Genomic DNA, 121896 nt, shown 5'->3' on the forward strand with positions numbered 1-121896 from the left:
GTATATAGATATAATAATACGTCCACACATGTAAATGGATATGCAGGAAATTAATGTATATGGATCACGTGCAGGCACGTAAGAGTTGACCTTGGCATCATCATGTTCAACACAGACATTGTGGGCCAAGGGCCTATTAATCCAAGAGTCAAGTCAAGAGTGTTTAATTGTCATATGGCCCAAAAGATTGAATTTCTTACTTGCAGCAGCACAACAGATATGTAAACATAGTACTTTGTAAATATCATAATAAACAACAAAAATGTATATATGTATACTGTATATACTTTTTTGTGCACACACACATATGAACAAACATATATATATATGCGTGCGAGTGTGCATACATATATGCACAGAGATGGTCACACACAGACCTGCGTGTGTATATATATAAGTATATATATATATTAATGTATATATGTATATATGCATGTGGTACCAGCATCTCTAAAAAGTAAAAAACTAGATTTACACTTTTAAAAAATGTTAGATTTATACTTTTTAGTTATTAGTTTATTAAATTAGCAGTTGATTGATCACAAAATCAAAATAGAAGAGGGGGTATATTGAAGGACCAAAAACTGTTGATAAATGCACCTTGATATTTTGGTTAATATGCTGCCAGCATCTTTTTGTCTACAAATATGCACTGGTTAATAACTAATCTCCATTACAATGTTATTCCTATTTTCCATGCATCAGCTTTCTCTGGAACGTCAGAGATTGAGGGGAGACTTCCCAGGGTGGAATGTCCAACACTAGATGGCATAGCTATAAGGTGAGAGGGGGAAAGTTTAGAGGAGATGTGCGGGGAAAGTTTTTTGGCACAGAGGTCGGTGGGTGCTTGGAACGTGCTGCCAGGGGTAGTGGTGGAGGCAAATATGATAGTGGCATTTAAGCGGCTTTTAGATTGGTGCAGGGAATAGAGGGATATAGATCATGTGCAGGCAAACAAGATCAATTTATCTCAGCATCATGGGTGGCACAGACATTTTGGGCCAAAGGGGCCATTTCTGTTCTATATTCTATGCACATCATTGGATGTTTGTATTATAAATAATGTAATTGGTACTTTATCTTTTCGGTACTTCACATTGCAAAAGATGACACACCTCTAGCTTCAGGAAAGTTCTTTTTGTACCGCTGTCTTTGGCTATTACATGCAGATTTACATATGACTTATTAAGCTATTATAGAAAATTTGAAGTGCAAATAACTAATATTTTATTTTTCATTTTCACGAGTTAGGTAAATATCTTTTAAATGCTAATTTGAAATTGTGTAAGAAATTAAGAAGATCTCACTTGGACACATGTCAAACTTCCTGAGTCTTTTGAGGAAGTGGAGTCGTTGGTGTGCTTTCATGGTCGTAGAGGCAACATGGTTGGTCCAGGACACATTGCTGGTGATATTTAAGCCTCAGACCTGAAGCTCTGACCATCTCCACTTCAGCACCATTGATGCTGATTGGGGCATGTACTCCACCATGCTTCATGAAGTCAATAACTAGCTACTTTCTCTGGTTGACATTGAGGGAAAGGTTATTGTCCTGACGGCATGTTAATAAGCTCGACTCTGTCTCATCATTGTTCATGATCCGGCCCACCGCAGTAACGTCATCTGCAACTAACTAGGGAGTTAGAGACTAACCTGGATGCACAGTCATGAGTGTATAGAGAATATACTGTAATAGGGAACTGAGAATGCATTCTTGCGGGGTACAAATGTTGAGAATTATCATGGAGGAAACATTGTTTTGTGTTTGACTATCTTAGGCTTTCATGCATATTCACAAAGGATTTATTAACCTTAATAGAAAAATTGGTGCAAATAACTAATATTTTATTTTTCATGATAACGAGTTAGGTAAACATCCTTCAAATGGAATTTTGAAATTGTGTAGGAACTTGGGGATATCTCACGTGGGCACATGCCAGAAACACCACAGTCATATCTGCCTCCCACCCCTGGCAGAACATTACAGCTCCCATCACTCTCGAAAGAGTCAAGAATGTTTATTTGTATCGGCAAGAAAATTCTTACTTGCTGCAGCTTTACAGCCCCATTGATGCAGTAACACACAGATAAATATACAATAATCAATAATACAATAAATAATTTTAAAAATACAAAAAGTACAATCAGTTACAGCCTGGATACAGAAATTGTTTTTAGTATCAGTTATGGCATCAATTACATCTGGATGAAATCAACATATTCAGGGTATTTCATAGGAAAATTAATTCATTAATACTTCAAATTTGCATTAATATAACAAATTTCCTTTGATTGTGTGGAGCAAACTATAGACGGGCAAAGACTTGAAAATTACCAGAATTATAGAAACTTTGGGATTTGTGCATGAAACTAAATATCTGTATTATTTTCTTTCATGTTCTGTTTAGGAAGGAGAATGACATGCCCTCTAGTATTTGATTTTTCCATCCTGGGGAAAAGAGTCTGACTGTCTACCCTATCCATGCCTGTCATAATTTTATATACTTCTATCGGGTCTCCCTTCAACCTTTGATGTTCCAGAGAAAACAATCCATCTGACCAACCTCATTCTAGGCACCCACCATGCTCTGTGTAAAACAACTTGCCGGCACATCACCTTTATACTTTGCCCCTCTCACCTTAAAGCTATTGGAATGGCGCAGTGGTGCAGCAGTCGAGCTGCTGTTTTACAGCGCCAAAGACCCGGGTTCGATCCTGAATATAGGTGCTGTCTCTACAGAGTTTGCACGTTCTTCCTGTGACTGCGTGGGTTTTCTCCGGGTGCTCCGTTTTCCTCCCACACTCCAAAGATGTACAGGTTTGTAGGTTAATTGGCTTTGGTAATATTGTAAATTGTCCCTAGTGTGTAGGATAGAGCTGGTAGGCGGGGTGATCGTTGGTCAGCACGACACTGGTCGGTGGGCTGAAGGCTGTATTTCTAAAGTCTAAACATTAGCAGAAAACACAAATCCACCAACTTTCAGATTGGTTTGCCTTGACAATTGACATTAAAATTCACACCTCCCTATTTACTAATTTATTTTCCAAAATCTATGCCCTCTGAATTAAGTGATAAAATTTGAATTAAGTGATAAAAGTGAAGCCTTTTTTTTCTCTTTCTCCGAAACTTAATGAAAACCAGACGCAGATAAAGTCAGTCTTCAATGATGCAGACATTTTTCATTTTGTCCCCAATGTGTGTTGTTCCAACCAAGAGTAATGTGCTTTACATTAATTTCTACTAATCTGGTGAAACGAGACTCTGTAGGAGCTTGGGGCTTACCGGGATCGGAAGCCGCTCCAGTAGACCGAGCAAGCGGGCGGATTGGACTTTGGAAATGGCGAACATATGTATACTTGCATTTCACTTGCACTTTATGTGCAATGTGATGAATAAAACCGTATTGTATTGTATTGTAAATATGCAAAAAGGATTTCACTGTGCAGTTGCCCATGTGACGAATAAAGCACCATTGACTTTAGACTTTAGAGACACAGTGCGGAAACAGGCTCTTCGGCCCGCCAAGTCCAAATCTACAAACCTGTACGTTTTTTGAATTTGGGAGAAAACCAGAGCACCCGGAGAAAACCCACAGGGTCACAGGGTGAATGTACAAACTCCGTACAGGTAGCACTCGTAGTCAGGATTGACCCCGGGTCTCTAGCGCTGTGAAGGAGCAACTCTACCGCTGCGCCACTGTGTCGCCCCACTAAAACACCATTGAACCATAAAACATGTACAGTATTTTATGAAAGAGCATCATCTCGCAATTATGAAACAGGGTGATTGTTATAATTTTTGAAATTTTGGGATTTAATTTATCAATTTTACATTATCATCAATGTTTTATTTGGTACATATTTTAGGTTTTATGAATAATTAGAAGTTCCTCGGTGAAATAATTTTCCTAACCATATCTAATGTATGAGTCACATATTCTGCATCTTCCAATACAGTAATGACAGCTGCAGAATGAGATCTAATCCGTGATTCAGGTTTCCTTGCGTTTATAGTATGAGTACAAATCAATAGCAGAACATTTGTAGAAATCGTGTTGGCATAATCCATTTCCATTTAAACGATTAAATGATGAGGCATCTGCTCACTGATGTACATGAAGACAGCATTAAAATCATGCTCTAGGATGGGTAAACTGTTGTAGCTCCAGTTTATCCAACCTCGCTGCCAACATTGTTACAAAAATGAGCAGAAAACATGCAAATCCACTAAAGGGCCTGTCCCACGAGCTTGCGACTGCATGCGGCAAGCGCGACCTAACGTGGTCGCTTAAGCCGTGCGGCCTTGCGGGGCCGGTCCCACTTCGATCGCCGGAGCCGTATGGAGTTGTGCGGAGCTGGTCCCGACATCGCGCGGGGCTCCGAAAAACTGACACTGTCCAAAAATTCCGCGTGGCAACGGCCTTCGGCCCGCAGCCGCATTGAGTCCGTACGCACCGCCTCGACGGGCATGTGCAGCGTCTCGACGCCGTACGCAGCAGTCTTGACGGCGTATGCCTAGCGCGAACTTCCCGCGGACTTCGCTCGAACTTCACCTCAACTCGTACGGGATCACTCGACCTCTTTGCGGCCCCCGCTTCCGGTTTGGTCACGCTCGCCGCATGCAGTCGCATGCTGGTGGGACAGGCCCTGTACGGGGATCACTCGACCTCCTTGCAGGCCCCCGCTTCCGGTTTGGTCACGCTCGCCGCATGCAGTCGCATGCTCGTGGGACAGGCCCTTCACTTCCAGCTTGAGGTTTGCCTGGACACTGAACGTTCAGTTTATAAATCAGTTTGACCAATAAACTGATTTATTTCATCTTGATGTTTATTGACCTAGGCTGAAATTATGTCACACTCAGGCATAGTAACTTATTTAAGCTGGAGAAACAAGGAACTGCAGATGCTGGAATCTTGGATTGAAGTGCTGGAGGAACTCAGCGGGTTAAGCAGCATCTATGGAGGGAATGGACAGACGATATTTTTGGTCGGGACTGAGCTGCTTGTTTTTAAGATAATTGGACACAAAAAGCTTGTATCATTTTCATGGATACACACTCTCTTGCATTTTACAGTTGGCAGTTCTGGTGACCATGAGGTTCCTTGCTGATCATCTAAGCAACTTTCCTGGAGGGGAGTGAGAAGAATTAAAGTGGTGCAGCTGGTAGAGCTGCTACCTCACAGCGCCAGAGATCTGGGTTTAATCCTGACTGCAGGTGTTATCTGTGTAGAGTTTGCAGTTTCTCCCTGTGACTGCGTGGACTTCCTCCGGGTGCTCCGGTTTCCTCGCACATCCCAGAGTTGTGCGGGTTTGTAGGTTCATTGGCCCCTGTAAAGTGTCCCTAGTGAATAGGGAGTGGATGAGAAATTGGGATAACATAGAACTAGTATGAACGGGTGACCGATGGTCGGCATGGACTCAGTGGGCTGAAGGGCCTGTTTCCATGCTACATCTCTAACATAAATTAAACTTATCTTTCTGTGGATCCACTGCACCTACCGAGCCCTCTCTGATCTGCAGAGCTCTGAGGAGTTCATCCATCCCACCAATGAATTTTTTTAGAGATACGGCATGGAAACAGGCCCTTCAGCCCAAGGGTCTTGCATCAGCAATATCAATTGTACATCTGCATTTGAAAATCCCACTGTATGTTTGCATCTCTCAAGTAGATTGGGGATCATTACTGCTTCACACATCATGCGTTTAGTGCCACATTTGAAATTCACTGAAATTCCTTTTTCTCTGATGCTGAAGGCTGTTCTTGGTGTTTTAGTTTTAGAGATACAGCGCGTAAACAGGCCCTTTGGCCCACCGAGTTCGTGCCAACCAGTGATCACCCGTACACTAGCACTATCCAACACCACTAGGGACAATTAAACTACAAACTTGTACATCTTTGGAGTGTGGGAGGAAACCAAAGCCACTGGAAGAAACCCAGGCAACATCTGTAATCAGAATTGTAACTGGGTCCTTGGTGCTGTGAGCTATAGGGCTATAGGGAGAGGTTGAGCAGGCTTGGACTTTATTCCTCAGAGCACAGGAGGATGGATGATGTTATAGAGCTGTACAAAATCATGAGAGGAATGGATCGGGTAAACGCACAGTCTTTTGCTCAGAGTAGGGGAATCGAGAACAAGAGCATATACTGTAGGTTTAAGATGAGAGGGGAATGATTTAATAGGAACCTGAGGGGTATATTTTTCACATTAAGGGTGGTGGGTTTACGGAACGAACTGCTAGAGGAGGTAGTGGAGGCAGGTACTATCATAATGTTTAAGAGACATTTGGACAGGTACATGGATAGGATAGGTTTAGAGGGATATGGGCCAAGCGTGGGCAGGTTGGACGAGTGTAGATGGGGCATGTTGGTCGGCATGGCCACATTGGGCCGATGGGCCTGTTTCCACACTGTATGAGTCTATGACTTTAAAGCTACAGCAATAGACAATAGGTGCAGGAGTAGGCCATTCGGCCCTTCGAGCTAGCACTGCCATTCAATGTGATCATGGCTGGTCATCCACAATCAGAACCCAGCAGGTAAGAATTGCATTGTTTTGTTCCAGGTGCATATGGAATCTCTTGAGTCTGGATATTCATATATTCATGTTATAGGAGCAGAATTAGGTCATTCGACCCATCAAGTATACTCCGCCATTCTATAACGGCTGATGTATCTTTCCCTCTCAATCCCATTCTCCTGCCTTCTCCCCATAACTCTTGACACCCTTACTAAACAAGTGTCTGTCAATCTTCACTTTAAAAATACCCAATACACAGATTCACCACCCTCTGGCTAAAGAAATTCCTACTCATCTCCATTCTAAAGGTACGTCCTTTTATTCTGAGGCTGTGACCTCTGGTTCATGCCTCTCTCACTAGTGGAAACATCCTCTCCACATTCACTCTATCCGGGCCTTTCACTATTTGGTAAGTTGCAGTGAGGACACCCCTCATCCTTCTAAACTCCAGTGAGTACAGACCCAGAGCCATCAAATGCTCATCATATGTTAACTCAATCGTTTCCGGGATCATTCTCGTAAACCTCCTCTGGACTCTCGCAAACGCCAGTACATCCTTCCTCAGATATGGGGGCCAAAACTACTCACAATCCTCCAAATGTGTTCTGATCAGTGCCGCATTTAGAAAATAGTCACGCCTTTATTCCTTCCACCAAAGTGCATGACCATACACTTTACTCACTGTCACAATCTGTTCAGGTCCTTCTGCAGCCTCCTTTGTTTCCTCAACACTGCCTGCACCTCCACCTGTCCTCTTATCACTGGATAATTTGGCCACAAAACCATCAATTCCATCAGCCAAATGGTTGACATATAACGTCAAAGTAGCGGACCCAGCACCAACCCCTGCTGAACATCACTGGTCACTGGCAGACAACTGGAGAAGGCCCCCTTTATTTCCACTCTTTGCCTTTTGTGAGTCAGCCTCTTGGGTGTTGAGTGACCATGGGTCTTGGTGAGACCACACCTGGAGTATTGCATACAGTTTTGGTCTCCTAATCTGAGGAAAGACATTCTTGCCATAGAGGGAGTACAGAGAAGGTTCACCAGACTGATTCCTGGGATGTCAGGACTTTCATATGAAGAAAGACTGGATAGACTCGGCTTGTACTCGCTAGAATTTAGAAGATTGAGGGGGGATCTTATAGAAACGTACAAAATTCTTAAGGGGTTAGACAGGCTAGATGCAGGAAGATTGTTGGGGAAGACCAGAACAAGGGGTCACAGTTTAAGGATAAGGGGAAAATCTTTTAGGACCGAGATGAGAAAAACATTTTTCACACAGAGAGTGGTGAATCTCTGGAATTCTCTGCCACAGAAGGTAGTTGAGGCCAGTTCATTGGCTATATTTAAGAGGGAGTTAGATGTGGCCCTTGTGGCTAAAGGGATCAGGGAGTATGGAGAGAAGGCAGGTACAGGATACGGAGTTGGATGATCAGCCACGATCATATTGAATGGCGGTGCAGGCTCGAAGGGTCAAATGGCCTACTCCTGCACCTATTTTCTATGTTTCTATGATCTTGGGTCTTGAGTGATCTTGGGGCTGGAAAGAGAGGTGTGAAGTTTTTCAACAGTTTGCAACTCATCACGTAAATTAACCTTCAGTACGAAGCATATTATACTGTATGTGAGCTGAGGCATTGCATCGAGAAGGATTGAGATGAGGGTTGGCACAAACTCAATCCAAGTGCTTGTTGCAGGCTGCACTTTGATTGGGTTTGTGACAGGTACATTGGTGGGGGTCGACAAAAGTGCTGGAGAAACTCAGCGGGTGAGGCAGCATCTATGGAGCGAAGGAAATAGGCAATGTTTCAGGCCGAAACCCTTCTTCAGACTGATCTACTCCATTGGTGGAGGTTGTGGATTGCATGTTGTAGTGGAGCAAATGGACAATGACTGGAATTTTTTTAGATCAGCCAAAGTTGGGAAAAATCCATCATCTCTCTTGGTTGATGAGTTGAAGGCTTTTATGAGCACAAACAAAAATAGCAATTCAGGAAGGTTGATGTTGCTTCCTGGAAATTGTTTCCTTGCCTCATCCCAAAGATGTGGATTTGTGGGGTAATTGGCTTCTGTAAATTGCCCCCACTGTGCAGGGAGTGGATATGAAAGTGGGATAACATAGAACTAGAGTGAACATTTGATCGATGGTTGGTGGACTCGGTGGGCTGAAGTGCTGGTTTACATGCTGTATCTTTCAATCATCAATGGCGAAGGGTGACGTGGTGATGCTGTGTTAATGTTGTTGCCTCTCACCTTTGGAGAGCTGCTCTCAGTCTTGACTTTTACTGCTGCTGGGGAATTTGCACATTTCTCCACTGGATATTCCCAATTTCCTATAAATCCCAATGATGTGCTGGTAGCTACCCCTTAATACAGGTTAAAGGCCAAAAAGAGTCAAAGGGATCTTGAGAATGTTATTACAGAATTACAGAGTGGGGGAGAGGGACTAAAAGGATTGATCTCCTGAGGGTCAGCATGGACTCGATGGGCAAATGGCCCCTGCTGTGGTGTCATCAATGTAAGCTGTCCATGCTCCTGGTGGATGGAATCTGCTCCACAGAGGTGATTGATGATGATTGTTCCAAAGGCTTTCTTTGTGGTGGTGGGCGGAAAGCTTCTCATTCAAATGGCTTTCTGTCTGCTTTCTCTGCAAATGATCACAATCCCAGTGTTTCTCTACAGCGAACTGCAGATGCTGGAATCTTGAGCAAAACACAAAGTGCTGGAGGAACTCAGGGGGTCAGGCAGCAGCTGTAGAGGGAATGGGAAGGCGATGTTTCAGATCGGGACCGTTCTTCAGACAGTGTCACCACCATCCCCAGGCATGTTCTCCTCTTGTAGAAACAAGGAACTGCAGTTGCTGCTTTACACAAAAGGACACAAAATGCTCAAGGAGTCAAGCATCATCTCTGGAGTCTAAAAAGGTCCAGAGAGGGTAGAAAGTCAGCGGCGAAGAGTGGGGTTCCAAGAGGAATGTTGGAAATGAGTGTAGGGGTCTTCACTGGGAGGCGAGGACTCCTTCACATAGAAAATAGCCCAGAAGCAGAGGCGCCAGAAGAAATTAAGAAGATTAAAAAAAACTCCAAAATGTTTTCCCATGATTTTGCCTTGACCCACGTCATGAATACTACTTATAGAACATAGACCAGTACAGCACAGGAACAGGCCTTACGGCCCACAATGTCTGTGCTCAACATGATGCCAAGACCATCTTCCTACACATGATCCATATCCCTCCATATCCCCATTCTTACAGCGGAGATATTTTTTGATAGAATTACTTTGTTTAGGATATCAACATATATATATATATAAATATAGTTTTCAACCACCACACTCGTTTAGCCACATCTTCAGTTCTGGCGAAGGGTTATCAATCTGAAATATTAACCCTGTTGCTCCATCCACAAATGCCACCTGACCTATGGAGACGTTCTAACAATCTTCCTTTTATATCCAGAAATTGCATTTTAAAAAATATATAGTTATTCCGGTTGGTGCTAAGAACATATTTCACTATTCAGGCGACCCCTGGGTTATAACAGCACTGAATATCACAGTCCTGTATTTAGCTGTAGACACAGGGAACTGCAGATGCTGGAATTTTGGGCATAACGCAGTGCCGGAGGAACTCAGCGAGTCCGTCTGAAGAAGGGCCCTGACACGAAACGTCGTCTGCCCATTGCCCTTCCACAGATGCTGCCTGACCCGCTGAGATCCTCCAGCACTGCGTTTTGCTCTTTCCCTGCCTTTTTCTTGCTGTTTGTTTGATCTCGTTGCTACATTTGCTTACAGAACGATTCAAGAACGCGTCAAATAATTATTGTGAAATAGATAAATAGATTACCCTTTCACCCCCGCCCCCCCGGAAAAATCGATAAGACAATTTCAGAAACGTATCATTGTTTTGACAGAAAAACTGGTGTAATAACGAATATAAAATTTTGAACTTTTAATCCATTATCAAAGCGAAGGGTTAGGACTGAAATACACAGATGTCCTTTCTGTGCGAGGGGGAAACACGCTGTGTATTAAAATGCATGAACCTATACATTTATGCGGTTCTTAAAAGAACAATGACCCCTTCGAGTGTCTTGATTTAGAGGTCCATCAAGGCTGACGAAGTGGGATATAGATTCCATCTCTGCTACTGTTATAATTATATCATGATTAGAAAGTGAAAGTTAAACAGCAAACCGGGATTCGATTAAAATTTTTAATATAATTTTATATAATAGATTCATTCTGCAGCCTATCCTCGCCATACCGTATAAAAATAACAGGCAGTGAAATAAATCCTTTGCATGTTATGCTAAAAATAAGAAATACTGTAGATGACAGGAACAAAATTGTAAATTGTAAAGCAGATTTTAAATGAACTAAACTCATGAGCTAAATATACATATGAATTATAAACTGGAATATGTTTTAATTAAATGCCAAAGTAAAGTAATGCCAAAGTATACGAAAAATATATGGCATGGTACATCTTTGCGATTTAAGGAACACCATTTTAGAAGCGACAGTGAACTTCTAATGGAGAACTAATCTAAAATGGGGATGTGAATGTCATGAAATGTATTTTCATTGAGGGAGATTGATTGCTAATTCTGGAGTTACTTAGTCGCATTTGGAAACTAAGTCCTGGTAATAAATAATTGTAGTAACACGCTGGAGGGGCAGAATCGCCTCTTCTTGTCACTGCGCTCCTCCAATATTAAATGGATTATTTAGAAAATCTGCCCCGAGTTTGCGATGATGACGTGCCTATTTATTAGTTGGGGTCCCTCTTCAAGAGGAACCGTTTTCCTTTAAAATTGTGCGTTGGTTTGTAATGTGAATTTAGCAGTAATATATGGAGTACTAACGCAAAGTGTGATGGCGTTACAATAGGATGGTGTAACTCAACCCGAAAGATAACACGTGGAAAATGAGCGAGTGCCGGTAACTGGTGGCTTATCAAACTGTTGGCAGAACTATCGCCGTAGTAACACAATTTGCAGGTTTGGAAATTGTAGGATTTATTACCCCAATAATGGGAATTTCTTAACATTAATGTCAGAGAAAGAGAGAGAGGGAGACAAGTAGGAGCATATTTCGGCGAATGAGTGGACTTAGTTGAACAAGCCGTGAAAAGTCTCTGATCGGCTTTTCATTAAAAGGAACTTTAAATTCTTAAGATGTCTTTAAATCGTTTGAGGCACGAACCGCATTAACATAAAGACCATGAAGTGATCATAAGGAATCCGTTCGGCGCAGCGCTGGAGATTATATTAAAAGGAGCCTCGCGTCTGTGCTCATTGAAGTGAAGCCGTTCACATGTTTCATGACGTTTGTCCATTTGCAGTTGTGTCAATAAATGATTTTTATCGAAAACCGATCGTCGTATTTGGAATTCATGCTTAGTCTGGTGTGAAACACACAGTAAGGTCTTGTAAATTTAAATCTTTCGTTTGTCTTTAACGAATTGAAGCTTGTTGAAAACATTATTGTGTTAATCCTTCAAAAAATGCTGTGCTCGAAATCACGGCATTCGAATGAAATGTGTGGTCGTATTCCGGCGTTAAACTTCCAGTAACCGATTGCATTTATATTATATTTAAAGTTTTTTTTAATATAGCAGCGTTTTATTCATATTAATTTAACGACGGCCAGCTAATTTGCTTGCATTGAACAGTCTAACCAAAGCCGCGGCAGCAGAAAACAAAACATGACATTGGATCGGGTTCATTCTACTTTCATCTCAGGAGCATAAACTTTGATCCGAATAGTATGGACCTGTTCACTTCTATTGCCCGCTTACAATTTATTATCAGGGCGGCTGTACATTTGTTGCATCGGCAATAATTTTTCTTTAAGCCACGGTGAAAATATATTCAAGTGAAATTTGTCTCTTCATGTCTCTAACCTTCAGCTAAATTCAGTCGTTGCCACAGAAGCCGTTTAATATTCGCGTGGATGTCAGGTACATAAATAAATATTGCATCGAGATAATTTGAGTTATTTAGTAAAGTGTTTTACAATTGAGATAATCCAGTTGTTCAGTTCTCAGATTTCCCACATTTACACAAAAAAACGTGTTTACACACAAAAAACGGATTCCTTTTAAATAAATAACAGCTGTAAATACATTATGCCGAGAAAAAAAGAACACATTTGCTTCATCGTGCACCCTTTTGTAACCACAGACTTGGGTAACACTCTTTGATGCTGAAGGTGATATTTTATGTAGGGATTTAAATGATCAATGAACGGCGATATGAATCATATTCGTGGTGAGCCAAAGCGCAGATTACTCCAATTCATCAGATATTGACTTACAATGATCTTGTCTGGAACAGTTCTATAAACAAGTATTTTGAGTTATTATTGTCCCCACTTTAAATACAATACCACACTTGGGGCGTTTCAAAGGAACCGATTTATTTATGTAATTCCCAAATATTGTAAATGAGTGCGTGCAGTTATCATTTACTGAGGTGGATTTTGAGCCTATTTTTCTCTCTCTCTGTCTTAAATCTGGCGGTGGGAGGGATGGAGTTGGAAATCCTTCTTTCGCGGTGAATGTAATGTCCTCTGGAGTCTCATTTTCCCGCGCCCTCTCGGTGCGGCTGGTGGTAACCATAGAGGCAAAGCTTGTTTGCTTGATTTTTTTTATAAATGTTTTTTTTTGAGGCGGTACAATGAAGAGTTGGAGGTAGAGATAAAAAATGGAATCGGGCGAAGCAGCAGGGCTGATTACGAGGTGTCAAAATTGCCAGGAGCAAGAAGGTGATAGCAATCAGGAGCTGAAGCAGGGTGAGAAGATTGCGGCATTCGTGCGGGCAACTAATTATACATCTCATTTATCGACTTGATCAGCAGAACTGGGGAATAGTGACAGATTGGTGAGGCAGGATCGGGAGGTGTTAAAACAATGGGGCCGACTTGACTTCATTATGGCATGCTAATCAGCGCGGGCTGTGTGTGTGTGTGCCTGGATCCTAGGCACAGGGATAGAAAGACATGGATCTGTGCTCTTCAGAATTGCTTGTTCCTCGAGTGGCGCCGCGCCAACAGGCGCTTCCCGCTCTATCAGCTGGGCGCCAAATCCTACAGTAGAACTTTTATCACAATCAGTGGAACCTAAAATGAAATATTCCCTACCTGAGATACAGCAAAACATTTCCGATCCACCATTAAGCTGGAAGGGCGTTTAGTTATATAACAACGTAAAGATACCATATTTAAGGTCAAATGTTTTTTTTCGTCCCGCTTTCATTATATATATTTTTCAGTGGATCAATTTCACCCTATTATCAGCCTGAACTGATTCATGTTAACAATCAGGTATAGGCGGGGTAATTACAGATTGCAAACAATAATAAATGGTTACAATAATGAGAATGTTAACACACTTCCGTGCGTAAATGCTACATCGGTGGAGAAAGGCGTTTAAAATGTTTCTCATTCTTCAGTACTCTTGTATAACAATATATTTCTATTGTTTCGTTTTCCATAAACATGGTCTGGAAATGTATTCATAAGCCTGTGAAGGTTGATTTCACATACGTTTAGATCGTGCGGGGAGTAAGAATTAATGTCAATCTCGAGTTCAGAATGAGGTACTGGAAACCTACATTATATGCCTATCCAGTTGGAGGTGAAACCGGCATTAAAGTGTCCACTGTCCCTTTACAACCGTTTACTGAAAATAGCACCACCAGGAAATGGTGCAACTTGCAAAGAATTTAATCGTTATTACAAAATCATGAAGGCGCTCAAGGTAAAATTAATAATTCGACCTTAAAATAATCTAACAAAAGAATGACATAACGCGAATATGATAAACGCGTCATGGATTCGCTATCATCTTTTGATTTCCCCCTCTATATCTGGACCGTCACTATAAACAAGCTTTTTTTTGTATGTTTGCACGTTATTGAGATAAATTGCCCATCCTTTATCGCTGCGATTAGCGTCAACACGCCCTATCAATTAATCACATTTACAGATCCAATTTACGAAATATAATGTTGATTGGACACACCTTCGTTCTGTGATATTGCTTCAATTTCCTATCGCCAATATATGATTACATATTATATACCAACCCCATCGTTACTGTCAGATCGGGATTAAAATATTTATTTATTTTAAGGAGAAGCGTTGTGTTGAAATCAGCCGACAGGTGCCTGATATTTTGTTTCGTTTTACAGGTACTTCTTTACACGGATAGAGTGGTGTATACACTGGTGTTTTAAAAACTAAACCAGTGGGTGGAACGTATAACTTGTTTTCGTCGATGTTATTTTGGGTGGGTCATCACATCGTACAAACGTTCACAGTTCATGGCCAACAGTTTGGCAAGTTTTTTGCGGTTTAAGACTTCTATGTGACATTAAATATCCACACAGATATAAGAACCTAAAATACCTACGGATATTCAATCGTCTGACAAAAATCGCACTTCGTTGTCGCCCTGTTATTAAATGCAATTTGATTTACGTTTGTCAAATTTTCTAGCTTGCAGTAAACTAATTACATAACATTAGCATATTCAGACGCCTATGGACTATTTTGAATTAGGTGTTAAATAGACCTAAGTGAGCCAAACTGCCTTTAAAAGCACAGCATGACCATGTAATTCTTTTTCCAGTTTTTTGGAACGAAACGACAAAACTTCTTTCCAAGTAGCTATCACCCACATTTAGTGTGAAAAGTAATGTATATTGTAATTCACGCTGTCGGGCCTGTCAGATGTTCACGACTTGCTGAAGCTTTCTTTAAAATGGGAAAACTGCCAAATGCACTGTGATATCTCCATCAAGCATTCCAGAGTCAGGTTTGAGCTAAGGTAGCATCTGCAAACCCATGTAAATTGCCAATTAATGTATTAGCATCTCCCCAAAATTAAAAAAAAAACAAAAAAAAATCTGAGATCCTCGAGCAACCTTACCAACATAATGTGTGCCTTGCCTAAACAGATGAACACTAATTATACTCTGGGGAGTTTTGAAAACCACATAGGTTCACCGAACATTGTTTGCAAAAAATATATATATACCTTCATGGGTGTCAAAAATAGTTTCCATCAGGAACTTAGAACTGCATTCTTGCTTAAGTGTAAACATTCGCGATTTTAGAAATGATCTTGTTGGAACTTGTATGTTTTAATAAATTACTGTAATGAAACAATGTTGTTAATAATACTTCGGAAAATTTGAGTGTTACATGATAAAACAAAATCGCAATATAATCTGAAGAAGGGTCTCGACCGGAAACGTCACCTCTTCCTTTTCTCCAAAGATGCTGCCTGACCTGCTGAGTTACTCCAGTATTCTGTGTCTTCGGTGTAAACCAGCATTTGCAGTTCCTTCCTGTACAATATAATTATTTGCAAAGCGGAACAGCGATAATTTAGCGGGCAACAATACATTAGCACTATTACACAGATTAAGTTGAAACATAAATTAATAAATGTACACAAAAAAAACACGTTTAGCTAATTCTAGAGAGCAGCTATAGTTTAGATGGCGATGTTGCTGTTAAATATATTTGTTTTCTCAGACCGATGAGAATATTTTTAAATGGTAATTCTCCGGCAGAAACTACCTCTGCAACCTTGTTAAGATTTTGTTTGAAGGCCGTCCGGTGCATCTTATATTTTCGCTTTTGACCCCAGGACACGTTCTAATCAATACATCTGATAGAATTTCCATAGGCGTTGATGATATTTGCAATTCACCAATTGTTTCGGCTGGTAACCGCAATGTCTTTCTGTTCCGAATGAATCATAAATATTTATTTCGTAGTCGCAGGAAAAAACCCATTTTCAGTTCTGAATAAAATTTGGCATCATGGTGCATTTTTGCACCAGAATCTTTCTGTTTGATGATCATAATGTACTTTCATCTCAGACTAAAGTTTTATTTTAACACACGATATCCTCGCCTTCAACTTAATCTTCGGATGTAATTAATAATTGCAGCTAGAATACTGGTAAAGTATTGAAGTAGAGAACACACAACCAAACTGATTTTCTTTTAAAAATCCCCATTTTATAAACACAACGCTGGAGTTATGAAACGTTGCACAAGGATTGCTGAGACTAATCTTTAATCGTGTACACGGAATTTAAAGTATATTATTTATTTTATATATTGATATCTGCTGTATATGTTACTCCCAACACAAATTTAAGCATTTGGGTGGATCCATTTATTTACATCAGTGACAATTGTGAAGATGGATTTTTAAAGTTCGTGAAGCAAAATGAGTGTGTATTACTGAGGCAGGCTGTGCAGTAATTCTCGTGAAAACGTCCTTTATTTTACAGCATAAATTTGTCACATTTATTTCCCTTTTTAAAAAAAATATTCCTTCAATAATTGCAGGACCGCTGGACTGGAATTTATTTATCTTTTTGCAAAATAAAATGCATAAATTGTTTACAAGGTGGAAATTGGAAATAGTTCAGTGTATGTAATAATGCCCAACACAAATGTCAAATTGTTTATTGTTCAAAACCCAAAGTTAATGATTCAATTTGAACAGAGGAATTCATTAAAAAGTCCCACTTTCTCCATAATACAGTGTTATTGTGCAAAAACTATGAAGATGCTACTTTTGTCAAAAATTAAAATGCATTGTATCAGCTTATTGTATTGTTGAACTTTATTTGTTCAAAGCTATTTGGTATTTTAAGTATAGAGCAGTTATAATCATACTGCGATAATTAGTTCGAAGGTTTTGCACACATTATGGAAAATTATTTTGAAAGTAATTGGTGAGAGAGTATCATGACTCAGTTGGTATTTTGCAGAATACTTACAGTGCTCATCAGAGTCTCTGCTGGACACACATGCATGAATTTACTGGTAAGAAACCAACCTATTTATTCTGAGTCAGTGCCTAAGTATTGAGGATAGAAACAAATGCTGCAGTAACTCAGTGGGTCAGGCTGCATCTCTGGAGAAAATGGATGGGCGACATTTCGGGTTGAGACCCTCCATCGGGCTGATTGTAGGGGTAGCTGATTGAAAGATAGAGCACAGAAACAGGGTTCTCTGCCCACCAAGTCCACGCTGACCATCGATCACCCGTTCAATCTTGTTTTATGTTATTTCACTTTCTATCCACTCCCTAGTCTAGGGGCAACTTACAGCAGCCATTTAGCCTACAAACTCGCACATCTTTGGGATGCAGGAAGAAAGTGGAGCACCCAGAGGAAACCCATGCGGTCACAAGGAGAACGTGCAAACTCCAAACAGACAGCACCCAAGTTCAAGATTGAACCGGGACCTTTGGCTATGTGCGGCAGCAGCTCTACCAGCTGCGCCACTGTGCCGCCCTTAAATGTTGATGGTTCTGGTATGTTGATCCATAAGATCTTAAGGCACAGAAGCAGAATTAGGCCGTTTGGCACGTCAGATCCGCCCCGCCATTTGATCATGGCTGATCTATTTCAACCCCATTCTCTTGCCTTCTTCCCGCAACCTTTAACACCCTTACTAATCAAGAACCTATCAATTTCCGGTATAAAAATACCCAACGCCAGCACATCCTTCCTCACATATAGGGCCCAAAACGGTTCATAATATTCCAAATGTGATCTGAATAGCGCCTCATTCCTTGGTTGCCTTCTAAAATAAAGTTGGATGTGCTTGTCACAGTGGAAGTGCTGCAAAGATTTGAGGTGCATGGGAAATTGTGTAGACTGGGACTGTATCAAGTCGCGTTGTTTGTCATATGCATGAGTACGGTGAGGTACAGGTACAATGAAAATCTTGCTTGCAGCAGGCACATAGACTCGGACACACAGACATAAAACATAAATTACATACATTCTGCTGAAGAAAAATGTGCAGAAACAAGATGCAAACCATAAATAGCAAAAAAACAGATAATAGATACAGCCAGGCCAAACTCAAATACAATTGATAGATTTGGTTCCCACCCAAAACGTCGCCTGTCCATTCCCACCACAGAGGAATGTTTCACCCGACGCCGGAGTTCCATCTTCACGGCAAGAGGGCCCTGAAAATTATCGGACTGGCTGCAAGGCCACAAATGGGCCCTGACCTCGGGTGTTTCACAGAGGAAGAGGACTTAACTTTCTGGTGCCTTTCCCCACAGTGGAAATTTTTGATTCTGCTGTGGGGGGACGTTCGTGTTGAACTCTATAATGTGTTGTGTCCATTTTTTTTAACCTTTTTCTATGGTTTGTATGGAAACTTATTATTTATTTTATGTAAAGCACTTTGGTGTCAATGCGAGTTGACTTAAAACGTGCTATATAAATAAAACTTACTAGATGTTGCCTGTCCACTGAGTTCCGTCAGCACTTTGTCTTTTGCTCAAGATTTCCGTGTCTGCAATTCCTTGTTTTTGTGCTGCCATGTTAATGTGTTTTTTCTCAAAGCTGCCAGGTCAATGGGTTGATAAAGGCAACTCAAGCAGGACGGCCATGGCAGATATGAGTGGCACAGTGGCACAGCTGTAGAGTTGCCAAAGACCCAGATTCGATCCTGACCTCGGGTACTGCCTGTGTGGAGTTTGCCCGCTCTCCCTGTGCCCTTGTGGGTTTTCTCCGGGTGCTCTGGTTTCCTTCCACATTCCAAAGGTGTGCAGGTTTGTAGGTTAATTGGTTTCTGTAAATTGTCCCTAGTGTGTAGGATAGACATAGTGTATGCGTGATCGTTGGTTGGCATGAACTCGGTGGGCCGAAGGGCCTTGTTTCTATGCTGTATCTCTAAACTAAAACTGAACTAAGAGAAAAAAAAGGCAATTGTAAAAGTTATGAAATGTAGGCTTGAGCTGCTATCGAGAACTGAAACCAAAACCCAAAACATCACATATCCATGTTCTCCACAAATGCTGCCTAACCCATTGAGTTACTGCAACACTTTGTGTCCTTTTTTGTAAATCAGTACCTGTAGTTCCTTGTGTCTTCAAAAGAGAATGTTTGAGGCCCAAAAGATCATATGTTACAGTGGCTTGCAAAAGTTTTCATACCCCTTGATCTTTTCCACATTTTGTCACGTTACAACCACAAACGTAAATGTATTTTATTGGGATTTTATGTGATAGACCAACACAAAGCGGTGCATAATTGCAGGCCCGTACGAAGCTTTTCAAAAAGGGGGGGTGGCATGAGGGGGGGTGCGGGCGGGCCTGAACGGCGGGGCTGAGTGGGGGGGGGGGTGCGGGCGGGCCTGAACGGCGGGGCTGAGCGGGGGGGGTGTGGGCGAGGCTGAGCGGGGGGGGGGGGGGGGGGGGGGGTGGCTGCGGGCCTGAACCGCGGGGGGGGGGGGGGTGGTGGCACGATTTTTTTTATTACTCTAGGGGGAAAAAAGGGGGGTGCGTGGAAGGATTGTGAAGTGGAAGGAAAATGATACATGGTCTCAAATTTTTTTACAAATAAAAAACTGAAATGTGTGGCGTGCAAAAGTATTCAGCCCCCCTGAGTCAATATTTTGTAGAACCACCTTCGCTGCAATTACAGCTACCAGCTTTGCACATCTAGAGACTGAAATATTTGCCCATTCTTCTTTGCAAAATAGCTCAAGCTCAGTCAGATTGGATGGAGAGCGTCTGTGAACAGCAATTTTCAAGCATCCCCACAGCATGATGCTGCCACCACCATGTTTCACAGTGGGGATGGTGTGTTCAGGGTGATGTGCAGTGTTAGTTTTCCGCCACACATAGCGTTTTGCATTTAGGCCAAAAACTTCCATTTTGGTCTCATCTGACCAGAGCACCTTCCTCCACATGTTTGCTGTGTCCCCCACATGGCTTGTGGCAAACTGCAAACGGGACTTCTTATGGCTTTTTTTCAACAATGGCTTTCTTCTTGCCACTCTTCCATAAAGGCCCGATTTGTGGAGTGCACGACTAATAGTTGTCCTGTGGACAGATTCTCCCACCTGAGCTGTGGATCTCTGCAGCTCCTCCAGAGTCACCATGGGCCTCTTGGCTGCTTCTCTGATCAATGCTCTCCTTGCCCAGCCTGTCAGTTTAGGTGGACGGCCATGTCTTGGTAGGTTTGCAGTTGTGCCATACCCTTTCCATTGTTTGGATGATGGATTGAACAGTGCTCCGTGAGATGTTCAAAGCTTGGGATATTTTTTTATAACCTAACCCTGCTTTAAACTTCTCCACAACTTTATCCCTGACCTGTCTGGTGTGTTCCTTGGGCTTCATGATGCTGTTTGTTCACTAATGTTCTCTAACAAACCTCTGAGGCCTTCACAGAACAGCTGTATTTATACTGAGATTAGATTACACACAAGTGGACTCTATTTACTAATTAGGTGACTTCTGAAGGCAATTGGTTGCACTGGATTTTATTTAGGGGTATCAGAGTAAAGGGGGCTGAATACCTTTGCACGCCACACTTTTCAGTTTTTTATTTGTAAAAAAATTTGAAAACCATTTATCGTTTTCCTTCCACTTCACAATTATGCGCCACTTTGTGTTGGTCTATCACATAAAATCCCAATAAAATACACGTCATTGGGGTTGTGGTTGTGACGTGACAAAATGTGGAAAAGTTCAAGGGGTATGAATACTTTTGCAAGCCACTGTATGCGAGGTGAGCTAAAATTGATTTAACTTTACACCAAGGTTGGCCAGTTCTGATACAAACAGAAATAGTAGCTGAGATTGTTGAGTTAGATATCGACTCCTGAAAGCTGCAAGGTGCCATGATGGAAGATGAGATGCTGATTATCATGCTTATGTTGGGTTTCATTGGAATAGTGCGAGGGCCCACAAACAGATAGGTCAGCTTTGGAGAGTGATGGACAAGTAACTGCAACTGGAGCTCAAGTAACTGCACAATGAACAAGGGATATCCGCAATGCCAGCATGCAATCTCCACTTGGTTTCTCCAATGTAGAGGAGACCATATTATGAGCACCGTCTTTCAGATAGGCACGTGAATATGCAGAAAATGGAGGGATGTGGATCACATGCAGGCAGAGATTAGTTTAACAGCATCATGTTTAGCACAGACGTTGTAGGTCGAAGAGCGTGTTCCTGTGCTGTACTGTTCTATCTTTTATGAATGCAAGGCAGTAGATTAGAACTACAAGTGAATCGTTGCTTCACCTCAAACGACTGTTTGGGTCCCTGGATATTTGGAAGGGATTATCGGTAAGTAGTAAATGAAGTGTTTCACTCCCTTCAGATGCATTAGGATACACGTGTTCTGGTTCATTAAAAGGCTACCCTAGATAACGTACAAAGATGACAATAGTAAAAATAATTATTTAGCTGTACAATGCTTTTGGATGTCTGAGGATATGAGATTTATCCTTTGATCATTAAATTACATTGAATAATTGATTCCTTCTTCTATATAGGTGATCATTTCTACAACCGGTGTGCCACAGAAATATGATTTTACTCCTCTGCTTATTTTTGTAGAGCTGTTCTCCATTTATTTCTTCATTTTACTCTCCTTTACTCCTTATTCAGGGATACTGTCACATGGTTCTCTCTTCTCTGTGTACTTTACCACTTTATTACTTTTGTCCCTCCCTGCTGCTTCATCTTCCCACTCATCCCGTGCTGCTGTCTCTCGTGGTGCGGTGATCTTGACACATTACGGCTTCTCATCAAGCTGTTGCTGCTGGCTTTCTGGGGCTCTGCCCGTGATCACTTTGATTCAATTGTCTTTCACTTACTTTGCTTTGCTCAAAAGTCCAATTTTATCCCTTTCCATTATCCTTGGAGTTGTTTTAATTAAATTCTGCATTGGAGAAACAGATTTTGTACACGGGGATGTCAACAGAAGTAAATTGTTAAAGCTGAAAGGGAAGGGGGATTGTTGCAGTGTTCATTAAGTCATGCAGCACAGAAGCAGGCCCTTTGCCCAACATACCCATGCTGACCAATATGCATCCAAACTAGCCTCATTTGCCTGCATTTGGCCCATATCTCTGAACTTTTTCCGTTCATGTACCTGAACAAATGTTTTTAAAATGTTGTTATAGTACCTCCCTCGACTCTTTCTCAGGCAGCTTGTTCCATATACCCACCACCCTCTGAGTGAAGACGTTGCCCCTCTGGTTCCTATTAATTCATTCCTCTCTCACAACCTAAGCCCTCTGGTTCTTGATTCCCCTACCCTGGGTAAAATATTGTCTAATCGATCTAATCCTCTCGTGATTTTGTATACCTCTATAAGATGCACTCCAAGGAATAAAGTCCTTGCCTACCCAACCTCTCCCTTTAGCTCAGGCTCTCAAGTCCTGGCAACATCCTCATAAACCTTCTCTGTACTCTTTCCAGCTCAATGACATCCTTCCTATAGCAGCGTGACCAAAAGTTGCTGCCTTAAGGGCCTGTCCCACTTGGACGTCATTTGCGCGACATCATTTATGCGTCACGACGCGCACGTGATGCGTGCATTATGCGCGCATGCCGTGCATTACGCGCGCATGATGCGTGGTGACGTAGGCAGTGATTTCGGGATTCACAAAATCTTTGGCGCCACCTGCGTGACGCGCAAAAGGCGCCCATGTGGGACAGGCCCTTTACAGCGCCAGAGACCCGGGTTCGATCCTGATTAAGGGTGCTATCAAGTTCAAGTTTACATTTATTGCCACATGCACCAATTGGTACAGTGAAATTTGGGTTACCATACAGCTATATGAATAAAAAAAATAACACAATACATGATAGAATTTAATATAAACATACCCACACAGCGGAATCAGCGTTTCCCACTGGGAGGGAAAGCAACAAAGTTCAGTCATCTTCCTCTTTGTTCACCCGTGGTCGGGGCCTCCCGAGCCCTCCGCAGTTGCCGCTACGGGCGGCCCGATGTTCAGGCCCTCTCGCCGGGATGATTGGAACTCCAACATCGGAACGGAAGAACATTCTCAGCGGCTTGGAGTTCCGAATCAGCCACTTCCTACCGGAGACCGCGACTCCCGAAGTCCACAGGCCGAGCTGGGCGGAGATTCAACACTGGCGGCTCTCGGCAAAGGGATCACCAGGACTCCGTGATGTTAAAGTCAGCAAACCACAACTCCACAATGTCAAAGCAGCAGGCCCAACACTCTGGAGCTTCAAATGGCAATCCCCAGTAATGGCAAATCGGTGTTGCGCCGCCGCACAAACTCTGGTCGGTCTCCGGCAGGAAAGGCCGCGCCAATCCAGATGGTAGGCTGTGAGGGGGGTGGGGGCAAAGACGCGACTCGGAGAAGTCGCATCCTCGCCAGGAAGTGACTGAAAAACGGTTTCCCCCTTACCCCCCCACCTCTCACACATAAAAAGAAACCTCCAAATACTTTTTAAAACAGACTAAAAATAACAAAAACATGGAAAAAACAGACTGTGGGCAGAGGCTGCCATCATACGGCGCCCCTGGTGGTCTGTATCTGTACAGAGTTTGTACGTTCTGTGACCGTGTGAATTTTCTCCGGGTGCTCTGGTTTCCTTTCAGTCCAAAGATGCGCAGTTTTAAGTTAATTGGCTTTGGTAAAAATTGTAAATTGTCCCTGGTGTGTAGGATAGTGCTACTATACAGGGTGATCATTGGTCGGCGCGGACTCGGTGGGCTGAAGGGCCTGTTTTCAGGCTGTATCTCTAAATAGTGATAGTGAAACATGCTCCCACTCATGTGGGACTATTCGGCTTGGAAATAGCAAAGAGAATAAGCACATTTTAAGTGTACATGCAACTTGTCAATGAAATTTGTTAAAATTACCTTGTATAACTGATTATTAATTTATTGTAAAAACCTTGCACATTCTTGTTAATGCTCAAAAGGATACAGTGCTGGAATACCTCAGCGGGTCAGGCAGCATCTCTGGAGAACGTGGATGGGTGATGTTTCGGGTCGGGACCCTTCTTTAGGCCGAGTTGATACATGTGCCAAATAAACACTCTTGACATACACCCACCGCCACTGCACACACTGTGGCACTCCACTTATGGTTCCGGGGGATTTCGTTCCGTCGGCGCATGGGTCGCAGGAGCCGCCTTCTTCAATGTTAGTTCGTTTGCGGGAGAAGGTGGGCACGCTTGCTCGTGGTCCGACGTCTCGCCACGGTGTGGTGCCTTCCCAAGTTCCACTGCTCTCCAGGACTGTTCTTTTGTGTTCCTGCGCCGTGACGCACACCGCATGCTGCTGCAGCGGCTGTATGAGGGTCCCTTCTGGGTGCTGCAGCGGGGACTTACAACTTTTGTTTTGGACATGGGGGGGGTCAGCGTAAGACTGTGTCGGTGGCTCGGTTGAAGCCTGCCCATGTCGACCTGAATCAACCTGTGTTGGTGGCCCAGCCTCGTCGTTGGAGGCGTCCGCGGTCCTGCCCGCTCCCGCCTTCGCATTCCTCAGGGGTGTCCCCTGTGGGGGGGGGGCTGTGTGCACGAGGTCCGGCCGCCTCGTTCGTCTACTCTTTCGATTTCGTGCCTCAGGTTCTGGGGGGGGGGGGGGGGGGGGGGAGGGAGGGTCCTGTGGCGCCACCCGGTGGTTAGGCCACATACTATGCGAACCCTTGGCAGTGTATGGTCAAGTCAAGAGAGTTTATTGACATGTGTCCCAGATAGGACAATGAAATTCTTGCTTGCTGCAGCACAACAGAGTATTGTAAGCATAAATACAGAACAGTTCAGTGTGTCTATATAGCATAGACCATATATATATATATATACACATAATAAACAGATAAAGTGCAGTAGGCTGTTATAGTTCAGAGTTTGTTTGAAGTTGAGTTTACTGATGGCTGTGGGGAAGAAGCTGATCCTGAACCTGGATGTACCAGATTTCAGGCTCCTGTACCTTCTACCTGATGGCAGCGGAGAGATGAGTGTGTGGCTAGGATGGTGTGGGTCTTTGATGATATTGGCAGCCTTTTTGAGGCAGAGACTGTGATGGATCCCTTCGATGGTGGGGAGGTCAGAGCCGATGATGGACTGGGCAGTGGTCACAACTTTCTGCATTCTTTTCCGCTCCTGGACGCTCAAGTTGTCGAACCAAGCCACGATGCAACCAGTCAGCATGCTCTCTACTGTGCACCTGTAGACTGCGTAATGGCAGCAAGGAGTTGTCACGAGGTTTAGGGGTATGCTCTAGTATAAGTATTGAGCCCCGGTTCAACCTTCCCCCATTCGCGTGTGTTGTTCTCTTTACTTTAACAATAAAGATCTCTTGGATTCACCACGCCTGGCTTGCTTATTCACCCGCCATAACACTATTTGCCATATACTATTCTACCAAGGTGAGATAATGGTCAGATGGGTGAAGTCACATCAGACTCCGGTCAAGGCAATTTATTTACCATAGCCACAGAATGTTCACCTCACACTTAACTCTACCGTCAGCTGGTTGAAGAGGACACCTGTGCAGATGTTACCTGTGCAGAAGTGTGCTCTAGCACTGGCTGCTGTGCCCCTGCATCTGCACTCGCCTCTGCTTTTTGTGACTCCCACACATCCGCACTTACATCTGGCTGCAGTGGATCCCCTCCACATACACACACATCTGTATTCACCTCTGGCGGATGTGACCGTCCTCACATCTGTCCTGTAACGCCCCGCACATCTGTCCTGTAACGCCCCGCACATCTGTCCTGTAACACAACCCCGCACATCTGTCCTGTAACACAACCCCGCACATCTGTCCTTTCCTGTAACGCCCCGCACACCTGTCCTGTAACACAACTATCACATCTGTCCTGTAACGCCCCCCACATCTGTCCTGTAACACAACCCCGCACATCTGTCCTGTAACGCCCCCCACATCTGTCCTGTAACACAACCCCGCACATCTGTCCTGTAACGCCCCCACATCTGTCCTGTAACACAACCCCGCACATCTGTCCTGCCCTGTAACGCCCCGCACATCTGTCCAGTCCTGTAACACAACCCGCACATCTGCCCTGCAACGCCCCGCACATCTGCCCTGTAACACAACCCCGCACATCTGTCCTGCCCTGTAACACAACCCCCACATCTGCCCTGCAATGCCCCGCACATCTGCCCTGTAACACAACCCCCCACATCTGCCCTGTAACACAACCCCCCACATCTGCCCTGTAACACAACCCCCACATCTGCCCGTCACCCCGCGCGCTCACCTCTGCCTCCAACGGCTGCGGCCGCGCGTGGTGGGAAGCGGAAGTGCTCCCTTGACCCGGAAGTGGAAGACAGCGGGAAACGGCCCGAGTCATCGTCGGTGAGTGAAGTGAGTGAATCTATAAGAAATAAGAAATATGGAGTAAGAATAAGCACGAGTATCGGAGTCTAAGCCTGGGGCCTGTTGCCGGGAGCGGTTGGTCGGAGGGGCTGGGAGTTGGCGGCAGAGTTTATGCGGTGACTGCGCTCCCCGGGCTGAGGAGATCTCTCCTCTCGGCGAGGATGTCCGAGCCGCCCTCTCTCCCACCCCCAGTTCTTGACCCCCATTTTCTCACCCCCCCCCCCCCCCCATCTCGCCATCCTTCCTTGCCCCTCTCCATATTACAACATGGAGCACAGTCTGTGCCGAACATGCTGTCAAGCCCAACTCTTACACGCCTGCACATAGTCCATATCCCTACATTCCCATCATATCCATGTGCCTATCTCTTGACCATCATCATATCTGCCTCCACCACCACCCCTAGCAGCACGTTCCAGGCACCCACCACCCGCTGTGTACAAAAAAAACTGTCCTGTACATCTCCTTCAAACTTTGCTCCTCACAAACCTATGCCCTCTAATTTTGGACATTTCTACTCTGGGGAAAAGGTTCTGATTGTCTCACCTATCTATGCCTCTCATAATTTTATATACTTCTATCAGGTTCTCCCTCTGCCTCCGGCGATCCAGAGAAAATAATCCCAGTCTATCCAACCTCTCCTTGCAGTTGAAACCTGCGAATCCAGGCGGCTTTCTGGTAAACCTCTTCCGAACCCTTCTTCCCGTAACGGGGGCGACACACAATCCTTCAAATGTGGCCTAACTAGTCTCATAAAGCTGCATCATAGTCTACTCCACCGTTCAATTATGGCTGATCAAAGTGGCATAAGATCTTAAGAGATGGGAGCAGAATTAGGCCATTCGGCCCATCAAATCTACTCCGCCGTTCAATCATGGCTGATCTATCTCCCTCCTAACCCTCCTTTCGCTCCCCCTTTCACCGTCCTGTCTCTCCCCCTATCTCTCCCAATGCTGCTTGACCTGCTGATTTAGTTCATAAGTTACAGGAGCAGAATTAGGCCATTCGGCCCATTGAGTCAACTCCACCATTCAATCATCTTTCCTTCTCAACCCCATTCTCCTGCCTTTTCTCCATAACCCCTGACACCCTTACTGATCAAATTTAGTCCAGCACTTTGTGTTTTCCACAAGATTCCAACATTTGTAGTCCCTTAGCTCCATAATACCATCACTATCGTGGACTTAAAGGCGTGGGGAGAGATGGTGCAGGGGGAAAGTTGAGATGGGAAGACATGAGACAGCAGATACTAGAATTTTGAGCAAAACACAAAGTGCTGGAGGAACTCTGGAGGGAAATGGACAGATAATGTTTAGGGTTTAAAGCCTTCTTCAGATTCAGTGTTGTCTGTCCATTTCCCACCACAGCTGCAGCCTGACCCGCTTAGTTCTTCCAGCGCTTTGTATGATAAAGGGTGGGTTTGAAAGTAATGGCACTGAGATGACCATGGAGGAATTGAAACTGAATGAGCCCCTGCAATCTGGAGATAACGAATGACAGGGAGTGGGGTCGCAGATGTCTCCTCTCAACAGAAGCCAGGGTTGATGATGACAGGGTGAATTGAAGGAAATAGGTTAGAATATGTGAAGAAATGTTGAAATTGTCTCAAGACTGGCATCTGTGGTTGAGGGGGGAGTCAGGCTGAATCATTCCTTTGGCATTTCTGGGTGTACATGGTTGTAAATGCTTCTGACCTCCCTAATCCTAGTGTGCCCTGTGCTGTCATTGCATAGAATAGAATGTATTTGAAATCTTTCATTAACTTTTTAATTATCAACCCTCATTCATGACCAGATGTGGTAAAAGGGCTTAGGGCTTGAACTGATCGTTTGCTTGCAAGTTTGCTTTGTTCTGCCTGTTGCTGTCTAGGGCACATGTAGTTCTGTGTTATAGTCACCAGTTTGGTTCTGCTTAGGCAACCCTGCTGCTACACCTGGCATGCTGTTGGCTGTCTTTATTACATTGGTTTGATGGTAATGGTAGACTGATGAAGACACTGGGGCAAGAGTCAATGATTTGTGGTGGTTTATATTTCTGTTTCCGTTTATGTCCCTTTTGTGCAGTTTTGATCTGCTTTGAATCTGTGCCATTTAGACTGTTGGTGCAATACAACATGATGGAGGGTCTTCTCAATGAGAAGTCGAGAAATTATCTCTACAAGCATTGGGCATGTTCGCTGCTTTAATGAAGATGTGTTCAAATTGTTTGTGTTAGCTTGCTCTTTACCTGCTGCAGATCCAATCTGGAAGATGTCCTTCAGTGTTTGGTCAGCTCAGTCAATGGTGGTGCCCCTAAGCAGGGTGAATTTGCCTGCCAGAGTACATTCTGAGCCTTTGATTCAATCAATACTAATTCCATATGTTGGTCAACATGTGGGACACTGGTTCAAACTGGAGGGACACTGGTTCATAATCTGACGAATGATGGGCAATGTTAAAGATAGACACAAAATGCTGGAGTAACTCAGCGGATCAGGCCGCATCTCTGGAGAAAAGGAAAAGGTGACCGTTCGAGTCGGAACCCTTCAGACTGATCTGAAGAAGGGTACTCACCTGAAATGTCACCTATTCCTTCTCTCCAGAGATGCTGCTTGACCCACTGAGTTACTCCAGCATTTTGTGTTTATCATCATATAAAGCAATATCTGCAATTTTGGATGGCCAATGTTAATCAGGTGGAGGTTTCCTTCGATATGTTAGACCTGATGCTACGAGACCTTATGCGGTCTGGAGTCAATATTGAGAACAAAGAAATAGTTGTGGAAACAAGAGCTATGTCATTGGCATAGAAATATTTGCCATGCTTTATTTTAATCCTCAGTTCTAAATGGCCTACCCCTTATTCTTAAACTGTGGCCTCTGGTTCTGGACTTCCCCCAACATCGGGAACATGTTTCCTACATCTAGCGTGTCCAATCTCTTAATAATTTTATATGTTTCTATAAGATACCCTCTCATCCTTCTAAATTCCAATGAATACAAGCCCAGTCGCTTCATTCTTTCATCATATGACAGTGCCGCCATCACGGGAATTAACCTCGTGAACCTACACTGCACTCCCTCAATATCAAGAATATCCTTCCTCAAATTAGGAGACCAAAACTGCACACAATACATCAGGTGTGGTCTCACCGGGGTCCTGTACAACCGCAGAAGGACCTCTTTGCTCCTATACTCAACTGCTCTCGTTATGAAGGCCAACATTAGCTTTCTTCACTGCCTGTTGTACCTGCATGCTTACTTTCAGTGACTGACGTACTAGTATACCCAGGTCTCGTTGTACTTCCCCTTTTCCTAACCTGACACCATTCATTTAATAATCTGCCTTCCTGTTCTTGCCACCAAAGTGAATAACCTCACATTTATCTACATTATACAGCATCTGCCATGCATCTGCCCACTCACCCCACCTGTCCATGCCACCCTGCATCCTCGTAGCATCCTCTTCACAGAGGGAGGCAAGAGTTTTTGTTGTCATAATTCCCAGACAGAACAATGAAACTCATTCTTGCAGTAGCACAACAGAATATGTAAACATAGTACTCTAAACAATATAATAAATGAAATAAATATAATAAAGTGTGTGTATTTATTTTTATATATGTGTAGGTAGACACAAAATGCTGGTGTAACTCAGCGTGTGAGGCAGCATCTCTGGAGTGAAGAAATGGGCGACGTTTCGGGAACCAGCCCTCCCCTGTGACGATGCCCCCCACCCCTCAAACTCTACCCCCTCCCTCTCTGCCCCCGCTCCCTCTCTGCCCCCCACGCCTCCCGTGGGGGGTACGGGTAGGGGACGGGTGCGTTGGGGGAGCAGACCCAATGGGTCTGTCCTTGGTCTAGTAACTATTAAAACTCTGATCTTGTATGTGGATGTGTGTGTGTATGTGTGTGTGTGCGCGTGTGTAATAACATCTTCTCGAAAAAACGACGCTCTTACGGCAAAAAAAATTCATATTCCGATAGAGGTTTGTCCCGTAGAGTCCAAAATCGTCTTATCTGAAATATTCATGCATTATTTCTCGAGTTATTAACCAAAATGTTCAAAAATCTGAAAAAACGTTGAAAATAAAACCAACTGGCTTTGGCTGATGATGTCACAATGGGTCTGCGCGCTGTGTTTCACGTGCTGCGAGTGACATCGCCCGGCTGCTCGCCCGACATCGTCCTCTTCCTCTCTCCCCATCACCTCTTCCCCTCTCCCCCCCTCTCTCCAGCCTCTCTCCTCCCCTCTCTCCTCCCCTCTCTCCTCCCCTCTCTCCTCCCCTCTCTCCTCCCCTCTCTCCTCCCCTCTCTCCTCCCCTCTCTCCTCCCCTCTCCCCTCCCCTCTCTCCTCTCCCCCTCCCTCTCCCCCTCCCCCCCCCCCCCCCACTCTCTCTGTCTCTGCCCACTCTCTCTGTCTCTGCCCCCTCTCTCTACCCCCCTCCCTCTCCCTCCCTCCATTTCCCCCTCCCCCTCCCCCCCCACTCTCTCTGTCTCTGCCCACTCTCTCTGTCTCTGCCCCCTCTCTCTACCCCCCTCCCTCTCCCTCTCTAGACGCGCCTGCCAGTTGGAAGCTAGGCGTGAGTGGATAGGGCGGGGATGAGGTAAAAGGAACAAATGAATATTATTAATATAATATCAAGGGGGGTGGTTAGTGTGTGCGTGTGTGGGTGTGGAGGGTGGTTAGTGTGTGTGTGTGACGCCGCAGGCCGTGTCCCCCCCCCCCCCCCCCCGTCTGGCACGTGGGTCCCGTCTCCTCAACGCGTGGTTGCGGGTGGGGACACGGCCTGCGGCGTCACACACACACACTAATCACCCTCCACACCCACACACACACACACACTAACCACCCCCTTTGATATTATATTAATAATATTCATTTGTTCCTTTTACCTCATCCCCGCCCTATCCACTCACGCCTAGCTTCCAACTGGCAGGCGTGTCTAGAGAGGGAGAGGGAGGGGGGTAGAGAGAGTGGGCAGAGACAGAGAGAGTGGGCAGAGAGAGAGAGTGGGCAGAGACAGAGAGAGTGGGCAGAGACAGAGAGGGGCAGATACAGAGAGGGGCAGATACAGAGAGGGGCAGAGACAGAGAGAGGGGCAGAGACAGAGCGAGGGGCAGAGACAGAGAGAGGGGCAGAGACAGAGAGAGGGGCAGAGACAGAGAGAGGGGCAGATACAGAGAGAGGGGGCAGAGACAGAGAGGGGGGAGGGAGGTGGGGGAGAAGAGGAGGGGGGGGAAGAAGAGGAGGGGGGGAAGAAGAGGAGGGGGGAGAGGAGGGGGGGAGGTGCTTGCGGGAGGAGGACGGGAGGAAGAGGAGAGGGGGAGAAGGGGGAGGGGGGCGTAGATTGGGGGGGGGAGGAGGATGGGGAGAGGAGGATGGGGGGAGAGGAGAAGGGGGGGAAGAGGAGGAGGAGGGGAGCGGGGCGGGCGGCCGGCCGGTGAGCGGGGAGCACTTTCTGCGTCTTTTGAATAACGGGGGGAGGAGGGAGAGGTGGGGGGGTGAGGTCACTCGCAGACGAGCAAGACGGCGCAGACCCATTGTGATGTTATCAGCGAAAGACAGTCGTTTTTCAAAGTTTTGTCCGATTTTTGAACATTTTCATTAATCACTCGAGAAATAAAGCATGAAGTTTTCAGATAAGGCAATTTTGGACTCCACGGGAAAAACCTCTACTGGAATATGTAAACATTTTACCGTCAGCGTGTCGTTTTTTTTGAGAAGATGTGATTTTATACACACACACACACACACACACAGACACACAGACACACACACACACATAGTTTTAAGTATATAGATAACATACATGTTTGTGTACATACATATGTTCATACGTACACATACATACACATACATACATACACACATCCACATAAAAACAAACACAATAATAGTGTAAAACGACAAAACCAATGCCCCCAAGTCTATGTAGTTTAGAGCTTATTTGGAGGTTATCGTATTTAATAGCCTGATGGCTGTAGGAAAGAAGACATTTGCAGTTGTAATTGTATGCAAATTTAAGTCACCTTCAAATCATATTGAGCAATCAAGTTTGAACGGTTGTGTACAGCTAAGGCATAATTGGAAATCCTCAGTCAGTGGGAGAATGTGGTGTTTGAACAGTTAATGAAAATAATTTGGTCTCCATCTGGACTACTGATTATACATATACTGCCTACACATGTGAGTGATTGTCTAGCTGTGATCTCATGAAGTTTGAAGTGACAAGAAAGACACAATTTGTATTCAAGTCCTTAAGACTGCATGTCTGGACGGTTGGGAGCAGTGACCAGATGCATGCTTTGTCAATACCAAATCTAGATGATGCGAATTACCTTTCATTGCATACCTTGTTCACTTCTCTTTTGGTCTGAGTTTGAAGGGCGTCCTGATAGAAATGCAGGTCCAATACCGATTGTCTGGCAACTATTGGTCCAGCATCTCCTTTATTCCAGAGAAGGTTACAAGAGCGCACGGAAGTCCATCCGGAAAATGTGGCGTTTAGGCCAGGTGAGACGGCCGATCTCAACCTCATCAGGACTCGATCGGCGGATGGTATGTTTCTGCCTGCAGCTGGGGCGCTGGAACTTTGGCCTGGCTGGAGCTGGCCGATCCATTCCCATAACCAACTTCCGCCACCAACTTTGCGGGTTGGCAAAATGGATAATCCAGAAAGGCTCTGGAACCAGGGTGCTGGATAATCAGTGGTGGACCTGTATATAAAATCATGAGAGACATTGAAAGGGTAGACAATCGGAATCTTTTTCCCAGTGTCGGGGAACTGTCAAAAACTAGAGGGCATAGCTTTAAGGTGAGAGGGTCAAATTTTAAGGGAGACTAGACCAAGGGGCACCCGTTGGGTCGAATGTGCTGCTGGGGGTAATCTTATTTCATGTCCATGTTTCAAATGTTGACATCGCTGTAATCGTCCGTCATGAACAGGACGCAAGCTTCCGGCGACAATCAGTGGGAGCCATCACTTGTTGCAATAGAATAGATGATGGTGGTAGCAGAATTAGCTCAGGATACTTCCAGTTTCCAGGCCCGCGACGTGGACGCTTCTGTTATGGGGCTTGCTAGGGGTAATGGTGGAGGCAGATAGGATAGTGGCATTTAAGAGACTTTTAGATAGGCACATGGATGAGCTGGGAATGGAGAGTTATGGATCATGTGAATGCAGATGAGATTCGTTTATCTTGGCGTCATGTTCGGCACAGATCTTGTGGGCCAAAGGGCCTGTTCCTGCTCTCCTATTTTCCTGTATTTCTATGTTCTGTTCTAAGGTTGATGGCGTTAGAATGTAATGAGGAGGGCTCAACCCACTTTGGAGTTTTGGAGATTCAACAAAATTAGGCCTCTATAGCAATATGTTGGACCTTCTGAACTACTCTTGCTTTCAGGGTCTCTGCATTTTACTTTGGCTGCTGCTGATATTTGTGATCTCCCTTTCTGCTTGAACCTATCTCCTCCTTCAGCTAAACTAAACCAAACACGTTCTTGAATTGCAGCAATGATTGCATTGCATCAAAGGATGTACATTATGAAAATAAACAATAATTACCACGGTAAAACACTTCATTAACGTGATTTATTGAGAAGAAGAAAGTGTTTCTAAAAAAAAAGATGTTTCCTTGCCCCTGCAACCCCAGAAACAAGTACATTTACTGCCTTCTGCAGATTACACAATTAATAGAAAGTAAATATTTTTCCATTATTTTACCTGACATCTGCAACTAGCTGCGATTTTGGAACCATCATCTCAGATTTTAGATAGAATCCTGTTTAATGATCGAATATTTCAAATTTATCAAGCAATAGTATCTTCTTGGTTAGAAAATAGAATAATGAAAATCAATCTGACCGCTGAAATACAAATTAAACTGCAGATGAATTACACAAAAGGAATAAAGTACTGGAGTAAATCGGTGGATCAGGCAGAAGCTCTGGAGAACGTGAATAGGTGACGTTTCGGTTCAACACCCTTCTTCAGTCTCACCTATCCATATTCTCTGGAGATACTGCCTGACCCACGGAGTTACTTCAGCATTTTGTGTTATTTTATGCATCTGCAGTTCTTTGTTTCTGCAAATGAATTAGTTTTGTAAGCTTTTCTAACCATGATCTCGTTTTAATTCGTCCCAAATCAATGGCTCCCAAAGTTGTGATTGTGGAACAATTGTTGAAATGAACAAAATAATGGAGATGGAGAGATGATTGCTGGTGCAATTTTAGGCGTGTATCTTTTCATGTATAATTCACAGGGCAAGCATACTGGTGCTGCATTAGAGTTGCTGCCTCACAGTGCCAGAGAACCGGCTTCAGTCCTGACTACGGGTGTTATCTGTACGGAGTTTGTATATTCTCTCTGTGACTGCGTGGGGTTTTCTCCAGGTGCTCTGGTTTCCTTCCATATTCCAAGGACATACAGGTTTGTAGGTTAATTGACCTTAAATTGCCCCTAGTGTAATTGCGAAATTAGTGTGCGAAACTGGGGTAACTGAACAGGTGTTTGGGTGATAGTTGGTCGGCTCGGATTTAGTGGGCAAAAGAGCCTGTTTCCAAGCTGTATCTCTAAAGTAAAATCTATTAGACAGTGCTTTGAAGGTTAATGGTTTGGGGTTAGGTTTATTATTAACACATATATCAAGGTACATTGTAAAGCTTTATTTTGCATGCTATCCAGTCAGATAATACTATACATAAAAAGAATCAGGTCAAATGGCATTTCATTGCAGTAAAAGAAACCACAGCAAATAAAATCATTTTTGTAGAATTTTGAGAATGATTTTATACACTGTTCTGTATTATTTCTTTTACTTCAAAGATGTGTTAAATAATTGTTTTGAATTTAAAAAGACTAAACAAGTAAATGTCCTGCTTTCATTTCCTGCAGTCCCTCAGTTTCAAGGATGACTTGCATTTGTTCTATTTCTGTAGGTCTGTGGCTGAAGAGGTCAATGTGGGAACAGCAAATGGATAGAGGTTGCTTGCAGGAATGCGTGGGTTTGTAGTCTGGCAGTGATGGAGATATTAAGAAGATATTCTTCATTGAGAACAGCCTTGAACTATTTTTTCTTCACCTGGCAATTCCCTGCCATGATGGAGCTGTTTTGGGAATTTGATGTTGGTTGCCTGTATTACATTCGTTTAATTAGGGCCTTGTTGACCTGGGAGAGAAAACTGGTGTTGGTTTGTTCATCCTGTCAGTGGATTTGGAGACTTTGCAGGGACTAATTGGTATCTCTCCAGTGCTCTTGAGTTGTGTGCCACCATGTCTCTGAGCCTTGCAGGAGGGCAGGGACCATTGCTGACTGATACTCACACATGTGGTGTTATCATCTTGGGGTTTGCAAGATTTTTCTAATCTTTAAATGGAGTCTTCCAAAGAAACGTTTGAAAAATATTGTCTTACAACTTTCAAGTTTTGGTCAAAGAACACTTCACAGTTTAGAAGTGTTTTCTTTCCATCACAAGCAAAAGGGAAAATGTAACAGTTAATTTGCAATAGTTGCTGAGTATTATCACAGCTTCAATATTTCAAATCAACTATGTTATATTTAATGTTGTTGAAATGCACATGGTTCATGATCATAATACACAAATTGACTCCAATCCATCTATACAACATTATTATGGGAATGTGACTTCACCTCAAGGCATAAAAGTACCACGATAATAGACAGAGCAAACCTTTTGCACCAGAGCTAGAGGTATAAATTAACATGACCTGGCCATCTACAAGTTTCCTTCATCCACCTAGTGTTGCATCCTGATTTCAGTTATATTTGAACTCGTTTCTCACATACCTGAGTTAAAGGTATGAAACTGACAGGTCAGGAAGGCTGCCAGCTTAAATACAGGTGATCTCTGAGCAGAGTTGCCAAGTTGAACTAGTTTTATGAAGAGGTACAAAGATAGCTGGCCAAACTGTTGCAAGTAAGGAGAGAAGGTTGTACAGGAAAGAACCTTTTAGGAGATTTATGCTGGTGTAAAGATATTATGTTATAATATTGCTTATTGATGATCTTGCCTGTTCTAGCTTGTACACATACTTGTTTATCCTCCAGCCTTTGATTTCCAGAACTCTATTATGATAAACAAGTCTGCACAATGGGATTTAGCCTTGATAAACTGGCAGTCTTGAATTCTAAATACAGCATGACACCTTCAGCATAGTGACAGACATCCAGATTACTGTGCGAACTGGCTTTGACAAACCAGCAGTTTTGAAATTCCAACCACAAAATAATTTGCAAGCAACTGTTTTAGGTTATAAATAGTGTCAGCAAAATAGCAGAAAAGAGACTTATCGCACAATTGTATATTTCTAAATTATTTCATTTGAAATTGTGCAGAATTTTCATTTGGAGCATTTATTTTGTTGCAGCAGTGATATTTACAAAATAAATTTTATTTGAACCATTGATGCCAAGATCAGATAGTTGATTAGTTTGCAAAGAATGGCATAATAGATTGGTTGATTGATAATGATAGATTTTTTTACAGCAGAAATAGTGCTATCTGAAATATATTCCAATAATTTTACAGATTAAATAATGTTTGTTCATAGTGGAAGTTAAGGTATAGTAATTTAATCAGTTAAAAATCATTTCTTAAAGAACGGTATGATTCCTTTTTAAATAAGACCATGGGATTTGCTACGGTAGAAGCTAGTAATTGTGAATCCCTAATTACTTTTGGTATGATGGGCAGTTAGTTTCCACCATAAACTGCAGCAGTCTTTATGCTGCATGCACTCTTAGCAGTTAACCAGTTTAGACCTCTCAATGTTTTCAATTCAGAATATTGTGTGACAAAGGGAAACGTTGGTGTTTTTTTTTTTAAATTTGTCAATTGCCTTTCTTCTTGGTGGTAGAGATCACCGATTTTTGAAGTGTTAATGAAGCAACCTTAATGCAACGTAAAAGCAACACATTCTGTGGATGCTCTGTGCGGCACTGGCGAATGTCTTGGATACATGAAACCGCTTGAATGTTGGTGGAGTGAGGCTCATCCAAGGAAATTAAGACAATTCCATCATACATCTGATGTTGTTTGTAAATGTATAATGATAGGAAGTCGGGAGAGGAGTAACATATCAGAGAATGACCAATCTCTGAATGATATTTGTCATTGGCAATATTTATGTAACTGGTTGACTTAAACTTCTGGTCCAATGAAGAGAATGCAGAACATTATCATGGTATTTTTTAAGGGGGGAATAGAACATGAAATGCGAAGTACTATAATGTGGATGGAGATAAAAATGGAAAATTACTGGTTAGATGCATTTGTTTTATTAATGCTTAACTTTCAAATATTATATGAACAAAAGGTACTTATTATAAGAGTGGCACACTTTTAAGCATCTAGTAATGAGTTAAAGTGTGTTGAATTTGAATGCCATCAGTCTTTAGTTACTATATGTTTTGCAGATAGTTAAGGAAAAGAAGACTTCCTAATTATTGACGTGAGCATGGGATACTGTAGGAGACAATTTCATAATGCAAAGTTTATAGTTAGTTGATATCTAAACATTAGCACTGGCACACCCGGGATTTCCAAATTCCCCTGCCCAGTTGGATTCCTGTTGATTTTCTCCTGAGCACCAGAAATCTGTCCAGGAACCAAACCCATGTATAATTATTTTCATCCATCAAATTACAGATTTCCCATTTGTGTTTAGTTTAGTTTAGAGATATAGCATGGAAACGCACTCTCTGGCCCACCGAGTCCATGCCGAGCATCCATCACCTGTTCACGTTAATTCTCTGTTATTCCCCTTAAGGGAGTGGATGAGAACTCCCTTCACACTGGGGGCAATATACCGAGGCCAGTTAACCTACAAACCCACACATTTTTGGAATGTGGGAGGAAACTGGAGCACATGCAAACAAGCTCCACACAGACAGCATCAAAGTCAAGATCGAAATCAGGTCTCTGGCTGCAGTGAGTCAGCAGCTCCGCCAGCTGCACCACTGTGTTGTCTTTGTACTTCAGCGCTCACAGATTGAGGGGTTCCCTCTTATAAAGTTCTTCCCAGACCTGTTGGAATCTGCGATGGTGCCCCTATCTTCGTCAGCAGTAGACCATATCCAGTGCAGTAAAATATAACTTCATGTGTACCAAAAACATATCTTTAAATTAAATGTGTGTTCATGTGTATGGAATCTTGTGATAGCATGTGCTTCCTTCCTCAATCCTGTTTTTTCTTACACTGTGCTGTTAGGTTTTAGCATTTAAAATTTATATTTCTACATTTAACAATGGAAGCTTGCCATGCTGTGTTTACACCTTCCACACTGCCAATGAACTTGTAACTCCTCACTCTGATTGCTGAGAAATGTCTTTGTCCCGATCAACATTGCTTCCAAATTGTTGTAACTTTTGTAATTTATTAAATCATATTAATTTATGTACTGCAAAACTTTTATTTTATAATGTCAAAGGCGGCACGGTGGCACTAAGTGCGGCACAGGCAGCAGCTGATAGAGCTGCTGCCTCACAGCGGCAGAGACCGGGTTTTTATCCTGACCTCAGGTGCAGTCTATTTTCTCTGGGTTTCCTTCGGGTGCTCTGGTTTCCCCCCATGTCCCAAAGACATGCAGGTTTGTTGGTTAATTAGCCTCAGGAAATTGCCCCCCCCCCCCCCCGTGTGTGTGTAGGGAGTGGACGGGAAAATAGGATAACGCACTGGTGTGAACGGGTGATAAGTGGTCAGTGTGGACTCGATGGATCAAAGGGCCAATTTTCATTCCGTATGAATCAACTTTCAAATGAATGCTGGTCCTTTGGCCTGAGTCGTGAATGGATAAACCTGCCTCCTGCATTCACAATAGTCTGTTCAATAAGCCTGTACGTTTTCAGAATAATTCCTTGGCACAAACCTCCTCAGGTGAGCTGGTTTCATGCCGATTGGTGAGGTTCAGGGCAAGGTCTTTCTAATTGGAAGCAGTGAGCACAGCTTGCAAACTTGCTTTGACAGCCAATAAATTCTAGCTCCAAAGCTTGCAGGCTGAAAAAAAATCATTGAATATTTGTGAATGCCGTAGATATTTAATAGCATACAAGCTAATAAAATTAAAATGCTAATTGATTATAAAAATTATGGATTTGAATACTTCAGTAGAAAACATTTAACTGAATACATTTATGCTAAACCAATTAAATCACAAACAAGTTAATTGTAGTGTGTTTCTTCCTACCACTTGTTCTCCATTCAAATGAAAGCACTCACTGTTTCTGGGCCATAAATGAAGCTAATGCAGAACAAAGACCAAATTTCTTGGCATAAGTGTTGGACTATCTACTTACAATTGCTCTCGGTGCCTGGGCTCCAGGAGTGTCCAACATTGGAGGAGAGTTATGAAATTAACAAATAGTCACATTACAGATGTTTGTACAGGATTGTCCAGTTTCCATTCTGTTGTTTAACGCTGATCATCTGCATGAACTGCTGCTATGTGAACGATGTAAGAGTGTAAATCTGCACAGCTTGCTCTGCTTAATCTTGACCATCTAACTCTGATTAGCTGAAGTAGGTACTTAGTCTTGACTTCGGTGTGTGCAGTTTTATAGGAGGTTTAGCTGTTTTAAAGTCATCATTGAAGTGCTGTATACAGGAGCTCCAAGCTAGGCTGACTTGTTTTCATTAATTACACCCAATGTACATGCATTTAAACTGCCCCATCAGTCTCATTAGTGGGATAATGTACGGTTCCCACACAGGCTTCATAAACTAGCTCAGAATCCCCAAACTAGACATAAACATGTCTTCCTTGATCCCGAGGAAATGACAAAAAAGAGGCAGCTGACTTGATTTGCCTATTGAATTGCATTTGTGTCTACCATGGTTGTAAATGTATGAATGAAAGAATTAAGTGACTCTCCAGGCCATGACTACCATTAATTTCTACAGATCCTTTTTTCTAATTTTGAGTTGAACAGAATGAGTTTTCTGGTGTTTTTGCCTTTAATAATAGCACTTGCTTTTTGGATTTTCTTTAAATCAACTGATTTTGCAGTATGTCCTGAGTTTGTAAATCTTTGTTGTATTTAACAGTTCTTTATATATATATTTTAAAAGTTTGTGATTCCTTCTGGAACTGTTTTAAATGTTTATGATTCTCATGAAATAGAGTAAAATCTGACCATCCCCACTGTTTCCATTTGGCATGTTAGAGTGCATTTAGATTTATGATTACACTTATTATTGATATGTAATAAAATAGGGTTTATCATGTGGCAGACCAATGACTCTTGCCATTAATCTTGTGTATTTTTACAGCATTAGGACCCATACAGGGAATCTCTGGTGTCTGTAAGCACAACAGTAACAGCAGGACTCGCCATCTGATCAGATAGAATCCTCACTGAGTTGTTTGTGTACAATCCAATCTGGAAGTCAAAAATATGCATTAGATGATGAAAATATCACGTCCTAGCATTCGGTGGAATTGCCATCAGAGACAGCCCCGTTATCAATATCCTGGAGGTTTCCATTGTCTTCTAACTGAAGTGGAGTTGCCACAAAAGCAAGGAATCCTGGGGTGGGGGGCTCGTCTCCTTACTCTCCAAAACCTGTCCATCATCTATAATGTCCAAGTCAGCAGTTAGATGGAATAATCTCCACTTGCTGGATGTGTGCAGTTTCAACAGCAGTTAGGAAGCTCAACACCATAAAGAGCATAGTTGATTTTGCTCTTGGTATATATGATACCGACTTGACTTGACTTTTAATGGTGGGAGTGAAAATGGAAGGCAGGCTGTAATGGCTAACATAGAAAGATTTCAATTCCCTCTCCACAACCATTGATTGGCAGAGTTTCCCAAGTATTCAACAATTGTGTTCCTAGAGATAGAAAGTTGTGTTTCTTGAACAAAATTAACTGATTTTTGCGAAATGTTGATTAAAAAAAACCCAACAGAACTTTACCAAAAGGATTAAAAGCAAAATTCAAACCCTATAAATAGGGTATAACTTCTGCTTATTGTTATAAATAAATATAATTATATTTGAGCAGGTCTATAAAAGATGTGTAGGTTTATCAAATAAATTCCATGCATTAAAATTTTAAAGGAAATAAGTGTATTACCATGCAAGATTGGGAGAACGGAGATGCTATTGTACAACTGGGATAGAGTCGCTCAAATAATGCCAAGCCACTTAGCATTTATTGTCAGTGCTAAATTAGGCCTGCAAGTATAAATTGCTTTAAATGATTGCAATTGTACTACAGGAGTAAAAAGTGACAACTTAAAAAGGTTTTTTGAAGTTATTTTAATTCTCCAAAAAAATTAAATAAGTGGATGAATGTACCCAAAGTTGTAAATGTAATTTGAGATAATTCCCCCTTGGTATTTTTGTTTGGCTATTTCAAAGTGGCTATTTTGATCAGTTTGTACAAAGTGAATAAAAAATGAATATTGTTGCTCAATTGTAATATAACAGCTGTTATTTGATGGAATATTTAGAGTAAATGATTGTTAATATATTCCCTCTGTTAATTGTTTATTTAAAAAAAACTTTAAAATGCAGGAGTAATAAATTTAGCTGCAAGCTTTTGTCCTTTCATTGATACTATTGCTGATTGTGTTGCTGAAATCTACTTTCCTGTTCACCCCCATTATCCTAATTGCTTTTGTGTCCAAAATGTTCACCCTTTGTCTGAAATATATTCAATGACTGAGCATCCATGATGAACTGATTTATAAATGCACAGTCTTTAGGAATAAATAAATGTTTCCAACATAGGGAACAGCCTCTCAGTAGGTATCCTGTTGATCTGGCTCCCTTTTTCTGGAAATCTTAACAAAACCACTTTTTAGTCTTCAAAACGCCTATGAGCTTTGGACAATTCACCTAATTTCTGGAGCCAAGTTTGTGAATCCAGTGCAGCTTTCGATTTATTGAACCAGCAAAAATAGATAAGATTGAGTAAAACACAATTTAACGGGGTTGCCAATCCAATGGAAAAAATTACGAGCTTGAGCTTCTTTATTTTTAATTAAATTATTTCAATTCCTGTGTGTGGATTTTAAATAACTCGGATATTTAAAAACTCTGTAAATGTGGCATTATCAGGGTCTGTTGGGGTATGGGCAGAACCTCAATGATATGCTGTATAGGAAGGAGCTGCTGATGCTGGTTTATACCAAAGATGGACACAAAATGCTGGAGTAACTTAGCGGGTCAGGCATATCTGGAGAAAAGGAATAGGTGTTGTTTCGGGTCTGAAGAAGGGTCTCAAACTGAAACGTCACCTAATCCTTTTCTTCAGAGATGCTGCCTGACCCGCTGAGTTACTCCAGCCTTTTGTGTCTGCCTTTGGTTTAAAGCACCTTCTGCAGTTCCACACTACGCATTTCCTTTGGTAATGTTCTCATCCTAAAGAAAGATTGAGAAAAGTCTGTTTGTGCACGGCAGAATCCTCTAATGCCAATTTTAAAGCTTTAGGACTGTGTATCTTGAGAATTCTATCTGATCACACCATCACTTGCACGCAATATTGATGATAACTGACAAGCTGCAAGTTAATTAACATAGAACTTACTAATTAGATGTACAATTTTTAATTTGAAAGTGACGATTCCTATTTGTGCAGACTACGAGTTGTCGTAATATATCTAGTGCTTGAAACAAACGCATCAATTAGTAAAAACGCAATCTTTTTAAAATGATTGAACTATATAATCAAAAATCCACATCCAATATTTGCAGTGGCAAGTATAAACATTGTGATCTTGTGTAAGAACTTTGAGGTGGTTTTCACTTGTGAAATACTGTTATGAAATTGGGGATAACCCAACAAAAAACAAAAGCGATGAAATTGGGTCCGTTAATTAGCAAGGATGACAGGTTCTTGAATTAGTATGTGGTGATAATTAACAGGAAATCTGATGTTGTGTTGTAATTACCACCAATATTTTTGACATAAGGAAAGATTGAAGGTGAATTATATAGATGATAATTGAGTTTAAAAGTTTCCTGGTTAATTACTTTTGTGTGTTTTTGTTTGCAGAAAAATGGACAGACTTTTACGACTAGGAGGTGGTATGCCTGGACTTGGACAGGTTAGTGTCCTATTTACAGTCACAGAATCATTGAGCACGGAGACAGACCCTTCAGCCCAACTTGCCCATACCAACCAAGATGTCCCATCTATACTATTCTCACCTGCCCGTGTGTGGCTCAAATACCTCCTATTTTTTCTGTTAAATTAACATTGAAATGTTAAATTAACATTTTGGACAAAAATAGTTTCTGCTCTATTTCTGTTTGTATTTCACTGGCTGAAATTTTGTTGAAAGGCTTGAGTACATGTATAAAATGATGTCATGCGTACAAAAATGAACCTATTTTGTTCCTATCTTTCTAAGAATTAAACGTTTACAAAATGGTATCCCAAAATTGCATACATTTTGAAAGTATTTTTGAATTAAACACGATCCTATAACATTTCCAGCTACTTCTTTTTAGCTCTAGAATACATCTAAAGATACTGCATAAAGATACACAGAATATATTGTATTGAATAATTAGTAAATGCCAAAACAAGAATATATTGAAGACCTACAGCTGAATTGATCGTGAATAAATAGAATATTACATGATTTATAATGTTATTTTTTATTTTTGGATGAAAGTCCGTGTAAGCTTATTGTAACTATTCAGTTACAGATTTTTTAACTTTCATACAAATGTTGTGCTATATGTGCTCATTGACACTGATGCTCATCTGAAGATTTATTTTAATAGCTTTGTTTGTAATGCTTTAGGGTATTTGTTTCATATACAATTGGAACATAAATAACCAAATGAATCTTACATTTTGTATGCCTGACCAGATTTAGAAAAGCTCTTTGTTGTGTGCTTTCAGAGTCAGTTTCTTAAATCATCTGAGAGAGGAAAAGTAGTCCAAGGGAAGACTTTTCAGATATTAAGCAACAATCCAATGCTGAGATTTAATCCAAAATATTTTGTATTTGCATTGAAGTTTATAATTATTTTGCTATCATTTGTGTGTTATTAATTCTTTGCACATATCCATTTACTATTTAACGGAGGAAAGACACATATTGTCGGAGTAACTCAGTGGGTCTGGATGCATCCCTAGAGAACATGGATAGGTGATGTTTTTGGATGGGCCCTTCAGATTGATTGCAGGAGTGGGGGGAAAGAAAGATAGAAGAGCTTTCGCTCCACCCTTGCAATGAGTCTGAAGAAGGATCCCGACCCAAAACTTCACCTATCTATGTTCTCCAGGGTTGCTGACGAACCCACTGAGTTACTCCGGCATTTTGTCTTTCCCTGGTAAACCAGCGTCTGCAGTTCCTTTTTTTCCCTTCTATTTAACAGATCTGTTTATTAGTTTCTGGTTTAAATTGCAGTTTGATTAGGGTTTCATTTTGCTTTAAGTCAACAACTTCAAGCAAATATATAATAATTTGGTATTTTAACATCTATTTCCTGGACGTGTTAGAAATTCCCCAGATATAACGCACTACAACATAGGGAGTGAAGGCTCGCTTAGAAGAGATGTTTGAGGCAATTAATTGAGTTAGGATTCCTGATTAACCAGTTTAAAGTGTAAATGGAAATAAATAGTATCAAAAATGTATTGTGAAATATTGCAGATTAGTTGAGTTAATAAAATTACATATGGGTCATACATTTTGCTCAATCTTTGCCTTAAGAATAGTGACGTTAATTATTGTTTAAATTATGGAATTAAGAGTTGAGTTAAGATTTTGTTTTTTTCCCTCACCTACTCCCAGATATATTCTCAATTGCTCGCAGAACATGTTTGTCCCCGTTTGGAGTCACAGTCTTTACTTAATTTATTTCCATACCTCATTGAACAAGTGATATCAAGGATGTTTAGTTTCTCATCTGGGTGGTGGAAACAAACTGAGCCTTTAAGGGGTTAAGGCAGCCTGAAATAATTCATTTCCACTTTAATGACCTCGCCTTGCTGGGCCAGGACGACAGGGAACATGCTCCCGACTTGTACAGCATTTGCCAATTAACACCTCCTATAACAGGTTGCCTCAACTCATCGTTGAACTGGGGATAGCAGAAGTAGTTTACATTCGGCCGATATTAAGACAGCCTGTTATGCAGTTCTGATTTGCTGCACTAAATAGCGGTTTTAATGTAGATTTGTACTCAGCTGTAAATGGTACCATTTAAAACTTTGTGTTTAAATATCACTTTTCCCATTTTTTAAGAAGTTGTTTTTCGATAACTGGTTGTGAGTTTTTCAAATTAATTGGATTTGACATAATACTGTTAAAGCTTATGTTCTTTCTATGTCTTAGCATCTATTATTTAGTAGCATTGGGGGGGGGGGGGTTATTGTTTTATCCAGAAAATAATCAGCAGGTTTGAAAGCTTGAAATAAATATCAAAAATAGAACTTGCACACCATTTGTGAATTGGTGCTTTCATTGTGGATGTAAAACTGAATGCAAAGACCACAGACTAAGAACCAAACTGTATTGTGTAATAATTTTATGTTAGATTAATATTGCTATAAGAATTATTGATCCACTTTAATATTATCAGTTCCATTTTTTAATGTTGCTTTTAAAATATTTAGTCTTCAGAATTTTCAAATTGATTTAATATTGTAAAAGCTGAGAATCAGCATAGCAGTCACTCATCAATGCTTGTACCTTTCAGGTTTATTGTTAAATTAAGTGACTGAATCGCAGTGTTGAACTAAGCAGTTTAAGAAAGCGGTTAACGGGTTCCTTTGCAATATTAAAACAGAATCCAAGAAAGAAAAGCAGCACTAATTCACTTCAATATTTTAAAATGCATCAATCTTCTGCCTGGAACACACTTAGTGACTGAGCCTCCTCCGGCCTTCTTGGATAAAGAACTCCAATGAGCTACACCAGCACTTTTTTTTTGTAAACCAGCAATTGCAGTTCCTTAAACTCCAAAGAATTGCAACTCTCTGGATGAAGACATTTCTTCTAATCCATTCTGAACAGCCAACCACTTAATCTGAGTCTTTTGTTTTTGGACCAAATATCCTTGAATGTACACTGATATGCCTCATAAACATAGAACATGGAACAGTACAGTGCGGGAATGGGCCCTTTGGCCCACAGTGTTTGTACCAAAACATGATGCCGTTATTTAGCATCTTGAACGTTTTAATGAAAGATAGATAATAATATTTTACTTAGAGAATTGTAAAATGCCAGGTTTAAAGGTGTAATCTGTAGCCATTTCATAAATGATGGTAAATAAATGTTTTGACGCTTTCTAGTATGCATCAACTATATGTCCTTCCTCTGAAGGAAGGTCATTTTACCTGAACTGTCAACTCTTTACTGCTTCACTGATGTTTACATTTCAAAAGTATTTTATTGGTTGTGCAGTGCTTTGGAAGGGGCCCCAAGTCTGGAGAGACACGATATAAATAGACATTCCTTTTCTCTTTTTAGAAGAATTCTAAAATAGTTTTATGTCTTGCTCCTTTTTTCAATGGTGATCTAAGGAGGAAAATATAGCACATTTCTATGCTTAACCACTAGTACTTTTGTGCTGCAATCACTGTAGAATATAGAATGGCTTTTGCTTCATGTTAGGTTGGATATTGTTTACTGTTTAAATTTTGCAAATAACCTTCTTAACAATGGTAAAAATGAATGGTAGGAATGTATTATTGTCTGTTCTGCTTCCATTGTCCTGTATTCACATTCATTCTGAAATAAAAGGACTTTTGGTGCGTACATTTTTTTTATTTTTCACAACTTCTGTCATCACAATCTTGCACCAGCTACTGACTGTAGCATTTATTTAAGCTAAAATAAATAGTGTCAATGTTCTGTGTAGCACAAAGTGACACTTTGGTATATGTTTAATCAGCAGGTATTTTATTAACATAGAATAGAATTGGCTGAATAATTGATACCGGTTCACACCATGGAAAAGGTGGAGTAATCTAACTAATAGTGTTAATAAATTTGCTAAAAGGACTGAGCAGATAACACTTTGAGGTGTTAGCTTTATGCTGTTATAATGGCAAAAGCCTTTTTTAACACTTTGTCAACAAGAGCAGCCCGAACGAAACTGGAGGTTTTTATGGGTTCATGTATTACTGTAACTGAAAGAGCTGATACTTGTGCTTTTCTGTTTCTTGAGATGCACATACATGCTGCAATAGAAGGATATCTATCAATCGCAGCTAAGATTTTGTTTCTCAATGCAGTAAGGTTTGCAAGATTTCAAATGAGTGGTTTTAATTGTCGTATTGCCGTATCATTCTTCTGTAAGTGGGAGGAGGTAGATTCACGTTATGATGAATGTAAGCTTAAAATTAACGATCTTCCTGGGGTGTTATTGAATCACCAGACATGGACAGGGTTATGATTACTGCTTTGGAGGTCGATTCACTAAGTAACAGTTTGTAACAGTGGTGTGTGTGTGTCTCTATAGTCAGCAATGCCTCGTCCTTGCAAATCATATAGTCATACCCGTTTGCATTGCAACTTGGCTAATTGTTTGGAACAACGTAATTTACGCAATAATGTGCCAAGCAGCTTGAATGGTTCATTGTCACGTGTATTGCAGGCGATGTGCAGGTGGGTTGATGAATTGGGGTGAACAAAACAAAAGATTACAACGTTTTTTAATCTTGCTTTCGTAGAATCAGGCAAGATGCTGAATTCAGTTTAATTATATTGTGCATCTATATAAACTCATGGTAGTATACATACATAAATCAAATCTTTTGCAAACTGAATTATGGTTTCCCCTTTTTTGTTTGTTTTCGTTTTCTTTCTCAACCTATCTAATGATTCCTACAGGTTTGTATGTTAATTTCTTCTCAGGCTCCAGAGCTTTATTCACATGGTTGATCATTAAATGTGCGTCTTCTGAATGGACTTGCCTCCTCGGGAAGAGGAGCATGCAAATATCAAATCTCAGTCTAATTTAACTCTTACCACGGCAAGTAAACTTTAGATTAAGTTAATGATTGTAATAGAAATAATGGCATGACTCTTCCATCTTAGTAAAATTGTAGGAATAATTGTAACGTTTGCCATTACTCCAGATGAGAGCAGATGGCTTAATGTCTTCACTGAGACAGCAAAACACATCTGGACTTGGCGACCAGCGACAAGAACTTTAGGAATGGCCGGGTCGTTCATGAGAAGGAAACTCTTCATTCTTTCCAGGGGACCAGACATCACATAGTCAAACTTTTTTTAACTTTTTGGATTGGCATATAACATCCTCCCTATTTTGCCCCTTGAATGCTGCACAGTAGAGGACTGTGTGGCATTTGACATCATAGTATAGTATATCTTTATTGTCATTTTCCTGAGTGCTCACATACCCAGAGGAAACAAAAAAACGTTGCTCAACCAGTGTCCATTCAGTGTGCAGTAAAAAATAAATAGAAATAAAAATACATATATCATGAACAAATTAAACACTCTACTCTCTACTAAACATCAACAGGCGTTCCGATCGGCAGCGGCACGACAGTGGCTCTGCTGCAGTGTGTCCAGGTTGGTGGTTGGTGCGCGATACTTTGGCAGGGGGCAATAATTTCAGGTTCAAGAGAACATCATACAATTAGAATCTGAAATCATCACTGAAGCCTTGATTGCAAGTTCTCTTGAACATTGCTTCACCACATATCAGGTCAAATAAAACATATATTGAAATGTTGGATAGGAACTAACTCTTATAATGCAACCAAGCAAACACCACATCAATATAAGACCTAGGAGCAAAATTAGGCCACCCTGCCCATCGAGTCTGTTCAGCTATTCGATCATGGCTGATCTATTTTTCCCTCTCAATCCCATAATCCTGCCTTCTCCCCGTAACCTTTGACACCCTTACTTTTCAATCTCTTACCTTGCTGGAGATGCGATTGTTTTCCGGATTGCATCTCCGGTCGCTCGGCGGCCTAACATCGTGGAGCTGGAGGCCTTGCTCGGGACTGACTTTGAGCCTCACCGCGGGGCGTGGACTTACCATCGGAACCGATTCGTTGCCTGGGATTGACGCTCCAACCCGCGGCCTGCAGACTTTAACATCCAGGAGCTCGAGGACTCGGGTTGAGACCGACGTCGTGAAGCTCCAAAAGCCGCACGACGTTCGCCTAGCCCCGACCCGGGATAGATCGCCCGGCGCGGGGGAGCTGAGATTCCCCCCCGATGCAGGAGCTCGATTACCCCGATGAGGAGCCCCGCCGCCGGCTACGGGAGTAAGATCGTCCCGTCAACGGAAGGTTAGAGGCCCCCGACCGCTGGAGGACAAAGAAGGGAGAGATTGAACTTTCCATCACAGTGAGGAATGCGGAGGAGTCACTGGTGGATGTTCATGTTAAAATGTATTTTGTCTGTTCTGTTGCTTTTTAGTGGTATGACTGTATGGCAAATGAAATTTCTCGTATGTTGCAAAATGAAGTATGTTGGCTAATAAAGTATGATTATGATGATTATGATTATGATCAGTCCCCGCTTTAACAATACCATTGACTTGGCCTCCACTGCCATATGTGACAAAGAATTCCACAGATTCACCACTATCTGGCTACAGAATTCCTCCTCATCTCCATTCTTAATGTCTCTGAAAAGTGGTGCAATTGTGCATCCTGTTTTGGAATTCTCTGCGGGACATGCTGTAGTACAAGTGAACAAAAAATGAAAAATAATTCAGCTGTAACGCATGTTTCCATTACACTCATTGGATATAATGTGATTGATGAATTAGGGAAGATAGACGCAAAATGGTGGAGTAACTCAGCGGGTCAAACAGCATTCCTGGAGAAAAGGAATAGGTGATGTTTCAGGTCGAGATCTTTATTGAGACTGAGAGTCATGGGAGAAGGAAACTAGAGGTATAAAAAGGTTCAGAACAAATCAGAGCTGGCACTGATGACCAAGGAAAGATGGAGCTCACAATGGTCCATTGTTAGCTGTGAAAGAAGTGATAATGAAGGGATATCTGGATGCAAACAGTGGAACTAGCAATTCCTAAACACTAGGGTGGGGTAGGGGCAGAGAGAGTGGGAATGCAAGGGTTACTTGAAATCAGAGAAATCAATATTCATACCTCTGGGTTACTTTAACTCCCCCTCCCATTCCCACACTGGCCTTTCCATCCTGGGTCTCCTCCATTGTCAGAGTGAGGCCCAGTGCAAATTGGAGGAACAGCACCTCACATTTTGCTTAGGTAGCTTACACCCCAGCGGTATGAACATTGATTTCTCTAACTTCAAGTAACCCTTGCTTTCCCTCTTTCTCCATTCCCTCCCCCTTCCCAGTTCTCCAACCAGTCTTACTGTCTCCGACTACATTTCACCTCTGTTTGCTTTGTTGTTACCTTCTCTCAACTGACAATGATCTATGTGTAAGAAGGAACTGCAGATGCTGGTTTAAACCGAAGATAGACACAAAAGCTTGAGTAACTCAGCAGGACAGGCAGCATCTCTGGAGAGAAGGAAAGGGTGACATTTCGGATCGAGATCCTTCTTCAGAAACAATGATCTATTCTACATTTTCCTTGATCTCCATTCCCTTTGTCCTGTTTTCACACATTACTCATCCATATCTATATACTTCCTGATCTATGTTCCTCCCATTCCCCTGACATCAGACTGAAGAAGCGTCTCGACCCGAAATGTCACCCGTTCCTTCTCTCCAGAGATGCTTCTTCAGAACACTATTTGCATTAGGTGGGTTATAATGCGATTTTGATCGGGATCTGGAGAAGCATTACAAAGTAAATTTCTGAATTGGCAATGAGGAAAAATAAAAGTTGTCTTGGGAAAAAGAAGCAGTCGAGGCCAAAAAATACTTGTTTCCATAGACACCGGTGTCTTAAGAACACAGCTGCTAGTTTCACTGCGGGTAGCCACTGATTTTGACAAGCAATTGCTTCCATTGACACTTGATCATCTATTGAACAATGTAAGGTGCAACCTTAGTATTTTTATTTACTTTGCAGTAACAAATATAAACTTATCGTTATTAAAAAAGACCTTTATTTTTGAAAATCTGGCGTAAAAATAACTTTATTACTGCGAGCCTGAAACTCTCTCATCCACTAACCCCTTTTTCCCCATTGACACAATTATTTTTATAAAGTGATTTTCGCCAGGTTTCTTAGGAATGCAACTTTCACATTACAGCAGAACTACGTGTCGTGACAGAATCAAATTGCATAAACATGTTGGTGAATCTCGGCATTCTAATCTATCCAGATATAACTAGGGAGCGAGTTTGGGCTCTGAATATTGCTTAGTGAGCATTTGGTTTAATGTAATGAAATTGATTACTTTTGTTTGGAGATAAAATAAAATATCATTCTTTAGGGTGGCACAGTGGAGCAGCGGGTAGTGCTGCTGCTTCACAGTGCCAGAGACCCGGGTTCGATCCTGTCCTCGGGTGCTGCCTGTGTGGAGTTTGCACATTCTCCCTGTGACTGCGTGGGCTTCCTCCCACCTCCCAGACATGCAGGTTTGTAGGTTCATTGGCCCTCAGTAAATTGCCCCAAATGTATAGAGAGTGGATTCGAAAGTGGGATAACATAGAACTGGTGTGAATGGGTATTCGATGGTCGGCGTGTACATGGAGTGTCTAAGAGCCTGTTTTCATTGCTGTATCTTTGAACTAAGTTAAACAAAACAAAATTTTCCTTGGGTTGACACCCCCAAAAAACTGGTAATTTGATTAATGATTTCACTGACTGTGTGAATAAATAAGTTTATCTGCTCTTATTAACAAAGAAATAATTGTGTTTCTGTATTGTCTTTTATAATCTCAACACATCTCACAGTAATTTTTGAAATGTAGTTTGTGTTGCAATGTAAGAATTTCTACTACTGTAATCAAACTTGTTCGGTCTGTCCTAATAGTGATCGGTTAGTGAATATTGTATAGAAAGTCCAAACTGGATACAAATGCATTTGCTACATATTGTCTGATTAATCTCATATCTGTATCAGATGAGTCCCATTATGTGGATGTCTGTGAAATATGAACAGACAGGAGGTTTTCAAAAAGCTCCTGTATGTGATATATAGTGCATGACATGCAGTTCAAGCAGAAATCCTTTTGAGCTTGATGGTTCTTAAAATTCTTGGCTCTTCATGACTTGCAGCCATGCCTGATCTTGAAGAATTAAATGTCACGTTACATTTTAAATCATGAATTTAATCCTCATCTGTGAAGGCATTTGGTGTTCTTTTGAAACATGTTTTCTATGTATAACATTTGTATTTCTTTGAAAGTTTAATTTTGACTTCAGCTCTAAAATAACGTGCTCCCCACCTGCTGCCACTGTTTTTTTCCTCCACATTTGCACCTGACATTTGTACAGGTTCTCATTGAGCTTGAGGTCTGGCTGCTTTAGTTATCCCATGAACGGGGCTGCAAGTGGTGACTAGGTCTTGGATGATGGATCCTGAAGACCTGCCTCTGGAGTGCCCAAATGGTCCTTTAACAACTCACTGATGTTAAAGATGTTTAAATTATAATTTTTAATGTGTTTGATTATCAGACATATAAACAAAATAATCACAAAGATATTGCCAGCACTCTAGGGCTCAAACTATAGAGAGAGGTTGGGCAGGAAGATGAGGGATTTTCTTACAGTTGTGTATACAGTTAGGGTGAATACATAGTCTTTTAACTAGAGTTAGGGGCATCAAGAGCCAGAGGACTGGTTTATGGTGAGAGGGGAAAGGTTTGATAGTAATCTGAGGGGCAGCTTTTGCGCATGGGGTGGTGGGTATATGGAACGAGCTGATAAATGAAGTAGGTGAGGCACTTGGACCAGTAAATGGATAGGAAAGGTTTAGAACGTTATGGGTCAAACATGGGTAGGTATGGATGGGGCAAGTAGGTCAGCATGGGCAAGTTGGGCCAAAGAGCCTATTTCCATGCTGTATGATACAAATGTATATAATTATCATGTGTACTGACAGAACAATGAAATTCTTTTTAAAAATTAAAAAATATCTTTTTTTACTTATTAGAAGTACAGTAAGTTACAGTAGTACAAGCCACTTATATCTTATTACATTTATTGTACCCCTTCATTTTTAAGCTTTAAGGAAAGATAGAAATAAAGAAAGTAAAGAAAGAGAGATAGTCGTGTTAGTGTAAAAGAGTGATCGAAAAGAAAAACCCATTAAACAAAGAATTAGATAAGAAAGTTAAGAAATAGGCCATAGAAAAAAAAAAAAGAAACAAAAGCTCTATTATAAATACCGCGCAAAAAGGGATATACCAACTTCATATTTTTCATCCCCCAATGAACAATGAAATTCTGACTTGCAACAGCATAACAGGCCTGTAAACACAATGCTCATAGAGCACATATTTAAAAAAACAAAAATCTAAAATAGACCTTCATAATTCAAATAAAATAAAATAAATATATTTAAAAATCAACCATTAAAAATTAGTTGAAAACAAAAATAAAGAATAATAAAACACATTAATGTCTAGCTTTTTGATCATGATTGTTGATGCTAGTTGAAAAAAGACACAAAGTGTTGGAGTAACTCAGAGTGGGTCAGGCATATCTCTGGAGAACATGGATAGGTGATGTTTCTGGCCTTTGCAACCTGAAACATCACTTATCATAGAAACATAGAAAATAGGCGCAGGAGAAGGCCATTCGGCCCTTCGAGCCTGCACCACCATTCAATATGATCATGGCTGATCATCCAACTCAGTATCCTGTACCTGCCTTCTCTCCATACCCCCTGATCCCTTTAGCCACAAGGGCCACATCTAACTCCCTCTTAAATATAGCTAATGAACTGGCCTCAACTACCTTCTGTGGCAGAGAATTCCACAGATTCACCACTCTGTGTGAAAAATGTTTTTCTCATCTCGGTCCTAAAAGACTTCCCCCTTATCCTTAAACTGTGACCCCTTGTTCTGGACTTCCCCAACATCGGGAACAATCTTCTTGCATCTAGCCTGTCCAACCCCTTAAGAATTTTGTAAGTTTCTATAAGATCCCCCCTCAATCTTCTAAATTCCACTGAGTACAAGCCGAGTCTATCCAGTCTTTCTTCATCTGAAAGTCCTGCCATCCCAGGAATCAGTCTGGTGAACCTTCTCTGTACTCCCTCTATGGCAAGAATGTCTTTCCTCAGATTAGGAGACCAAAACTGTACGCAATACCCCAGGTGTGGTCTCACCAAGGCCCTGTACAACTGCAGTAGAACCTCCCTGCTCCTATACTCAAATCCTATTGCTATTATCGGTGTTCTCCAGAAATGGTGCCTGACCCGCTGAGTTATTCTAACATTTTGTGTCTTTGTTTGTAAACCAGCATCTGCAGTTGCTTGTTTCTCCACCGGAATGTGGCCCTACTTTATATGCCATCCAAGTGATCCACAATGTCCTGGGGGTGGATGTGTTGTATCTATCCTTTCTGCTTTGCTTGAGCTTCACTTTTAGACTTGGTAGTGAGTTCTTAAGTGCAGCAAGTTGTCAGGTGCTCTAACAGCTCATATCCAGCCTGTTCTTGGCTTAGCCTTGCAATGCACAGGTACGGAAGTGTGGCACAGTGGTAGAATTGCTGCCTTACAGCGCCAGAGATCCACCTTCAATCCTGACCATGGGTGCTGTCTCTACGGGGTTTGTACATTCTCCCTGTGACTGTGTGTTTTCTCCAGGTGCTCTGGTTTCTTCCCACACTCCAAAGACGTGTAAATGTATAGGTTTCTGTATAGGCTTCTGTAAATTGTCCCTAGTGTGTAGGATAGTGCAAGTGTACAGGGTGATCGTTGGTCAGCGTGAACTCGGAGTGCTGAAGGGCCTGTTTCCATGCTATATCTCTAAACAAGAACTAAACTAAAGTCAGATCAGTTGCCCTAGGAGATGTTTGCCCTCAGCCAGAGATGGCCCAACAAAGTTTTATTTAAATCCACTGGATTACAAATGCTAAATTAGCAGATACATCTGTTTCTAGTTTGAACTGCTGTTGTCTGTAAACAGCTGGTAGATAGGAAGTGGTATCTCAATCCTCTGCTTTTAATTATGTTTCTAATGTTGCCCTAATTGTTATTAATTAGATGCTGAAGTAGCTAACTAATAAATTATGTTAATTGCACAGTCTGAAAAAGGGTGCTGACCTGATCCGTTGTCAGTCATTTCCCTCCACAGATGCTGCCTGACCCGCTGAGTTCCTCCAGTACTTAGTGTTTTGCTAATAAATTGTATTGATTTCCATACGAATCACAAACGCAGTGCTCCTTTGAGAAACTGAGGTGGCAGGGGGTAAATAGATGCCTGAACATCTGTAGTACTTGTGACTTGTTTGTGATACATCATTCACATCCAACATCTCTCTTCCAATAGGTAGCTCTAACTCGGTTGCATTTTTGTTCATCAAATCATAGCCAGGGAATGTCATTAATAGCTTAATTTCCAAACCTTTGGAGATGTCATGATTAGTCCTTTACCGTAATCTTTCTCAACTGCATCCCCCTTTGTTCAGATAATTGAAAGGTCTTGGTAATCTTCCACAACTTTATTTCACCATTCAGCTTCAGTAATACCTTCCAGTGGTTGTGTTGTCGACAGTTTGTCCATAGTCCAAATTCAACATCTAATTGAAGGGGGACAAGAGATTCAGCTTTCACCCTTGCCCATGTATTTGTCACCAATCCTCATGTGGGCAAGTGGCACAAAAGTGAATTGTGATTTTGCAAGAGGCTGGATGGAGGAGGTATAGGCCAGATAACTATGGGTGTACAGTAGATCTTTGGAAGAGGCAGGGTGAGAGGAGGTGTAGTCCAGGTGTAGTTTACTTCCCCTTTGACTTCCACACTTTCCTGGACTACACCTCCTCCCACCCTGCCTCTTGCAAAGCCACCATCCCGTGAATCTGAACAAGATTCCCGATTCAAAACATCACAATCCGTATTCTCCAGAGATGCTGCCTGACCCTCCAGCACTTGTGTCTTTGTTAATCAAGAATGTTTCTTCCTTAGGAAATCAAGTCAATTTGAGTTTATGTTCTACTTCAATGAAGGTTTTAACTGTTCATGCCCTGTTCTAACAGTTAAGGCGTGTTTGTGTCTGCAACAGTTACAAAAGTGACCCAGCATAATTCCACTTCCAGCTTTAAATCTGTCGTCCACCAGGGCAGAATCACAAACTACATTTAAAAGCTACGTGCATCTGTGTACCTTTTAAATCTAATAAAGGATTCTACCCACACTATTTCACCACACTTCTGTCTTCTTTGTGAAAATCATTTCCGTTTCTATCCTCCATCCTTTCTTCCAATTACTTGACATCTGCCTTTACCTTAATTTTTGTCATTTCTAATAGACTGTTGTTGCTGAACACTGCCTAGAAAGTTCATACTTGCCATTCATCGCGAGAACCGTTCAAGTTTAAAAAAAATCTTAAAACTGTCAATTTTGTTTCTTTTAGAAATAATTTTCATGTGTCAAGATGATGCATTGAACAAGAACAAGAGCTGTATTTAAATAGAGCATAAAGGAACACTTCTGGTATTCTGCAAGGCCCAGTTCTGTGACCTATACCAGTTCTTAGAATTGGCACGGTAGTTGTGCCTTCTGCCTGAATCATTTAAATGGCATTTTGTCGAACTGGGATGAATGTGTTGAACTTGGAGCATCTATAAATTTAACAACCTGGCATTTTTTTAAACCAAAATATAAATTTGAATATTTCTTTTTTGAACACCCTTTCTTACATACATTATTATTATTGTAATATCAATTTCTGAAGTGATGATTAGGTGTTGCTGTTCATATTCTGTTTTAAATTTGTATTGTTCTCGGTGTCTAGTAAAGTAAAATCATGATCAATTCTCCCTTTTGCATTACCTTCAATTGCCTTCAATTACCCACGATAGCATTACGACCTACTACGACCTACCTCGACTAAATCTACGAGAAAAAAAATATTGCTTTTTTTTCTACGGCAGCCTTTTTTTACTTGCTGACAAAAACACCGTGAACTAACTCAAAAGTATCAAAATATCAAAGTATCCTTTATTGTCATTCAGACCTCTCAGTCTGAACGAAATTTCGTTGCCTTGCAGTCATACATATAATAAAAATAACAAAAACACACAGTAAACACAAATTTAACATCCACCACAGTGAGTTCACCAGGCACCTCCTCACTGTGATGGAAGGCAAAAAGTCTTAAAGTCTTTGTCTCTTCCCTCCTTGTTCTCCCTCTGCGCTGAGGCCTCCGATGTTGTGACCCCACCGGGTGATGGTAAGTAAGTCCCGCGGCTCAACCGTGCTCCTTGAACGGGCCGGTTCAAACTCCGCGGCCCGGGGTGGTCGAAGCTGCCGAAGCTGCTGCCCTCCAGTCCAGCGGACGAAGCTGTTGTTGCGGGAACTCCGGAAAAACAGGTCACCAACCTGTGACCTGCGAGCTCCCGACGATATCGTCCACTGGGCCTGCGGCCGAACCTCCGAAGTCGGGTCGCCGCCGGAACGCCGCCACAGCTCCGAGTCGGGCCGCCGCTGGAACGCCGCCACAGCTCCGAGTCAGGCCACCGCCGGAACGCCGCCACAGCTCCGAGTCAGAATGCCGCCACAGCTCCGAGTCGGGCCCGAGGCCGCCAGCTCCGCCATTAGGCCTCAGCGCAGATGGAGACGGGGGACACGACAAGAAAAAGTCACCTCCCCCCGAAGGAAGAGACTAAAACCCTGTTTCTCCCACCCCCCCACACATACACAACCTAATAAACTAAATTTAACTAACTTTAACTAAAACACAAAAGAAAACAAAAAAAACAAAAAAAAAAAACAGACGGACTGCAGGTGAGCCGCAGCTGCCAGGCAGCGCCGCCACTTCCGGAATTGTGTATATTTAACTGAGGCCTCGAGTACGCAGGGACTACTCTCGAGCATGAAGGAGAGTTTCAAAGACCTAGGACCTCGTGTCGACCATGCTGCGAGTGAGTTGAGGGCAAACTCTTCTAAAGTAGCGAATTAGCTCCCCGCAGTGGGACAGGCCCTTTAAGATGAGCATTTATCAATGTATTTGGTGATCATTTCTATTTATATGTAACCTTTCGTTTGTGATTGCTAAAAGCAAGGTGGTTCATATTTGGACATACTTGTGATTAAATGCTCGGATTCATTAAATGGTAGTTCTTAGACTTGGCAAAGAATTTAATTTATTCTGCCGCTGCTTGTTTGAAAATCTTGATCTCAAAGATGAAAAGGCCAATTGTTAACACATTTTATTATCCAATCCTTGTTGCTATGAAATTATAGTGAATTGTTGTATTCCTTAATAAAGATGCTCTTTATTGATATCAAAAGTCAGATGTACCAAAAATGGAATAATAAAATTCCTACTTGCAGCAGCATAACAGGTCTGTAAACACGATGTACACAGATAATGTATAATAAACTAAAATATAATAAATTAATAACCACAATACTAGTCCAAAACTAAAGAACCCTAAAGTCATTAGTGCAACCAAAGATGGTTCATAGTTGAGGTTAGCATGGTGCAGTGTTCAAGAGCCTGATAGTTGTTGGAAAGAATCTATTCCTGAACCGGGTAATCATGGTTTTCAGACCTCTACCTTCTTGCTGATTTCTTGGGACTTTTTCTTCTTAATGACAGAGGAAAGACAGAAGCCGACAAAGCAGAATTCTTATGGTACCATTTTCTTCATACAATAATGATGCATGAACTAGACTATTTGCAATGTCAGATAGGCAAAGAATATCAGTTAACATGAGAGTCAAGAATATTGAATTGTCAGATGTACCAACAATGGAACATTGAAATTCTTAGGTGTAGCAGTGTGTCTTGCCTGTAAACACAATACTCATAGATAACATATAATAAACAAAAAAATCTAATATATTAATAACCCTAATGTGAAAAAAACAAAGTCCCTCGTGCAACTAAAAACAATCCATAATTCAAGTCAAGTCAAGTCAAGTCACATTCGTCACATACGAGATGTGCAGTGAAATGAAAAGTGGAAATGCTCGCCGACTTTGTGCAAAAAACAAACAAACAAACAAACAACTGCAAACAGAATGGAACAGAATCACATATTCTTTTACATATTAAATATTGTGGGCGGAAGGAAAAAGAGGAAAAAAAACAGCAATTAAAAAAAAATACAGTAGAATGGTACAGTAAAGTTAGTCCCTGGTGATATAGTTTACAGTCCTAATGGCCTCTGGGAAGAAACTCCTTCTCAACCTCTCCGTTCTCACAGCATGGCAACGGACGCGTTTGCCTGACCGTAGCAGCTGGAACAGTCCGTTGCAAGGGTGGAAGGGGTCTCCCATGATCTTATTGGCTCTGGAGTTGCACCTCCTGATGTATAGTTCCTGCAGAGGGGCGAGTAAAGTTCCCATAGTGCGTTTGGCCGAACGTACTACTCTCTGCAGAGCCTTCTTGTCCTGGGCAGAGCAATTCCCAAACCAGATTGTGATATTTCCGGACAAGATGCTTTCCACAGCCGCTGAGTAGAAGCACTGGAGGATCCTCGGAGACACTCTGAATTTCCTAAATTGCCTGAGGTGGTAAAGGCGCTGCCTTGCTTTACTCACGAGTGTTGCAGCGTGTGATGTCCATGTCATATCCTCAGAGATGTGGACTCCCAGGTATTTAAAACAGCTCACCCTATCCACAGTATCCCCATTTATCCTCAATGGTGTGTATGTCCTCGGATGATGTGCCCTCCTAAAGTCCACGATCAGCTCCTTAGTTTTTTTGATGTTCATGAGGAGGCTGTTGTCCTGACACCAGAGTGCCAGATCAGCCACCTCCTCCTGGTAGGTCTTCTCATCGTTGTCTGAGATCAGGCCCACCACCACAGTGTCATCAGCAAACTTGATTATCGAGTTGGAGCTGAACCTAGCCACACAGTAATGTGTGTACAGGGAGTACAGAAGGGCTGAGGACGCAACGCTGGGGGGATCCGGTGCGCAGGGTGAGGGACTTCGATGTATTCCCTCCCATCTTGATGACCTGGGGCCTGGCGGTGAGAAAGTCCAGGGCCCAGGCACACAGGGTTAGTTAGCGTTTTATTGTGTTCAGGAACCTGATGATTACCGGGAAGAAGCTGTTCTTGAACTTGTCGGCACATTTTCAGACTCCCTTATTTTCTTCCACATGGTTTTAGTAAGACGAGAACATGGCTAGGATGGTGTGGGTCTTTGATGATGCTGGCTGCCTATTTGAGGCAGCTTCTTCTTCTTCGTGCTTATGGCGTGCACAGCCTAAAGTTGTAGGTCAAGGGTACACATCCAGTCCAGGACAGCATCAGTTGCTGGGTGGATGGCTTTGATGCCACCAGGGAAAAGCTTGTTTACTATGTGGGACGGTCTGGTCTGGACGTCTGCAGTGGCAAGCAGGGCTGTCTGTCATCCCCCACTATAGGAAGGGGGATGATCCCCTCAATGATGGGAGCAGATCAGTACCTGTAATGTACCAGGCAATGTCCACCACTTTCTGCTACATTGGCGACTGCATTGGTGCTATCTCCTGCAACATTGACAACTGCATTGGTGCTACCTCCTGCACCCATGCAGAACTCACTGACTTCATCCATTTCACCACTAACTTCCATCCGGCACTCAAATACACCTGGACCATTTCCGATATCTCCCTACCGTTTCTTGACCTCACTATCTCCATCGCAGGTAATCAACTACTGACCAATATCTACTACAAACCCACTGACTCCCATGGCTATCTGGACTACACTTCTTCCCACCCTGCGTCCTGTAAGAACTCTACCCCCTACTCCCAATTCCTCCGTCTACGCCGCATCTGCACCCAAGATGAGGTGTTCCAAACCAGGGCATCGGAGATGTCCTCATTCTTTAGGGAACAGGGGTTCCCCTCTTCGACTATAGATGAGGCTCTCAGCAGGGTCTCTTCTATATCCCGTAGCTCGGCTCTCACTCCCCATCCCCCCACTCGTAACAAGGACAGAGTCCCCCTTGTCCTCACCTTCCACCCTACCAGCCGCCATATACAACAGATAATCCTCCGACATTTTCGCCACCTCCAACGGGATCCCACCACTGGCCACATCTTCCCATCTCCTCCCTTTTCGGCTTTCTGCAGAGACCGCTCCATCCGCAACTCCCTGGTCAATTCGTCCCTTCCCACCCAAACCAACCCCTCCCCTGGTACTTTCCCTTGCAACCACAGGAAATGCTACACTTGTTGCTTTACCTCCTCCCTCGACTCCATCCAAGGACCTAAGCGGTCTTTCCAGGTGAGGCAGAGGTTCACCTGCACCTCCTCCAACCTCATCTATTGCATCCGCTGCTCTAGGTGTCAACTGTGATCCGCTGCTCTAGGTGTCAACTGCAGGCTTGGCGATCGTTTCGCCCAACACCTCCACACAGTTCGCATTAACAGAAACCGATCTCAGCACTTCAACTCCCCCTCCCATTCTGTATTCGACCTTTCTGTCCTGGGCCTCCTCCATGGCCAGAGTGAGTCCCACTGCAAATTCGAGGAGCAGCACCTCATATTTTGCTTGGGTACTTTACACCCCAGCGGTTTGAACATTGACTTCTCCGATTTCAGGTAGTCCTTTCTTTGTTATAGTACCTTCCCCTCTGCTTCCCACCCCCCCCCCCCCCCACTGTCTCCGCCTCTTCCTTTCTTCTTCCCCCCCCCCCCCCCCCCCCCACCCCCACATCAGTTTGAAGAAGGGTCTCGACCCGAATCGTCACCTATTCCTTCACTCCATAGATGCTGCCTCACCCGCTGAGTTTCTCCAGCATTTTTGTCTACCTACCACTCCATGATGCAACCAGTAAATATGAGAAAAACAGGAAAGGAAATTTAAGAAAAATGAAATCTCAAGTGCTGTCGGGTTTAGGAATTGATGGTGAAAGTAATTGTTCCTGGTTTGAAACGCAAATGAGAGAGTTGAAGCTGAAATTTCGTCAGTTTCCAAGTTGCCTTTAAAGTTCACAGACCCTACCTATTTATCCAGTTTAAAAAAATGGCAATCACAAAAGTAAAAAAACATCACAAAATAAAATATTTATCATTTATTCTTGGGAAAGAAAATGTATATCAGATGAAGGAAAAATAAAATGTAAGTTCAAGAAGATAATAACCATTTAAAGGCATGGTGAGAATTGAGGTGCTGGGTTCACTGTGAAGTTGATCATCGTAGAAACCTGGATGCATGACACTAAAATTAAAACTATTGTAGTTTGAGGGAAAATAGGTTTTGCCTGTTTTGTGGAACAGGAGGTGCTGGAAACAGTAACAGCATCTGTTCGTAGACTGAATCTGATTTCCAATTAGAAGGTGTTTTCAAATCATCAGAATTATTTTTAATCATTGGCCATTCGCAAAGTGTGTCACGGTTTAACGTTCCCTTTCCCGACTGCATTAGTTATGGAGAAAGGGTCCTCTCACAACCCAGCATAATTGCACACTGGAGTCCTCCGTTAGGTTTAGTCTTCTGGAAGGCTCAGATGCATTTAAGGAATTTTGGGAAGACACCTCAGATAGAAGGAAGCCAGGAAGGAAGATGTGGAACATTAATATTAAAGTTATAGAGTCATACTGCAGAGAATCAGACCATTCGGCCCAACTTGCCCATGCCCACCAAACTGCCCCATCTACGCTAGCCCTCGTGCACTCGCTTGGCCTATATCCCTCCTTTCCAATCCATGTACCTGTCCAAATGCCTTTTAACTGTTGTTATAGTACCTTCCTCAACTACCTCATCTGGCAGCTTGTTCCATATACCCACCATTACTCTGTGTGGTAAAGGTTGCCCCTCAGCTTCCTATTAAATCTTTCCCCTCCCACTTTTAACCTATGTCCTCTGTTTTTTGATTCCCCTACTCTGGGTAAAAGACTGCATTTGCCCTATATTCTCCTCATGATCTTGTACACCTGTCTATAAAATATTCCTTCTATCTTCCTGCGCACCAAGGAATAAAGTCCTAATGTTACATGGTCTTTTTCCCAGAATTATTTTTCATTTTTGCAGTGCTATGGGTATACAGCAAGAATATCTCAGAGTGCATGAAGTGGTCTGTTGTGCAGTCAATTAACTAAATATCTAGAATTGCTTGGAAAAGTGCTTAGTTTAATTTAGAGATGCAATGCGTAAAGAGGCCCTTCGGCCCACCGAGTCCGCACTGACCAGCGATCCTCGCACATTAACACACTCTAGGGACAATTTTACATTTTTATACCAAGCCAATTAACCTACAAATCTTTGGAGTGTAGGAGGAAACCGAAGATCTCAGAGAAAACTCACGCGGTCACGGGGAGAACATACAAACTCCGCACAGACAGCACCCGTAGTCGGGATTAAACCCAGGGCTCTGGTGCTGTAAGGCAATAGTTCTACTGCTACGCTACCATGCTTCCCAGACATTATAGTTGGATGAAAGTTGTGTGGACAAGAAAAAGCCAGGAGTTGTAATGGATATTTTCACAATCTTTTGAAATGTTTTAGAATGTTAGTTATCAAAAAGGTCACTTGCTCTATTTGAAGTATCAGTGATTCAAAGGTGTCATCAAATTCAAACTTGTTACTAGTAAGAAGCTTATTTATAAATTTCTTAAGCAGGGGATTCATAAAAATATGGAATATTATGCTACAGGAAATGATTGAAGCTTCCAGGGAAAAGTGGATGAAGATTTGAAATGTGAAGATACAGTGCCATGGGAAGAGAGTGGGATCAAATGTTATGGGTTTTAGATTGATCAGGAAAAGAGCTGGCACAAACGTAATGAGCCAACTATTTTCCCCTTTTATTAAAACTTACTTTGATTATGTGAATAAGGTATATGATGAGGCGACACAGTGGCACAGCGGTAGAGTTGCTGCCTTACAGAGCCAGAGACCTGGGTTCGATCGTGACTCCAGGTGCTGTCTCTACGGAGTTTGTACGTTCTCCCTGTGATCCCGAGGGTTTTCTCCAGGTGCTCTGGTTTCCTCCCACAATCCAAACACGTGCAGGTTTGTGGGTTAATTGTCTTTGATAAAATTGTCCCTAATGTATAGGGTACTGTTCGTGCTGGTTGACGTGGACTCGGTGGGCCGTAGGGCCTGTTTCCGCGCTGTATCTCTAAAATATAAAATCTAACGATAAGAATTTGGTACACACCATTTGGCTGCTGATGTCGTTGATGTCTTCTCGGGGATAACATGTAGACATTGAATAGTTTGCTTTAATTTGCTGATGATATTTTTGATTATGTTGGCAGACTTAACAAAGAGAGAGATCAGACATGTCTAGTAATATATAAGATTGCAATTTCCATTTCTTAACACATGTCACTAAATGGTTAAACCGAATTACACAGGTAGATATTTGATATTTACTTCATGGTGATCTGATTTGGTTTATTTTTAGATCTGATTTGCTTCATTTTCAAACTAGATGGCCAAAGGGAACTTTCTTGCCAGTTAGTTGGTATTTGAGGTTCAATCAGATAAGGTTCCGGTTTTGTGAGTACTATTAAATTGTGTCATTAAGGTGCTGAGTAGTGCTGCCTGTATGAATCAGTGATAGCTGCATATTGCATTAAATTCTGGATCCGGTATGAAAATCATCCTAACAATTTAATGAAGTTCCTTTTGTTTAAAATAAAACTGAAAGTACATAAATTTGTACTCTGGTATTTGTGATAAATGAGCATTAAATATTTGAAGAGCTTTATTGTTTAAGTGGCCTGTAAGACATCTTGAGGTATATTTTGTTCACAGCTGTTACACCTCAGGGATGTTGGTGCATTTTCACAAGCTGTAGCTCGGGCTGTTCTTGTAAGTGCTCCCACATCCCTCATTTAGATATCTTTTAGTTTGTAACTGCAGAAGAAGGAAACTGCTGTTAGCTGCAGTAAGGATTATTCATGTTAGATCAGTGGGATCATTTACACCATTGTTTTAACCACAGGTATTGGCAAATCTGACTTTGGACAGATGTGACAGGGCATCTTTCTAATGTGGCATTCTTTCTGAGCATTCAACCAGGTGGTTATTGAGGGAATCAAATACCTACTGATAACTTATTTACGTGCCATTCGTTGTTGTACAAAACCACAACTTATGTCTATTATTTGTCCATCCAATTGAGAGAATGATCACTGTTTTTTTCTATTGATTGCTTTTGTGTTTTGTTTGGTTTAATTTCCTAATATGTAATCAAGCAACTTACAATCAATAAAATACGATTTTTACGAACTGGTGCTTGAGTGAGGCTCTTAAATATTGTACATTTTTAGACTACTAATTGAATTATAATTATAAATTTTAAGTTCAAAATGTGACATAATGTCAAATTTGGTTTTACATTTGAAAATCACTTTCTTTGCTTATTTGAAACAAATTATTTCAGCTGTGGTGATATATAAAGCACATAAAGAAATGAACCAATGAGTCTGTCTTCATAAAACTATTTGATGGTTAAAAACGTGTGTTTTTGTATTTCTAGGGCCCACCGACTGATGCCCCAGCTGTGGACACAGCAGAACAAGTCTACATCTCTTCCCTCGCTCTGCTAAAGGTAAGTTTAAATATGCTGGCTCTTTGATCACAATTAATAATGTAATTCAGAATGTAATAAGATTTCTCTATCTTGGTCATTTAATTAAATATTACAGCTCATTTGTATTTCAATTGCTTAGCTTTCTGTTTGCATTCGAAACAGTGCCTGGTGTCCTTAAATTATGCTTAATTGAGACATGCAAAGGTAGTGAGGAAACAACTTAAGTCGTCAATTTAGTGTTATGTGGTGGTGTTTAACACCTTCTAAAACATCGTGCTATCTTACCGAGTTGGAAAATACTGAGATGTAATATTCTTGATGTCTTTTGGGGGTGTGCAGATGTTGAAACATGGACGAGCTGGCGTTCCAATGGAAGTGATGGGTCTCATGCTCGGTGAATTTGTCGATGACTATACTGTCCGTGTTATTGATGTTTTTGCTATGCCTCAGTCAGGCACGGTGAGCAATACTTTTATCTCCTTTATCTGAATTAAATGATCAATTATCTGTTGATGATTTTGTCCCAAGTTTAATTGAAAGATATATTATTTTACCTGCTGGTAAAGACTTTGCCTTTTTATTTTTCTTTACTTAGGGTGTTAGTGTTGAAGCTGTTGATCCTGTGTTTCAAGCCAAAATGCTGGACATGTTAAAGCAGACAGGCAGGTAGGATGATCAATATGATCACCAGAAATCCCTGCTTAAAATATCATTTTTTAAATTAAATTTTCATATGTGCAATTGAATTAAATATATTTGTAGTCGGTGTATAAATATTTGTGTTTATAACTCTAAAGTTGATGTTTTATTTAGCATCTTTTTGTAGTTTCATTTTATACCTATCAACAGTTGTCATATGCTTGTTCAAATACCTTCACTGTGAAAAAGCTTAAAAATTAATGTTAACAAAAGGCTCAGCAGCACTGCAGAATAGTGTAAATTGCTTCTTGACTGAGTTCCTGGTCCCACTGCTGCTTTAATTGATATTTGAAGGGTGGATATTTACTCTCAAGTGCTGAAAGGGTAAAAACTGGCTCGGGGAAGGTGTGGTAACAGGGTGAAAAATTGAAAGCATGATCTACCACTGCTAATGCACATCTTTTTTAATGATAGCGCTTGTATGACACACTTTTTTCACTTCCACACCATCATAAATGTATGTTGAATGAGTTCCCATTTTTCATACTTTATCATGTTATCATGTGCGTGTTGTCCTTTTTGTTGAGCTTAATTTATTTTTTGCCTTCTTTGCTCATAGCAGTATTTGGCCTTTTATTTTCTAAATAAAAACACTTAACCATTTGCTCTGTTTTAGGCCTGAAATGGTTGTTGGCTGGTACCATAGTCACCCTGGCTTTGGATGCTGGCTTTCAGGAGTTGACATCAACACGCAGCAGAGCTTTGAAGCCCTGTCAGAGAGAGCTGTTGCCGTAGTAGTGGATCCTATTCAGAGCGTAAAGGGGAAGGTATGATCAGATTCTTCACAAATTTGCTGTTTATCTGACAGTCTATGCATACTATATATTATTTTATTTAAAATACTGAAAATGCTCTAATGCCCAGCCTTGGTTTATGTTGTTAAGAATGTTAAGTATATGAGATTAATGTGAGCTGAGCCTTATTAACCGATAATTTTCCTTGAAGTTTATCTTAATTATTGAGATGCACTTACATTTCTTGATTTCTATCCAAAGCTGCCTTAGACCGTTTGATTTAGAAAGAGCATCACTAAATAAAGAGTAAACCAATCATTAGAGGCATGAAGTAGTACTTTGAACCTTCAATAAATACACCTCCTTGGGGTACAAATGAAGAATTTAGCTTTATTTTTTAAAGACTTTATAAAGAAAATTGAATTATGAAATGATTTGTTGCCTGTGTTAATTATGAAGCTAACCATAAAGAAGAACCATTAAATGAGGGTGTATTAATTTTCCTTTTTTGTTTTGAAACAATGTTGACTTGCAGAGATATGCCACAATCAGAAAGAATGGTTCTGGAGCCCGAAAAAAAAAATATATATACATTTCTCAAATTTACTGTACGTTAAAAAGGACTGAACATTCTTATGCCCATTTTACTGAACTCATTCTAACATGTAAAGATAGTTTTTAACTTTGACAATATACTATGGAGATTTGAGTCCCTATACCATCAACACACAAGTGTGTTGATTGTTAAACTAATGTAGTGCCTTACAAATAATAAAGACTGACATAGCATGATAATAACTTGCTGAGTATATAATGAATATCCAGGTTATAATACCTTCCAGAAATAATTGTAAATTTTGAATGTTAAGTGACCATTTCCAATCATTTCTGCTACTTTATTGTACCTGCAAGCTAGATAATTGGAAATGTTTAACATTTCCAGGGAGATGATTGAACCGCAGTTTGGGGTACAATTCACCTTTGTTACAGTGTGTTCTTTCTGTTGTTGTTCTGTTCCTTTCTTTTTTATTCTCTTCTGGCCCCATATGCCATTTTCCCATTTCCTGTCTCATGACAGCAGGGAGCAGGTCTATTATCACCTTCTCAGAGCTGTCTGCAAATGTGAGAGGCAATTCGATTTTGCTCTACCACAGGGAGGGTATGTTATAAAGAGAGCAGAATGTAAAGAAATTGACTATGCGAATTACTGGCTTAAACCACTGCTGAGTAGTCTTGTTGCAGCATGTATGGCCATTCTGATGTGGAAGTTAATGAAGTCATTATTAATGATTTGTCATTTTAGTTACTGGAGGTAAATGTACTTATTACATTTTATGACTAATTTTATCATAGCATGATAGTCATTAATCTTCTGCAAGATACAGTACTAAATTTTTGAAAGGCAATATGTGTAAAAGACATTCGATGTTTAAAATGTACTTTTACTTTTGAAAAGTTGCTGTGGAGTTTTCTATTCAGAACAAAAATATTTGATATCCTATTGTGAGAAGATGCATTTGTACCTTTGAGGCATTGTGCACTAGGTTAAATGCATCATTTATCATTATTAACACCAATATAATATACATTTTCCATTACGGGGAGCCATTTTTTCTCCTTTACAAATTGGTTTCATTTGATTGCTAATTACAAGACTTGTACACGCCATGCATTGTCCCCGCCTTTGTCACAGAAATATCGAAATGGGTTATATACTTCTAACATTTGCCTATGTATATTCTGAATCTGATTTATAAGACGCTGACATGATGTAAAACTTTGTCAATTGCGCAGATTGTAATTATCTTGCAGATTGATTCATTGGATGTTGTGCACGTGTGCTTGTGGTTTTCCAGTGTTTTTTTGTTTCCGTTTAAATATTCCATTCAGTTCTTTTAGGCCAGTGTTAATTTTTTTTTAAATTTGGATTGAATGTTTGCTTTTTGAGGTGAAGTATATGGTCTGCTTAAAAATAATAAACCTTTCTTTCCATTCATGGAATAGCAAAGAGGGGAAGGGAAGCCAAGAGCTCAGCCTATAACACCAAGGAGGAATTGCTAGTCAAATTGATTATCTCGATATGACTTTGACCATGATATACTGCTGAGGAATTCATGGGATACCTAGCATTTGCATAACATTTCCAAATTTGATATGCAAACAGATTCATAGTGCTTCTTATCAACAAATCAGCCTTATTGTAATTTATGCACAATATACCCAGTGCATGTAGCCCTCATACAATGCATGTAGCCCGTACAAAAATAGATTTGAAATTCTTGCAATTTTCACATTGCCTTGGTTTATAAAATTTGTCTTCATGTCTGTATTGACATGATCATAATAATTTTTGAAAACTTGGTTTGATTAGCAAAGTCAGGTTTATAACCAGTTTTACCGTTGCTTTAAATCCCTGCCATGGGAAGCAAATAAGTCCCACTTGAACCGAACAAAATTGTCACAATTACCAGCTGAGAATAATAAAAAAAACATTGAGGAAGTTTAGTTTAATTTTGTTTAGATATACAGCATGGAGACAGACCCTCGGCCCACTGAGTCTGTTCTAACCAACAACTACCCATGCACTAGTTCTATGTTATCCACGTTTCGTATCCCATATACTGGGGGCAATTTACTGAGGGCCAATTAACCTACAAACCTGCACGTCTTTGGAATGTAGGATAACACCAGAGCACGCGGAGAAAGCCCATGCGGTCACAGGGAGAACATACAAACTCTGCACAGAGAACACCCGTAGTCACGATCGAACCTGGCTCCCTGGCGCTGTAAGGCAGTAACTACTGCTGCGCCACTGTGCTGCCCAATGAACCTATGTTCTCTAATTCTTGAGGTTGGACATAGGTTTAGAGGCCCAAACACAGGGAAAATGCGAGTAGCTCAGGTAGTCAGCATGGTCGAGTTGGGCTGAAGGGCTTACCTCCATGCTCAATAATTCATTGATTCTAACAGCGCCACCCAAGTGACAACTCTACATGGGTGTAGTTCGAGACATTTACATAGTATTCATTTATGAAGAACATGTTTAAGAAAGAACTGCAGATGTTGGAAAAATCGAAGGTAGACAAAAAGCTGGAGAACTCAGCGGGTGAGGCAGCATCTATGGAGCGGATTGGGTGATGTTTCGGGTCGAGACCCTTCTTCAGACTGATGTGGGGCGGGGGGGGCGGGGGGGGGGGCGGGAAGAAGAAAGGAAGAGCCGGAGACAGTAGGCTGTGGGAGAGCTGGGATGGGGAGGGGAAGGAGAGAGAAAGCAAGGACTACCTGATATTGGAGAAGTCAATGTTCATACCGCTGGGGTGTAAACTACCCAAGCGAATTTTAAGAAAGAACTGCAGATGCTGGAAAAATCTAAGGTAGACAAAAAGCTGGAGAAACTCAGCGGGTGAGGCAGTTTTATGAAGGACATATCGGCTACCTCTGATCATGTTCTCACTTGATGGTTCCAGACATAATATCCAGCAGGAAGCAACTGGTAAGCAATAGGGAGCCGGAACCCCTATTGATGTTTTATTTTAGTCCTTCCATAACTAAGAAGCGCAATTGGCAACTGCAGTATCCCAAGTTTTGTACTGCCGAAGATAGACACAAAAAGCTGGAGTAACTCAGTGGGACAAGCAGCATCTCTGGAGAGAAGGAATAGGTGACGTTTCGGGTCGAGACCCTGCCGAGTTCAGGTCAGGGAGTGAACCAGGTTCCTTCTGTGTGATTTGGCATAAATCATACAAAATGGTATAACCAATACAAATAATTTTAATAAAATGGAATCACTAATTTGGAGCCTGCATTTTTATTCAATTTTTCATCAAATCGCCCTTAAGTAAACTTTCAAGATTAACTCAGAATGCAAACATAAAATTTGGATTAATATCAATGAAGAATACATGCATAACACTTCGCCTTCGGCAATTAGTCATGGAGTTATACAGCAGGGAGGCAGGCCCTTCGGCCCAACTTGACCATGCTGACCACGGTACCTACCTGAGCTACTCTCATTTCCAAATGCTGACAAATGGGACTAGCTTAGATCAGGAACTTGTTCGACACGGACGAGTTGGTCCAAAGGGCCTGTTTCCATGCTGTATGAATTTATGACTATCCATGTATCTGACTAAATGTCTTTTAAATATTGTAATTGTACCCACTTCTATAGCTTCCTCTGGCAGCTCAATCTATATACCCATTACTCTCTGTGTGGAAATAGTTTGGGTCGCTTTTAAATCTTCTTGTTCTCACCTCAAATTCTAGTCTTTGTGTCCTCTACCCCAGTAGAGAGACTGTGACCATCTGCCTTATCTTTGCCCCTCATGTTTTTACCAGCTTCCAGAACTGCACAAAATGTGCCAAATGTGGTCTCACCTACGACTTGTACAGTTGCAACTTGATGTCCATTCCTGTTGACTATGCACTGTCCAGTAAATGCACACGTGTCAAACAATACCTTTACCACCCTGTCTACCTATCTCCCACTTTCAGGGAACTATGTACATCTTCCCCCAGATCCCTTTATTCTCCAACACTCTCCACGACTCTACTGTGTGCATTTAGCCCTGGTTTAACTTACCAAATTGCAACACCTCACAATTGTCCGAATAAAATTCCATCTGCCATTCTTTGGCCCACTCATTGTAATTTAAGATAACCCTCTTCACTGTCTACCATATCACGGGGGAGGGAGCAGGAACCAGCATGGGGGACCAGAGGGGTAGGGGCTGTAGCTGATGGTGCGCTGAGGACTAACAATGGGCGTTTGTCACTGTACGTTCTCCGCTGGGATCAGAGTCTCCGTTTTCTGTCTGGCGACTTCTCCGCCGCCGTGCTGGGTTGGGCAGGGCCGGTTCCTCCGAAAATTGTGTCTGGTTGGAGACCTCTGCCGGCCATCCAGAGCCTCCCTCAGCTCCAGTAAAGATGCGATGGAAACCTCCGCCGGCCATCTAGAGCATCCCTATGTATAGATAGATAGATGACAAACAACAGTGGACCCAGCACCAATCCATGTACCATACCACTGGTCACAGGCCTCCAACCTGGACAAACAACCATTCATGACCACCCTCTGACCCCTTACACCATGCTAATTTTCTATCTAATTGATTAGTACATTCTGGATCCCATCTGAACTAACCTTTCAGACAAACCTATCGTGTGCGGCCTTGTCAAAGGCCTTGCTACAGTCCATGTAGACGACATCCACTACACTGCCCTTGTCAATCCTCTTCAAAAATCTCTATCAAATCCATGAGATACAATTTTCCGCGCACAAAGCCACGCTGATTATGTCTTTTCAAATAGTGGTGGATCCTGTCTTTCAGAATACCCTCTACTAATTCTCCCACCGCTGAATGGAGGGCCACTGGCCTGTAGTTTCCCAGCCTGTCCCTGCAACTCATTTTAAACAAAGGCAACCTTAGCCACCCGCAACCTTGTGGTCGCGTTGAGCCACAACGGTCCCGCGAAGGTCGCGCGCGACTTCATTCGACCGCACAGCCGTCTGGACGTCATTTGAAGATGGACACAAAATGCAGGAGTAACTCAGCAGGACCGGCAACATCTCTGGAGAGAAGGAATGGATGATGTTTCGGGTCAAGACTCTTCAGTCTGAAAGAAAGGTCTTGACCCGAAACGTCATCCATTGCTTCCCTCCAGAGATGCTGCCGGTCCCGCTGAGTTACTCCTGCATTTTGTGTCTATCTTCAATTTTCTTGGCCCCGCTCTGGGAGTAGAAGTGGGGACGGATCCGGACTGCAACGGCAGTGAGTCCCAGGCCGAACTCGGCGATCGCTTGCCTGCTTCTGCTGCTGTTGAAGGTGAGACGTTGCGTCGCGCCAGGGTCTTGGGCCTGTCCCACTTTGGCTGTCAGTTCTGCGACAGGCCGTTGGCACGCGAAGATTTCATTTGCTACAAAAATTTCGGAGCCCCGCGCGATGTCGTGCACAACTACATACCCCTCAGCGCTTCTCAGTGGGACCGGCCCCGCGCGGCCATACGATGCCCGTGCGCCTCAACGCGACCACGAGGTCGCGTAATTTGCGTGCCAAGGACACGTAAGTGGGACAGGCCCTTAAAGATGATGTGACTGAAGTAAAGTCTCTGCACTTTACTCCTTAGCTTTGCATAATGCTCTAGGGTACACTTGGTCAGGTTACAGGGATTTATGCTTTACGAGCACCTGCACCTCATCTTTTGTGATGCGCATATGCTCCAAGACATTACAGATTCTTCTTTATCTTATTTTCCTTAGCTACGTCCTGTCCTTTTTTTTCTTTCTTGACCGTCTTCTTATAAGTGCACACTCGCATCTCTTATACTCAAAGGTTTGAGTTGATCCCAGCTACCTATATCTGTTATATGCCTATTTTTTCCTGGTCGGAGCCTCAATATCCCTCGTTAATGAGTATTCTCTAATCCTGGCAGTTTTGCACTTCTCTCCTATCCCAGAGCGGCACAGTGACTCAGCGCAAGAGACCCAGGTTCCATCCTGACCTCGGATGCTGTCTATGTAGAGTTTGCATGTTCGCCCTGTATTTGTGTGGGTTTCCGCTGGGTGCTCCGGTTTCTTCCCACATCCCAAAGATGTGTGGGTTTGTAGGTTCATTGGTCTCTATAAATTGCCCCTAATGTGTAGGAAGTGGATGAGAAAGTCGGATAAAATAGAACTAGTGTGAACGGGTGATTGATGGTTGGTGTGGACTCCGTGGGACAAAGGGCCTGTTTCCATGCTGTATCTCATCTCTAACAGGAACCCTCTCACTAGCCAATCCTCCCTTTACCTCCATACAGCCTCTCACAATCAGCCATTGCAGCTTTCTGTCTCCAAAGCTGTTAGAATCGTTTTGGAGAGTTCAGTCATGGAAAGCGCCAGGCTCTGATGATGCACCTCGCCATGTTCTCACATCTGAGGTTTCCACCAATTTTACAAAATCATCCATAATACCAATGTGGAGGAAGGAATTGCAGATGCTGGTTTACACCGAAGATAGACACAAAATGTTGGAGTAACTCAGCAGATCATGCAGCGTCTCTGGATAAAAGGAATAGGTGATGTTTCGGATCTGAGAAGGGTTCTGTCCTGAAACATCACCTCTTCCATTTCTCTAGAGATGCTGCCTGACCTGCTGAGTTACTGCAGCATTTTGTGTCTATCCATAATACCGATGCCCATGAAGTGCAAGATGACATTCCTCAACGATTACCGAACAGGGGCATTTGTGTCCATTATGATGAAGTGTTTGGATAGTTTGGTTATGAGCAAATCAATTCGTCCTCAGTAATAACCTGAACCTGCTTCAATTTGCCAATCACTCCAGCAGATTGACAGTAGATGTGATCTCGCTGGATCACCACTCTGCGCTCAACCACTTGGTCAACAGGAACACCTACGTCAGGCTGTTCATTGACTACAGTTCGACGTTCAACACCATTATCCCTTCCAAACTCATTGCAACCTCAGGGAACATGCTGTGCTCCTCTCTATGCAACTCAATCGTTGACTTTTTCGGCAGCAGACCTCAATAAGCAAGTTTGGTATTCTGTAAAACGCAAGAAATCATGGGATTTGTCAAAGGTCATTCACCATAAAGAAAAAGCGAATTAAGCGCTGGCTGAAGAAACTGTTTATAAAGAAATTCTTATCTTTATTCTTAATTTATGTGTAAAAATATATTTAATCTGAGGAACGGGGGTGCCGTGTGGTCACATTATAGGAAAATTAATGTATTCCAGACTGCAATACAACGATGATAGTTTCGAGTCGAATTTCACTATTCTGCTAATTTCAAGGCAATGGAATTCTTCAGCCTCATCTATGAATACGAATGAGCAATGAAATTCTCGAGTCCAGAGAGACTCATAAATGGTCAACTCCTCATCCCCCCCAAAGGAACAGGTAGCGAGAGAGCGGGGTGCAACAGCGAGATAGAGGTGGCAGATGCCAGTGGGAGATAGGGGAGACCGCGCACACTGATCCGCGCCTCATCTGCAGCCAAGATCAAACCCGGGTTCCCGGCGCCGCAAGCGCTGCCGAACCGCCACTGGACCGTCCTGTTCCCCCATCCCAAGTGCTCCATCCCCGCCAGGGGGCGGTCGGGGACATCCGGGGCGACCCCAGACCAACGACACCAGCGGCCCCAGGTCCACAGCCAGCGCGGAGAAGAAGCATCAACCCCAGCTCAACTCCGCCTGTCCCGCTGGGCCAACTGGGAGTCCCGGACCGCCGACACCAGTGGCCCCAGGCCCACAGCCAGCACGGAGAAGAAGCGCCAACCCCAGCTCAACGCCGCCTGATCCACCGAGCCACCTCAGCACCCCGTGTGCATCCCCGCCGAAGACCGGCGCTCGGCCCCTGCTGGCACTGAGGGGGCCAACCGACAGCCACTGGACAAGAAGAGAGGCGTAGCTGACGGTCCCCAGCCCACCGGGGAACTGCCCCCACCCCGGGAGCAGGAGCCAGCGCCTGCTTCCCACGCCGGTTGCAAGCCCAGCCTGACACCTCTGGCCACCCCCGGACAGGGACGGGACATCCAGGATGGGACGGGGATGGCCCAGCAGCAACTGAACAGCGCCGGTTACCCGGAAAAAGCTGGAAAAAACAGAAGAAATGTGCAGTATGCTTTGTACGCAGCTCCACTGCTTTCCAGCAATGTTTATGCATAGTGACCTTTGACCTGGGCATGGGCAGTCGCAATACCGAACTCGCTTATTCATACAGATTGGCAACACCTCCTCCTTGCTGAGATCATCAGCATAAGCCATCTTCGGGTTGTATTCTCTGTTCCTTGCTCTACTTTCTCTATTCCAATAACCGTGTAGCCAGACACGGCTCCAATTGTGAATCTGCTGACTATACCACCTTCGTTGGACGAATAATGGGTGAAGACGGGTAAATGGGTTAGAGCGCAGGAAGGAGATCGACAATCTGGTTGAGTGGCGCCAGAATAACAATCAAGACCAAGTGGCTGCATGGTGACTTCGGGAACACAAAGCAAGGGACCGCACAGCAGTATTTATTGGCGGGATGGCAAAGAGAGAGTCAACAAGTTCCCGGGCATACACATCTCCGATGATCTTCCCTGGGCCCAGCACACTGATGCAATCGCCAAGAAAAGTTTGATGAGCTCTAGCACATTGATGAATACTGCATCAAACCCTTACATGTGTATGGCGGAGAGCATATTGACATCACAACCTGCTTAAGAATGAAAGAGGCTGCAGGACGTGGTGAACAATGCCCGATCCATTGCGGGTACTGACCTCCCTATCATAGAAGGGATCTACAAAAAGCAGAACCTCAAGAAGGCAACTGATATCAACAAAGAGCCACATCACCATGGCCACGCTCTCTTCCCACTGCTATCAGGAAAAAGGTACAGGAGCCCGAGAACCGTTACCACCAGGCGCCTCCCGGGACACAGAGATGGCCAGGTGAGGAGAGGGACATCTGTTGCAACCTGGCGCTTACCTGGATTTATTTGGATTGGGGGCACTCCAGTACTTCAGGCATGTGGACTGGTACTTCAGGCATGTGGACTGGACTTTGGACATTTTCTTTGTAAATGCCGCCAAAATATGGAGACTGTGTATTTGTGGATTGTGCAAAATGATTTTCAATGTGCTGTGCATACGTGACAATAAAGAACAATTGAAGACCAGCTTCTTCCCATCAACCATCAGCTTCTTGAACCACACTGCACAACCCTACCTCAACCACTTCCACCGTACCAAACCTCTGTAGTCTTTGTCCCGCTGTTGTGCTTTGACCAAGCCAAATTTTGGTGAAACTTACATCAATTTGCATACAGGGCAAATAGATCAACAGAGGATGCCATCTCTCTGGCTCTTCACACTGTCCTGACTCACCTTGACAGACAGGGCACGTATGTGAGGATGCTCTTCGTTGACTATAGCTCTGCATTCAATATGGTCATCCCCACCAAGCTCACCACCAAACTCCACCAGCTAGGCCTCAGCTCGCCGATATGCGATTGGATCCTGAACATTCTGACGGAGCGACCGCAGGCAGTGAGACTGGGTCCGCACCTGTCCTCCACTATCACCCTGAGCACCGGCACACCACAGGGCTGTGTACTGAGCCCCATGCTCTACTCCCTCTTCACTCACGACAGTGTTCCTGCATTCGACACCAACACCATCGTGAAGTTTGCAGACAACACAACAGTGATTGGGCTGATCACCAACGGTGATGAAACAAAATACAGGGCGGAGGTGCAGAACCTGGCGGACTGGTGCATACGTAACAACTTGTCACTAAACACCTCCAAGACCAAGGAGCTGATTATTGACTTCAGGAGGTCCCATAATGGAGAATACGCCCCAATCTCCATTTACAGGGAAAGTGTGGAGACAGTGTCCAGCTGTAAGTTTCTGGGCTCTCACATTTCAGAGGACCTCACATGGTCCACCAACACCGCTGCGCTGGTCAAGAAGGCACAGCAACGACTGTTCTTCCTGAGGACATTAAAAAAGACTGGTCTGCCCCAACAGCTGCTGACAACGTTCTACCGCTGCACCACAGAGAGCATATTAACGTATGGCATCTCTGTGTGGTATCTCAGCTGCACGGAGGCGGAGAGGAGAGCTCTTCAGCGCGTCGTCCACAGAGCGCAGAGGATCATTGGGACAGAGCTACCAGCCTTGGAGGGCATCTACCACACACGGTGCCTCAGGAAGGCCGTCAGCATCCATAAAGACTCATCACACCCCTGTAACGGACTGTTTGAACTACTTCCCTCCGGCAGACGTTACAAGGCCTTCTACGCCCGAACCTCCAGACTCAGAAACAGCTTTATTCCAAGAGCTATAGCGGCTCTGAACCGGCCCTGCTGAGTGCCCCCCACCCCCCCTGGACTGTCTCCCTCGGATGGTCACGACACACAGCTTATTTATTTATTTTACTTTTCTTTTTCATCGGTTGGAGCTGCATACTAAATCTCGTTGCACTGACGTGCAATGACAATAAAAGATATTATTATTATTATTATTATTATTGTCCAAATCCCATGGGGGGATTATGCTGCGTGCAAGTAAGGAACAGTTAACTCAGTACGCACTGAAAATGTTGCGTTTGTGAAGAAAGCAAATCTCTCCAATTATTTTCATGTTAAATTCTACGTTTTTTAATTGTAATGTAGAATTGCAGTCACTTTCATATAACAGTCAGTAATAGTCTGGTCTGATCAGACTGAAGCATTTTGCAAGCATTTTGAGAGTATCTGTTGCCTAATGATCAAAGAATAACAAAGGCATTGCGACTATTAGGTTTTAATCATGTTCCATATTTCCTTTATCGAGGGATGTTTATTGTTCTTTGAGTTGACAAGATATGATAGTAATAATGTGCTTTCACTTGAACTAATGCAGTGAACTGCAGGCTACTGCAGCATTCCCAGTGAAACCTCTTGGATCCAATGCCAAATTTAGATGATTATTCCCACCTCGCTGTCTGCTCCTTTAAAGTTTATAGTAATGGGGACACGAAGCTAAGACGTCTCCAAGGAAAATACAAGAAAAGCACATACTCTTACCCTCAGGAATGTCTTTTCCTCGGCTAAAATTGATGTTTTATAAATTATTTCACTGTTTCAAAGTCTAAGCTCACAATCACAGTCTTTCAATGATATTCATTTGGCATGAGTCAGTTTCATTTCTGTGTGCTTTTCATCAGAAATGGCCTGAAAAGTAAAATGTATCTGAATTTTTTATGCTGTGGGCTTACTGAGGACAGATGATGATGTTTTTCACTTTGGGATGCTTGACAGTACATTGCAGTATAAAAAACATCTAAATGGCCACAAAACCTCGCTGCTCTTTCAAGGTCACACTTTTCACTTAATTTTTAAAGTAAACTGCTGCGAACTGAGTAGTCGATAACTGGTCAGTTGTGGGTGATAAAAGAAATTTTAGATGGGACATTAGTCTTTCTCCCTGTTTGCCACATTCACAAAATGCCTTTTATGCTCTAATTTTTCCTCAGGTTTTGTATGCATTTGTTTACGTTGGGTAGAATTGGAAGAGATTTCTTCTGTTTTATTATATTTTATTTACTCTTTAAATCTTTACATCCTTTGGAAAAGTATTTCACATTTTGTCGCATTACACTGAATACTGAAGATTAGGAAGCTTACTCCTGTAAAAGATGCTATTTTTGGCAATGGTCGTGCAGAACAACAAAAATAAATGTATTTATGACTGACACACAACATCTGCTTCCAGAAATGACAGTTTGTAAAGAAAGCTAACCAAGTCCCCACTGCTTTAAGCTAATTATATTTGCAAGGTTGTAGTGAGTGCATATATTATGCAAAAGATAGCATTACATAATTGTGATTCAGCAGGTTTGGCTATTACACTGGAATTTATTGATCTTTGTTTGAAAAAAAATGCTCCCAGAACAGAAAATGGTGCATGCTAATGTTTATCTTGCTACCAGTAAATTCACAGCAATCACTTCTGAACATCTCTCCAATAAAGATGTGTTAATTACAAATCAGACAAGGTCTTCCATTATATTAAAGCTACTAACAAGAAGACAGCAGGAATCACACATGTAAATAGCATCATCAGCCCCCACTTAGTCCTATATTTTGATCTGTGGATGCTGCTTAGACTAAAGGTGCCATTAAAGTCTAGTTCCATGAAACAGATAGCAGCCTAAGAATCACATTTATTCAACAAGAAAATAGACCTTTAACATGAATTTAGCAAACCTGAGAAATAAGAATCTATTGGTGTGCCCAGCTACACGCAGTAGTAATCAGCAGCAAAAATCAAAATTAGTTCCTTCCAGAATGAACAGAACTGCCAAATTGGTCTGTCAAGAGCAGATTTTTGTAGTTACAACTTCGAAAACTTAAAAGATAATTAAAAATAGAAATTTGGTTTGAAAACATTTTGAATAGTAAAATATCTCAGTGTTTCTACGACGGTGTCCAGTCACAGTTTATATTTATTTGTGAAGTTCATGAAAGATCAGACCAGCTTTGACTTCATTTGTGCATTTTATTTCTCTGGAACGGTTTGGTCCAGGTTATGTCCACATTGGGGACATCAAAGAAAATAAAGTGTACAATGTATTGATTCAAGAGCCTTGATTTGAAAAATCATGAAGACATTAAAGGCAATGCAATATTGCAGAAAAGGTTTACCAGAAGGCTGACACAAAGTGCTGGAGAAACTGAGCGGGTCAGGCAGCATCTCTGGAGAAAAAGGATGAGTGATATTTCGGTTGCAAACCTTCTTCAGACTCCGTCCCTGGAATCTGAAGAAGGGTTCCGACCCAAAGTGCCACCCATCCTTTTTCTCCAGAGATGCTGCCTGACCCACAGAGTTACTCCAGGACTTTGTGTCTATATTCGGTATAAACCAGCATCTGCAGTTCCTTCTTACACATCATTTACCAGAAGGCTGCTTGGATTAGAGGGTATTAGCTATTACGAAAGATTGGACAAACTTGAATTGTTTTCTCTGGAGTGCTGGAAGGATGGAGGGGAGACCTGACAGAAGTATATAAAATTACGAGATGTATAGGTAGAGTAGACGGTCAGAACCTTTTTCTCCAGGATGGATGTTAAAGACTAGAGGGCATAGCTTGAAGGTGAGAGGAGCAAAGTTCAAAAAGATTTGCGGGGCAGGATTTTTTACACAGAGGGCGATGTGTGCCTGGTGGTGGCAGAGGACGATATGATACTGCAATTTGAGAGGATTTTGGATAAGCACATGGATATGGAAGAAATGGAGGGATATTGATTTCATACAGACGGAGGAGATTAGTTTAATTGGGCATAATGTTCGGCACAGACATTGTTGACTGTGTTGCACTGTACTGTACCATGTTCTAAAGTGACTGCAGCCAAATAATTAACATGAAGTGCTTTAAATATTCTCTCCTCCCACCATCAGTACACCATGGCTACAATCTACAATCTACAAAATGCACAGCAGCAACTCCCCTTATTCAATAGTGACCCGCAAATCCTCAATCCTTAACGCATAGAAAGGTCAGGCAACAGGTGCATGGGACAACACATTCTTGAAGTTCCCCTCCACAGTTGCATATCAATTGGATCTGAAAATGTAATCCCATTTTTAATCGTATCTGGAACTAAATGCAGATCTTTCCTCCTCCCTTTATCACAGGTAGATAGGGTGGTCAAAAAGGCTTCTGACACATTGGCCTTCATCAGTCAGACCATTGAGTATAGAAGTTGGGAGGTCATGTTACAGTTGTGTAAAACCTTGGTGAGGCCACGTTTAGAGTATTGTGTTCAGTTCCGGGCACCATATCATAGGAAAGATGTTGTTAAGTTGGAAAAGGTGTAGAAAGGATTTACGAGGATGTTGCCAGGACACAACGGCCTGAGCCATAGGGCGAGGTTGAGCAGGCTAGGACTCTATTCCTTAGAGTGCCGGAGGAGGAGGGGTGATCTTACAGAGGAGTACAAAATCATGAGAGGATTAGACGCCCAGAGTCCCTTGTCCAGAGAATGCGAATCGAGATCCAGAGGACATAGGTTTAAGGTGAGGGAGGAAAGATTTAATAGGAACCTGGAGGATAATTTTTTCACTTAAAGGGTGGTAGGTGTATGGAACGAGCTGCCGGAAGAGGTAGTTGAGACAAGGACTATTGCAATGTTTGAGAATCATTTAGACAGGTACATAGATAGGACAGGTTTGGAAGGCTATGGGCCAAATGCAGGCTGGTGGGACTAATGTAGATGGGACCTATTAGCCAGTGTGGATAAGTTGGGCCAAAGGGCCTGTTTCCACATTAAGACTCTATAACTGCACTATGACAGTACCAGTGCCAGAAAGACTACAAGGGTTCAGGGAGACATCTCACTAGTGGTCTGACCCACTGAGTTACTACAGCACTCTGTAACGTAGAGTCACAGAGCCACAGTGGAAACATGCCCCTCGGAACCACTTGCCCACAAAAGTAACAGATTTTACTAAAACTTTTTTTTGGTCTCTTGCTCCGCAGTAGGTTGAATATTTCGGGTAATTAACTTTAATTTGAGAGCAGAGTTTAGCAGTCCACATATTAATTCTCACAACCACCATTCTAAGTACAAACCTGTTAAATCAACTTGATATTGATAAATAGTTATTGTTGCTTTTTAAACATAAAATAATAAAGCACAGTAATTTATATCACATATCTTTAAATATAAATTTCACGGAACACACATTCAAAATATTTTTCCAATGTTTTTTATTTACGCCATAATTCCCCAATAAAACCTGAAATAAATTGTTTATTAGTGACTATAAGGAGTTCCATTGGGCCCTTTCTGAAGCACTCTGGTGTAATTAACACCTTGCTTACCTTGTGTTCATCAAAGTGCTGGCCATTAATGAGTCTGTTATAGTAATGTGCCGGAATTAGGGATTCTGACTGCTTGGGGAAAGAACAGAATCATTTTTCCAACAAAATTAGCAGTTGCAATACTTTTTTTTGAACAAGTAGCCTTAAATATTTTTTTTCTTACCTGAAACATCAGCATTGGTTTGGGACACTTCTTCACTTAATACAGCTTTGTATTACAGCATTGGACAAACTGCTCACCCCCTCCATGACACACTGGTCAACCTGATGGGCCTGTCCCACTTACGCAACATTTACGGCGACTGCAGGCACCCGTCATAGGTCGTTGCAGGTTGCCGAAAATTTTCAACATGTTGAAAATCCAGCGGCGACCAGAACATGGTACGACTCTTTGGGCAACAACTCACGACCATACAGGCTTCATCCAGCGACATGTCGCCGTGGTGTCGCCCGTATGGTCGTGAGTCGTCTCCTCAGTCACCCAAAGAGTCGCAGCGTCTTTCTGGTCGTCGCTGGATTTTCAACCCTAATGCCGCAACTGTCAACAAATTCAACCTATTCGATTTTTCATTATACTAAGAATGACAACAGTCAAGAGTTTTTTTTGATTCCCGTTAACTCACAAACATTGTCTCGATGAGAGGGAAAGATAGATCAGCCACAAATGAATAGTGGAGTAGACTTGATGGGCCAAATAGCCTAATTCTGTTCCTATAACTTATGAACTTATGATGTAAGAAATAATCACCTATCATCTCACCTCATCTCAGGAATTCAAGTCTGCCTTTGGACCAAGGCAGTAGGTACAAAGGTTCAATGGTGCTTTTAGTGTCAACGCACAGTGAAATTATTTTCTAACATACAGTCCAGTCCAGTATCCCCATGAAAATGTACAGAAAGTCTACTGAGCCCACATGCAAGAGGCGCCAGGTTTCAGCGCCATTTTCGAAGTCCAGTCCGTGTTCTAGTTGTTATGAGCATTGCCTGATCCAGGCAAGCCCCTGTCTGCTGCAGATCTCCAGCATCACCTTCCTTGGAGGAGTGGATCGACCAGCGAGCCGACATACGTATACTCGCCCGTCTACCTTTGTGCCCTAGGTCGCCTGAGTGCGCAGTAGGCCAGACCCCGATTATCTCTCCTACCGGCCTTGTTCCTCGTCCTTCGTATTTGTCATGGTCATCGGCTCCATCCTCCTGGTCTCTGGTCTTCGGAGGACCATGCAGGGGCCGGCTAGTTGGCATTCCCCCTGTAGGTCGCGGTCCACCGGGTCCTGCGTTTGGCCGCGGGAGATGAGGAGTGGTGATAATTAAAAATAATTAAAAATGTGGACAGCATTAACAGGATTAGAAACAATTTGTTTGTGATAGGGAAATAATACTTAACAATGTTCTTTTACTGGTAACTAGGATATCCTGGACAGGGCAATTACTGGGTTGAGGAATAAGAAAGGGAGAACAAGTAAGGCGTAAGATTTAATCGGAACCTGAGGGGCAACGTTTCACTCAGTGGGTGGTGGATATATGGAACGAGCTGCCAGAAGAGGTAGTTCAGGCAGGTACAATAGCAACATTTCAAAGAATTTGGACAGGTACATGGTTTGGGAAGAATTGGAAGACTATGGGATAAATGTTGGGCAAATGGAACTAGCTTAGATAGGTCGGCATGGACAATTTGTGTGGAAGATCCTCTCCATGCTTTATGACTATGACGAATGGCAGCAGTGTTTTTGGATTTTAAAGAAAGCTTTTGATAAGATCCCCCAAGTGGTGGGGTTGGGTAAGTACTTTGGACTGCAGGTCACATGCGGGTGTGGATTGAGGAATTCATTGACAGATAGAAACAGACGATTAAGAAGACAGAAAGACACAGAATGCTGGACTAACTCGGCAGGTCAGGCAACATCTCTGCAGAACATGGACAGGTGAAGTTTCAGGTCCGGACCCTTCTTCAGACTGAAGAAGAGCCCGATCCAAAATATCACCTCTCTGTGTTCTGTGAATTCCTCAATCCACACCTGCATGTGACCCAAGTCATTCCAGCACTTTGTGTCTTTTTTAAAAATATAAGCCAGCATCTGCAAGACCTTGTTTCTGCAATGTGATGAAAAACACCCTTTTCTCAGAATCGTGTAGGCTGCTGCAGGGATCTGTGCTTGGGCCACAGCCATTTACGGTATATATACCAATGATTTGCATGAGGGAATTAAATGTAACATCTCAAATTTTGCAGACAAGACGACAAGACAATGACAGCATTGTAATTTTTCGATGACATTCAATGGCAGAACATATGTCAAAGCAAAAAACAAAAAAAAAATCTGCAAAATTAATCACAAGATGGCTCTCGGCATTCGTGTGCAACCAATTTAGAATAAATTTTAACAGGTATATAATGTGCTTACAGATACTGTAGATTTGGTTATTGGTTTTATATTGATTTAAATTGAATTAAAGATGAGAATTCAAATTGAATCAAATATGGTAATTTCACTGTTATTCACTGATATATTCTTTAAATAAACCAGTACAGAGGATCAAAAAAACAGTCAAATTCTGCTTTTAAACACACGTTTTGCCTTAAATCCATCTTCAATGCAATTTGTTTCAGATTCACAGTGATCACCCATCATGATATGCAAACTGAACTTAAACTGAATATTTCATACCTTTATCATAAAAATAGAAGTTATGAATATAATTTAAAGCAGATACTGTAACTCTGGAGGAACGTGAACTGAATCCACCTGGGACAGTGAGTGCTGTTATCTCTGGGTAAAATGAGTTAATAAGGGCTTAATTAAGGCAATGATTGTCTTCCAAAGCAGAAGCTGATTTGTGTTGACACTGGAAACTCTTGAGCTGAGAGAAGATTGTATCCAATGTCACCAGAGACGAGCCTTGTTGTGGGCTTGGATATATAGTCGGAGAGAGGGTAAAAACTGTCATTTTGCTGAAACAAACAATGTTTTCTGTCATTATGGATGAATAACATTAGGCAGTCTTAGTTTGTGTAATATCATGAATGTGTCTACATTAATATTTTATTGATACTGCAAAGCTAGCTAGAAAGTGACCTGTCGTGGATCAGTGGTGACCTTGCCTTCAGTTTATCATCCTTTGTTTTTGTTCTGATTGTAACTCTGATGAGGGCCATCTAAATCTATTAGACAAGCAACAGACTATTTTGTTGAAATGGGTAAGCAGAGGCTTATGACTGGAGTAGAATGCAAGAGGGAGTTCCTTGCTGGCTATAATTTTGTTGTCATTTCGAGTGTTGTGATCATTTCATTGATGTGACAGGTCTGGGCTTTCCATATAATCCCTTAGCCTGTGCTCACTTTCAGTATTATTTGCTTGCTGTCATTCATGTTGATTAGATGCTATCTGGCTGATTAATATATGTAAGAACAACAAATTATTCAGTTATTGTACTAAGATAATATAAATGAAGTACGTCGCATATTTTGGGAAGATATGGGTTATAACAATTTATGTAAATAGGTTGTCAGATGAGCAAACATACTTTCATAACTGTATATTCCCCTATTGATGTTGCATACAAATTATGTGTTTAATTGATGTCACCTCGCATTACAAGTTATAAAGAGGTGTGCGGATGGCACAAGCAGCAGGAAATTCCTTCTACTTGGCTTTTCATTAAGTCTTTGTCTGGACGGGAGCCAGAGCCAGATGTGACACCAAAGTTCTCTTGAACTGAAACAAAATAATGTTATTTTTCTTTCCTTCCAAAAGGTTGTTATTGACGCCTTTAGACTGATCAATGCAAATATGATGGTGTTGGGACATGAACCGAGACAAACGACTTCAAATCTTGGACATCTCAACAAGCCATCTATCCAGGTACATTTGTCCAGCTGTAAATTCATGGTTCAAATTATTTGTGAATACGCACATCATATTGTGCAGGTTGACTCAAATGGAACCTCGTATTCTCTGAAGTCTTGAGAGTTTGTACCACTTGACCATTTTAGCCATGTTGGAACCAACCTTTTGTTGACTCATAGAACATAGGAACAGGCCCTTCGGCCCACAGTGTCTGGTCAAACATGATACCAACATAAATTAATCTCCTCTGCCTGCACATGATCCATATTTCTCTATTTCCGGCATATCCATGTGCCTATCTAAAAGCCTCTTGAATGCCTCTATTGTATCTGCTTCCACCACCACCACCACTGGCTGTGGGTTTCAGGTACCCATCACTCTCTGTAAAAAAACTTGCATCTCACTTCTCCTTTAAACATTGTGCCTCTCACCTTAAAGTCTTTGACGTTTCCATCCCTGGGGAAAAAGGTTCTGACTGTCTATCCTATCTACGCCTCTCATCATTTTATATACTTCTATCGCGCCTCCCCTCAATTTCTGGCTTTGCAAAAAAAATTTTTTTTTTAATCCAAGTCTGTCCAACCACTCCTTATAGCTAATACTCTCTAATCCAGTCATTGTTCTTGCAAACCTCTCCTGTACCCTTTCCAAAGCCTCCGCATCCTTCCTATAATGGGGACAATCGGAACTGTATGCAATACTACAAATACAGCCTAACCAAATACCTGCGGAAGTTGCAATATCAATGGTACTTTATATGGAGTCATATTATTAGGTACAATATGACTTAATGTGTTCAATTCCCTGGTCGATGAAAGCAATCCTACCTTGTAACACTACCTGGATTTCAAGCTGCAATTATTGTGTTGAAGAAAAGTATTCTATAATACTAAGCATGATGATTTTTATTGTTCTGTGCTTACTGTTTTATGTTGTACTTTTGTTGAAGTCTACGAAAGTGTAAAAGATAATGAGCAGAAATGTGCCTGGGGTTTTGACTGGGCATAGACAAGCCCATGCATGCATGTTTCATGAGACTAGTTCCATGACCCTTTGATGACTGTGCAGTAATGACCTCTCTTGTTAATTTCATGACATTGTTCCAAATCATTACTACAGGATAATGGCTTTCTGTAGCCGGAGCTAATCTAGTGCAAGGGAAGTATTGTTGTGCCCTTTGCATTAATAACTGCAACTGTACATAAGTGTGACTTTTCATAATGTACATGCCCCCTTCTATTCCAAAAGAGTTAAAAATCTTTGAAAATAGCTCCAAGGATTACAGAAGTACTGTGGTCACAGTCCCAGCCCAGAGGGTGGTTATTCAGAGACCAGTGAGGCACTTGATTTGCCAAAGACTCTCCTTTATCAATGAGGTGGTGAGGTGGTGAGGTGGGAGGGGGTGACGCCGAGAACAAGGAGAGACCCAGTGGGGCGAGAACAAGGAAGGACCGGGGGGGCTGAGAACAAAGAGAGACTGAGGGGGGGCGCCGAGGGACCATCGGGACGCTAATGAGGACTTTTGTACCTTTGTCGGCGCCAAATACATGAAGATTCTTTGTGTACTTTATGTATTGTATGCAAAAACAAATAATTTCACTGTACATAGGTACATGTGGCAATAAAGTATAATTGAATCATTGGATTACACTCTACTTGAATGAGCGAGTTACAGGAACATTCAAACAGAAGTAGCATAAAGCAATAAAGCACTCAGGAGACGAGGAACTGCAGATGCTGGAATCTTGAGCAAAACACAAATTGCTGGAGTAACCCAGTGGGTCAGGCAGCATCTGTAGAGAGCCATTTCAGGTTGGATTGGCACTCATTCCATCATGATAAGCAATCGTTTCTTTTATCATCAGCATATCTTGGCTGAAATACATTGAAGTATGCAACTTGGTCTAGTTACTATTAAAATTCAGTGCAAAACCCAAAGCATAAAAAACACAAAAAGTGCTGGAGTAACTCAGCGGGTCATGCGGCATCTCTGCAGGAGATTTCCACAAAAAGCTGGAGTAACTCAGCGGACAGGCAGCACCTCTGGAGAGAAGGAATGGGTGAGATGTCCTCAATCTTTACGGAACAGGGGTTCACATCCCATCATAGATGAGGCCCTGACTCGTGTCTCCTCGGTACCCCGCAGCTTCGCCCTTGCTCCCCCTCCCCCTAAGTCGCAACAGAGACAGAGTCCACCTAGTCCTTACCTTCCCTTCCACCCCATCAGCCGTCGCATACAACACATAATCCTCCGAAATTTCCGCCACCTCCAGTGGGTTCCCACCACTAGCCACATTTTCCCATCTCCCATCGCCTTCCGCAGAGACCGTTCCCTCTGCAACTCCCTGGTTAATTTATCCCTTCCCACCCAAAGCACCCCCTCCCCAAGTACCTTCCCCTGCATAGCAGAAGATGCAACACCTGTCGCTATACCTCTTGCCACGACTATGTCCAGGGACCCGGCAGTCCTTTCAGGTTAGGCAGAGGTTCTCTTGCACCTCCTCCAACCTCATCTACTGTATCCGTTGTTCAAGATGTGGACTCCCATACATCGGAGAGACCAAACGCAGACTGGGCGCTCGTTTTGCGGAACATCGCTCAGCCCGCGTGAACCAACCTGGTCTCCCGGTTGCTGAACACATTAATTCTCCTTCCCATTCCTTCACAGAACTTTCTGTCCTCGGTTTCCTCCATTGTCAGAGTGAGGATAAACGCAAAATGGAGGAACAGCATCTCATATTTTGCTTGGGCAGCTTACAGCCAGTGGTATGAATATTGATTTCTCTTACTTCAGGTAGCCCCAGCATTCCCTCTCTCTCTATCCCTCCCCCACCCAAGTCACACTAGTTTCTCATTTTCACTCTACAAACAGCTTACAATGGCCTGTTTCCTTTATCATCGTTACTTGTTTGCATATCTTTCATTAATTGTTCTTTATCTCTCCACATCACTACATATCTTGTTTCCCTTATCCCTAACCAGTCTGAAGAAGGGTCTCGACCCGAAACGTCACCCGTTCCTTCTCTCCGGTGATGCTGCCTGCCCTGCTGAGTTACTCTAGCTTTTTGTGTCGAGCATCTCTGGAGGACATGGATAGGTGACGTTTTGGGTGGGGACCCTTCAGGATACTTCCTCAGAATGTATCTCCATAGATACTGCCTGACCTGTGGAATTACTCCAGAACCTAGGTTTTGTTTGTAAACCAGCACCTGCAGTTCTTTGCATCGGTAAAACACAAAATGCTGAAGGAACTCAGCGGGATAGGCTGAACCTGTGGAGGGAATGGACAGGCAACGTTTGGGGTTGTGACCCTTCTTCAGCTTTGGATCCTTGTATCTTGCTGCCTTCCTCTTGCGTATGGCGTGCACAGCCTAAAGTTGTAGGCACCAAAACACTACATCTATTTGTGCACGTCGGGTTGATTGCATTAGTTGAAACAGGGTGGACCACGTGAAGGTTGCAATCTCCCATCCCATCATGCTGCCTGACACGCTGTGTTCCTCCAGCACTTTCTCTATTGCTCAAGATTCCAGTGTCTGCAGTTCCCAGTGTCTCTATTAAAACGAGTGCATATTTTTGTAGAATAAAAGATGTCGGTACGCATATCATTCCTTGCTGTCGGTGTCTATGGTGGATCGATGTCTGATAAGCTGCTTAAGCTGTTGAAGGGCCTGAACACCTAATTTGATTAATACATTTTATTTTCTACGCTATTCTTTTTGTAATATTAAAAATTATAAAAAGGTGAAAATCCAGTTTATAACATTTTAGAGTTATCATACGTTCTGTCACAAAAAAATCACTGATTAAAACTATTAATCACATTTCATTTCAATTATATTTAAACGATGCACATACTTAATTTTATGGTGGTGATTTGCAAATTGTGCTGAAGACTCCAAGTGGTTCCAACAACCATAACCCTTGCTGGTCAATGGCAAGGCAATGGCTTAATTGTAATTAAAATTTAATCATCTGAATATTTTTGCAAAGATTTTTTTTTATCATGTAACTTCCATGTTTAATTAACGTTGAAAGCCTCCATCAGTTTTACTCACTAATTGCTGTAACAAAAACTCTTCTGAAATATTTCAATACATAAATGTGATCTTTGATGACGTTAAGGCCTTTATACTCCATGAATATTAATTAGCTCACCAATTAATTGAGCTGTGTATCATACAAGTCAAAAAGTCATTTATTGTAGCAAGATCAGTGTTTAATTAATTTATTTTTCATTGTTTATAGTGTACAACTGATTCTTTCTTAGGTTGGTTGGTCCACAGCATGAACTTGATGCTTCTGTTGTAAAATACATTTTAAACATAGGATATTTTAACAAGGAGAGATTCTTTGATTAATACGGGTGGAAATTTTCTTAGTCCCAAAAGATATAAAAGGAAAATATGATTTACTTTTGGGTAGATTAACTAAGTCACTGACGGTCCACAGAGCACAACTTTTCAGGGACATCTAAAAATTATTTATTGCACTTTTTAAAGAACTCTATGCATCAATATTTACACATGGCATGCTATTGCTGTCAATGTCAATATTTTGACCTAGTTCCAGGTCTCTTTAAAACAATTTGGTTGGTAAGATGGATGCAGACAGCTGTACTGTGTTATTTGAAAAAAAGGCATGTATGTGAATTATAAATCCCAGTGCAAAAATAATATTTAGTGTACTTTTTGAATGAATTATATTTTGATAGATACAAATTGCACAAGAAAATTACTCTTCGCTTCCCTTCTCAGCAGTTTGTTCATTGGGTCACCACATTGTAAAACTATTGTTAAAAAGCTTTGTGGCAGGTTCATTGGAGAATATCTCTGCGGCACACTGCTGGAAATGTTTTGTTTTTTTTCAAAAATATGCTTTATTTAAAAATAATAGAGGTAATGTAATCAGTGCATGCCTTAATATTCATTGTGTCATCAGATACATACATTTCCTTGACAGTGCATCAAATGCCACTCCAGCAGCATCACTATTCAGCTTTTACTGAACCTTGATGTTGGAAGATTTGATCCTGTGCGACTCGTTAGGAACCTTGTCTCGGCAACATTACAGTAAGGCCAGAAGCTTCCCATGGCAAAGAAAAATGAGTGAATATCATCATCCTCCATTTCCTCTATTAACACCAACATTGATTCAGAAAAGATCCACCACTTGCCACATCTTCCCATCTCCTCCCCTGTCTGCTTTCCGCAGAGACCGCTCCCTCCGTAACTCCCTGGTCAATTCGTCCCTTCCCACCCGAACCACCCCCTCTCCGGGCACTTTCCCTTGCAACCGCAAGGAATACTACACTTGTCGCTTTACCTCCCCCCTTGACTCCATTCAGGGACCCAAGTAGTCTTTCCAGGTGCGGCTGAGGTTCACCTGCACCTCCTCCAACCTCATCTATTGCATCCGCTGCTCTAGATGTCAACTGCTCTACATCGGTGAGACCAAGCGTAGGCTTGGCGATCGTTTTGCCGAACACCTCCGCTCGGTTCGCAATAACCAACCTGATCTCCCGGTGGCTCAGCACTTCAAATCCCCCTCCCATTCCGAATCCGACCTTTCTGTCCTGGGCCTCCTCCATGGCCTGAGTGAGGACCACCGTAAATTGAAGGAGCAGCACCTCATATTTCGCTTGGGCAGTTTGCACCCCAGCAGTACGAAAATTGACTTCTTTAATTTTAGGTAGTCCTTACTTTCTCCTCCCCTTCTCAGCTCTCCTCAGCCCTCTGGCTCCACCTCTTCCTTTCTTCCTCCCCCCCTCCCCCCACCCTCACATCAGTCTGAAGAAGGGTTTTGACCCGAAATGTTGCCTATTTCCTTCGCTCCATAGATGCTGCATCACCCGCTGCGCTTCTCCAGCTTTTTTGTCTACTTTTGATTCAGAAAAGGTTTGGCGAGGTCAGACAGAATCCACCTTAAAGTCAACAAAGTATCATTGAAGTTAGTCCTTGCATGGGTCATAGTCATACAGCATAGAAACAGGCCCCTCATTCCAATTCATCCATGTCGGCCAAGATGCCCCATCTAAGCTAGTCGCAGTTGCTTGTTTTTGGCCAATCTATCTATCTATATATTATTAAAACTCTCATCTTGTTTGTTTGTCCGTATATATGCGCGTGTGTGCATATGTTCCCGAAACCCCGCCAAAACGCTACAATATTTGGCCCAGCTTACTCACCATTGTCCTGTGAAGTAAATGAAACAAGTTTTGTTCAGATTGATGGAATATTTTACAAGTTATTCACATTTTAAACTTTACAAAAATCATTTTTCAAACCACTTTTCCACTTGCCCTTGCCCTGCCCTGCCCAAATTTTTTTTTTTAATCGCCATTTTTTAATTTTCGCGTATTCCTGCCTGGCCTCACATCGGGGACCCAATGGCTTCACGGGTAAGTTTCCTTATACTTTACAAATGCCTCCAGGGGTCCTCTATTCACTTTATTAACTTTAACTTAAATTTCAGCTTTCAGCGGCATAACTATGAATGCGGCAGCTGCGCATGCGCAGTTTGGTGGAATATTGCATTGGGGGAGCGGGCCCAACTGATCTGCACTTGGTCTAGTATCTATATGTTACTAAAACTCTCGTCTTGTTTCTATCTATATTTGTTTGTTTGTGTTTGTTGTCCCATATGATCCTGGAACTATGCCAAAACGGTAAACGGTAGCGCTAAAATTTTTGCACCACCTTTATCCCGTGGTTTCCTTATACATTCCTGTCATCTTTCCTTCAGATTTGATGTTATATTTCACGTTATTGATATTTACAAGTTATTGATATTTACAAGTTTCAAAAAGTCCAGTTTGAGAAGAATAACTGTGACTGCTGTGAGTTTTTGGCAGCTTCCAGTGATGATGTCACAATGGCATCTCACAGTCCTCCAATCACAATGGGATCTCATTTACATACGCTGCTGTGAACATTCCACATGCTGGCAGTTGCTGGCAGTTGAAGCTATGATGTCACATTGGGATCTCACAGTCCTCCACCCGACAAGAATTTTCCCTGTGGCTCCGGGGGGCTCCTATCTCCGGTATTATTCACATTTTTAACTTAAAAAAAAGAGAGAGAGAGATTTTATTCGAATCCTTACGTTTTCATTGACGACTAACAGTGTAATTGGGTTATTTTAAGGTTTGATTTGGCATTGTGTTTAGTGGGGGAGTGCAAAAGGGGAGAGGTGAGGGAGGGAGTGACTGAGCGTAGGGAAACGGAGAGGGAGGTAGAGGTGAGGGAGGGAGTGGAGGAGGGGAAGAGGAGAAGAGGGAGGGTGAAGATGAGGGGGACGGAGTGTATGAGCCGCGCCTGCGCAGTTGGGGGCTATGGGTGATTATTGCGTTGGGGAACAGGTTGGGGGAATGGGTACTTCACAATGGAATCTCATTTAGCAGCAAACAAGATTTCTTGGGAGGAGGTTTTTTCACTGTGGGGTGGTGAATAGGGGAGAGGTTGCGATTTTCCTTGTGGTGGGTTGGGATGGGGGGGGGGGAGCTCCACATTTCATTGTGGGGGGTGGAATAGGGCAGAGGTTTCTTTACAAAAAAAAATCCAGAATTTTCCTTGTGGGGGTGTGATGGGGGGGAGGTGATTGCGCTCCTCCCCCACCCAACACGGATGGGGACGATTGATTGGCTCCGTAAATTCCAGAATTTTCCATTTGGGGGGATGATGGGGGTGATTGGCTCCAGGGGGTGCCTATCTCCGGGGTGATCGCCGACGCCGTTCCCTCCCTCCCTGCGCGTTGGGGGACGGAGCCCAAAGGGTCCCACTTGGTCTAGTATATTACTCTCATCTTGTTTTTACGTATAAATGCGTGCGTGTGCGTGTGTTCTCGGAACTCCGGAAAAATGGTACATGATAGCGCAACAATTTTTGGCCCACCTTACTCACCATTGTCCTGTGATGTGCTGTAACAAGTTTTGTTCAGATTGGTGTTATATTTTACAAGTCATTGACATTTTAAACTTTACAAAACCCACTTTACAAAACCATTTTTACACTTGCCCTACTCGTCAGCCGCGTTCGACGTCACAATGACGTCAAAATGTGATCCCGAATATCATTTGAAAACAAAGTCAGCATTTTCATTGACATTGATTTTATTCTAATGAAAAATCCCGTTTAATCAAGTTTTTCCATTTTCATTAACGGCTAACATTGTCTTTAGGTTATTTTAAAGAAAAAGCGCGATTTTCATTGAGAATTTCATTTAAAAAAAACCCATTGCGATTTTCATTGTGAGGGCGTGGGATAGAGGGGAGGTGAGGAGTGGGGGAGCATGAGGACAGAGGGAGAGGAGGGGGAGGGGAAGGTGTGGGAGGGGAAGGTGTGGGAGGTGAGGAGGGAGAGTGGGGAGGAGGGGGGATAGAGGGAGAAGAGGGCAGTGGGGGAGGTGAGGAGGGAGAGTGGGGGTGGGATAGGGGGAGGTGAGGGGGAGCAGGGGGATAGAGAAAGAGGAGGGGGGTAGGGAGAGTGGTTATGGAGAGAAGGAGGGAGTGACTGAGGGTAGGGGGAAGGAGAGGGAGAGGTGAGGGAAGGAATGGGGAAGGGGAGGAGGAGAGGGGAAAGAAGAGGGAGGGTGAAGAGGGGGAGGGAGTACTGGGGATGAGGGAATGGAGAAGGATAGGGGTAGGAAGAGGGATGGCGAGGTAATGGAGGAAGGGACGGAAGAGGGAGGAGAGGAGGGAGGGGGTGAGGGGAGAAAGCAGAGAAGGGTTGGTGGAGGGTGGGGAGAGGGAGGATAATGGAGATGGGGAATATGGGACTGAAGAAGGAGACATTGATCTTATATTTTACAGGTTATTGCCATTTTGAACATTAAAAGTGTCGCCGTCTCGCTCCCACTTGCCGGCCGCGCCTGCGCAGTTGGGGGAGGGTTGCCGTGACTCGCGTTACAACAGGGATCTCTGGCATCACAACGGGAACCCGTCAGCGGCGCTTGCGCAGTTGGGGGCTATGGGTCAGTGTTGGAATGTTGCTTTGGGGGACGCACCTGGTCCAGTATTCGTCTAAACGTTTCCTATCCATATACCTGTCCAAATGTCTTTTAAATGTTAGAAACAAGGAGCTTCAGATGCTGGTTTACAACAAGTAGAAGAGACCCGAAACGTGGCCTATCCATGTTCTCCAGAGATGCATCTGAAAATACTGAGTTACTACAGCAGTTTGTGTCTATTAACTGTTATTATTGTACCTGATTCAACTACTTCCTCTGGCAACTCGTTTTATTTACTCACCACACTGTGGTGATTTCTGTTAAATTCTCCCCTCTCACCTTAAACCAGTCGTCTGGTTCTTGATTTCTTATCTTGGAAAAAAGACTCACCCTGTCGATTTTTCCTCGTGATTTTATACATCACCATAAGATCACCCCTCAGCAATCTGTGCTCCAAGAAATAAAGTCCTCATCTGCCCAACCTCTCAGCCCTTGATTCTTGGCAACATCCTTGTAAATCTTCTCTGTACTCTTTCCAGCTTAGTGGCGTCTTTCTTAAGCATGGTAACCAATACTGAACACAATACTCCAAGTGCGTTCTCATCAACATCTTGTGTGCAAGCTAATTCTATTTTTTTAATACATAAAAGAGTAGCAGAAATTTGAAGTTTTATTTCAAATGAATTTATGAATGAATTACACCTAACAAATCTGGTCATAATTGACTGTGATATTGTAAATTTGATGTGAGAAATACAAATTGTGTATGCTTTTAAAACGTGTGTGAACATCAATTTGTTGCCAAATTCACCTTCTGTCAATTTTTTTCAGCAGATAATTTGAAACAACCAAAATATGCAGGTTAGCTTAGTCATGTAGCTGTTCCCTTTCAATTGTTAAGCTGTGAATTTTGTACTTTTAGGCTTTGATTCATGGATTAAACAGACATTACTACTCTATCACCATCAACTATCGGAAAAATGAACTTGAACAAAAGGTAATTGTAATTATTAATCTTTTTTCTGTCTTTTTGATTTACACTTTTACCACTTTACATCTTTGCACATTTAGCATGTTGTATCTAAGATTGTCAAGAGGTTAACAGCGGATGACTCCCGCCTACACACACCTCATGATTGTAAACTAAGTTTGCTGTCTAAGTCTCTAAGTGTTGGTGGAGCTGCTGCCTCACAGCACCAGAAACCCGGGTTTGAAGGTTAATTGGCCTCTGTAAATTGTCCCTAGTGTGTAGGGACTGGATGAATTTGCAGAGGCCCAATTGACCTACAAACCCGCACGTCTTTGGGAGGCTGGAGGAAACCAGAACACCAGGAGTAAACCCACTTGGTCACAGAGAGAACGTACAAACTCCACACATACAGCACCCGAGGTCAGGATCAAACCCGGGACTCTGGCGCTGTGAGACAGCAGCTCTACCAGCTGCCTACTGTGCCAGGACTGAAATGCATCCTTTTGAACTTGTCATTTTATGTTTCGTTAAGGTCATGAACAAGGCCATAAACCAGCATCTGCAGTTCCTTATTTCTACAGAAATTAGATTGCCTAACACACAAAAAACAAATGGTGCTTGACCATCCTGTCATCGCATAAATGTTAATGGAAATGATGACACAAAGACCTGCAGATGCTGGAACCATGAGCAAGACACAAAATGCTGGAGGAACTCAGCGGGTCAGGCATCTTCTGCGGAGGGAATGGACAGATGACATATCAGGTTGGGACCCTTCCTGATTGGAAATGTCTCTGTTTCCTTCACAGATGCTGCCTGACTTGTTGAGGTCCACCAAAGGGGTGGGGGGGGGGTGGGGGGGAGAGGAGATGGATGTGTGTGTGTTTACATGTGTGCAAGCATACATGTGTGTGTGCAAGCGTACATGTGTGTGTGTGTGCAAGCGTACATGTGTGTGTGTAAGAGTACATATGTGTGTGCAAGTGTACATGTGTCTGCAAGCGTACATGTGTGTGTACATGTGTCTGTGCAAGCATACATGTGTGTGTGTGTGCAAGCGTACGTGTGTGTGCAAGAGTACATGCGTGTGTGTGCAAGCGTACATGTGTGTGCAAGAGTACATGTGCGTGTGCAAGCGTACATGTGTGCAAGCGTACATGTGTGTGTGTGCAAGCGTACGTGTGTGTGCAAGAGTACATGTGTATGTGCAAGCGTACATGTGTGTGTGTGTGTGCAAGCGTACATGTGTGTGTGCAAGCGTACGTGTGTGTGTGCAAGAGTACATGTGTGTGTGTGCAAGCGCACATGTGTGTGCAAGCGTACATGTGTGTGTGTGTGTGTAAGCATGCGTGTGCAATTGGTACTTTGGAATTCACAATTTTTGAATTATGTAATATTATGAGGGGCCAGCACATGTATGCTGAAACTCTGCTTCCTGCTACTCAATAAATAGATCACTTGAATTTGTCACTACAGATGTTGTTGAACTTGCATAAGAAAAGTTGGATGGAAGGGCTGACACTTCAGGACTACAGTGAGCATTGTAAACTTAATGAAACCGTTGTGAAAGAAATGCTAGAATTGGCCAAGAACTACAATAAGGTAAAAAAAACTGCACTAATCTCTTATTTCATTCCTATTTTTAAACTACTGTTAATTACATTAAATTCTTTTTTTGGGGATTATAAATTATATATGCATGAATATTTGTTTATTTAATAGGCTGTTGAGGAAGAGGATAAAATGACCCCTGAACAACTGGCAATTAAAAATGTTGGAAAACAAGTAAGTATGGACTGTCTGACTAATTTTGTTTAGTTCAAATACTGCATGGAATCAGGCCCTTTGGTTCACTGAGTCCACTCCAACCATTGATCACCCATTAACATTAGTTATCCCACTACACATTAGGGGCAATTTACAGAGGCCAATTAACCTACGAACCCTCATGTCTTTGGGATGTGGGAGGTAACTGGAGCACCCAGAGGAAACCCACGCAGTCATTAATAGGGAGAACCTGCAAACTCCACACAAACAATCTGAGGTCGGGATTGAACCCGTGTCTCTGGAGCTTGAGGCAGAAGCTCTGCCGCTGCGCCACTGTGCCACCCTGAATCTGAAACTTACTTTTCTCCATTATCAGTTTGACAATAACCAAATTAATGATTGGGATGAATTGCATCTAGGTACAGTCCTGACTTTTTTTAAATATTGGAGATAATTATATGTCTTCCTGCAAAAGAAAGGAAAATGTGCATTTATATACAGGTGTATAAAACCATGAGGGGATGATAGGATGAATGCATGGAGTCTTTTACCCAGGGTAGGGGTATCAAAAACCGGAGGACATGAGAGAGAAAAGATATAATATGAACCTGAGGGGCAACTTGTTAATTCAGAAGGTAGTGGATATATGAAATGAGCTGCCAGAGGAAATAATTGAGGCAGTTCCTATAATAGCATTTATAAGATACTTGAACAGGTACATGGATAGGAACGCCTCGGAGGGATATGGACCAAACCTGAGCAAATGTGACTAGCTTAGATGGGGCATCTTGGTCGGCATGGACGGGTTGGGCCAAAGGGCCTATTTCCTTGCTGTATGCCACTGCCTTTACAGAACATCATAAAGCACTTTTCAGTGAATGAAATATTTTAAGTACATCATACACACAACTCCCAAAAGGAGCAATGTGATAATGACTAGATAATCTGTTTTAGGAATGTTGATTCATAGATAAGTGTTGTCCAGGACTCTGGGGATTACTCCCCTACTCTTTGAAATATTGTCATGTGATCATATTTCACAGTGAATGGCAGGCTCTGGGGAGTGTTGTACAGCACAGGGATCTAGGAGTGCAGGTACATTGTTCCTTGAAAGTGGCATCACAGGTAGACAGGGTGGTCAAGAGGCGTTTGGCACATCAGTCAGAGTATTGAGTATAGAAGTTGGGAGGTTATGTTTGCACACTTTGGTGAGGCCACATTTGGAGTATTGTGTTCAGTTTTGGGTTACCTTTTATCGGAAATATGTTATTTAGTTGGAAAGAATGCAGAGAAGTTGCCAGGAGGTTGAGAAGGCTAGGAGTTTATTCCTTGGAGAGCATGAGGATGAGGAGTGACCTTGTAGAGGTGTATAAGATCATGAGGGGATTAGATAGGGTAAATGCACAGTATTTTACTAGTAGGGGAATCAAGAACCAGAGGACAACCAGAGGTGAGGAGGTAAAGATTTAATAGGAACCTGAGGGGCAACGTTTTTACACAAAGGGTGGTGGGTGTATGGAACGAGCTGCTGGAGGAGGTAGTTGAGGCAGATACTATCACAATGTTTAAAAGACATTTGGGCAGGTACATGGATAGGACCAAACGCAGGCAGGTGGGACAAGTGTAGATGGGGCATGTTTGTAGGCATGAGCACGTTTGGGTGAAGGGCCTATTTCTATGGTGTATGACCATGAATCTAAGTGGAAGCGGCCTCAATCCAACAAGTGCAATACTCCCCTTTCATTTGAGCATTAGTCTAGACTTTTGTTCTCAGGTTTTTGGTTGGGATTTGAACTAAGAACCTTCTGCCAGGAATGCTTCCAACCATCATTTATATTACTATAAGTGTCAAATCTTTTTTGGCTTGCAGTCCAGTATAATGAGATTTGAACCTCCCCACACTATCTCCACTTCTGAAGGGATTTTCTGTTTCTGTCATATGGTTGCTATTTTTTATACAGCCCTCCTTATTCCTTAACATCCAAGGTTCCCTGGCCTTGCAGATATTTCTTTTTATTTGCTGCCATGTTTTTAATGGGAACATATTGGCTTTGATTTTTTACAATTTCACATGTAAATGCTTCCCACTTACTGTAGACCAACCTTCAAGTAGTTGCTCTCAATATCCTTTTGCCAGATTTCCTCTTATGCTATTGAATTCAGGCCACATTCAGAACCTGAATTTCAAGGTCCACCATTTTTATTTTCTGTGACTACCTTGAAACTTGGATAGACGCAAAATGCTGGAGTAACTCAACGGGACAGGCAGCATCTCTGGAGAGAAGGAATGGGTGATGTTTCGGGTCGAGACCCTTCTTCAGACTTGGAGTTATGGTCACTATCTCTGAAGTGTCCTCCCACTGGCACTCCAGTCTCTGACCCGGCTACATTCCCTAAGAGTCCGAAGAAGGGTTCTGACCCGTAACGCCACTCATCCTTTTTCTCCAGAGACGTTGTCTTACCCGCTGAGTTACTCCAGCATTTTATGACTATCTTTAAGATTAGGTCCAGTACTGCCCTTTTTTCCAGTCGGAATATCTACATACCTGATCAAAGCTTTCTCCAGGATGCACCTTAAAAATTCCACCCCCTTTCACATTCAAAACAGTCCTAGTTTAGTTTATAGATACAGTGTGGAAACAGGTACTTTGGCCCACCGAATCCTTGCCAACCCGCGATCCTCGCACATTAACACTATCCTACACACACTAAGGATAATTTACAATTATACCAAGCCAATTAGCCTACAAACTTTTATGTCTTTGGAGTGTGGGGGGAAACTGGAGATTCGGTAGAAAACCCAGGTAGGATTGAGGGAGAACGTACAAACTCCGTAGAGATACCCACTAGTAGTCAGAATCAAACCCGGGTCTCTGGCACTGTAAGGCAGCAACTCTATCGCTGCACCATCGTGCCGCCCATTAATATTGAGCAAATCAAAATCCCATCCTGCTCTGGTACTAATACTCTTGTGTCTCTCTAATATGTCTACATGTCTGCTGCTCAAGTTTATCCTGACTGTCAGGATGCCAGTAGTACCAACAACAAAGTGATCGCCCCTCTTTTGTTCCTGTTCTATGAAAGAGGCTTCATTTGAAGATCCTTCGACAATTTGCATCCCAATTACTGTAGGAATCAATTCTTTTGTCGATATTGCAATGAAAAATGATTGAACCGAAACGTCAACACACTCTGAGGAAAGGTCCTGACCAGAAACGTCACCTATCTATGTTCTTCAGAAATGTTGCCTGACCCGCTGAGTTACTCCAGCACTTTGTGTCCTTTTACGTTAACTGTTTCTTTCATTGCAGAGCTACTTGACTTGCTGAATGTTCCCAACATGTTTTGTTTTTATTCCATATGTTGGGTATTATTTAATTTCTTAAACATTATTTATTTGCCTGAAGGCAGGCATAAGATTAACTAATCAATTGTCACCTGATTTATTCTTTCAATCGATTCTCTTTATACATTTCCACATATAAGACAAATGTAATACTGAGTAACATTTGAGGAAAGACTTCAAAGACGAGTAGTTCTATTGGTTAATTGGTCGCTTTAAAATTGACCCTAGTGTGTACAGAGTGGGTGAGAAAGTGGGACAATATGGAACCAGTGTGTCGGCATGGACTCAGTGGGCCGAAGGGCCTGTTTCCATGCTGTATCTCTAAACTAGTGTACTATACTGCATTCATTGCTAACTTGATCTTCGCTACATAAGAGAAATAATTGGATGATTACTTTGAAGAGCTCCTGTGTTTAGCATGTAGGGGAGGAGACTCTGAGATTGCTATTGACTTTAGACTTGATGATGATGATGATGATATTTTGTCATTTGTACCTAGCTAGGTGCAGTGAAATACTTTGTTTTTGCCTACAAAGTACACAAAAGAGTCACCACAAAGGCGCCGGCACAGTTACAAAAGTACTCATCAGCGCAGAAACAGGCCATTAGGCCCACCGAGTCTGCATCGACCAGCAATCACCCCGTACACTAGCACTATCCTACACACTAGGGACAATTTACAATTTACAATTCTTTACCGAAGCCAATTAACCTGCAAACGTGTACATCTTTGGAGTGTGGGAGGAAACCGGAGCACCCGAAGAAAACCCATGTGGTCACAGGCAGAACGTACAAACTCCATACAACCTTTCATCAGTATATATATTTCTTTACAGATGTCCTCCATTTGGTTGCCACCCTCTCCACAGCTACAAAGTAACCCATTTACTTTCTTTCCCAGTTCTGACCATGCCTTTCACCTGAAATGCTCTCTGTTTCTCACTTTATTTCCACACCGGAATCTGGGTTTATGTTATAGAGGTGTATAAAAACATGGGGGAAATGCACAGGGTCTTTTACCCAGAGAAGGGAGGGAAGGAATGGGTGACATTTCGGGTCGAGACCCTTCTCCAGACTCAAGAAGGGTCTGAAAAAGGGTCTCAACCCGAAACATCACCTATTCCTGCTCTCCAGAGATGCTGCCTGTCCCGCTGAGTTACTCTAGCATTTTGTGTCTACCTTTAATCCTAATGTCTAGGTATTGATGAAGGATCTTTGATATGACTCGTTTCTCTTTCCATCGAAGCTAACTGACCTGCTGAATGATTCCAGCATTTTCTGGTTTATTTTTTTATTTTTATTTTTTTTAATTATTTTTATTAGAAGTACGGTAAATTACAATAATACACAACACATATATCTTAATACATTTTTTGTACCGCTTCATTTTTTTGAGCTTTAAGAAAAAGATAGAAGTAAGGAAAGTAAAGAAAGTGCGCAAGAGTCGTGAAGTGCAAGAGAGTGTTGGGAAAAGAAAGCCCCTTAGAAAAGAAGTTAGAGAAGGAAGTAAAGTAAGAAAGTAGACCCTAGAAAAGAAAGAAAAAGAAAGTAGGGACAATCGCTCTATTATAACATTAAACTCCGCAGAAAGACTACCAACCAAGTCTGTTTTTGTTGTTTTACCTCCCATTGCCAGGTCCTGATACCATTTATTTATTTATTTATTTTTTAAATTACTATTGCACCTCATGCTTGTAATAGGTCCATAAACGTAGACCACGTCTTTTGGAATTGGTCTGCTTTACCTGCTAAGAGGAATCTCATCTCTTCCAGATGTAATGTTTCAAACATATTTGATGTCCACATTTTTATTGTTGGTGTGGGCGCATTTTTCCAGAATTTAAGTATGAGCTTTTTTCCCATTATTAGCCCGTAATTGAATAAATTCTTCTGATACACGTTTAATTCAGGGATACCTTCCGATATTCCAAAAATGATCCATTCTGGTTTTGGTACCAGTTTTATTTTAATTAATTTTGAAAAAATATCAAATATTCCATACCAGAATTTTTGGATTTTTGTACAAAAAACAAAAGAATGCGCCATTTTCTGGTTTATTTCCAATTGTTTGCTTTATTTTTTAATTTGCAACCAATTGGGGTTGTCAAGAGTTTCAAGATCAAATTCCAACATGAGATTTGGGGAACTTAAATATGTTAATTAAATACTGGAATTACAGAATTGGTATCAGTTATGGTGACTGTTGAACTGCTGGATCATCTTAAAAACTCAAAAAAGTTGAAGTTCATTAAAGGAGGGCAGCATAGCTGGTAGAGCCTCTGCCATGCAGCGCCAGAAAACCGGGTCCCATCCTGACTACAGGTGCTGTCTGTGTGGAGTTTACGCGTTCTCCCTGTGACCTCGTGGGTTTCTACCCACATCCCAAAGGCATGCAAGTTCGTGGGTTAATTGGCCCTTGGAAAATTGCACCCAGTGTGTATGGAGTGGATGAGAAAGTGGGATAACATGTGTACGCACGCATCTGGGAAAGGGAGAGGAGGGGGCGTCTGCCTCATGGTCAACTCTTCGTGGTGCACAGACGTGGCAGTTCTGTCTAATTCCTGCTCTCCGCACCTGGCGGTGAAGTGCCGCCCCCTCTACCTACCCAGGGAATTCACCCATCATCCTGACCGCGGTCTATATCCCACCCCAGGCAGACGTCCGTCTGTCTGGCATTGGAGGAGCTGCACGCCATGATCAACAAGCACCAGACAACTTTCCCCGAGACGTTTACCACCATAGCCAAGGACTTCAACAAAGCCAACCTGAAAAAATCACTCCCAACCTACCACCAACATGTCTCCTGCAGCACCAGAGGATTAAACACCCTTGACCACTGCTACACGACCATTAAGGATGCCTACCGCTCTATCCCTCGCACTCACTTCGGGAAATCCGACCATTCAGTGGTGCTGCTTCTTCCTGCATACAGGCAGCAACTGAAGAGCACACCCCCAGATGTGAGGACTGCACAGAGCTGGTCTGGGGAGGCAGAGGAACAACTCCAGGACTGCTTGAAGTCAGTAGACTGGACAATGTTCAAGGACTCGGCAACCTACCTGAATGAATACGCCACAGTCGTTACAGACTTCATAAGAAAATGTGTGGAGGACTGTTCCAACAAAAACCTTCTGAGTGTTTCCTAACCAGAAGCCTTGGATGAACCAGAAGATCCGCATTCTTCTGAAGACCAGATCCCGGGCATTCAGGTCTAGTGACGCAGAGGACTATAAGAAGTCCAGATACGACCTGGACAAGGCCATCAAAAAGGCCAAAAGGGACTTCTGCTCTAAGCTGGAGGATGGGGCAAATGTTCGGCAACTGTGGCACGGCTTGAATGAAATCACCTCCTACAAAGCAAAATCAGGAGGCAGCTCAAACGACAGCGAAGCATCACTTCCTGACGAGCTCAATGCGTTCTATGCACGCGTTGATAGGGAGAACACTGATGTGCCTTCCCGAGCCCCCATGCGCCCTGATGGTATTACAGTCATAGTCACAGAGGCTGACGTCAGAATATCCTTCAGGGGGGTGAACCCTCGGAAAGCACCTGGACCTGATGGTATACCCGGTTGAGTTCTCAAAACCTGTGGAGACCAACTGGCTGGAGTATTTGTGGACATTTTCAACCTCTCACTATTGAGGTCCAAGGTTCCCACCTGCTTTAAAAGGGCTTCAATAATACCAGTGCCGAAGAAGAGTAAGATGACGTGCCTCAACGACTACCGACCAATGGCACTAATGTCCGTGTTGATGAAGTGCTTTGAGCGATTGGTTATGGAGCATATCAACTCCTGCCTCGACAAGAACCTCGACCCAATACAGATCGCCTACCGTGATTGTACAGTAGTTATAAGAATATTTGTAAAATAGTTGTTTGATGATTTCGTAAGATGGTGGTGGGTATGTCACCACGATTTTGTTTTTTTTGGTTTTTGTATCGTGTTGGAATTTAAATAAATAATTTTTTGATACAAAAAAAAAAGCTGGTTACTAAGTTCACGGAACTGGGTCTGTGCATCCCTCTTGCAATTGGGTCCTCGACTTCCTCATCCACAGATCATAGTCTGTTCGAATTGGCGGAAATACTTCATCCTCATTGACAATCTGTACAGGAGCACCTCAAGGCTGCGTGCTCAGCCCCCTGCTCTACTCACTCTATACTCATGACTGCGTAGCCGGACATAGTGTGAACTCCATCAAGTTCGCTGATGACACCACCGTTGTTGGATGAATTACAGATGGTGATGATTCAGAGTATGGAAGTGAGACCGACCGATTGACCAATTGGTGCCAGCTCAACAACCTGGCTCTCAACATCAGTAAAACCAAGGAACTGATTGTGGATTTTGGAAGAGGAAGGATGAGGACCCACAATCCTGTTCATATCAATGGGACGATGGTGGAGAGTCAAAAGCTTCAAATTCCGGGGCGTGCATATTTCCGTTTATCTTTCCTGGACCCAGCACACTGGTGCAATTATAAAGAAAGCACATCAGCGCTTTTACTTCCTGAGAAGATTACGGAGATTTGTTATGTCAAAGAGGATTCTCCTGAACTTCTACAGGTGGAGAGCATATTGACTGGTTGCATTGTGACCTGGTTCGGCAACTTGAATGTCCAGGAGCGGAAAAGACTGCAAAAAGTTGTGACCACTGCCCAGTCCATCACCGGCTTTGACCTCCCCACCATCGAAGGAATTTATCGGTGCGCTGCCTCATAAAGGCAGCCAACATCTGAGACCCACACCACCCTGGCCACACACTCATTTCATCACTGCCATCGGGAAGAAGGTACAGGAGTCTGAAAACTGGAACGTCCAGGTTCAGGAACAGCTTCTTCCCTTCAGCCATCAGGCTACTAAACACGACAACAAATAAGCTCTGAACTACAACAGACTATTATTATTATTGCACTATAATTGTTTGTTTTTTGAGTATGTGTGCATGTGTATATATACACACTGAGCTTTTTTTTCTCTCGTTTGTACCATGTTTACATATTCTGTTGTGCTGCAGCAAGTAAGAATTTCATTGTTCTATCTGGACTCTTGAAATCTGCCGTCCTTGTGGCATCACTACCAACAACCACAGATCTACAGCAATTTGTTTGAACGATAGTGCATGCTAAAAATGATTATTTGATCTGGGCCTTAATTTGGTGGCCATGCCTGTGAAATAAATTTAAGTGAAAAATAATATTTTCCCGTTTACTTGCAGTAAAATCTCTGAACGTGGACCCAGTAAATCATCATTTACGGAAGTTCCAATTAAAAAAAATATTACACAAAGACACAAAATTTCAAAAATGTCTTTAAACATTTAGAACCACATTTTTTGTACATTATACCACAATTCTTTAACTGTGTGAAGTAACTTAATTTTATCCACTTTGAACATCATTGAGAGATCAAAAAATCAGTGAAAATGGTTCCTCTGTGCTTTCACTCATTTTGTCTGTGGGGAAAAAAAATCAGTTGGCATCCTTCAATGAATTTTAAACTGTAATTAATCTGGTTTTTTAGCTGAGAATTACCACCTGCATCCTTCCTCTGAATTATTGTCTGAGATGTATTTTAGAGACTCGGGATTTAAATATGGTTCACAAATTATTTTCCTTTATAATCAAGAACTATAGTTTTAATCATTTTTAAATTGCTTTGTTTTAAAGCTGCAAGACACTTTCATATTGTATAAAATTGGACTGATATGGTATTGGAAAATATATAGGGTCTTATTATTGGGTATTTAACAATTGTAATGATCGGGAATAATGTGGCAAACTCACAAAATTACTACCTTGCCTGGAAAACTATGTCATTCGTTAATAGATTATATCTTTATCTTTCAGGATCCAAAACGTCATTTGGAGGAGCATGTCGATGTGGTGATGACTTCAAATATTGTACAGTGCTTAGCAGCAATGTTGGATACAGTTGTATTTAAATAGTGAACTGTAATATTATAAACGTATTGAGGCATTTTGTTGTGTTTTATTATGAGGCAGTTTCTACTTAATTCACACTATCATTGAGACTGCTGAAGACGACCTAAAACCACAACCATTACATCTAAAGCTGAGAACAATCGTGCAGTACCTGCCTTTGTTTTTGAACCATTCTTCAGGACAAATGGATTTCAGCTCTGTTTTTCCCATTTTGTAAAAATATAGTCAAAACGAGTGTCCAAATTTGGTTTTTGGTATTTGCACTCGTGCAAATTTTTGCATCTCAAAACTACCAATAAAATAAAAGTTAAAACTGTTCTTTGTTACGTGACTTCCCACTGTCACATACAAACAGATTTGTGCTGCCTTAAATTTAAAAAAGTGTTTTGCAATTTCTGAAGACTTCAACCTGAAATGCGGTAGCATTTCTAAAGCCGAAATCTCGACTAGATAAAAGCAGTTAGATGTTCCCTGATCCTTGTTTATTAAGAGTTGTTCTGCACTGCAGAGGTAGCACATGTCTAACACCTCTAGGGTCGGAGCTGTGAATATGGCAGATGCTAAGGTCAAACTAGAGTCTAGTCTGTGAAGAATGACATTTCTGAACCAACTGCTTGGCACGGGGAACGTTAGGTACATTAACCCACTAATTCATGAATAAGACATGCACAAGATTTTTTTTTGAGAATGTTATGTTACGATTAACCTTGCTACAATCCAGCCATAACTTGCAATGACTGGTGGTTGTAAACGACAGTACTCAATAGTCATTACAGATTGTTATAAAAAAATGTTTCTATCATTTATTTGTAAGGGGTTGGTGGTTTTACAGTATCAGGAATAAATAGTGTAAACACATCTGAATGTATCATTGAGTTGCAGATCTGACACAATTGGTATGCATTTCATTCTTGCAGGATGAAAACATTTAATTGTTCGCCTATCAACCATACAAATTTCTTGAAATAAAAAAACAAACATAGCGGTCTCTACATGAAATGCAACTATAGATCGGATGTAAACTTATTTATGAACTGCAGGGCGCTGGATATCAGTACATTGATCATGGAAGGTTTTAACGTCCGTGGTAAAACTACAATCACCGCGAGGATAAAGTTTTGCGTATTATGTATGTAGTGCATATTTGAAAGTGTTCGACGCTTTCAACACTGAAAATCCTCAAATCTTTTGAAACTGGTCAGTAGACATTTTTTTTATCCCCTCGTGTTTAAACATTTTTTTCAAAGATCTTGAAATATCCCGAGCTACTTTGAGATGATCCATTCCTCTCGACTTTCAAAGAAAACAAAATATTATCTTCACCTCTCTTACTGATGGATATTTCCCTCCAACTCCCTTCCCGATACTGATAGAGAACTGGGCAACAGTACCGTCTTGAAATGGGTTGGACGATAGTACGATTATTCATGCGGTAGAATTGTATAATCAATCTTCCACATGAACAAATTATCTGGAACATCTGAATGTACCAGGCACTTGCTCGGTGCACACACCCACCAAACGCGTTTATTGCATTGGTATAGCTGTATAGTTATAACTATATACATAGTTATACCAATGACTAAAGTACTTTAATATCAAAAACTATTATGTGCGCTGGTAAAAATGTAATGAGCATGAATCACGTAGATACATAACAGCAAATTCTGCTTGTACTAATTCACAAAGTCCCCTTACTGCACCCGGATTTAAACCGGATTGATTAAATTATTGTATTGTAAGTTTCAACGTATGTGCGTGAACTATGTAATCATTTTAATAGGTTCAAATTAAATTGACAATAGATTTCATTACATGAATCCGACGTGCCGGCGAGTGACCGGATTACACTATTCTCCACTGTTTAGTTTCAATGGATGAAGTTCCCCAAACGATCATTCCAAAAGGCAACATTATGTTCAACCCCCATATTAATGTATTACCTAGAGAATTGTGATTTCGCTCCTTATTTGAAGCATAGGACTCCAAGTGTTTTGACGAGAGAACTCTGTGCCTACATATATCATTCCATGTCATATTGACCATTTAGTCACTTTTTTCCCCAATCTTTTTAAAATCACATTAAGTTGTGATTTGCATTGTCCTGTACTTGGAGATACTACATTTTCCGCGGCACGTTCAGAATAATATTCATACTGGCGCCAGTCAGGCCGCGGTGCAATTTCAAATCCCATTTTACATCAGAAGTTTCTAGTGATAAAATCTGCCAATGCGCACCTGAACACGGGCACTCTCAGACAGAAGAATCATTGGAACCTATCCGGTTTTGGTGCGGGGCAACACGGGGGAATTGGGCACGTTGAGATGAACATTTGAAGACGTTTTTCATTGATTTTAATGCTTTCCAATTCACAGAATGATAGGAAACGCGCGCAAATGTGAAACTATGATATTGAATAAAATAGACTAAAAGTTATTCAGCCTATTGCGTTCCCTTCATCTTAAGCGAAATTGTGACATGTGGAGTATTACATACCTACAATATGTACAATAACTCCAAAGAATGCATTTAAAATACGTTAAATTAGTAATTTGGGACAGCAAATTAAAGTCCATAATTCTTTGTAACAAGCGCAATTGAAGTGAATAACAATGTTTGGGGTGTCAAGGAGTATACAATGAAGTATCTTCAATGGCTGGTATGGAAATACGCTGATCTGCAATGCTTTTTTATTGTTGATGACATTCTCATTAAAGCGAAATTATTGCAATCTGAGTAAACAGCCGGGAAAAATGGCTCTTTCCCCACATGCCACAAATGGCACGTCCACACATTTAAATACGCAATCTGAACCAGCACTGCCAGCGTACAACTTTATTCCCTGCACTTCCACTGTGAGTGAAAAGGAAAAAAGGTGAGGTCTTCTGCAGAATTCTTCACGTATAGGTACACGTTTGCAGCTTTGCATTCACTCCGTATTTAAAAGATGAACGTCTCTCGTGTATTGTAAACTGTTATTTATTTATATCACTTTATTAATCTTACGGGGTTTTTTTGCGTATCCTTTGCTAACTTTTTTTCCGAAAAAGGTCTGAGGAACCCGCACAGTCGCTGACGCTGCGCTGACAGTTTTTTCTCCCCACTTCATAAATAAATAGATTTAATAAAAAACACATCAAGTGGCCTGCACTTAAATTGCTTCGTGCAGGTCCTAACCCTCATCCAAAGCGACATGTAAAAATGAAGTCATGCCGAAAACTATTTTCACAGTACAAAAAGCATAATTCGCAGATCATAAAATAACGACGGAATAATGTTGAATTGCGGAAAAAAAAACCCCGCACCAAATAAGTGGCGTGGGAGTATTGCTTATTTACAGTGAAATTACTTTTTCCTCCTCTTGTCTGCTAATGATCATGATTTCGGCAAGAAATCAAAGTTCACAAACAATTTAAGTGGATCCTTATTCTTTGCAAATTTGCTCTCCCCTGTCCACATCATCCTCCGTCCAAAAATGGGGAAGGGGTGGATGGATGCTTGATAGCAACACGCAAACTAACTGTGCAATGAGATCATCTTGCAATTTGCCATCATTGCCATTAGGACTCAGGTGATTATCCTAATTAATGTCTGTCTAATTAAATTACTGTCAGCTGCTAACCAATAGCAAGCGTCGTTTCATTAGTTGTGCAACCGGAGAGATCAAAAGCGAGTCCTTCGTTACTACTGCAAACTGTCAATTGGCCAATTGCTTTTGGGAGAAAAAAATCGAGTACAAGCCCTTTGTGAGTGTTTAAAGAATTGCTTTCAAGCGGGTTGGGTTGTTTCCTCCCCTCGCTGTTGCTGAGGGGTTTTTGTAGGGCGAAGTACTTGTTTGTGAAGCTATGCAGTTGGAGCATTGTTTATCATCATCTATAATGCTATCGAAGAAATTTTTGAATGTGAACAGCACTTATCCCAACAGCGAGCTTACTCTGCACGATCCCATCATCTCGGCCACTGATAGCCTGGAGAGAGGTTCACCTCTGAAAAAAATTACCAGGGGAATGACGAATCAATCAGACGCAGATAATTTTCCCGACTCCAAGGACGCGTCGGGGGACGTCCACCGAAGCAAGCTCTCTCCTGTTTTGGACGGAGTCTCTGAAATTCGTCATAATTTCGATGGATCAGCGGCAGAGAGATACATCCTGTCACAGTCGAGCCAAGCACAGCAACCGACTGCTACTCCGAGTGCTATGTTCCCTTATACCGGCCAGCATGGACCCACACATCCTGCGTTTTCCATCAGCAGTCCGAGTAGATACATGGCTCACCACCCCGTGATCACAAATGGAGCCTACAATAGCATTCTCTCCAATTCCTCTCCCCAAGGCTATCCGGGATCTGGTTACCCTTATCCCCAGCAGTATGGACACACCTACCAAGGAGGACCTTTCTACCAATTTTCTTCTGGTCAGCCAGGGCTAGTTCCCGGCAAAGCCCAGGTGTATTTATGTAACAGGCCGCTATGGCTTAAATTCCACAGGCATCAAACGGAAATGATCATCACCAAGCAAGGCAGGTGAGTAGACCTTCTTGATTCTTGTGAAAACCACCAATGTTTGCTTTTTAAATTGACGCCGCACCGAACACTAACCAATTTCAGTTGGGAGAATGAGATTACCATCGCAGAGTCACGACCACGTTTATTTATTTCGAAGCGGCAGACACTAGAAACGGAGTTACAAAAGACCAGATATTTTAGACAGGACTCGAAATTGTGGAATTTTAATGTATAAATTATTTACTCTAGTCTGAGCAGAATCCCTCAAGTCCCAGCAATTGACACTACAGAGTAGTTAGCGTGTACCTAATTATCGTTCCTTTATGTACTTATTCCTTTATCAATGTTTTTTTTTTCTAATTAAGAAACTTGCGTTTCTAACCAATGAAGAGATTTTATTTTGGCATCTCTTTCACTTTTTAAAGCACATGAAAGCAATGCAATTTTCAAAGTCAGGCAAAGCAGTGAGTTGATAACTATACGTTCTGACACAAACAAGCTGGAACACATCTATATTTTAAATTTTTAATGTCTTTCTGGCTTTTATTCCTTTTTGATTTGTATCTCGGTCCTTCTATTTCAGGCGGATGTTTCCATTTCTGAGTTTTAACATATCTGGCCTAGACCCGACGGCACATTACAACATCTTTGTTGACATCATTTTAGCCGATCCAAATCACTGGCGATTTCAGGGAGGCAAATGGGTGCCTTGTGGAAAAGCGGACACCAACGTACAAGGCAAGTTATTCTTTCCAGTGACCTGTTCTAGCCTCGGTTCAGCAATTAGAGCAACTTGTACAATCATACTATTCCGCCAACTCCTTCCCACAGTTGTTCCCTATTCCTCAAATCCCAATCAGTGCGCGTGTATATATGTTTCTGCTTGGCGATCCGAGTTCCTCTAATGGAGGGACATTGCATTAAATGGGCTGTTGCTCCTCTTTAGGTAATAGGATTTACATGCACCCAGATTCGCCAAACACCGGCGCTCATTGGATGAGGCAAGAGATTTCATTCGGAAAATTAAAACTGACCAACAACAAAGGGGCATCAAACAACAACGGCCAGGTAATGGATACATTCTGATGCCATTTCCATGTTCTCCATGTGAAAAGAAAATCAAAGATTTAAGACTTTTATAGTGAATTTCAGCACTTAATAAATGATTTTGGAAACCACTCGCTATACGTGAGTGCTATTCTGACGGGAATATGACTGCTGATATAGATATGGATATACAGTGAGGAAATAAAGCGCGTTTGTTTCTCTGGCCAAAGTAATGCTTTTTGTCCGTGTTGTTTTACGCCCAGATGGTGGTTCTGCAGTCTTTACACAAATACCAGCCAAGGCTACACGTAGTGGAAGTGAACGAGGACGGAGCGGAGGATTCTAACCAGCCGGGCCGAGTACAGACCTTTACCTTTCCAGAAACACAGTTTATCGCAGTCACAGCGTATCAGAATACAGATGTAAGCAACCCGGCGGCAATGCAGAGCATGGAATTGTAAAAGCCAAACAATTGTCTTTATGTGGGGTGGGAGGGATAAACAAAATAGGAATTGTAGATCGCAACTTGGTCTGCTCCCACCCTTTAAAAAATCTAGAGTTCTTTTAATAATTAAAATGCCTAACTTTGAATTAAACGTAGACGCAAGGTGCTGGAGTAACTCAGCGGGTCAGGCAGCATCTCTGGAGAACATGGATAGACAATGGATAGACAACGTTTCGGTTAGAATGTCACTTTGTCCATGTTCTCCAGAGACGCTGCCTGACTCGCTGAGCTACTCCAGCACTGTGTGTGTGTGTGTGTGTGTTTTTTTTGTTTGTAAACTAGCATCTGCAGTTCCTTGTGTACATCGAATTACACTTGGTGTCAGACGGTACATGGAATGTTATGTTAAAATCGGGAAGTCATACCTGCCGGGTTTCTGATCATTTACAAAAAATGGCATCCTTTGAGTTGTGGAATTAAACGCCACCAGGGAACAAATTCCCTCTCGTCATCTTGTTACGCGGACTTTCGCATTGTTTTCCACAACTCTTATTTAAAAACTTTCAGGAAACACATTTAAGTTGTCTGCACCTTGTTAGGTTCCTGAGAAATTGGAGCGGTTTGATGCAAATATATATATATTTTTTTATTTTAAACAGATTACGCAGCTGAAAATAGACCACAATCCATTTGCCAAAGGATTCAGAGATAACTATGACACGTGAGTTTGTTAGTTTCATTAAAAAAACATTTGCTGAATTGTTATCACATTTTAAACGTATACTTTATATTCCTCTGGAGATTCACGGTCTGGGATCAGTTACAGGATTTTTAGTTAGTGATGTGCGTTTTTAAGAACTCGGTATTTTGGATACATTTGTGTTTAAATCCCAAGTATTTATTGTATTTTTGTTGTTGTTTCCTTGCGGATGTCAATATATTAACAGTAGTAGAGGAATGTTTTAAGAGTCTAAATATTCACGTGGTGCATGGGGTGCCTTCGAGGTGACCAGACCGACGTAGGGTAGTTGACGTGGGCTTGTTGATTTGGACAGCAAGTTGTCGCGTGGAGAAGCAGTCCACATGGTGAGAAGTTAGTTTGGGAGGCAGCGCCAGTGAACAGGGAGACTCGCTCCTTCCACTGCTGGACATTGAGGGGCAGAGACCGGTGGGGACACCTCTCAAACAAGGGAGGGGATATCACCCCAGGGAGGCACATGTGTGGCAATGGTGCGATATGTAAGGGAGAAGCGAGGTGCTAACACTACTGGCTATAACAATGGCAATATTGAATGTAGAGACACACTAAGAATCTAAGTGTTTCGTATATATTTTAAAACTTATTTTTGAGATAATACATTATTTGTGGAGAGCAGCGAGTCTCTTTATTTCGAAAGTAAACTTTATTCGTAATAAAACAAATGTACAATGTAAACATCGTGCAAAACTTAACTGTCTTAGTTGATGGGGGTGATTTTTGGCTTTGCACGGTTTTCATTTCGCATTGCTTATGTTATTTTAAATAAAGGTTATTTCTGAAATATTAGAAGACTCGCCCCTCGCCATGAAGAATACACTAAGAGTTACGCGCGGTTATGTTACTAGGTTTATTTTGAAAATGAAATGTTTTCTTAGTGGAAGGAATGAGTCTGAAGAATTTTGCACGTTTCTTTGACATTGAATGTAACGTTTGTCTCTGAAATTAAACACGAATCCAGTAAGAATATATTAAGTATCACTGTTTTGCACTGTTTTGGATAAAGTTTTTATTTTGAAAAATAAAAGACTTGCTCCTCTTGACAAAGAATATAAATAGTTCTGCGCGGTTATTTTACATCCTTTATTTTGAATAAAGTTTATTCTTAAAATTAAAATATTATTAATGGCGAGGAACGGGTTTTAAGGTTCTTTACATATATGCTTTATTTTGAAATACAGTTCGCTGCTCTTCACCGAGAATGGATTGGCAGTTTTGAACGGCTCTTTAACATTATATATGTTTTATTTAGAGCGGTTTATTTTGAAATTGATCTAAAAAGACTCACTGCTCGTCACTACACTGAGTACTAACTTACACTTGTCCTTTTTACGCTTTATTTTTAAATGTTTACTTTTGAAATAAGTAAGATTCGCTGTTCCCCACCGTTTTAACTTTATGTTTTAATTTGAAATAAATACTCGCTGCTCTCCACATATTAAGGATGTAGGTTTCTTAGACGATTCGTTCAAACTAAAGTACAATAGGTAGAGAAAAGGGGAAGATACAGAGTATAGAATGTAGTTCTCAGCATTGTAGCGCACCAGTTCCAGAGACACAATGGTGCAGAGGTGAATCGGACAGTACCCTAGCTTATGAAAGGACCGTGCAGAAGCGGGGAAGAAGCTGTCCCTCAGTCTGGTGGTGCGCGTTCTTTTGCACTTTTATTTTGAGTAATGTTTTTAGTTTTGACATCAGTAAGACTTGCTGCTCTCCACTAAGAATGCATTCGTTTTGCTCGGTTTTACGCTTTTATTTTGAATATAGTATTTTAATAGGCCTCTCCCCATCCTCTCTTCCTCTTTTTCTTTCTCTTCTTTCTCTCCTCTCGCTCCCCTTTCCTCGCCCTTCCTCTCTTCCCCTCTCATCTCCCCCTCTCTATTCCCTCCCCCCCCCCCCCCCCCAACCCACTCTTCCCTCTCCTTCTCTCGCTGTTTGTGCAGGATCTACACGGGCTGCGAGATGGACCGGCTCACCCCGTCTCCCAGCGACTCTCCCCGCTCGCAGATCGTGCCGGGCACCCGCTATGCGGTCACCCAGTCCTTCCTGCAAGAACAGTTCGTCAACAACTACGCCAAAGCCCGCTTCCACCACCACGGTGGACCAGGGCCGGGGGGAGGAGAGCGCAGTGTGCCACACACCAACGGGTTGCTGTCTCCACAGCAGCAAGCGAGCGATGAAGCGGCCGCCCCGTCGCCCCAGCGCTGGTTCGTCACCCCGGCCAACAACCGCCTCGACTTCTCGGCTTACGACGCCGACTTCGCCGGCAACGCGCTGCTGTCTTACGGGGTGGGGGTGAAGGCGCTGCCCCTCCAAGCCAGCAACCGCCCGCTGGGCTACTACCCCGACCCGTCGGGCTGGGGGGCGCGCAGCCCGCAATACTCGTGTAAAGCCAGCTCCGTCTTGCCCTGGGGCCGAGGAGCTTCCACCAACTCGTATCTGGAGGAGGCGGCGGCGGCGGCTGCAGCGGCGGCGGCCGCCGCAGCCGAGGGCCTGGGTCCGGTTCCGGGAGCTGGCGGCAACGACCGCTCGACCCTGTCGGGCGGAGCCGAGGACACGAAAGGCAAGGAGTTGCCCGACGCCGCCTCTTGGATCGAGACGCAGTCTACCATCAAGACAATGGACTCGGGGGCGGACGCCGGCATCTACGAGCAGGTGAAGAGGAGGCGTATGTCGACTGACGCCCAGCCGCCCGCCCCCGCTCCCCCCGAGAGCTCGTCCCCTCTCAAGAGCGAGGCGCTGCCCCCCCGAGACTGCGAGAAGAACTGTGCCAAGGAGATGGCTTTCTACGGTTTCTACTCTCATGCCTGAAGCCCCCTCCCTCCCACCCCCCTTTCCTGCCTGGCGGATAGGACCCACATGCTCTCCAGATCTCCCCACCTTCCAAGTTCTACCAATTCTCCACTACATCATTCCAGATCTCCCCAACCCTTAGATCCCTGAGATTACTAGATCCATAGCCATTCCAGATCTCCAATTCCTCCCTGGATCTTACCCAGATCTCCAGACACCGCCCCCCCCTCCACATACACACACACACACACACACACACACACACACACACACACACACACACACACACACACACACACACACACACACACACACACACACACATCTCCAGATCCCACCCACATCTCCTCCAGCCACCTCCCAGGGATTCCATCCAGATCTCATGGGATCCACCGGATCCTGTCCAAACTTCCTCCAGATCCCACTCGGATCTTCAAATCTCCCTCTCCCGGGACAGTGCCAAATCCGAGGCCGGCTTCAGTCTTTGGTCACAAGAGATTCTTGCGCGCAGCACAAAGACCTCTCCACCTCGCTCCAGTCCCTTGTGTTTCCTCTTCTCCCCCTTGTGCTGCTGACGCCTTCTCTCGGTGGCAATCCTAGGCCGGTGTTTTTTTTTAAAAATTTTGCAAACACCCATCAGTGTTCTAAATGTGATTTAAATAACTATAAGAGTGAAGTTTTAAAACCCGTGTGTTCATCTGTACAGACCTCTCCCCAATACTTCAATTGAAGCTTCGTTTTGTAAATCATGTCTGTACAGGAAATAAATCCCTTCAATTCCTTTGGCCAACGTTTTGGCGTTGGCGTCCTATATACATTATGTGTACATATTATCATTTTAAATGGTAGAACGGTGGAATTATTTTGCGTTGAATGTCCTCGGGCTCTAGAATAGATTTTAATGCACCCGTTTTTAATGCAGCGTAGAATTTTAGAGTCCAGTTCCTGACATTGCCACGTTGTTAAACTGGACTCTAAAGTGACGGAGATCCCCCAAGAAATATATCTTGATCTGTTTGCAATAGGGGGAGGGAGGGGGTTGGGGTCCATGACGTTTTTTCAGGGAGGGATGACATGTACATTTTGTCTATTCTGTAAAGATATGATCGTGCTTGTATATGGGTATACTTTTCCGTTCCCTCTGAAGTGAACGTCACATATACTGTTTTTTTCTTTCGCCAGTTAATGTGTAAAGTAAAATAATAAAAAGAAAATTAAACCGTGGTGGCCTTGGTAGTATTTATTACAATGAATCTTTTCTGATTTCCTGCCATATTACAGAGCCTCAATTTTTTTACCCCTTTGATCCAATGATTCATTTGCTGAATAGCTCTACATCTCGCGTGCTTTATTCCATATAGTAGGAGAGTAATTTAGTATGTTGAGGAACAAGTGTATTCCTTTAATTCACCGTTGTGTGTGATTGGGGGGGGGGGGGGGGGGGTAAAGCATTTGCATGCTCCATGTCATTTACTGCATAATAAGATTTTAAGCGTGAGGCATTTGTGAGGAATGTTCTTGCATTGAACTTGCAAAAATATTTTACGTGTCTTAAACCCAATGTATTCTATGGCTATCATAGCCACATCTAGTAGCGGATGCGAGCATGTTAATCTGTAATCTGAGTTATTTTACATATATTTTAATGTTTCTCCCTGGGGCAGCTAATTCGACATTGTCTGAATCTTTTCGTTCGGTATTTAAATCGATAATAAATCCTATAATTTTCAGAGATCTTTTATTTGTTATGTTCCTATTACTTAGTTTCTTGCAATTTTCAACGTGGTTCAAATCCAATTGAGTTTACAGCAATCATTTTCGCATTTTACCAAGGATTTCTGTTCTTAACTGGAATTTAAATTAATTATTTCTCGTTTACGTCAAATGATCTTTAATTTGTTTTCGAATAATGCATGTTGAATTAATAAATATCCCGTTAGCAAACATTGTGCAAGTAGAGAAATTGAGTGTCTAACGTCTCCTACGATAATTGTGCAAATTAACTAAGATTTTTAGCAGGTACAACCAGTATCTGCAGTTCCTTCCACCTATCGCTTTTCGCCAGAGATGCTGCCTGACCTGCTGAGTTACACCAGTATTTTGTGTCTATCTTCGGTATAATCTAGTTCCTTCCTTCAGATTTTTTTAGCAGGAATCTTAATCTGATTTCCCTATAGTAGCATTTCTAAATTTTTGAATATTCAAAAAATAGTAAATGTCTACTACTAACTATACAACGTTTGATATTTAATTAAAACAAAACAAAATGCTGGAGTAACTCTGCGGGTCAGAGATGCTGTCTCACCCGCTGATTTACTCCTGCACTTTTTTCCTAAGCATCTGCAGTTCCTTGTATCGACATTGAACAAAATATAATAACTATTTAAAAACTAACTGGGTATGATTGAATGGAGAATGGAAAGATAAGATGTGTTGTGAAAATTTTAACAGTTGGGTCCCAAACTTTTTCTTGATATTTCTACACTCAAATAAAACCGGTTGCACATAATATGCAAACTTATAATCACTAAAAGGGAACTAAGGGACTAAGGGAAAATAATTGTTCGGCTCGGACTTGTAGGGCCGAGATGGCCTGTTTCCGTGCTGTAATTGTTATATGGTTATATGGTTAAAAGTCTATTTTACTGTACCATGTGAGTGATGGGAGAGGAGACGAGGAAGTGACGGGGTGAGACTGGTCCTTGATTATGTTCGTGGCCTTGCCGAGGCAGCGTGAAGTGTAGATGGAGTCAATGGAAGGGAGGTTCGTTTGTGTGGTGGTCTGGGCTGCCTCCACAATTCACTGCAATTTATTTTATAACCTAGCATATGCAGTTCTTCGCGTCTCGATATTTTGTTTACGTTCTTTGGGGATAAATTGCTGCTATTGCTCATTTCCCATGGAAAGAGAACTCGGAAAAAAAAGTGAATTCATGGTAAAATATGTTAATATTAGTTCAAAACCACTCAGAACCATTTACCTCCTAAACTTCGATTGAATGAAAAACCATCCAAACTGCGTAAAAGACACAGCATAATGTGTCGTGACAGAGTTACTCCATCACTTTGTGTTTTGTTTTTGTTGTAAACCCACACCCGCAGTTCCTGGTTACTACCTGTACCTTTCGTTGTTTGAAATTGTTTTTCTTTGATTTGAGGAGTAGTGATTTTGGATTTCTGATTGCTGGTGAAGCGCTGCCACTATGATGCCTCGTTGTCTTCACAACACAAGCACAAACTACATGCATGTAACCGGAGGTCGTTACTAAGGCCACACCGGCACGGATCTTCATTTAACACGGATCGCATTTTCCTGACCTCATTAAAGCCCTTAATACAACTTTAAGTGGAGTCAGATACTCGCGGAGAGACTCGAGTGCTGGAGCAACTCAGCGGGTTAAGCAGCATCTCTAGAGAACATGGATAGGTAACGTTACATGTCTTTATCGCCTATCCACGTTTACCAGAGATGCTGCCTGACCCGTTGAGTTACTCCAGCGCTTTGTGTCTTTTTTGTAAACCCGCACCTGCAGTTTCTTGTGCCTCCGATACTCGTAGGCCCCCACCCCCACCTGCAAATGCAGCGTGTCTGCGATATATCAAACAACTATTTACGTTATCTCCATGCGTAGTTGAGTTTATTGTCTTGCGTTCCCATGTACATTGAAAAACTGTTTATGTCGATTATAGTCCAGTAAAATCCGATTAAATATAGTCCGAGGGTCTCCAATGGTGTAGATCACAGGTCAGCACTGTTCTCTATTTGTTTATAAGATGGTTCAGTTGCCTGACGACAGCTGGGAAGAAGCTGTATTTTACTCTTAACCTAATAAGAGCCCTTTAGAACTTATAAGTGTTATGTTGATGCACCACGTTTACAAATAATGAGCTTAAATGTTGAGAAATGCTTCCTTAGCCCACTGTATCTAATCCGCAGAAGGTGTATTCTTTGAATAATAGTCAAGTTCCAAACCCAAATGCTTCAGATGTAACGTGTAAATACTGTGCACGTTCCTTACAGCCGACGGGAAACAAAATGCTGAAGTAACTCAGCGGGTAGGCAGCATCTCTGGAGAACATGGTAGGTGAGGTCTCTGGTCGGGACCCTTCTTCAGATGTAACCAGCATCTGCAGTTCTACGTTTCTACTATAAACCTGGCAATGAAACCTGGTCAACGGGAATTATTCACTGAGCGTTCAAATACGTTGTGGGTTTTTTTCAAATCTTCCAACAAAGGATTCCGACCCGAAACATCACCTGTCCATGTTCTCCAGAGATGTTGCCAGATCTGAGTTACATCAGCACTTTGTGCCGTTTTTGTTTTGGGGAAACGTTGGCATGATTACTACTCTTGGCAGCTCCTTTCTGGTGTGGTGGGGAATTGTTTCAGATGGAGTAAACTGTCTCAGTAAAAATGTTGTGATTACTGGTCTTGCTATTGTTTTTTCCCCCAATGAAATACATCCCCTTGACTAAATCTGAGGACACTGAAGAAGGGTCCCGACCCGAAATGAC

At 42.3% G+C, this 121896-nt stretch overlaps 2 protein-coding genes across 5 annotated transcripts; both read left to right on the forward strand.

Annotated features, from left to right (window-relative positions):
* The first annotated feature begins 26583 nt into the window (after positions 1-26583).
* Positions 26584-108688, forward strand: psmd14 (proteasome 26S subunit, non-ATPase 14). Of its 4 annotated transcripts, none has more exons than XM_033024150.1 (11): positions 26584-26691; positions 43719-43770; positions 66165-66236; positions 66558-66677; positions 66814-66884; positions 67534-67684; positions 86763-86870; positions 96724-96798; positions 98248-98373; positions 98494-98556; positions 107735-108688. In XM_033024150.1, the coding sequence occupies exons 2-11, from the start codon at positions 43723-43725 to the stop codon at positions 107831-107833; spliced, it is 933 nt and encodes a 310-aa protein (XP_032880041.1). In that variant the 5' UTR covers positions 26584-26691; positions 43719-43722; the 3' UTR covers positions 107834-108688. The 4 variants fall into 4 exon arrangements, with proteins under 4 accessions (XP_032880041.1, XP_032880040.1, XP_032880042.1 ...); XM_033024149.1 differs by having other exon boundaries at positions 26600-26700; positions 107735-108148; XM_033024151.1 differs by having other exon boundaries at positions 26636-26704; positions 107735-108148.
* A 271-nt stretch (positions 108689-108959) lies between these two features.
* On the forward strand, positions 108960-117683 carry tbr1 (T-box brain transcription factor 1). Its single transcript, XM_033024146.1, has 6 exons — positions 108960-112356; positions 112922-113076; positions 113285-113406; positions 113649-113807; positions 114490-114551; positions 116531-117683. Exons 1-6 carry the CDS (start codon positions 111677-111679, stop codon positions 117396-117398), a joined length of 2046 nt encoding a protein of 681 aa, XP_032880037.1. The 5' UTR covers positions 108960-111676; the 3' UTR covers positions 117399-117683.
* Positions 117684-121896: the final 4213 nt, after the last annotated feature.

Source organism: Amblyraja radiata, chromosome 7 (assembly GCF_010909765.2).
Source record: "Amblyraja radiata isolate CabotCenter1 chromosome 7, sAmbRad1.1.pri, whole genome shotgun sequence".
Taxonomy (NCBI): domain Eukaryota; kingdom Metazoa; phylum Chordata; class Chondrichthyes; order Rajiformes; family Rajidae; genus Amblyraja; species Amblyraja radiata.

Bases quoted from the DNA above. Each gene is read 5' to 3' on its own strand.
- psmd14 (XM_033024148.1), top strand. The intron at 67,685-86,762 runs GTATGATCAGAT...TCCTTCCAAAAG, and splicing joins TTCAGAGCGTAAAGGGGAAG to GTTGTTATTGACGCCTTTAG. The intron at 98,374-98,493 runs GTAAAAAAAACT...TTTATTTAATAG, and splicing joins TGGCCAAGAACTACAATAAG to GCTGTTGAGGAAGAGGATAA.
- tbr1 (XM_033024146.1), top strand. From the start codon at position 111,677: ATGCAGTTGGAGCATTGTTTATCATCATCTATAATGCTATCGAAGAAA. The intron at 113,407-113,648 runs GTAATGGATACA...TTTTACGCCCAG, and splicing joins CATCAAACAACAACGGCCAG to ATGGTGGTTCTGCAGTCTTT. The intron at 113,808-114,489 runs GTAAGCAACCCG...TATTTTAAACAG, and splicing joins CAGCGTATCAGAATACAGAT to ATTACGCAGCTGAAAATAGA.